The sequence below is a fragment of the Triplophysa dalaica genome, chromosome 17 (assembly GCF_015846415.1).
Source record: "Triplophysa dalaica isolate WHDGS20190420 chromosome 17, ASM1584641v1, whole genome shotgun sequence".
NCBI classification, from domain to species: Eukaryota; Metazoa; Chordata; class Actinopteri; order Cypriniformes; family Nemacheilidae; genus Triplophysa; species Triplophysa dalaica.
The window spans coordinates 14,945,557-15,064,456 of record NC_079558.1 but is presented as its reverse complement, the minus strand read 5'-3'; the positions used below and the strand labels follow the sequence as shown (position 1 = coordinate 15,064,456).

Sequence of the window (118,900 nt, the reverse complement as noted above, 5' to 3'; positions counted from 1 at the left end):
TTAGTTGGGTTGAGATTACTACCCGCACCCAGATCTCCACTACTGGTCAAGTTCTCCCCGAGTGAGTCCAGCTCTGCTCTCCTCCTGAGTTTTGCTGGGTGATGTTTGCCCCCCACACCCAGATCTCCACTACTGGTCAAGCTCTCCCCAAATGGGTTTCAGAATACTGTACTTTTGAAATGCAGAAAACCTAATGGTTCATAATGGTATTTTCATGGAAACCATTACATTTTCTATTGTGCTTTGGGCTGGGTTGTATTGTTCTTAGTTTTATCAAACTCAGCCATCCTGTACTGTGCAATGAAAAGTACAAGTTTAGATTAGCTCCGCCTATTTTGTTAAACACAACACCTATCGTGTGTGTAGAGTTATACTGGGGTCCGTGTACGTTTTATTCATTTGATATCCTATTTGAAATAAATCAACGGAAACTGAAAAATGACTATTTTTTTCATTTTCGTTTGCCGTTTAAAAAACGGATTTCAGACTCAATATTGCATTCGTACATGTGGGCGGAGCTGTAACGCCCCTCTCACCCGATCGGTTAAATCAGCCACCGTTCTGTACGGCCTTAAGTCTGCCCGACAGAATAAGAGTCTGTACAAGTGTGATACTGACAAGTGTTTGTACTTTAAAATATGTTTTCTGGAGCCACCAGACAGCCCCACATATCAGATCCGCTAGTTAAAGGGGGATGCACACTGGACTTTTTCTGTGTTTGTTAGCTTGTTTGCTGTACACCCTGTCACACAGCAGTTTATAGGCATTGTTCTGTTTTCTGTGATAAGTCAGAAATGGCAAGAAGCCAGCTTCCGGCAATAGAGAGTCGGTTGGATCGTTTCCCCCAAGTGTGTGTGTTAAATGCGCAGTCTCTATATGCGCTAGCTCAGGTTCAAAGTCTTCTCCTGATGCAAGTTGGGCCAGCTATTTATACTTATTTTAATGTTTATTGTTTACAAAAATGTGTCTCTTATCACGTAAATCCATTATTGTTTACATGCTATTAATGGGGTTTAATTGAATAACAAATGAAAGGCTTTTTCTTAATTAATCCACGTTTTTTCCCGTTTTTCTATAGGGTACAGTTGATTTGTACATAAGACATTGTGCTTATTCATGCTAACGACATATTAAGCCCGGTTTTCATGAACTGGTGTCACATAATAATTGTTTCCCTCATGTTAGAAAATGTTTCACCTAAAACCTCAACTTATTTTTAACTCTTCAGGCCAGGTTTTGATTGCTTTAGGAAATTGGGATGAGATCTATAGAATGGTCTGTCTTGAGTTGTCTTCCATTGATTTACCTTATCTGAACAATGACGGTATTCCTGTCCACAAGAGGGGTTGACAGTATCTTTCAATCTACTTTATCCCCTCTCCATATACCAGTTAAAGTAACAAATACATTTATACATTTCATCTGTTCTGCCATGAACAAAGATCACACATAAGAACCATCAATAAATCAGGACAGTTAGGAGCCTGCATGCTTTGTTATTAAACTCTTTGTTATTTCAAGAACACTGGAAAGGCCTGCAACTTCAGTAATAACAGTATCTTCTGCTGTACATTTTGGACATTGTCTTGAGTTCTCCATCCACTGTTGCATACAAACCTTGCATGCAATAACACTCCTGCAGCATGAAGAGAACACTGATTCTTCTATTGATGCTGAACAAAAAAATTAAAGTAAAGATAAGCTGCAGCTGTTGCAGATGAACATATCTTTGTTGTCCTTTCAAAAACTCAAATCTCCATAATTTTGTGATTATTATTAGTCACCCTTTATGTTTGTCGGTAGGTTTTTGTTGTCAACTTTGACAACACTGTATTTAATCATTTAAAAATATGTTTTTCCTTTTCTTCTGAAAAACAGATAATTTGGTCATACAAGGTTTTAGAAGGACAGCGTCGATATAACAGTTTTTGAACCCCATTAAACAAAGATCAAACACTTGCAAACCAATGTACAGCATCATTGAATCGCTTAATCATGATTTTAGATGAGAAGTATCCACAATTCTGTTTTAGCATCACATTTATTCCTTCTAAGTTTAGAGAGTTTTGGTTAGCACATTTTGAGATGAAATGTTTGGTGGAGGAATGACTATATTTAGAAAACCGGATGTATTGATATGCTAACCGTGTTGTGCCTAAAATAATGCTTCTGTTGTCATACAGTGCTTGAAGATATGCTGTGAACGACCATGTGTACTGTAGATATTATTCTAATTATCTTTGGCTTAACCTTTCAGGTTACTGATCTCTGTTGGACTATAAATACTATTGCGTAACTATACTGTTGTGGCTTGTGAGTGGTGAAGCTAATTTATGCTGGTAAAACTACAAAAAATGTCAAAGTATTTTTTTTTTTATAACTTCATCCCTGACCCTTGTCTTCATTTATCATAACTGGTCTATGGGTCTGTAAATTCCCCTACACATTTGTAGACTGGGGGGCAGTCGTGGCCTAATGGTTAGAGACTTGGATTTGTAACCCAAATGTTGCCGGTTGGAGCCTCAGTACCAGCAGGGGTTGTAGGTGGGAGGAGTGAATGATCAGCACTCTCCTCCACCTTCAATACTACGGCTGAGGTGAGACCCTTGAGCAGGGCACCGTTCCCCCAGTTGCTCACAGAACTGGCTGCTCACTGCTCTGGGTGTGTGTTCACGGTGTGTGTTACTCACTGTTGTGTGTGTGCACCTGGATGGGTTAAATGCAGAGCACAAATTCAGAGTATGGAACACCATACTTGGCCTCATGTCACATCACTTTCACATGAAAGGTTTTTTGTGATGCACCAAAAATACTGCATTAAAGTTTATCCAATCTTTTGGACCTGCAACATTTATAATAGGGCTGGGTAAAAATATTGATTTTTTTATCTTCAATTCAACGAAACAATGAATATTATCCGTACTTCGCCTCTTGTCCTGAAGATAGCACCATCACTTGTATTGATCCATTTGGGAAAACCTGGTCTGGAAGGCCGCAACTCTGCAGAGTTTGGCTCCAACCAAAATCAATCTCTCTAGGATTACTAAAAACTTCAAGGCAGGTGTGTCGGAGCTAGTTAGAGCTCAACCCTGCTAAACTGAACAGGATTACCTACCAGTGATTTAAAACAAAATCAAATGAAACATGTTTCAAATTGTTCATGAACTTAACTGTTTATTAATTAGTAATTGTGGTTTCTTGTTTGGTAAGTAAAAATAAAAATAATTGTGTGGCCTCTTACTGTTCATGTTCATGTATTTTCATTAATGTAGCTGAGTAGGAGGGTTTCAGTTACCAGCATGGAATCCATGTCTGCAAAACAATCATTTTAAATGAAGTACTGCTAACTAATCGATATTGAATCGATTCATAGAACGATATTATAATCGAATTGAAACCATCTAATTAAGAATCGAATCGAAAAACTCAGCCCTAAATTTTTTATCTTTTTATAATTTATAGTTTGGTTTGTTCAGTGAAACTATCTGCCAGAAAATTGACAAACAGTGCACTTCAGTATCTCTGATTCTTGCTGCGTTGTCAATCTGTAAACGCAGCCCTTTCTACTGCATGCACCTTTCTTGAGTTGGGGCTCCAGTAAAGTGATCCTATAGCAGGAAAGACACAGTATAGAACAGTGCATAGATTTTAGATTTCCCAATAATAGCTTTTTACGATACGATATAGAAGACCTAAAAGAAACTGATAATATAATTCGAAAAATTCAAATCTTAAAGTAAAAAAACAATCCTAGGCAAATTTTCAACATAATAATAAAAAGATGGAAACCGTTCTCAAAGATTTTTTAAGTTTTTTTATCATTACCTGAATATGCTGTTAAGTTGTTGAAATAAATTAAAGTTCAAATATTTGCCTCTCCCGTTTTTTTCCTACATTTTTATCTGTTTGTTTCTTCACATATCAGTTAGCTAACAAAAATGAGTTCTAACTGGCAAGTTTTTGCTTCTTAAAGTCCTAAAAAAATATTTGCAAAAACCATGGTTTAAAAATACTCACCAGTTGTACCCTAAGAATGTAAGATTTCATTTCCTTGAGCATTTGTAAGGACATATGTTTCTTGATTTCCCATAACAACAACCCGACTGGAGACCAAATGTCCATCCTGGATTTCCGAAATGTATATAGATCTAAAAAAGATAAACATATTTCAGTATTGTAGAAAATGACAACCTCAACATAGAAATAGTTTGAAGAACTAAGTTAATCCTTTCATTGTGTCATACTGATCTGACATTTATTTCTTATAATTTGTTTAACTTAATGTTCATGTGAACTGTACCAGACCTTACCGAGTTTTACTACACTTGGAATAGGACACACCTGCAATCCTGACCCACAAAAATGGGTGGATTTTTTTTAAATTAAAACAACATAAATCCTAACGAAACATGAAAAGGATAACGGTTGATATAAGGTCAACATACTGACACCATAATACTGCGAAATTCTAAGCTTTGAAAGGATCTTGGAGTACCACTTCTTCTAGACGGCATTGGAAAGTTCACCATTGGAGAAGATGAAGGTCTCTGAGTGAATGCAAAACTGCACTAACTCACAGATGGTGACAAAGCATCTGGTTGAAGTGCACTGCCATGAACCTCATAATAACCAGGGTCAGTAAGGTCCAAGCTACAGAGGTCACCACTGTCCAGAGGGCAAATAGCAACATTTGCTGAGTCTGTTAAAAACAGACTATCTGCATTAACCTGAAATACAAAAATGTGATGTTTACATTCTTGGATTTCTTGGCAGTTGACACTATTTTGGTTTGTGCCGTTTCACGAGTTCACCTACACATATAACAGTGATGTTGATAGGGAAAATGATAGAGCTTGGTTATGAAGGTTATGCGTATTTGGCGTGCTGTCCGGGAAGCGGGCTCCGAGCTCGCCAGATCTTTTCGAGCCCGAAACACTCTACCTTGGTACGGGTGAGTGCGCCGAGCTCGGAACCGGTCTGAGCCCAGAGCACACCCCCATAAAGCGATAAAGTGGGACAGCCGCCGGAGTGCGCTTACCCCCCCAACGCAATGCTGAGCGCTGCGTAGGCGTGGCCTGCGTTTGGATAGAGACAAGAGGATGAGGGCTCCTTAGGAGATGTGGTTCGTTATGAGGCGAGAAAGGGGGCAGGGGTTCCTCCGAGGATGGTTAAGACTGAGAAGAGGAAATGAGGGTGCCCGCTGCATTGATGAGAAGTTTGAATCCAGGAGCTGCTGGTAGTAGTGCTTGGACAGATTGTAATATTGGGGTTTCGGGAACTATCCAAATGAACATTGCTTCATGGGTGCCCCTGTTGTTAAGACTGATACTGGAATGAAGCAACTGAAGGCGGGGGCCGGTTGTAGCAGAGCGCCTGATGGAGCCTCCTGCTGTGGTGATTGCTGCTGTGATGCTTGCTTCCTGGAAAGTTGTAGATGGCCGAAGGCGAGGCGGAAGCAATGGCCTCTGCGGAGGCGATCGCTGCGGCGACGCTGGCTTCGACGCCTTAGATGGAAGCTCCAGCCTCTGCGGAGACGATCGCTGTGGCGACGCTGGCTTCGACGTCTTAGATCAGGGCTATTCAAATCTTACCCTGGAGGGCCGGAGCACTGCAGAGTTTAGATCCACCCCTCATCAAACTTGCACACCTGTGATTTTCTAGCGATACTGAACAGCTTGATTAGCTTGCTCAGGTGTGTTTGATCAGGGCTGGAGCAAAACTCTGCAGTGCTCCGGCCCTCCAGGGTAAGATTTGAGGAGCCCTGTCTTAGATGGAAGCACTGGCCTCTGCGGAGGCGATCGCTGCGGCGACGCTGGCTTCTGCGCATTAGATGGAAGCACTGGCCTCTGCGGAGGCGATCGCAGCGGTGACGCTGGCTTCTGCGCATTAAATGGAAGCTCTGGCCTCTGCGGGGGCGGTCACTGCGGTGATGCTGGCTTCTGTGCCTTAGATGGAAGCACGGGCCTCTGCGGAGGCGATCGCTGCTGCGACGCTGGCTTCGGCACTTGTGATGGAACTACGGACCTCTGTGGAGGCGGTCACTGCTGCGACGCTGGCTTCAGCCCTTGTGACGCAAGCATAGGCTTCTGTGGATGATTCTTAGTTGCAGCACTTGGTTCCATGCCTGAAATGGGAAAGCTGGCCTTGGCTGAGGCTGTTGCTGTGGCAACGCTGGCTTCCTTGCTTGGAATGGAAGTGCTGGTCTCTGCCAGGGTAGTCACTGCGGCGACGCTAGCTTCTTTGCTTGAAACGGAAGTGTTGGTCTCTGCCAGGGTAGTCGCTGCTGTGATGTTGGCTCCTGCTGTTAAATCTGCTGCCTGAGACTTGGGCACTGGCCCCTGAGCCGGCTGAATCGGCGGTGAGATCTCCTGTTAGTGAGATTTCGGCTGGCATGGAGGATGTTCGAGCTCATGCGTGTGAAGTATGAATTCTCTAGATGATCTTTGAAATGAGGGTTCGATGAGCTTCCCTGATGATAGAGCGATCTGACCTGATGTAGCTCTTGAAAGCTTCCGATGTCCAGCGCCCTAGTGCTTGGATTTGAGAGTGCGAGAGGCCTTTTTGGGCTGCTGTGGTTGCTGCGCCTATGCAGTGTGGCCGGAAAAGTGGTCTGCGGGGATGCCGGAAAGGAGCAGGACAGCTTTGAGGTGCTTTTGGAACCAGAAGGTCTGATAAGGTTGAATTGGTGAGTGGAGATTGAATATGTAGATGAAATGTCCTCTCCTGGTTTGGTCCGTCTTGCTCTGTTTAATGGAGAATGACATCGTCTCTGAATCGACTACTGACAGGTCGGATACTGTTGGATGGTTTAAGGGGTTGAAAGTGGATGTTGTGGAAATTTCTGAACATCTTAGAAATCCGAAGAATGCTAGGATAAACATGGTGTCGAGTGTGCGATTGACGTGTTTGGAGTGGTATCCTTTACGGAGGGTGGAAATGCATCTGGTCAGTATATCCAGGGTTATGGGTTGCCTTGCATCCTGGTGAGCAGGCTGGGTACGTTGAATGCCTTTGATAAGCATAGATGTTAGGGAGCTGTCTATGGCTGCAGATGGCGAATTGAATATGAGTTTGTGGAAGAACTGGACTCCACTCATGTAGCCTTTAATTGAGCTGGCCTGGAGGTTTTTTGAAGAGTTTAGGAAGGAGATGAAGGAGGTGATGGTGAGGACAGAAAAATCGGGAAAGGGAATGTTGAACGCCAGGTGAAAAGACTTGAAGCTTTTCCATGCAGTGAGATAAGATTGGAGGGTCCTGAGGGAGACGGCTTGGATGATGAAGTTTAGAGAGGCATCGAGGAGGGTTTTTAGGGGGTGGTTAACCGGAATATCAGCTCCGAATAGGGAGGTACCGGTGTTGGCAAAGGGTCTGCTTCGGGTGCAAGCAGCCTGAACTTCTGGAAGGCAAAACGAGAAAGGGCGTCAGCAATCGGATTTTTTGATCCGGGAATGTGTTTGGCAGTTAGAATGAACTGGTAACAGGCTGAGATCCAGATGAGTCGTCTGAGGAACGCCATTATGGCGGGGGAGTGGGAGCGGCCTTTGTTAATACAATGAACGGTTGCCTCGTTGTCACAGTGCACGCTTATGCTGGAAGCTGACCACTCTTTCCCCCATAGGGATGCTGCGACGACCAGTGGATATAGCTCAAAAAGAGCTGAAGATGCTGAAGCATGAGGAATCTCTAGGACCTGGGGGGGCCAGGTGGACGTGAACCAACGGCCTTGGTAAAAGCCTCCGAAACCTACGGAAGGGACGGCGTCTGTGAATAGGTGAATATCGACGGGGGAAGAGGCCATGTCGCTGTAGAAAAATGACAAGCCGTTCCATTGTCTGAGGAATTTTATCCTTAAGCTCAGCTCGTCGAGGCAGGAGCTGGATATGGATAACAGGTCCTCTAAAGCGTGTGCGGATGACGCGAGAGAGAGGAGGTGTGAAACGAACGGGCGGCCTTGCGGGATTATTCTCATCGCGAAATTTAGATGGCCGAGAACAGACAGAAGCTCGCGTTTTGAGCAACGGGGATTTGCTAATAGGGAGGACGCAATCAAGATCGTTCTATCGATTTTCTCTTTCGGCAGAGAAGCCTGGAATTTAAGCGAGTCTAATTTAATTCCGACAAATTCGATGGACGTGCTTGGACCTGAAGTTTTGTCTGGGGCGAGGGGAACGCCGAGATTTATGAAAACCTGCTGGACTTTTGCTAGATTTGCAGCCGGAAACGAGTCGGGAGACGAGATGATTAAAAAATCGTCAAGTAGGTGGATAAGGTAGGGAATTGCATAGTTGTTAGAGAGAATCCAGCAAATTGCCTCTGACAACATGTCAAAAATTTTTGCTTCTAAGGGGGCGGTGGAATGGCTGAGGACTGGCACCTGCATCGCTAGCTGAGGCAGCCTCGCGCTAGTGGTCGATGGAGGTGCCGTGGGCCAAGAGCCAGGGGCAGGGAATGGGTGGGAAAGCACTGGAGCTCCGAGTGCTGGTGAGCCGACGTTTCTTGGGCGGCCCGCGGTGTTTACTGCTGGCGGGGTGTTGGCCGGAGGTTGGAGCTGGTCTACTGCGAGAGGGACGAGTTGCTGGAAGCTATCGACCGGACGGTTTGAGGCGTCCGGGAGATCCGTGGCGGTACCTGCGCTCGCGGAGGGCCTGCTGTGACGGCTTGCCAGCGGACGGCCACGACGAGCCGCATTGGTGGATTGCCCGGGCCGGGAATAGGGGGAACCACGAGCCGTACCCGGCTTGTCGGTGGTCATTTGCGGGGCTGACTTCGGTGGGGCGGTGTCGGCCAGGGACGAAGCGTAGAGGCCGTAAAGCTCCGCCTTGGTCATCCGCCTACTGATATCGACGTCCGCCTTGGATAGAGCCATTCGTAGGTCCTGGACAGTCCATTTCTGGATGGCGGGGATCGTGTTGTGAGTAGAGGTGTACGAAGAAGCCGGTGAATGCGGTGGACGTCTCTCTGGGGCAGGTGATGAAGTGTCATCTCTGGCTTTAGCCTTGTGACGTGCGGAACGTCGGAGCTGGCGGCCACGTGATGAAGCCGGGGAATCTACTATTGAATCCAACCCCCAGGTGGAACGATGGGACGCGCTCGTCGGCGCTGGAGGATTGCAGTTTGCGGGTGCGTCGTCAATGACGTGGGTCTCGGACATAGCGTCGAACTTAAGTTGATGCTTAATCTTAGGAGATCGAGCAGGTAAGATGGTTTCCCTATTTATTAGCGAGCTTGCTAGGGCTAAATGTGTACAGCTGTGATTGCTGATTATAGACCAGCCGGCTGATTATATGCTCCGGCTCCACCCGAACTTTGTTAATTGAACATCATTTAAAGAAAGGCTGGAACCACAATTAAGGGAGATTCTTCTCTCGACTCCATGCCACGCCGTATTACTTCAGTAATTCAGGCAAAAGGAGACCCAACAACGTATTGAGTGCTGTACATGCTCATACTTTTCGTGTTCATACTTTTCAGTTGGCCAAGATTTCTAAAAATCCTTTCTTTGAAATAATCATCAATACAATCAATAATCATCAAAATTAAAAGAAATAAACACTTGAAATATATCAGTCTGTGTGGAATGAATGTATACATTATAGAAGTTTCACTTTTTGAATGGAATTAGTGAAATAAATCAACTATTTGATGATATTCGAATTATATGACAAGCACCTTTATATATATATATATATATATATATATGTATATATTAGTCAACGTTAACGCAAAATTCACAGATTTCACAAGTCACCATGGCAACTGCCGGGAAGCTTAAAGTTTTTGACTGTAAAGCATTGTTTTAAATCAATGTTATTTTTCACAGAATAATGCAATCTGCATCAGTGTATAAAGTAAGGGATACAAATTTTAAAATTGTATTATTTAGGTTATGTGTTTATAAAACCATAAACGCTATAAGTTTATTATTTAATTAAGTATATAAATATTTTAAATATATGCACTATTTGTATACCATCCATCCATCCATTTTCTACCGCTTATCCGAACTACCTCGGGTCACGGGGAGCCTGCGCCTATCTCAGGAGTCATCGGGCATCAAGGCAGGATACACCCTGGATGGAGTGCCAACCCATCGCAGGGCACACACACTCACTCATTCATTCACGCACTCACACTTTGTATACCATAATATTTTAAATATATACTCATCATGGCTTTCATTGTTACATAAAGAGTAGATTTGTTGAGATGTTTGTGACTGTTATTTTAACGAGTCTGCCATTGCATTTTACCAAAATTGTGTTGTGTATATGAATTTCATCACATTGCTTATTTTGAAGGGAGTATTCAACCTCTTTTTTGTTCATTCTCTATATGTTCCTTAAAAAATCTATCTTTATTGAGATTTCTGAAAAATGACTTTGCGTGGAATCAGCTTTATTTGCAACAGTTGCTGATGTAGTCATATTAATGGAAACTCTTTTAATTCTAGAAACTACTAAATTGGTCATAATTTTTGGGAAAAAAATGTAATGCTTTTCAGTACACTACACCATGTGTGATAATTAATTTGCAGCAGAGGATGAAGATCTGCTGGGACAGAGGTGGAGGTTTAAAATGTTAGACCCAGTCACATGTCCAATATGTCATATAGCCCATATATATCTCTTTCAAATACACATACATTTTGATTGTTTCTACTTGACTTTGTTTGCTAAAATGCCAAGGCTTTCCAACTGTTAAAAGAGGTGGAAACGGTAAATTCTGAAAGGCTAATTGTAATTTGGAGAAAGGCCTTTCAATACTAAACTGTAGGAGGCTGAGGATCAGAAAGACATTTTTAAGGAATACAGTCAGTATGAAAAACCTTAATTCTAAGTTTTTATGTATTTTTTATGTAAATAGATATTAAATTATAATAGGAATTTAAATATGTTAACAATATGCCATGGTGATCCCATTGGGGGTCACCTAATGAAGCCTCGGAGCCCGGGAATTGAACTTGCAACCTTTGAGTTTTAAATCTGGCACTCTAACCATTAGAACACAACTATCTTTGACCCAGTTATCAGCAAACTAACCCTTAAACTTACCCGGGTATGTCACATAACCAGCTTTCTGGAATACCCCCTGATCCATCCCACTAAGCACTCTAGCAATTTAACAACAATTTTTCTGGGATCAACGTATGTGAAAATGGTGTTAAATGTGAAAGTAATACTGCATACAGCAGGGATTTTCAACCCTGGACCTGGTGAGCTACCGTCCTGCAAACTGCAGCTTCAACCCTGCTTCAGCACACCTTTCCACAGAAATGAGTGTTACTACCTACATATTTACATATGGTTGTTTACAGTTTAAGTGGCCTTAACTTCCTGTGAGCTGAAACATTGTTCATAAAAATGTAGTTTTCGTTTTGATTTTATTGTATATTCTTCATATGCATTTGAACAAACAAGGAAGGAAAACAAACCAAAAATGTCTCAGATTGCTTTATTAATCTTCGTGAATTTGGTGGAATATGTGCACAAAAACGGTTTATTCGTTATTCATTTTTCCAAACAAAAATGAATAACCAAATTATCCAAAGCTAAAAGGACCATCTACTCTCCATGACGTCATTACAGTAGTGAGGCATTAGAAAATGTTAAGACAAACCTGTTTCGTTGTAGCAACGGCCAGCTACAGAGCCTTTGAATAACAACTTGAAAGGCAATTTTCTCAATATTTAGATTTCTTGCACCCTCAGAATTTTATTCATTCGGCCTTCAGGTGATGCATAAATATACATTTTGAATTGGTTTTATTTTCTAGGGTCAAATTAAAGCAATAAGCCCCGCAAAGCAATGGGTAACAGTGCATTGTAGCGCAAAGCAGAGTGCTTTAAACCCCACTAGCTGTTATAAAAGAGCTTAATGTTTTTATATAATGGTTATTCCATATGCATAGCAAGGTTTCATAAAATAAAGTAAATAAAGCGATATTTAGCTATGTAATGAAGGAAGCCGTTATAAATCTGGGTATATTATAATGGCTTAGCTTTTGGCTCAGCTAATCAGAGTCAGAACCAAAATTGACCATTTTATAAATTTATTTTTAGTCTGTTGAACCATTTAACCTTACACATATTATAATTTCAACACTAAGACACTGGATAAAGAGCTCTCGTGCAGAAACTCCAAATACACACTGCAGAAGACCGTAACACACGTAGTTCTAGGAAATGTCTAAGGACATGTTTTTTTCACCGTTCCTCAAATAAAGCGGGGGGTTGTGCCCCATCCTAGATCTGTATCCCTGAACAGACACCTGCACAAGATGCCATTCAGGATGCTCACACAGAAGCGCATCCTGGCATCTATCAGATATCAGGATTGGTTCATGGCAAGCAACCTGAAGGACACCTACTTTCATGTCTCGATTCTACCTCGTCGTCCCCCATTTCTACGGTTTGCTTTCGAGGGTCAGGCATATCAGTACAGAGTCCTCCCTTTCACTCTGTCCCTGTCCCCACGAGTCTTTTTACGAAGACCCTGGACGCCGCCCTCACTCCCCTCAGGGACAGAGGTGTGCGGGTACTAAACTATCTCGACGACTGGCTTATCTTGGCACACTCTCGAGAACTCTTATGCACACAGGGACCTTGTGTTCCGGCACCTAGATTGATTGGGACTACAGGTCAACCGAGAAAAGAGCAAGCTTTCCCCTGTACAAAGCATCCTCTTTCTCGGTATGGAACTCAACTCCATCCCCATGACAGCGTGCCTGAGCACAGAACGCGCTCAGTCAGTGTTGAACTGCCTGAAGCATTTCAAGCAGTCAACGGTCCCACTGAAACCCCCCAGCGGTCGGACAGCACAGCTGCTTTAGCGTACATAAACCATCAGGGTTGCATGCGTTCACAGCAGCAAACACGACTCGCCTGACACCTCCTCCTGTGGAGACACCAGGTAAATCGCTCCCTGAGAGCCACATACATCCCAGGCTACATGAACCAGACAGCCGACGAGCTCTCTCGTCAGTCGATGCCTGGGGAGAGTGGCAATTACAACCCTGCGCAGTCCAGCTCATTTGGGTGCAGTTCGGGGAGGCTCAGGTAGACCTGTTTGCCTCCCTGGACACCACCCATTGCCCTCTATGGTACTCCCTTTCCGAGGCCCCCCTCGGCACAGATGCTCTAGCGCACAGCTGGCCGCGGGACAAGCGGAAGTACGCCTTCCCCCCAGTGAGCCTCATCGCACAGACTCTGTGCAAGGTCAGGGAAGAGGAGCATCAAGTGTTACTAGTTGTGCCGCAATGGCCCAACCAGACTTGGTTCTCAGAGCTAATGCTTCTGATGACACCTCCCCCCTGGGCGATTCCCCTGACGAAGGACCTGCTTTCTCAGTGGAAGGGCATGTTGTGGCATCCCAGGCCAGACCTCTGGAATCTCCGTGTCTAGCCCTTGGACGGGACAAAGAGATCCTGAGTGGCCTACCCCCAGCGGTGGTTGAGGCCTAGAGTGGCGCCTCTTTTCGTCCTGGTGTTCTTCTCTGCAAATACTAAACAGAAGTGTGTAGTAGCCAAAATGAAGTCATTCATGGCAATGGAGCCCTTCACGGAGACGTGAAAAAAAGGTGGATACAATGACAGTTATTAATAGCGACCACACCTTATTTAGCTCCACAAAGTAAAAACAGCACCATGAAAGCAGTCCATATGACTTAGGCTTGAGGAAAACATATTTCATTGCTGTTATTTTACTCATAAACTTTATCCTTATTTCCACACTATTATTTCACACTATACCATCAATATTTCGTTTTTTAACAATGTTTGGAAAATCTATCTGGAACTATTTGGAAAATTGGATTGACTACCATTTTATGGCAGCTTGTGAGAAAGCAAATGTATTCTTCCCAAAATAATGCTGCCTCTGCCTCTTTTGACCTAAATTGGAGTCCGTACAGAAATCATTCATATGGTGTCAAATGACCTATATACTTAGTCACATTTATTTTTGTCCCTTTTAAAGGTGTACAGACCAAAACCAGGTCAACATAAATTATGTTGTTTAGAAAAAAACGTGATAAATTTTCTTATTTTTTCTTTTTGTATTCCATGAAGAACAATATCATATACATTTAGGATGGCACTACAGTGAGATATTTTACAATAATTTATCCATTTTACTTATTTAAAAATAAACATGTCCACTTATTTTTATGTTCGTGATAATACCTGTAGACTCATCAGCTGCAAGAATTCATCTAAAAGTAGCAACGATTTTTTAGCAATATTACTTCTGCTCTGAGGTCAGGAATGGATATGCATGTGGCATTGTGACTTTAAAGAGGAAACCCAATTAGACACCGAACGGATGGCAATCAAATAAAAAGTTCTGTGCCAATACCATGGTGCAGTGATCATAGCGAATGCTAAGTAGCCTACTTGAGTCTCTAAAGAAAATATATTTTTGCATGCTCTCCATTGATTAAAAAATTATGAGGTTCAGTATTTACAAGCAGATTATATGATAGATTTTCATCTGTTGGTTCCAAAAATCATCCTTCTCCATTGACGATCAATGTATTCTGATGAAATACATTTAGAAGAAAAGTCATGAGTTCGGTTTCAAGGTTTATTTTGAATTTTGTCAGTTTTACGATTTTCCTCCTCTAGAAATGAGAATGACACGCATGTATGAAGATGGAGTACCAGCAGGGGGCGATTATTTAATTTTTTATTTAATCAGACGTCGTATTTTGTGTACGTTTATTATTTCGTATACAAAATTAAGGCGTCTAATCCATGTTAACTAAAGCAGTAACCCAACCCAACCCCTAAACCTTCCACTTGCTTGTTGCGTGTGTTATATGGTTGAGATATGGATAGTATTAGGTTTAGGGTTGGAGTGGGGTTTAGTGCTCTAAAACATCTAACAAATTAAAAATAATCAATATTTCTAACATCCTTTCAGTTTCACAAATGCAATGAACCGAACTTCTCATTTTCACGCCTAGAAGAGGCAAAGCGTAACACTTAAATGAAATTAGATTTATGAGTCGATTGAACTTAAATTATATTGAACTGACTTCAAAATTTTTCTTGTATTTGATATAACTTCATTTTCAGTTGACTCATAAAGCTAATTTGAATAACTTAATACTTTAATGCAGCTAAAATTGGTGATTGTGGATCGAGGGATTGTAGACCTGTTTGCCTCCCTGGACACCACCCATTGCCCTCTATGGTACTCCCCTTCCGAGGCCCCCCTCGGCACGGATGCTCTAGCGCACAGCTGGCCGCGGGACAAGCGGAAGTACGCCTTCCCCCCAGTGAGCCTCATCGCACAGACTCTGTGCAAGGTCAGGGAAGAGGAGCATCAAGTGTTACTAGTTGTGCCGCACTGGCCCAACCAGACTTGGTTCTCAGAGCTAATGCTTCTGACGACACCTCCCCCCTGGGCGATTCCCCTGACGAAGGACCTGCTTTCTCAGTGGAAGGGCATGTTGTGGCATCCCAGGCCAGACCTCTGGAATCTCCGTGTCTGGCCCTTGGACGGGACAAAGAGATCCTGAGTGGCCTACCCCCAGCGGTGGTTGAGGCCTAGAGTGGCGCCTCTTTTCGTCCTGGTGTTCTTCTCTGCAAATACTAAACAGAAGTGTGTAGTAGCCAAAATGAAGTCATTCATGGCAATGGAGCCCTTCACGGAGACGTGAAAAAAAGGTGGATACAATGACAGTTATTAATAGCGACCACACCTTATTTAGCTCCACAAAGTAAAAACAGCACCATGAAAGCAGTCCATATGACTTAGACTTGAGGAAAACATATTTCATTGCTGTTATTTTACTCATAAACTTTATCCTTATTTCCACACTATTATTTCACACTATACCATCAATATTTCGTTTTTTAACAATGTTTGGAAAATCTATCTGGAACTATTTGGAAAATTGGATTGACTACCATTTTATGGCAGCTTGTGAGAAAGCAAATGTATTCTTCCCAAAATAATGCTGCCTCTGCCTCTTTTGACCTAAATTGGAGTCCGTACAGAAATCATTCATATGGTGTCAAATGACCTATATACTTAGTCACATTTATTTTTGTCCCTTTTAAAGGTGTACAGACCAAAACCAGGTCAACATAAATTATGTTGTTTAGAAAAAAACATGATAAATTTTCTTATTTTTTCTTTTTGTATTCCATGAAGAACAATATCATATACATTTAGGATGGCACTACAGTGAGATATTTTACAATAATTTATCCATTTTATTTATTTAAAAATAAACATGTCCACTTATTTTTATGTTCGTGATAATACCTGTAGACTCATCAGCTGCAAGAATTCATCTAAAAGTAGCAACGATTTTTTAGCAATATTACTTCTGCTCTGAGGTCAGGAATGGATATGCATGTGGCATTGTGACTTTAAAGAGGAAACCCAAATAGACACCGAACGGATGGCAATCAAATAAAAAGTTCTGTGCCAATACCATGGTGCAGTGATCATAGCGAATGCTAAGTAGCCTACTTGAGTCTCTAAAGAAAATATATTTTTGCATGCTCTCCATTGATTAAAAAATTATGAGGTTCAGTATTTACAAGCAGATTATATGATAGATTTTCATCAGTTGGTTCCAAAAATCATCCTTCTCCATTGACGATCAATGTATTCTGATGAAATACATTTAGAAGAAAAGTCATGAGTTCGGTTTCGAGGTTTATTTTGAATTTTGTCAGTGTTACGATTTTCCTCCTCTAGAAATGAGAATGACACGCATGTATGAAGATGGAGTACCAGCAGGGGGCGATTATTTAATTTTTTTTTTTTAAATCATACGTCGTATTTTGTGTACGTTTATTATTTTGTATACAAAATTAAGGCGTCTAATCCATGTTAACTAAAGCAGTAACCCAACCCAACCCCTAAACCTTCCACTTGCTTGTTGCGTGTGTTATATGGTTGAGATATGGATAGTATTAGGTTTAGGGTTGGAGTGGGGTTTAGTGCTCTAAAACATCTAACAAATTAAAAATAATCAATATTTCTAACATCCTTTCAGTTTCACAAATGCAATGAACCGAACTTCTCATTTTCACGCCTAGAAGAGGCAAAGCGTAACACTTAAATGAAATTAGATTTATGAGTCGATTGAACTTAAATTATATTGAACTGACTTCAAAATTTTGTTGTATTTGATATAACTTCATTTTCAGTTGACTCATAAAGCTAATTTGAATAACTTAATAATTTAATGCAGCTAAAATTGGTGATTGTGTTACAGTGTACAGCAATTTGTCTTTTAGCTAGAAATGTAAACCTAATAATGGCCTAACCAACAAAACACAACAATGTGTCAACCATTAAAATATCTTTACCATAAAAGGCCATTTTACATAGCTAATGGTGACTCGACGTCAAGCTGTGATGATTCTTTTTTCTTTCTAAAACCAGAGCGGGTTTTTTGTTAACCACAAGATCCTGTTGCAAAATACATAAACTATCATCAGACTTGCTTGTCTGACAAGCCAAGCTTTATTTTCAAGACAACTTCTGCCTTTCAGTTATGATGTGCAGTACTGCTCTTCTTTAGTTTCTTTTAATAGAATTCCAATGCAATTATTTGCTGAAGTATTCCAATGTTGACCTTTTGGCTAATCTTCATGTAAAGTATGTGGGTGAAGCTCTATTTCTGTCCACCCCAGTATGTTTCCCTCTATGACAACTAATAACAGCTCACACTTTTTATAATCTCTAGTCTTGACTTGCTGCACTTGCACAACAATAATTACATAATGTAAAAAACGAGCACTACAAGGACACAAATGCAATGATATGTTGTTTGTTCTTTAAAAATAACATTTATATTAAATCACATTATCCGTGAATCCATGGCATGTAGATCCAATGCTCAATAACGGCTGCTATTACATTCATTTGTTGCAACAGACCTCGTGGTTATTTCTACACAGTTATACACACAACTTCCTCTTCACATTTTTCCTCTTTCACACTTTTTTGGTGAGACTTTGCCTCGTTTCTCTAATAAAGGCAAACAATAGTCCATTGTCAATAAATGTGCCATTTAAACATCTCTTGTAGAAGGAAAAAAACACTGATCATTTTCTAAATCAGCTTTTACATGAACTTTTGTCACATTCAAAGAACATTGTTAACTGCGTTCTCCTCTTTCCTTTCGTAAAGCTAAATGTGATTTGCGTTCATAAAGGCCACCACATAACTTCTGTTTTTACTTCTGGATGCTCTTGTTCTCATATTGTTCATACTACCTATTACGTACCTCATTAGCATTTTAACAAAAGTACAATCACTGTTAATTCCCCTATTTCCAAGAGGTATGAACTGTCTGTCATTACATAATCAGTAATGCTTGAAATATGCATACCCTAGATGTATGATAACAGTAATGTAATAACTGTATGTTTCTACTGTACCACTAGAATGCTCAACTAGGTGACAAATGGCAATACAATAAATCCTATTTGGATTTTCTTACCTTTTTTGGTAAATAAAAGGAGAAAGACCCTTGAAGCGAGAGAAAGACAAATGTCTGAATTGGTCACTGTATTTATCCAGTGTAAGGCAGCTGGAAAACAACTAAGGTTGTTTGTGATGCTAGGACACAAAAAAATAAGACCCCATTTGTTGCTAGATCCTGAGGAATTATATCCTTTGAACCCCTTTCTCATCACACCTCTCTCCTCTCCTTCATCTCTCCAGGCCTTGATCATTGGAAAAGTGCTTAGACATTCCATATTGTGTTTATAATGTTTTGTCATGTTATGAAGATTTGAACATCATGTTTGGCATTGTTTTAAAGGTCTTGGTGCGATGGGTAAAAGGGTCTTGTTCCTATAAGCTTCTGTAACCAGAACTTCCCACACTGCAAATGTGTGTCTCAATTTTCCCAGGTATGATAAACTTTGTAGTTTTATTTTTATACTATGTTGATGATCTTTGCTTATTAAGTTAGAATTGTCTTTGTATGAACATTCTATGATTTTAGTTGATGTTGTACCTGCCTGGCATGATAAATTGTTATTATCAATTTATTGAGTGTTATCACTGGTAGATTGAAAGGAGCCTTTTTTGTTACCGCAAAATCGATATGGCAGGATAGGACTAGTTTATACTGGAATTTATATTATAAATGGGGCATTACTAAAGCTCATATGTAACAGATTTCCACCCATCACCTGGCTTAGCAAATTGCATGATCGCGACTAAAATAACTATTGTAATGTTTCCAAGCAAGCATGTAGCGGCCAGACTTAATGATGTTAGTGTACCCGGCAACCTCTGACTAAAGACCAGAACAGACAGTTTTGTTATTCTAATTGACGAGTTTAATTTGTTGCTTACAGAGTGTGGAAATGTATGTATTTGGTGAGTAGCTTTTCTTTTGTTCTGTAGCTAACAGTGCAAAAGGTTGAGAAAATTTCAGATCCACATTCTAGTATCCAACAGCAAATTTTGGCAGCGTTACTGGAACTAGCTTGGAAAATTGATTATTTTATACCCCAGAAAATAGGGGAACAAATACATGTAGCTTCATCTGTTGGCTCCTCTGATAATGATTTTCTCTTCGTTCTCATGACTCTCTGTTTGGTGATAATAATTAAGACATGGGTGAAGAAGATCAAGGTGATGAGTCCAAATCTTCTGTTTATAGTGGAAACTGTGCACAGCCTGACATTTTGGCTGAATCAAAAATCGCATACTACCATACAATATAGGAGGCGAAAAGCAGTAGGCGAACAAATAGTATGTCCAAAACCTCGGTCAATATAATTACCTTTTTGACAGAAACCAACTGAATGTATTAAAATAACAGCAAGAGTACCACACTGCAAGTTTTTTAAGTACCACTGTATTTTCCCGTATAGATAAAATTGATATATATAAATGGACTTGAGGCCGTCTCTTGCCAACACTTTGGCATATTGATACAAAACATATATGTCAATGTAGACTAGACACACATCCATTTATTGGTCTTGAAAAATTGATTATGACTGGTTATAACTTTGAATCCTTTGCCTAAAAGAGCAGAATACTCTCTTTAGACTCCATTGGGGGTACTGAGTTTAATATAATCCAACATTCTTTGGTTGGCCATCATGTATATGGGCAATTCTTGCAATTGTCATCCTCAGGATGAAAACATTTTGTTTTTCCAAAGAAAAATAGTTACCAAAGATTTTACCACATTGATAAGTCAGATGTCACCACTTGGTATGATAAATCCGATAGATTGGTGTAAAACAGTGGTTCCCAAAGTGGGGATCGCGACCCCTGGGGGGCGGGGGGTCGCGAGATGATTTACAGAAACTAAATTAAAAAAAAAAAATTGTATATGTTAAAAAAGGTAGTAATGATGCGAGTATAAATTTAGGATAATTAAAATAAACTGGAAATAAAACTTCCCGACCAATATGACTGGATAAGGTCACCATTTAATGTAACCACGGAAAATAATCTGGCTTCAGATATGGAAGATGGGCTTATAGAACTGTTCGAGTTCTGGGTTTCTGTTACGCTGCAATATCCACAGTCGTCGAAAGCCGCGTTGGATGTACTCATGGAACTTGGCTCAACGTATTTATGCGAAAAGACATTCTCCGCGCTGACTTACATTAAGAATAAACACAGTTCACGGCTTAACGTGGAATTTGATCTGTGGGTGGCGATCTGCTTTGCTCCGCGCACAGCGCCCATCCATCACATTAGGCGTTTTTTTCTGAATACAAAGTTATTGTTGTATGCGTGTTACAGGCAGCTTGTTCGTATTCTGTCTTTAAGCATTTCACAGTTATGGGATGTATTTGTTTTTGTCCATAATTTGTTAATAAAATAGCCTGGTTTAGAGATTGTGTTCCTTTTTGTTTTAGCTCTGTCAGTATGTAACCAAATCGCAAATCCTTACAAGCTGTCGGAGGAAAACACAAAGAGGAGAAAGGAGGGGGAGGAGGGGAGGGTCGCGGGTCGTCAGGAGTCTAATATTGGGGGTCGTGGTCTGAAAGTTTGGGAACCCCTGGTGTAAAAGACCACCCACTGGCCCAACAACGTAATCCGTGGTTAAAGGGATCTTGTGTTCTGCTTCTCCTCAGTGATCTCTATATGAAGTTATTTAAGTTACTTAACTGTTTCAATTTAGTTCAATTTATATGACTCTGTGGTTAAGACTGATCTGACTACAATTTTGATATAATATAAAATAACTTATATGACGTTTCAAATGTATCTGTTGATTATAAGTAACTTATCTATAAATATTCATACTTTATGATTTATAGTTATTCTTTCGATTGGCACCTGCATTCGCACAGAGTCTCACGCCAGACTGGTTCATGGATCTCATGGACACAAAAAAAGATCTCTAGTCACAAGTTGCCGGGTAAACTAATATCATTAAGTCTGGCCCTACATGCTTGCTCAGAAACCTAACAATAGTTATTTTAGTCGCGATCATGCAACTTGCTAAGCCAGGTGATGGGTGGAAATCTGTAACATGTGAGCTTTAGTAATGCCCCATTTATAATATAAATTCTTGTATAAACTAGTCCATCCTATCCTGACATATCGATTATCATTACCTGGCAAAATTGAGACATACAGTTGCAATGTGGGAAGTTCTGGTTACAGAAGCTTCCAAATCGAGACACATAGTTGCAATATGGGAAGTTCTGGTTACAGAAGTTTCCCTGTGTATTTTGCCAATGCACCTTACATACCTAGATGTAACACACAAACAAAATTGGTTTGTTTGTTTTCTCGTGACTTAAAACAGCATCAAATGAGATCTCAAACTATCTGTAAACATGATTCCCTGAGAAAGTCACACCTCTTAGAGGAGTGCAGGTTATGTCCTAGAGTTAAAAAGCTATAATATACTCTTTGTTAGGTTTGAAACAACTAGACCTTTTTACCCATCCCACCATGACCTTTAAAACAATACCAAACATGAATCATCAAAACTTTATGCTATGACAATAAATAATATACACTGTATAAAACGTGTAATCATTTCCCCAGTGATCAGGTCCTGAAGAGATGAAGGGGAGGGTTGTGATAAAAAGTGGGGGTTCAGTTCCTGGGAATCAACAACCCCTGATGGAAGGGCAGGCTATCATTCATCAGGATCTAGCAACAAATGGGGTCTTATTGTTTTTGTCCCAGCATCACAAACATCCTTAATTCTTAGGACTTTTCCTAAGAATTGCACAGTACTTCCTATTCTAACTTCATCTGACTAGAAACACTTTTGTCAGTTGCTATTATACCAACAGATCGACAAATGCAAGAATTGCCCATAACCATAATGGCCAACCAAAGAATGTTGGATTATATTCAACTCAGTACCCCCAAGGAGTCTAAAAAGAGTATTCTGCTCTTTTAAGGCCAAGGGATTCAAAGTTATAACCAGTTGCAAATTTTTCAGGACCAATAGATGGATGTGTGTCTAGTCTACATTGACATATATGTTTTGTATCAATATGCCAAAGTGTTGGCAAGAGACGGCCTCAAGTCTATTTTGATATATCAATTTTATATATGAAACTTAATTTGCCCAATAAAAAAAAGCTTTATTTAACTTTTTTGATGTGACTGTCCATCATTGTATCAAAATAAAAAATGTTTTTGCAAATCAGACAAATGGTAGTAGTTTAATCTGCCTTTTCTGTTTTAGTTGTCATTCTTTTTAGTACGCATTTCAAATAAATTTCCTTTTGTATCATGCATTCTAACGCACTTGTGATTTTAACTTATTTACTTTCTAAAGAACTCATTCATTAAGTATCATTTTTCTTTGTGAATCAATTCTATGTAACGCACTTTGAATTAGCTTTGTGTATGATTTGCGCTATAAATAAACGTTTCCTTGCAATGCCCAACTGTGAGAGAATCGTTGATGGCAGAAAAAAGTATAGATAGAAATGCAAAACAGAGATAAACATTTTGTAGAGTATAAATCAAGAATTCCTCATAAACGAGACCTAAACAAGAATTGAATGCATTTATTTATAATCCGTTGTGAAATTAGTAAAAATTTAAATAATGAAATGTTTGTGAAAATAGTGCCAAATCATAAAAACTGAAGACAAGAGCTATTGTTACAACAGCAGAAGTCAACCAAAAGAGTAACAAATGTTTGAAATTTACTAACTAACAGACATACCACAAAAGTAAGTGTAGAACATGTGGTATGTAAGGATAGTAACATTTATAAATATTGCTTCAAAACAAACTTTTTGTGTATTTTAAGATTGGGACATTAACAAATTAATTAACAGATAAAAACACAGACACAAAACAAGAACTCACAATGCCACCAAAGAGCAAAACAACAAACATATAGCTGTAAAATCCTTTATCTCACCATTGCTTGTCAGCAACTCATTGACACTTCAGAAATCAGTGTCACTGTTCAATATATAGGTGATTGTTCAAAGGTACTCTTAACATTATTATTAAAAAAAAATAATATGGATGAGCTTGGTTTAAAATTTTATGATTTTGGAAAGGCGGGGTCAATGTGGTCTGCAAAAATCAAAATTTGTTTTTGCTCGGTTAATGAAACAGCAATATTATGATCTTTATTAAGATTAAGATCTTTTTCAGGAATTGATTTACAGTTTACCAATCCTGAATCTGAACGGTGGCGTGGAAAATGCACCTTGCATTGGAAGATGGTAACCGTTGTATAGTGTCTGGCTTCAGGACAAATAATTGTATTTGCTATTATAATTGCCATAACAACAGGTGACAGACTATAAAACAATAAATAATCAGACTTTCATGGATAATGTAAAAAGTGTGGCGTTGACAGACACAAACACTGGTTGTGCCGTAAATCTTGTACCTAAACACGTTTGAATGTTCATTCAATGGAAACAGGTTTTCTGATTCACACTTTAAACAACTTTCATTTCCTCCTTTCGAAGAAAAACTAACCTAAATCGAGATGCTTTCTTTAGTGAAATACAACTGAGCTACAGCATAGCAATCTTATATTTCGATCACAAGGACTGCATGCATGTTTGTCCCAAATATTGCTGCCGATGTATATAATAAAACATACATACTCAATAGCTATAACACTGGATGTGTAATAAAGTAGAGACATTAAGATGAAGAAGGTTTTGGACCTAAATAATTGTTTTTTATTCAATCAAAGCAAACATACATCAACCCTAAAACACGGCTCGAACAATGAAAAAACTTAGAACAGCTGATTTAACCGGCATTAAAGCAAGACGTTTTGGATAAATTAGTGAGGAAAATAAGACAATTGAACAAGAACTCAAAACAATGAACAGGTCAAAACGTAAGAATTAGCTTTTTGTACAATAGCAAATAACTATTTATAACAAAGGCAATCTGAACAATTAAACAAAAAAAATCACAAAGAAGTAAACATGCAACTAATTATAACTAAGAAGTGTTAAAGTAAGAAAATAACGCAGAAAAACGAATGAAAACTTTATGAAAAAGATCAAATGAGAAACTTTAGATAATTAAATTAATACAAATCCGTAGCTTTACCTTGTCTGCTTAATCACTTTCTGTATATTATGTCCCAACATGGAAAAGCTGTCCTACATTAACTTGCTAGCAGTTGAAATGCCGACCATCGGATTAATTCGCTAGATTTAGGAGAACATGTAATGAACCTAACAAACGTCACTGAAACATCACATTAAATTTGACATTTGTAAATATTCACAAAACAGTGACAAACAAATCAAATTCTAAAAACGTATGTGTAAATGCCTGAAAACTTTGTACTGACTGATGCAAATGTTGAAACCATACAGAAGGTTTACAAAAGAAGAACAACTTAAGAAATGTAAAAATGTTCTTGTCATTCACATGGTGAGGATACAAACTTGTGTAGTAAAACATGTCAAAAGTTTTGATCAACACTGTTGATATATAGTGAGAGATCCAGGTTGCGTGCATGATGTGTATTTGAGGGTATAGTAAAGGGATTACATCACAAACTCATTTCTTAAAGCATATCTATTTAATGGGACAACACGGTAACACAAAACGTGTATTCATCCTTCAAGTAATTAGTTATTCATCATCTGATTCATTCACTGACGCACTGGTTTATAGAGACATTGTTGCAATGTTAATAATTTCTCTATATGACTAAACCCATCTTTACCTTAAGTAACACGTAAGATTGGGATTGGGTAGTGCCCATGGATTTCCCATTTGTCCACACCACTGAAAGACATAAGGTGAAAGTAAATTAATATGCTACTGATATGCATGTTTGCCAGTACTTGTAGAGCAATCAAGAAAAAAAGATGAAAAGACCAAAACATTTGTCTAAATCAGATAAAACTAGGCAAAAAACTAGTGGTTACATCTAATCTTTTAAAATGAAGAACTTTCTAAAAGCGGAAACCCTTGCAAATCTATCTCAGTAGCTCTATCTGTTTTTTAAATATTTAAAACCCCATTTACAGCGTTTCACAAGACACATTGTCTGCATAAGTTGCCTACTTTCGTGCACGCATTAGCCATTTTCGGTTTATTAACGGTTTATTAACATCTTTGCAATCTTCTTATAGCCATTGCCCTTCCTGTGAAGAGTAATCACCTGTTCTCTTGTCTTCCTGGACCATTCTCTTGACCTCACCATGTTTGTAACCACACCAGTAAATGTCTAGAAGGAGCTGAGTATCACAGTCATTTTAAAGCTGCCTAATTAGTGCTTATTAGGCTTTATTGCTGCTCCCTGATATCCACACGTGTTTTCAATACCTGATTGAAAACACTTCATTGAACCTCCGTTCTTCAGAGTGGTAGTCTTTAAGGGGTTGAATAATTATGTCAATGAAGAATTCACAAAAGAAACATTTACTACTGTATTACAAAACTAATTGATGTCATTTTAATTGCATATGGTTATTTAAGAAGTCCTTGTAGGATTTCATTCTGAATACAATTACAAATGTACACTAAATTCCCTAAAACCATTTACAGCATTGGGGGTTGAATAATTTTTAACCCAACTGTATATGACTGCATGCAGGGAACTATCCAGCTGCCCCATGAGAAGAAGATTGGGTGTTACTGGGTCACTATCAGCTTCACTGTAAGACACATACCCCAGGGGTTTTGAATTAAGGATGTTCTCCACCTCAATCAGCACAGTCCTGAGAACTTCCTCTGATACAGATTGGGCTTCAATAGTGGCAGATAACGCCATCTGCCTTGGTCCACTGAAGCTGGTACATATGCTCTAGGAAAACTTATCTTGGTAAGGAACTGGATCTCCCTCTCCCATTCATTCCAGCTTTGGCTTAAGGGTTGAGGAAGCTGGGTATCGTCCCAGCTACACTGCTTGCTCCAAAGTTGCTGTACCAATACCTTTGCCCTGGTAGTGTATGGAAGAATTCATCCCAAGGGCTCATATTGACTAGCTATTACTTTTTACATAACCCGCATGGTAAGCACATCATGATTTATGGGCTGGTGGCGATATGTCAGGACATCTGTAGGGCAGTTCCAATTGAGTCCCAAAGTGGATTCCTGGATCTCTGTTTTTTCATGAGCTAGCCACAGTTCAATGCCCTATGATCTGGCTTCACCTGGAAGATGCTTCACGGCAGCTGGTATGTTGCTAGCCCATTGTCTCAATTCGAAGCCCCCTTCTGCTAACAGGTCTTGTAGTATGTCAACTAGTTGCTTTGCCTCTGCTGATGACAAGCTCTGCAAGCAGTTGTCGACATTGAAGCATCGCTCTACTGTTAACCTCACATCTTCGTTGGGCTGGCTGTGTTCTTTCACGTGCCGCTGCAAGGCGAAGGTAGCACAGCAAGGGCTACATGTTGTCCCGAAAGGGAGAACTTGCCACTCGAAGACATCATGGGAACCACTTTCTCTTGAATCACGCCAGATAAACCGAAGAAGAGGTCTATCATATGGAAGAAGACGGACTTGGTGAAACATGCCTTTTATATCTGAGCTGATGGCCACTGCATGCTCACGGAACCCGATTAAGACCCCAAGGTGTGACGAACCTAAGGTGGGGCCTGCGAGAAGCAGCTCATTAAGACTAAGGCCATTGAACTGGAAGGAGCAATCAAATACCACATGATTCTTTCCATTATGACTCACCATGTGGTGGGGAATAAACCAGGTCTCACCATCTTTCTCCATTTCTTCTGGGCTGAGCCTTTTGATAGCGCCTGACTCTTCCAGTTTCTGGATCTCAACAGCATAAACTTCAGCTAGTTGAGGGTCTCTTGTTAATTTACTTTCAGTACTTCGTAGACGTGGCATGACTGCTTCCATGTATGGCGTACAGGTGTGGCATGTCCTTTTTACACAGCAAGGATGTTGCATAGCGCTCAATTCCCTCCACCTCCACACGAACCGTCTTAATCTCCAGGATTTTGATGGCTTTCTTGTCCTGCTGGGATCTTGTGCACTCCTTTACGTTCTGAAATGGCAGAACATCCAGTTTCCACAGCCTTTCAACATGCTTTAAAAGCTCACCAATGCAGGGTGAAGTGCAGACGTGTAAACACTGGTTTGGTTTGAGTCTGGGCTCCAGTAGACTGGTAGATCCCTGAAGTGTCCATCCCAGTTTGGTTCTTATAGCAGTTGGACCGCCCGGAAGACCACGTCTCACTGGTTCAATTGGCGAGATCATTTGGGTTTGATCAGCACCAACAAGGGTGAGAGGCTTCACTCTTTCAAAGCATTGTAGTGGGAGTCCAAACAGATGCTTGTATCGCAATTGTAGTTTAGGAATCAGGTAGGAGTGATCAATGAGATCAAGCTGGGGGGCAGTGAAGGCTCCAGATATGAGGTAAAGCTTCCTTGGATTGGAGTATGGAGAAATGTAGAATGAGACTGCAGCACCATCGAGGGTTTGAACATCATGTCGAATTGTTCTCAGAGACAAGTTTTCTGGAGTCCCTTGTAGGCCGAGCCTTTGCACCGCCTCCGTCAGTAGCATAGTGCGTTCTGAACTGTCATCGAGGATAGCAAACGTGTCTTATGTACAATCACCATGATGCGGTAGCACCCTGACAACCTTAAGTAGGACTCTCTTACTGCTGGCTGGTTTGTTAAGGTACAATGTCTGTGTCGCTGAACTAACGAGACATGCTTCTGTCTTGGATGCTTCAATGGCGGGCTTCTCATTGACCTCATGAAGGATTCGTAGATGCTTTCGCTGACAAAGTGGGGATGGTTTCCTCAACCCACACTGTGGAGCCTGATGAGACCGGCCACAACGCCAGCACCTATGGGTGCGTGTCCATTCTGAGAGCTGGTCTTTCGTGAGTGTTGGGATTTTTGGACAATGACTGAAGGCATGCTCCGAGTTCTGACAGTAAAAGCAATATACTGTGAATTTACTATTAGCTTTATCATCAACTTTGTCAGGAGGATAGGTGACTATTGCTTTAGAACTATTTCCAGACCCAGTAAGTACTGTGGCAGTGGTTCTGCGTGACTGCGGAGCTATCCAAAACTATGGTTTTGGTCAGCTTTTCTTCCTCGTGGTCTGATCAACATAACTTTGGCACCAAGATTCATATTTTAGCCAGTCTGCCAGATCTATCAGTAACATGTGGCGACAGAAGTCGGCTCTTCTTTAAGGTGGCAATTTACTAAGTAGGCGTACTACGTGCGACCCACACTGCAACTCAACACTACCTTACTGGCGCTAGGTTTACAGCACATCGGGCGGGGCCAATAGCCTTGGACTCTTAGCTTAGAGACTGAAATCATGCCAGCCAGAGGGAGATGAATGACACCACACGTGTCTATTCACGAACAAGAAATAGAACTTACTTGCAGGATTTTTTAGTTGTTGATGTCTCGCGGGAGAAAAGTGTGTTGTAATGCAACCGCTACTAAAACACGTACAGAGTAAAATATTACTGAAAGTTGATTAGTAATGCCTTACACTACTGCGTTACAGTAAAACGTAATATGTAACTCTAATACATTACTTTTGTAACGCATTACTCCCAATTACTGCGGCAGACGCATCACAAAGGAGCGACACTGTTTTGGGGGAAGAGAGTGATGTTTTCGCGGCAGTCCCAGCAAAACGTAGGCGGGGACTATGTCTCGTGACGTAGATAACCTTGTTCACCTTCAGACTTACAACTTGGCAGACTACTTACTTTCAAACACGGCAACATAAAACACTGGATGAAATGTAATTTTCATAATCTAATGCTACTTACTCTTTAATACATGGTCGGGCAAGGTTCTCTCTCCTCTGCAGTCCTGTCGCTCATCCTCTTATGCTCCCTCACGGCTCTCGTCCCACCTTCCTCATTACAACTATATATTATAGTAATATACACTGTAGTGCACTATAGTATTTACTATAGAAGGATTAAAAGCTTTTTAGATGTTTAGATTAAAATGTTTTTAGGCAGATTTGTAATACCACAGTTCCCCTACAAATTCCATGGTTAACTCTGGTTACTGTAGCAAAACCATGGTAAATTTGTGGTCACAATGGCTTAACTATATTGTGAGACTTGGTCCTCCGGGCGGTCCAACTGCTATAAGAACCAAACTGGGATGGACACTTCAGGGATCTACCAGTCTACTGGAGCCCAGACTCAAACCAAACCAGTGTTTACACGTCTGCACTTCACCCTACATTGGTGAGCTTTTAAAGCATGTTGAAAGGCTGTGGAAACTGCCGTTAATCTAATTCAAAGTTGGGTTGGAAGCTGGTGAGCTGGGTCTATACTTCGCAAGCTATGATGACTTTCACCTTGATATTTTAGCGCAGATGTATACCTAGCTGAATTGCACTGTACCGGGCGAGAACGGGATATTTCAACTTGATTTGCGCAATTCGCATCATTCACGCCGCTTCATCATCTCATGACCAGGGCTTCATTCGCGCGATTCGCGCCGCAAATAGGTCTATCGCGTCTTTGCATTGACCAAACATGTAAATCACTTGCGCTTGACGCGCCATTCGCGTTTGGTCTGAACACAACATAACGTTACTGTGAAATTACCACATCAAACGTGATGTGCTAACATGGATGCAGCTTTGAAGCCGCCGGGTTGCTTCAGGGAAAATTTATTTTTAAGAAGCTTCGCAATGGAAACATCGACAAGACTAAGGTTGTTTGCACCTTGTGCAATGCGGGATTGTTTTAAAAAAAAACTTTCTCTCAACAGGTAGTGGTCTAGCTTTAGTTGAAACCAGTAAATTTGCATTGGCACCTAATGTATTATGGCTCCTGTATGTCATATCGCTTGTTGCTCCCTAACTCTTTGTTAGTTGCTTTGGATTAAAGCGTCTGCTAAATGACTAAATGTAAATGTACTGTAGGATTTCTTCCAGTCTCAAGTACCACCTAAACGCAAAGCATCCCTTAGCTAATGCGGAAGTAAACACAAGTACATCTTATTGAACATAATTTATTTTCATCACCAATTATCATAGTAGAACAGCTTTCTCAAGCAGTTTGTGATGCATTTTGGAAACAGGAGATGAGCCCCTGTTCTAATGCGCCATCTGGCTTGAGACACCCGTTCTCAAAGAATTACTTTTAATCATTATTAAAGCGCACATATTCTAAATGCCTTTGGCAGAATTCAAATGAGCTATTTTAAACTAGATTAATCTTGGAATTAATCTAGATTAAAAAAAAATATTTTTTCCCACCACTAATATATATATATATATATATATATATATATATATATATATATATATATATATATATATAGGAAAAATAATATACAATACGTTTTATTGGTGATTCTCTTTTTTTGGCTAAATATGTCACGGTTGATATGTGGCACAAATTGTTACCCCAATTGAATATATATATATATTTTTAAATCTAACATAATAGTTTTTACATTTGTTAAACACCATATTTAGAAAAGTGTGTGTTTTATTTTTTAAATATGTTGTACATATTTTAGCATACTTTAACAAATGTCTGTATTTAAAAACGCACAGAATTTTCTGAATTCATTAAATTTATTTATTTTATATATTTGCTCCTTCTCTTCTTAAGTCATTAATTCACTCACTACCTCCCGCCATCCCTTAGTCACAACACTCACTCACTCATCTACTCGTATACTTAAATTGCTGATTGATGAGAATTGACTTTTAGGCCTTGTTTGTCGATACAGTTTCAAGCTGAAGCTTCAAAGCTGCATCCATGTTAGCACGTCACGTTTGATGTGGTAATTTCACAGTAACGTTATGTTGTGTTCATACCAAACGCGAATGGCGCATCAAGCGAGTGATTTACATGTTAAGTCAATGAGAAGACGTGGTAGACCTACTTGCGGCGCGAATCGTGCGAATGAAGCCCTGGTCATGAGATGATTAGGCGGCGCGAATGACGCGAATTGCGCGAATCACGCGAGTTGAAAAATCTCGTTCTCGCCCGGTACAGTGCAATACATTCGCAATAAAATATCAAGGTGAAAGTCATCATAACTTGCGTAGTATAGACCCAGCTCCCAACCCAACTTTGAGAATAGATTAACGGTGACATTTTTTTCATCGCGCCATAAGAGTCTCACGTTAACGCAGCACGTTAACGCCGTTAACGGCCCACCACTAAAATATATATATATATATATGATTATAAATAAAATTATTTTTCACTCGCGTAAATTTTTATATTGCATTTTCATTGCTAATAAAAAAAATAAAAAGTATCAAAATTAATTAAAAAAAATACTTTTTTCCGCGGGTAGGCTAGCCTATCATTCGTTCAGTACATTTCTCCAAACCATTACAAATTGTAATTTGTTAAATGTCTTTTGATGTTGAGTGCAATTTTCAATAAAGAGTTTATTTAAAAAAAAATCCGGTATGGAACCAGTTGTCAAACTATTTTTTTTAAACTGCCGTAAATTGTTTCGGCCGGGAGTAGAATCACTTCCCAAGACGACTCGTTCTTCCCGAGTCACATTTAAGATTCGTTCAAAATCAACGAATCGTTCACGAACGGCCCACCACTAGACCCGAGTGATGATAACGAGAGTCAGCTGTGTTGCACGGGTATGGCATCTTTTTGGAGGAGATCTGAAGCAAAAGGACGAACGACCGGACGAGAGACGACCAGGCCTAGATTTTATGTTATATTTTATTATGTTTGTGTGGCCGGCAGTCAACTGTGAGGGAGCTGCTGGCAATTTACTTTCGTTTTGTGGTTTGTTTATTTTTAATTAAAAGTTGTTGAACGTTCGCTGGTGATCGCCTCCTTCCCATTCCTTGAACTTGTAACAGCATTCAACATGTGTTGCAAATGGAACGCCTACCATCATTGCTGGATTACGGTTTACAGGTTAAATAGTATTTACAGTGTATAGATAGAGATGGCGGAGATTTAACCTTACCAGTTTGAGCCCGAGTCTGACGCAGAAACATCCAAAGACGATAGTAGTTAATAGATAGACGATAATAGATTGAATACTTAAAATAGCCGGGTTCACAGCTAAATAAACAAACTGTAGTACCCAAGAAATAACGGTACATGCTAACGTTAGCCTTAAATGCATTAGCTAAACACAGACATAAGGTACACAAATATTTCTTGAAGTTCAGACAAAATAAATAGTCACACTTACAGGTTGTGATTCGGTGGAGCTAACAGGTCCAAATAAGGTTGGTATTTCCCCCTTTCAAGGATAGTCTATTAACATATCCTGCAGTGAACGTGCCAAGATTATTTGAGCAATCTTCGGTGAAATGACGCGCGCACGCTAAAACCCTGGGGTTATACTCCTTTGGTGTCATTTGAAAATTTATTGTTACCATTGTTTCCTCAGAAGTTCTTCCTCTGGTAGTTTAAATAAGAAGCGCTTAGTTTCACAACGTAGAACACAGGTTTTAGATGGCACACCCAACACGAAAGAGCGACAGTGTTATGGGGGAGGAGAGTGCAGTTTTCGCGGCAGTCCCAGCAAAACGTAGGCGGGGACTAAGTCTAGTGACGTAGATACCCGGCGGTACTCGTTCACGTATCGTTTGCGTGATTCAGAATCGACTCCCTTTTTTACAAGCCAATAACTTTGTTATTTATTCACCTTCGGACTTACAACTTGGCAGACTGCCTAACGCTCTGGATCAAATTAAATTTCATGATCTAATGCTACTTACTATTTAAAGGATGTTAGGGGACACAATTCCCACAATGCAATGGGAATTACAGTTATTTACTGCATATAGAAATTGCTTTATTATACTGATATAACGTAGATAACTCTTACAATTACATAAATGTCTAACGGGGAGTGTAAAGACACTTAAAACGTAAATTGTCATGAAAGATTCTCTACATAAAATTTAGATTTAGATTTACACTAGATTACAACTATAATTTGTATTTTCTGTATGTTTTGCTGTGTCTAGTACAATAAGCATGGACTATGGATTAGATTAATTAGCTTTTAAATCAGTACAGTATATATGGTACAATATCTTATTTCTGATGTCTTAAAAAGAAAAAAAAAACTTAAATGCAAAATTGTACATCACGTAACAATTATCATTCCGCAAATACTTGTTTCTGTGACATGAGAGTTCCTAAAAAAACCAATAGTGAAAATTTTGCATTATAATATAATAAATAATGTTAAAATAGAGTATAAAAATATGAACATGCTCAGTTTTTGTGATTTTTAGCATTAGTTATGTTAGACCTATTTCTTGTTTAGTGCTCATTTCCTCCTTACTAGATGTTCCTCTTGATTTAAATAATCCCACCCCCTGTACATATCTGAACCACATTTACGACTCTTCGCACAATGGCTTGAGTGTCCCATCTCATGTATCATTCTTGTCCACGTTCTGCAAACTGTAATGGAGCTGTACATCTGTATCATCTTGTGTATCTTTTGTGGTAAGATTGAATATTTTATACAATGTATTTTATTTATTTGACCAATTGTCGGTTTTCGATATGTGTAAGCAATGAATTTACAATTTAAAATCTCTTATTCTAGTGCTTGTGAACCTTCACAAACAACCACAAGCATGCATTAAACTGTTCTCCTTTTAACCTACATAAGGGGAAGTTATGTGGTGTGTATTTTGAGCTTGCATTTTTATCACATTCTTAACACTTAAATGGCTTAACAAACCCACTACATACAGACATTTACAATGTAAATTGTCATGAAAGATTATCTACATGAAATGTAGATTTAGATTTACACTAGATTACTACTAGAATTGGTATATACAGTTAGGTCCCTTAATATTTGGAGAGAAGCGCATGTTTTGTTATTTTAGCTGTGTATCAAAACGTATTCGAGTTACAATTTTTCACGGATATTGTCTTCAAGTGCCCACTCTCATCTTTATTTAGACTTTATTCTGATCCAGATTAGCTGAAGGCTTTAGAATTGACAGTTCTTTAATATGAAGCCCACCCTTTTTCAAGGGATCAAAATAATTGGACAGTTGAATCACAAGCTGTTTTATTAATAATTATTGGCTTTTCCTTAAATAATTTCATCATAAATGAAGCATGTTAAAAGTCTGGAGTTGATTCTACGTGTGGTGTCTCCATTTGGAACCTGTTGCTATGAACCCACATCATGGGGTTCAGGAAAATCTCCATGCAAGTGAAACACAACATAATCAATTTGGTATATTCTGAGAAAAACAAAACAAGTGAGATAAAAGTGGTGGATGACGACATTATTCTCTCCATGATAAAGAAATAATATCTTCACAACCTTCAGACTAGTGAAGAACACTCTCCAAGAGGTAATTATGTTTGTCAATCAAAACAATACATAGAATACAAGGAAAAATACAGTGTTCACAACAGTGTGCAAAAGCCTCAAGAATAGGATAGGTAGATTATACCTCTAAAATAGCCAAAAAAGCTCTAAAAAGCAGTTTTTGGAGTGATCAAATTAACTCCAGCCTGCATAAGATTGAAAATAATAAAAGATATGGAGAAGGCTTAATATCTCATACGACCAGACAACATCTTTAGTAAAATAGTGTTCGGGCAGCGTGGTTTAATATCCATGTTTGATTTCCCCAGCCATGGGGTCACATGATGTGGGTTCACAGCAACAGCTTCCAAATGCAAACACCAGATATAGAATCCATTCCAGACTAGGCATGCACTGTATATTCGGCCACCGAAAATGCCCCAAAAGTACATTTTCGGTTTTCGGCCGAAAGACTTTTATCACAGAAACAATACGGCCGAAATGTCGTGATGACACTAACAGAAACTGCTCCCTTGATGCATCTTAAGCGGACATTATTCCTTTAATCGCAGCACTAAAGAGTATCCAAAGCAACGAGGTTGAGACTGACCGAGTAGTGAAAACAATGAAAAGTACACTCTTAGAGTCTGTCAGCACACGTTTCACTAAGATCTATTCGGATCCTCTGCACTTCATCGCGACTGTACTTGCTCCGCGTTAAGACCATTACATGGATGCGGAAATAAAGCAGCGCTCAATTGAAATGATCCAGGGCGCTATGGATTCAGAGAACCCGCTTGGAGACGGAACAGCGCAGAGCGCAGGAGAAGGAGATAAGAGCACAGGAAAAAGACTCATCTCTCTGCACCAGATGAGGGGCATGCACACTCGTTGTCTGATATGTTCATTGAAATCCTGCAAGAAAGTGCCTCAAATAATAAGTATGCTATTCTATTCTTAGGCTACTATATATGTGATTATAAGAAAGTGTTTAAATATTTAATATCCACTTTACACATCTGCAATTCTTGGTGCACTTGTTGTTGTTAAAGTTCTACAGTTAACATATGGGCCAAGGCAGTCTTTGTTTTGCTACACCATTATGTTGAAGGCCTACAGAGAAAATATTGTTGTATCTTTAAGCAGTTGCAATTGTTCTGAATGCACTTCCTTGTAGTAGTCCTTATGAGAGAACAGTTGTTTTTATGAGAGAACAATTAATTTTACAACCTTTCAGCAGGCCAGGAGGCCTGTCCACCATTATTTAATGAGTGGAGTCAAGTTAAACATTTTAGTTAGAATTTTATTTTAAACTGTACATTATTGCAATGTGCTTTATAAATATTTGCATATTTTCTAATTGATTTATTCTTTCAAACTTGAATATTAATTTATGCAATTGCAATGCCTTGACTTTAGCAAAGTTAGTACACAGTCATATCCATACATACAAGGGTAATAATAATAGGCATAATTTCTTTCGGTGTTTCGGTTTTTGGCCTTGGTTTCCTCTTTTTCGGTTTTCGGTTTCGCCCAAGAATTTCGTGGGACAATAACAGCTCGAGGGTAAATCAGACAGAGATCAACCGGGGTGCAAACAGTGTCCAGAGGGGCAGAGGCAGTTCGAAATCAAACAGGCGGGGGATTGGACCGGCAAGACAATAACAGGAACCGCCAGCGTGCTCCGAATCAGGATTGTCAGGACAGCAACTTTTCAACTAGGCAAAACAAGGATTAGCGCAAAACAAGGATTAGCGCAAAACAAGGATTAGCGCAAAACAAGGATTACTAGAGCTAAATGGCTATTTCTACGGCAAGGCAGAAAGCAAAACACACAAACAACGAGATCGAGAGCAGAGGAGAATATAAAGAGAAGGAAATTATGAGGAAAGGGGGAACAGCTGTGAGAGCGGGAATGAGCGGTAATAGAAAGCAGCTGTGCGAGAGTGCACGTGAAAGAAAACTGTGCACTGATTTAAACTAAAGGAAAACTGACTATATATGTAATATTTTAATACAGGATAATTAAAATGATGCAACACACTTAGAAAGACCATGGACATGCTGCAATCAATCCTGAGAGGGATTAATGTGTTTGCTGCATGCTCCCAGGATTGAGGGTGGAAATACAAGTGAATCACTATGATTCATTTTAGCCTGGCTGTTAGCCTGGTCTGGAGTTGGCTAGCTGCAGAGAATGAAACACCATAGTAACCTGGCCGGGTTTAAATTTGGGTTGCTTTCATACAACCGATTTGAGGCTAAATTCAGCAAGGATAACCAACATATCACGGCTTAATCCCTTATCTTGGTTTTGTGGAATACCCCTCTGGCTTGATTTAGCTTCGCGTTGTCATCCTGGTTTGGCTAACATGCAACCAATTTAACCAGGATGCGCCGAGCAGACTAGGTCAGACCGTGCTTGCTCAATTATCCTGGATTTCTTTATTCTACTTTTGTGCAATACCCCTCGGGTCCTGACAACATGAGAGTTCCTAAACAAACAACTGTGAAAACATTGCATAATAATTTAATTTTAATCTGGACATGCTCACTTTTCATGATTTTTTGCAATAATTCTGTTAGACCTCATTCCTGTTTAGTGCTCAGTTCCCCTTTATTAGATGTTCCTCTTGTTTTTAATAATCCCACCCCGTACATATCTGACCACATTTACGACTCTCTACTTTCACACATTGCCTTGAAAGTCCCACCTCATACATCGTTCTTGTCTATCTATTACAATCTGTAATGTTGCAGAACTTCTTTATCAGCTTGTGTATCTTCTGTGGTAAGATTTAATATTTAAATAGTAATAGTAGTTATAGAAGTTATTTTGCTAAGTAAACGTTTATTTTTTTATATTGAGTGTAAATGTGTAAATGGTAAAGCTATATGAAATCTATTGCAACAGTCAGAGGCATTACATGGAGTGATTGATTTGAAAATGGCAAAAAAAAAGTATGGCATTTTAGGAATTACATTTTAAACTCTGAGTAACAGTTTTAATATACTGAACATTATGCAGTACAATCAAATATACTACAATTACAAATGTGTGTATAACCATTTTTCCAAGTGTCCTTTTAAGGCAGAAACCATTGTTCTGAAATAGGAGTGAACTTCCTTTATACAATGTCTCTGTCTCCATTTTTAACATCCTTGCTGACATGATATGTCACACATTAGAACATGCAGCTGCAGCAACAAAAGGAAATGTTTTGAGACCTTCACTAACTGTATGACCTTAAAAGGATACTCTGCAGAAGACCAGAATTCTGTCATGAATTATTCACCCTCAAGTCATTCTTCAACCCTTCCCTTATTAAAAAGAAGTATGCTTGAAGTTAGTTTTTTGGGTATACTTAAGTGGTCTAAGTATATTTTTAAGTATTCTTTATGTATTTCGTATACTAATATCAAAGGACTAGTAGTATGCTTGAAAGTGAACTATTTGAATACCGCTTCAGACTTAATTGGCCCACTTTTTTGTTTATAAAAGCATACTTTTAAGTGTAACAGTAGTAAACTTTAGAGTGAACAATATGTTTGCAATTAGTTTGTATACTAATAGTTTACTACTTCAAGACTTCTGGCACATGTTTAGTCCATGAAAGTACACTTTGAAGTTTATTCCCAGTAAACTATTAGTTAAGTTGTTTTTATACTGCAAGTGTACTTGTAGGTTATCTTTGGGTGTTCTGGTAGTTTACCAGTTCATTACTTGTAGCACAGTTGTGATTCATAAAAGTACATTTAAAGTTTGCTCTCAGTAAACTACTAAATTATTTAAAGTATGTTTGTAACCTTTCTTTAGTTCAACTTGCAGATATTCTGATAGTTAACTAGATCAACTATACTTATAGTACATTCATAAGTACACTGCAATGTGTATTCTTAATAAATTACTAGATGCTTGTATTTTTATGAACATTCTATTTAGATATTATTTTTGCACTTGAAATACTTGTAAAATACCTCTAACTGTACATGACTCAAAATCATTAATTACACATTAACATATTATTGTTCACCTTACTAGGAAAATATTAGGAAACACACACGTATCAGTGCCCGTATTCACAAAACCTCTTAAGGCTAAAAGTAGCTCCTAACTAGCTGATTTGGGAGGAACTCTTAAAAAGAATGGGTGTGTCTATCCTAATTTTAGGACTCCCAAATTTTTGTGCTAAGAGTATTTCACAAAGCGTTTTAACGCTTAAACTAGCTCCTAAACCTTTGAGACGTTAAGGAGTGAAGAGGACCCTTAAATCACTAAGACCAACAATCTTATAATGTCTGTAACTCTCGCAGTCTACCTTGAAAAATAAACATTTTAGAAAGATTTCATAACTATGATCTTAACCATAAAGATTACTAATATCTGCTTACTGTTTATGAGACTGGCAAAATGCTTACAATTATCCAAACATATACTTTATATATACTATAAGTCATATAGTTTATTTGCAAAGATAACTGCTTTTTTTAAACAATTCAAAAGTCATGTTGTTTATAGTGTTGTGATGTGTTCATTGTGTTTTATTGTATTTGATAGCTGTATTTTTCAAGTTATTGATACTTAAAAAAAATAAAAAAAACAGTTTGATTAATATTAATAGGAATGCACAATGAAAACTTTTGAATTTTTTTAAATAAATAAAAAAAAACAGTTTTTGAAAATTAACTATTCATGTGTTAAATAAGTCATTTAGTATATATTTTATAATCTTAATTTGAATACGGCAATAATTATATATTAAAATAAAATATTTTAAATATAAAATTTAAATAAAAGTTTACTACCAGTAAACTATTAGTAAACTTAAAATATAAAAAAATATTTTTTTTTGCTTAAGATTTTTTTCTGTTTCTTAGTAAAAGTTGCTCTAAGCAGCGTTGTGAATAGTTTTTAAGTGGAAACTCTTAACTAAAAACTTTTACTGCTGTTTAGGAGAGCTTTTAGTTTTAAGATAAAATGTTTTATGAATACAGGCCCAGATTTTGAAGTAAGCTTAACCAAAAAAAGTTAATACAATTTTCCTCAACTAAAATGTATTGCTATAGCACAATTTAGGTCTTTGACAGCGTTAGAAACACAAATTAATAAATGAAAATTAAATTATAAAATGCGATAGACATAATAAATAGAAAACTTTTCTATATGGTAAATACAAAAATAATAACCAAAGAGAGTCAGAACAATCTTTTGTGGTCAAATGTTATAACTGTACAAAATATTTGTTACAGGCATATATATATATATTTTTGACTTCTAACAAAGCATATTTCATTTATGTGAAAGGTTTTCAAGTTTACCCATTAATGTCATTCAAAACAATCACTTTTAGAAGCCTCCAAATGCAGTACGTGTTGAGAATCTTGACTGTCTCTCTCCGAGGTGATTGGGTTTGTCACAATCACAGTTCTGTAAGAAAGAAAAACAATATAACAATCATACTTACATACAAATATAAACAAGTAAATGTCATTTAAAGTATCAAAAGCATCTTCTATTGTACAAGTAACATTACAAGTAATTTTTAAATGAAATATTATGTATGAAGTTATGCGGGGAAACAATACATAGTATGATAAACCAATAAACAAGAAAAAATATAAATCTTTCCTATAACGAACAATTCACAAAGCAGTGTTTGTGAGTCTTTCAACATTTGATAGGCATGACATTTGAGAATACATAAACGTTTGTTCTGATCTTACAATCTGATTGGCCTAGCCGCATTTCTTAAGATATGGGCTGTGTTTCCCGATAACATTGTCTCTTAGCGTGCTACGAAAACGTCTTGGTTACATATGTAACCTCAGTTCCCTGATGGAGGGAACGAGACGTTGTGTCGAGAACAACAGATGGGGTTCGCTCTTGAGAACCAATCAACTCTGACTACTATAGAAAAGGCCATTGAAATTTGGCGAATGAAATTTGGATGCCGGTCTTCCCCAACAGCCCGGTATAAAAGGAAACCGGCGTGCAGCATTAATTTACCTCTTGTTCTGAAGAGCCTGGGAGCCTCTCACGACTGCAGCAGAATACGATACGTGTTTGTGGCATAAGGGACACAACGTCTCGTTCCCTCCATCAGGGAACTGAGGTTAAATATGCAACCAAGACATTCCCTTTCTGTCGGTCTCTTGACGTTGTGTCGAGAACGACAGATGGGTTACTTATGGAAAACGCCACACCGCTGTATCCCGTCACAATCTCTAGCGAAGCGACGGTAACAGGCCTGGGCGTGTCAGCTCGAAGCTTTCGCGAAACTGTAACCTTCCAGTGTGGTGGTCGGGGGGTCCCAGAGCTTTCTTGTGAAAGATGGGTACAGCCCTGACCAGTAACCTTTCACGGACGGGGCCTTAGCTCTCTACTGGCGAGAGGCCGTCCGGCTCGGGTTTACACCGGGTGAGCACAACTCTTAATAAGAGCAGCGCTGCAGAGGCCACCTCCTACCCGCGGGGAGGGAATGGTGGATATAGGTATGGTCACGTCCTTGGAGGAGAACGCATGGAACGTGCGGACTGGGTAGTTAACCGCGAGGTGGAGGCCCACCTGGGGAAGCTCATGGGTTACCATGTGTGGGAACCGTTGCCATGAGGATATATCAGTCGGAACAGCCCACGGGGGGTCCGGTTAGAGCTATCTGTGATAGTTCATATGGTATCTCGGCCTAAGGGGGAAGGCTGCTCTGCCCAGCCAACCCCCCGGGGGGGTGCTTGCTTAGTGATGGATGGAATGCCTGTTCTTAACCAGTGTCTGGGTAAGAAGGAAGGTTGGTTAGGTACCAGTTTCTTAACCATGTGTTTGGGTAAGAAGAAAGTAGATTGGAGGGTGGGAGGGTGCTTTCGCAGGCACACGCCCCCCCGGATGCCAGTCCTACATGTCGCCACCAAGGACGTTTACGCGAAGGTTGTTAACCCTTGCAAAGGTGTTTGGGCGTAGCCCAACCCACAGCTCTACAGATGTCTGCTAGAGAGACTCTTCTGGCCAGTGCCCAGGAGGCTATGTGAGCCTATGTGAGGCTATGTGAGCCCCAGTGTGGAGTGAGCCTTCAGTGGGCATGGGAGATTCTGAGATCGGAATGCCGTCGTAACGGCATCCACGACCCAGTGCGCCAGCCTCTGCTTGGAGACAGCCTTCCCCTTCTGCTGACCTCCAATACTGACAAGGAGCTGGTCAGAGCTACTGAAGCTCTGCTTGCGGTGCAGGACACAATGCGGATGGGGTTGGGTCTTCCTCCCCGATGGGGAGCGCCTGCAAGTTCACCACTTGCTCCCGAAAGGTAGTAGTTAACGTGATATGTGAGAGCTACCAGGGCCGAATTTAAGGCAATCCAGGGACACAGAGAATGCTCGGAGGTCCCCTACCCTCTTGAGCGCCAACAGCGGGGGCCGTCTTTCTCAGGTGAGGAAGATCGGAACTTCCGAAGGGCTCTAGGACCCACATTAGGGTCCAAGAGGGTATGGAACAGAGATGAGGCGGATTCCGCCCTCTCGCACTCCTTAGGAACCTGGTGACCAGGTCGTGTTGCCCTAGAAACTTTCCATCAACTGAGTCGTGATGAGTGGCGATAGCGACTACATACACTTTCAGTGTGGAGGGGAGATGTTAGTCTCCAGTCTCGTATGAAGGACAACACAATCCTGATCGAGCACCTCAGTGGGTCTTTCTCACGAGAATAGGCACCGTCTAGAGGCATGTAACCGCCTTGTAGATGGGGCCCTAGCCTGGGTGATGGTCTCTGCTGTAAAGGGGGAATAGCCATCTCAGGATCTTCTCGTCCCGTCTAGAGACCAGACATGGGTGTTCCAGAGGTCTGATCTGGAATGCCAGAAAGTGTCCTTCCCCTGAGAGAGCAGTTCCTCTGTCAGGGGAATGGTTCAGGGGGAGTCGCTGTCCAAAGTATCAACTCTGAAGCCAAGTGTGGTTAGACCAGTGCGGTGTAACCAATAACACTTGGTTCTCCTCTTCCCTGACCTTGCACAGTGTCTGTGCAAGGAGGCTCCTGGGGGGGGAAGGTGTGCTTTCGCCCGTGGTCAGCTGTGCGCCAGGGCATCTGTGCCGAGGGGGTTCTCGGTCAGGGAGTACCAAAGCGGACAATGGGTTGTGTCGCAGGAGGCAAAGAGGTCTATCTGTGACTGTCCGAACAGCACCCAAATGAGCTGGACAGGGGGTGGAGTCGCCACTCTCCGAAAGGCATATACTGACGAGAGAGCGCGTCGGCTTTCTGGTTCAGTTCGCCTTGGATGTGTGTGGCCCGCAGGGAGCGGATCACCTGCTAACTCCCCAGGAGGAGGCGTCGAGCAAGTCGTGTTAGCTGCCGTGACCGTACGCCACCCTGGCGATTGATGTACGCTATGGCTGTCGTGCTGTCCAGGTGGACCAGCACATGCTGGCCCTGCACTAGAGGCTGTAGCCTCAGCACAAGCAGCACAGCCCACAACACTAGGCAATTGATATGCCAGCGCAGACGGGGGCCCATCCAGCGCCCCGCTACTGCGTGCCCGTTGCACACTGCACCCCACCCCTGCAGCAAGGCGTCTGTCGTCACCACGACGTGCCTCGTAACCTGCCCGAGGGGAACCCCGCTAGGAGGAAGACCAAGGGGTTAGGGTGCGTCGGCAGCAGGGCGTCATCACCATGCGCCTGCTGCCGGTGTGCCACGCTGTCCTCGGAACTCCGTGCATCAATCCCAGGGGTATTACTCCGTGGAGGACGCCATGTGTCCCAGGAGCCTCCAGTTCAACACTGACTGGGCGCGTGCTGCGGACAGCTGCGTTGTCATGGTGACTTTCCATACCGAGAAAGATGATGCTCTGCCCTGGGGAGAGTTTGCTCTTTTCTCTGTTCACCTGAAATCCCAATCGATCTAGATGGCGGAGCACCAGTTCCCACTGTGTACACAACAAATCTTGCGAGTGTGCCAAGATAAGCCAGTCGTTGAGATAGTTTAGTACCCGCACACCTTTTTCCCGAAGGGGAGAAAGGGCGGCTTCCACGATCTTCGTGAAGACCTGTGGAGACAGGGACAGACCGAAACTCTGTACTGATATGCCTGCCCCTCGAATGCGAACCGACATAGAGACATGAAAGTATAGAGACATGAAAGTAAGCGTCCTTCAGGTCGATTGCCACAAACCAATCCTGACACCTGGTAGATGTCAGGATTCGCCTCTGCGTGAGCACCCTGAACGGCAGCTTGTGGAGGTGCTTTGCTCAGGGTACGTAGACCTATGGGGCTCCACCCGCCGTCTCTTGGGAACGATGAAGTGCGGGTCGTGACCCACTCAACATCTTGGTTTTGATGGACGAACTCGATGCCTGTTTTGCCAGAAGGGTGTGACCTCTACCCGAAGTACGGAGGCGTCCCTGCCTCTGACAGAGGGAGAAATGATGCCCCGAAACTTGGGAGAGTCTCTGGCATACTGGATCGATTAACCAAGACGGACCGCCCTTATTAGCCAGTGAGACAGTGTGGGCAGCTCTCGAGCTCCCAGGGACTGTGACAGGGTGACCAAGGGGACGGTCTGCTTCATCATTTCCACGAGGGGTGGTTCGTCGGCTGGCGGAGCTAACCGTCTGTCGCGGGGGGTCCCCGGAGGGCAGGTTGGCTTCGCCTTTTTTCCTGCCTGGCGGGACAACGGCACGCACTGTCAGTTTGAGAGTGGTGACAGCTGTCGCATGTGTACGATCTCACGGCCCGCCAGGGTGTGAGGTCGGTTCGCCGAGCACAGTCCGTGCCACCCGTTGCTGATGGGGTGGAGGTTTCCCCCTCGACCTCTGCTTCTGGGGTGCCGCCTTAGGGGCACAGGAACCGGAAGGGCCCGTGCCGCCGCCTTGGTCGCCCGTAGAGCGCTGTCAGCGGCGGCACGGAGATCCTGCATTATACCCGGGTCGGCCATACCCTCGTGGAGATCTCTCAACGCCCTGGCCTGGCGGACCTGCAGGATGGCCATGGCGTAGAGACGAGGCACCCTGGCCCGCGGCATCGCAAGCTTTCGACACCAGTGATGCCGAAGTCTTGCGCGCTTTGCTCGGTAGGCGTGGCCGACTCGCCCCAGGTGGTAGCCGTCTGCCGCACAGGTGCACCGCATGCACCTCCGGGAAAAACATGGCACTCGGGGTGGGCTCGGTTTGCACCGCGCTCCGACCTCAGGAACCACGTACCTCCGGGTTAGCACGTACCTCTGCTTCCTCATGAACTCGACCGCTGGGGGTGGAGCTTGGATTCGTCAGAGTCGGATGCCAGTTTCCCTCCGATGCTGCGAGCGACATCTCATCTACGTCACACATCATTTCTGAGTGTGTGCGTGAGGATCCGGACGGTATGCCACCGCCGGTTGAGGAACGTTCAGAAGAGCGATGCTAACGCTGCTAACGTGGGTGGTCATCGGGGCCGTAGCCACAGATGTCACAGCCCGGGTAGCAGACGAAATGGTGGCTGGTTCCTGTAGGAAGACAGCCACCCGTGACCGCAACTTCTGAATGACAATCTGCCCGCAATGTGGGCGAGATGTGTAAACGAACGCTGCTTCAGCGTGCTGGACGCCCAGACACCTCATGCAGCGATCGTGTCCATCCCCCTCCTCGATGAGGTTGCTGCACCCAAGAGAACAGCGGGACATGCCGCGCTGGAGAATGCTCAGTCCTGAAAAGGGCCTTTTTGAAAAAATCTCTAACACCTCCAGAGCCGCCGAGAGGCCCAGGGGAAAGTCGCTGCAGGTAGGGACGATCCGCTGCTCTACGTTGTAGATCCGGCAATGTAGAAGAAGAAGAAGCATTCATTGAATTCGTTCTGTTCGTAGTCATGAGGGAAGACTCTGAAGAACAAAAGGTAAATGAATGCTGCTCCGGTAAAATACAGCATTCCTGTAGCTCAGTGGTAAGAGCATTGCGTTAACAACGCAAGGTTGTGGGTTCGATTCCCAGGGATTGCAAATACCTATGTAAAATGAATAGGATAAAGCAATGTAAGTCACTTTGGATAAAAGCGTCTGCCAAATGCCGTAATGTAATGTGCACGCCGGCTTCCATTTATACCGGACATCCGGGGGCGGAGACCGGCATGCAAATTTCATTCACCAAATTTCATTGGACTTTTCTATAGTAGTCAGAGTTGATTGGTTCTCAAGGGCGGACCCCATCTGTCGTTCTCGACACAACGTCGAGAGACCGACAGAAAGGGAACTCTATAGGTACACCTTAACTCAAGTTATAGCTTTTCTAGACGTGTTCCCCGAACTATACCTTTTGACGTTACTAAGGTAAACCTTCTTAATCTCGACATTAGGTCGATGCCTCGAGAATTGATGGTTCGCTCTTTGCATTATAGAGTGGGTGAAGTATTGAGAAAACAATGTTTATTATTAAGAAACACTTTAGATATAGTAGAAATTGCATTTATCAGGGCTCACTGAAATATTATTAAGAAATATGTGTCTGTCTGTGTGTGCGTATGTTTTTAAAATTTTGCAAGCATCCAGCACCCTCATGGCCATACATTTTCTACGTTAAACAGCTACATTAACTGGCTGTTTGGCTTCACTTGTTTTTGAAAGGGTCATTTATATACTCATAGTTTTCAATGGTGTGTTTATGTTCTCCAGGATTTGTGTTGATACATATATTGGCGTAAACCCCTCATTTGTGTATAGAGGTAAGTGTCCTATCCAGAATTCCAATCATTCGCGGGACACCCGCAATGTTATGAAAGCCTTGATGTGCCTCCCTCACTTTGTGCCTGGCGAAAGGCATACGTATGTAATCCGTGTCATGTCGGAGCAGGCTGTTCGTCACTGAGTGAATGCACCGCCACACCGAGGTCTTTCTCAGCCCGTATTCCTCCCCAAACACCTCCAGAAGACTCCCCATGGCATAAAAACGAAGAGACGCCAGACAGCAGCTTATTTTCGGGGCTGAGGGGGTAGATCTGTTGAGTTTGTCTCAACAAAGATGCAAGAGCTGTTGGCAGGCTTATTTGTGTAGATTTTTTTCTTCTGATGGTAGTCACAGGACTTAAATGATCTCTAATGAAATTGTGCAAATACACTAACCGGCTCCGTGGGCGGCACCGTCCTTGATTTAAGAAAACTATTCCCTGCCTCTGTGCCATAGTTTGGAGGAAATCCCAATAACATTCATTGCTTTTATATAGACTATGCCTTTCCTGTCAAATGGTTTGCCAGCTGATGTGCCTTGGGATAATAGGCTGTAATTAAAAACGCTAATAACCATTCATGTTTGACATTTATTTTCATGAAAACACTTCTATAGCCTACACGGAGAGTATTTTATTTGCCAAATTAAAACTAAGCTAAAGTAAAAATGTAAATTTAATACTAAATAGAATTGTATATTAAATTATTAGGTTTTATTAAATTTTATATGTTAAATTAAACTGCGATATAGAAAAGCTTTTGCATAGCCGTATGAACCATCAAAGGCAATAAGGTATAGCTAAGAGCGGTACAGACTTACAGAAGGTATACTAAACTAAGAAGGTTTCGGGAAACACATATTAACAATGAGGTACAGCTTAAGGTATTATTAACAAATTTTGTAGCGTTAAGAAGGATTCGGGAAAGCAGCCCTGAGCCCGTATTCATGAAAAACCTTAGCGCAAAGAGTTGCTCCTAATGACAAAATTCTAATTAAATTCTTAGAAATGTAGGCGTTCCCCTTCAAGTTACAGAAAAGATCCTTGTAAAGAAAAAAGCTATTCTTAACCCTTAAAAAAGCGGACCATCCAGAAGTCACGCTCACTGAATCTGTCTCCTAGGGGAGTCGCCAGACTCTCCCATAGCAGAACCACGCCACGGCTCGCAGAGGATGAGATTTCGTTTGCAACCACGAATGGCGACTTTGTGACATGTTTGTCCGGAATGCCGTGGGTATCGGCCTTCTCTGCAGCTCACGGCCGGACTCTTTGTACCTGGATAGTCTGCTTGGTAAACTGTGGTCCCCCCAGTGCCAGTTTCCCGGCAGTGCATGAACAGCTCATTAAAACTGGGTCTCCCCGGCAGGCTCCTGTCAGGGCCCCTTCCTCGAGGGGGGCTACCTGAGGAGGGGCACCAGAGCCCGGGACCTCGGCAAACGAGCACGGTCAACCCGTTTCTGGAGCAGCTAAGGGCTATGTCGGTACTCCAGGTAGAGTGTGTTCTTGTGGCAGAAGTGCACTTGTGTCCACAGACACACCAGCTGGTGGGATCGACCAAATCTCCCTTCCAAAGCTTGTTATTCCTCGCCATCACTGATGTCGAGGGCTTACACTGCGGCGGATAAAGTTACCTCTTCCCTTCACGCCATGGCCATCCTGCAGGTCCACCAGGGTAAGGCGTTGTGGCAGTTAGACGAGAGAAAGCTTGACCCAGTGGTTATGCTGGAACTGCACACGGCTACAGACCTCGCTCTCCGGGCAACCAAGGTGACGGCACGCACGCTGAGTCCGACCATGTATCTGCATCTGACGATGCATCTGCATCCCAGCACCGCCGCCCTCAGACATGCTGTCACTGTCGAGCCACACTAGGACGTTCTATGCCACGTCCAACCTCAAGCCGGACCCTTCTCAGGGCCTGACCTCCAATCGGCGCCAAGAGACCTTCCTTCTCCCTGGGTTGCGACAAGCCATTTCCGTAGCTCTCCGCAATCTCCCAGGACAGTGCATCCAGCAGCGAAGACTTTAGGCAGGTAAGTCAGCAGACCTGCTCGCCACCCCAAGACCCCTGGCAAGACAGCCGTGCTGTCTTCATTACCTCAACAGAGGTGAGATCACTCCTGTGCTTCGGGCCAACGTCACCACCCTTCTGGAGAAGGGAACAATGGAGCCCGTCCCTCTGGCCGAGATTTCTTATAGGTTCAACCCCTACTTCATGGTGCCCGAGGAAAGTGGGGACTGTACTTCCTGTATCGATTCTCACCCTCAGACTGTTTCTTCTGTTTGCCCTTGAGGGTCGAGCATACTCGTACAGCCTCCTCCTCTTTGGTCAGGCCCTGTCTCCCTGTGCCTTTATGAAGGTCGTGGAGGCTACTCTTGCTCCCGCTGGGAGCAGGGCGTGCGTATCCGCAACTATCTTGACGACCTATCTTGGCTCACTTGCGCGATCTGTTGGGTCAACCAGGACAAGAGCATGATCTCCCCTGTCAGAGCACCTGTTCTCCTGGAATGGAACTAGACTCTCTTACCATGCAGCATGCCTCACAAGACCGCGCTAAGTCAATGCTGTGCTGCCCGCATATCTCTCACAGCATGACCCTATGGATAGTGAACAATCCGGCTTCAAGAAAAGACATGTTACAGAGACTGCTCTCCTGTCTGTCATCGAAAACCTGTGGCAGGTAAAGGCTAAATTCTTGTCATCTATCCTTATTCTACTTGATATCTCAGCTGCATTTGACACTGTTACCCGCCGGATCCTGCAGTCCTCTCTAAACTGAGCATCTCTGTCCCGCCCTCTCGTTTCATCATTATTGATTGTTAATTATTTCATTCCCCGCAACAGTTCCCTCTTGATTTGATCCCATTAAAATGCCCTTGTGTCGATTGTACTGGTGATGTTCATACTGGTAATTGTGCAGACACTATGTGATCGCACCATCTGTTTTTGCCTTGTCTAGTCTACCTTACCTGTTTGATTCGTTGCCTTCAATGTACCTTACCCTATTGGATTTCCCTACCTTGTTTGGACTACCTTTCCCCTCCCCGTTGGATTACCCTGCCATGTCTGTCTGTTACCCTGGTAGTACGTTGAGTCGAGTTTATTATTTTAGTCTGATTCCTGTGTTTTCCTTAAGTCCTAGTTTATTCTTTGGTATTATTTTATCCCCCTCGTGGGAAATGTTTATTTTCAGTTTAGTTATTTTAGTCCTGTCCGTGTTTTTATCCCATTGCGGTTCTTTGTTTTTGGGTATAAATCTCTCTAAAACCTCTCTATTTCCCATGCACAAGATAGCCAGACCTCAGCCCTGATGACCGTGTCGCGTTCTTCTGATCGAAAAAGTAAGCATCGGTTGCAATAAGAAACTGTAACACCCCAGAAATAAGGGGTACATGCTAATGTTAGCGTTATATGCATTAGCTAAACACATAGATAAGGTACGAAAATATTTCTTGAAGTTAAGACAACAGTCAAATGTCACACTTACAGGTTGGGATTCGGTGTAGCTAACAGGTCCAAATAGAGTTGTTATTGCCCCCTCTTTCAAGAATAGTCGTTTCACATTCCCTGCAGTGAATGCGGCAACATTATTAAACCATCTTGGTGAAATGATGCGCGCACAGTACAACCCTGGGGTTATACTCCTTTGGTATCCTTTGAAAAATTAATTGTATCCATTTTTCCCTCAGACGTTCTTCCTTTGGTAGTTGAAATAAGACCGACTTAGTGTCACACCGTAGAACACAGGCTCTAGACATGATAAACAAGCATAACGAACGAGCGGCAGTGTTTGGGGGAGGAGAAATAAGTTTTCCCGGCAGTCTAAGCAAAACGTAGGCAGGAACTATGTCTTGTGATGTAGATACGCATGTGAACTATTCCACGTCTCGTTTGTGTGATTCAGAGTCGACTCCCATTTTTGCAAGCAAATAACTTTGCTATTTATTCACCTTCGGACTTACAACTTGGCAGACAGCTTACTTTCAAACACGGCAACATAACAGACTGCATGAAATGACATTTTCATGATCTCATGCTACGTTCTCTTTAATATCCTAATGATTTTGGCATAAAAGAAAAATTTATCATTTTGACCCATAGAATGAATTTTTGAATTTCTCTAAGGAAGTTCCCGTGCTACTTAAGACTGGTTTCAGGGTCACATATTTATGGACAGAGATGAATCTCTGAATTTAATCTTAACATTACATTATTGTCTTACCACATAAGTTTAGCAGGTTGTCCGTTTTTAGAAAAACAAAGCAACAAGCTTTTTCAGTCACACTCACAAACATGAGGGTCCGTTGTTTTAAACACACCAAATCAACCGAAAATCGCTAAAATGATATGGTGTTGATATTCTTGAAAACATGGTGACAAAGAAATTCTCTCCTTGTTTATGTATTTCTTGGTTATCAAATAGACCAGTATCATTAATCAACCAACCCATTTACTAGCGAATTACGATCCCCCTTTATTCTAATTACAGGACTGGTGCAAAGTAGCATGGAAGGTTTTAGATTGGGGCCACCACTACTTTGCACTACTTTGCACTAGTCACAGCAAATAATTCACATGTAGATGAACATGAGAAGAGATGAACATAACTTACTTCTCACTCTAGTCCTTCCTGTTTTATACAGTACTAGGGGACTCTGGGTTTCAAGACCCTAGTAGTCTACAAAAACATAACATATGCAAGGCAAGGCAAGTTCATTTATAAAGCACATTTCATACTCAATGGCAATTCAATGTGCTTTACATAAAATGTTTGACAGAAAGAAATAAGACGTATCTTTAAAATGCAAATGGTTTAAGATCACAAATCCTTTAGATTTTAAGAAACAATAAAACAGCTATAAAATTGATAAAAATGTAAGTATATATAAACAGAATAAGAGCAAAATAAAAATAAATTAGAAACAGAAGTGCAGTTGATGTAAACCAGCACAGTGCTCAGGTTGTGAATGCACAACTAAACAAGTGTGTTTTTAATCTGGATTTAAAAGTAGCTACTGTTGGTACATGCGTTCATGGTCTAATATTTTCTTTGTAGCAACAATCATATCCTGTTGTTATTTATCTTTTCTGAAAAAAAATAAGTTATTGACTTGTTTTAAAATGTCAAAACAGTTAAATCTTTGTATGGAGCATGGAATTACACCAAGTTAATTATTTAAACCATTTAGATTTTTGTAGACTAAATATAATGTGGATTTAGTCGACTAAATTGTGGTAATATTTCGTCTACTAAAAACTAAATGATGGGGATGACTAAAATATGACTATGGCTAAATCAAAGTTTGCTGTTAAAATTAACATTTACATTGCTGAATCCACTTTTGCAGCTCTGGCACCAAAACAGTTTACCAGGTAGCATTCCATGGTACGGAGGGGCATATAATGCAGTTCATTACATTACTTAATTTACATTCTGTATAGTTATTTTTAATATTTCAAAACTGGTTTAGCTTCATACACTGTGAATTACAATAACTTGTGATCACTATTGCTAAAAATAGAACAGAGACTTGAGACTTGACTTAGACTCGACCTCAAAGACTTGAGACTTGACTTGGACCTCCGAGACTTTTGAAAATTACTTTTACTTACATATTACATATATGAGTACCAGCTTGCTGGTGAAAGGCTTTTAGTCTGTGTTATTTGATGAGCGCATCTTCAGCCTTCAAAAAACAGCATTTGCAGTGACATTTTAAAGGAAAGACGTTTCAGCAATGAAGTGGTAAAACAATAGATATACTGTGTTTTTTGTATTAAACACAAATATAGATTAAGATACTGATGGACTATTATTCTTTTCTGTACTGACCTTATATTTAAAATATTAATATAAAAAAAACTTTCATTTTTACAAAGAAGGATCACGGCCAACAAAAACTATGCACAAAGTTCTCTCAAAAAATTGTCATTACCACAAATTTTGGAGTAAATATAAACATTTAAAACACTACATTTAGGTTAGCTATACATCCATTTGTGTGACCGTAGTAGCCTTCTGCATAGCATGAGCTTAGAATTAACGTAACGTCATAGTCTGCTGGTCTGGACGCAAATATATTCAATTCAAGTTTATTTATATAGCGCTTTTCACAATGTGTATTGTTTCAAAGCAGCTTTACAGGGGCAAACAGGAAAAACAGAAAAGTTAAAACACAGCACAGTGCATGGTATTTATACAACGTGTAAGATCATTCTAATAAATAATATCTAATTTCTAATTAAATAAATAAATGAATGAATGCAGTCTCCCTGTGAGCAGGCCAACACTGCCCTGCTGTGGCGAGGAACCCAAACTCCAATGATTGATTAATGGAGAAAAAAACCTCGGGAGAAACCAGGCTCAACCGGGAGGGCCAGATCCCCTCTGACCTGTCATAGCTGCACTCAAACTGGTGACATGTGATTTAAGTTTAGCATTTAATACCAAATATGGTAACTTCAGCATTAATAAGACAAATAGTCCGTCTTTGCTCTTGGTTGGGGATGTAGTGGTCTGAGCTGGGATGATCCGATGGTCATATTTCTCTGGCTGGTGGTGGAATTGCCTTAGATGGAGCTGGGATGGTTAGTCAGTCTGCAGCTGTAGCTGGCGTAATCTCAAATTGGGGATGGGCATCTGTCGGTCGTCTGGACATGGTGGAACTTCTTCCTACCTCGGGATGGGCCTCCCGAGGCAGAGGCGGAAAGAGAATAAAGAGAATAATTAGCATAGCTGCTGTTCATTATTTATGCATTAAGTGAAAGCTTGGCTGAAAAGATGTGTCTTTAATCTAGATTTAAATTGGGAGAGTGTGTCTGACCCTCGAATAGTATCAGGAAGGCTATTCCAGAGTTTAGGTGCTACGTATGAGAAAGCTCGTCCCCCTTTGGTGGATTTTGTTATTCTAGGTGTTGTCTAAAGTCCTACATTTTGAGATCTTAGAGAGCGTGATGGGTTGTAACGTGATAAAAGCTCGGTTAAGTAAGTAGGTGCTAAACCGTTCAGGGCTTTGTAACAGACGCGATTTCTTTAAGACTCCAAGGGAAGCTCAGCTTCCCCTATAATTGTCAAAAAATGAATGGTCAAATATATGTACTATTATGTTAACATTTTATTGACTAAAAATGCGTTAAACACGTTCATCTCGAAGGAAAACTATTTCGTTCAGAATCAGCTACTTAGGTCGGCTGACTCGATTTCCTTTTCATTTATTCCCGTAGCGTACAGTGCATTACTCTGTTGAAGCCCAGCGTCCATTGACTTCAATGGGGCTGCTTTAAACAGTTTTTTTCAGTGCTTAGAAACAAGACGGTCATTGGATAATGCTGCGATTATGTCCCGCCCACGGACGCTCAGCGTCTCTGGGATGAATGGAGGAGTGGGCTGGCCCGGACTCCGAACGTCTGTGTGATGATTGGAGGGTCTGTCATCTCTTTTTAATCCACTTTTATGTCCTAAAACGCTCGTTTTTTGGGGTCGACAGCTTATAAAAACGTATTTCTTGTTTTTTTTAGCTTGTTTGCTATACACATTGTCACATATCAGCTTTTAGACATTTTTTTTTTTATAAATCATAAATGACAAGGAGGCGGCAGCTTCTCGCAATGCAAAGAGACGGTTGGTGTGGGCGTGGTCTTCAGATTATGATGCGTATCACTCTGTGTCTCCATTTCCAAGTCAGTCCCATCGCGGATTTTGCATGTGTAGTCGAAAGACAAACTGCTGCAACCTTCATTGTATATTTCACACAATTTCACACCACATTCATTGTTTCAGTTTAACATAATTCCCACATTTCCTCCCGTTGAGTTAAATATATATATATATATATATATATATATATTAGATCGTTTGTTCATTAATTCATATAGTCTGAACTAGCCAGCTAGCAAACTGCACACGATGGCAGACAGTGCTAATATTGTCAACACCTAAGATTGATTTAGTGCAAAAGATAGGGAAAAGTAACAGGTCTTTTCAGCTCTCCTGGTATGACAAAGTTAGCTGGCTGACTGGAAGTGCTGTGTAAAAGAAAATGTACTGCTGGCAATGTCTCTTGATGAAACCATCTCATGGATGTGTTGTTTGGTCAAAATTGGGGTTTGGAGATCTGTCAAACTTTGACAGGGCATATAAAAGGCATGAAAATAGCAATGAACATGTGAGTGCATGTGCAAGATTAAGTTGCATGGGCAGGATCAGGGTTGAGCATGCAATCAATGAAGGTGCTCGCATTCAAGTGGCTAAACATAATGAAACTGTTAAACAAAACAGGGCCTTCCTAAACCGCCTTATTGATATGACATCCTTGCTTGGCCGGCAGGAGCTGTCATTTAGGGGACATGATGAGAGTAGTGAATCATCCAACAAGGGGAATTACAGAGAGTTCACAGAAACATTAGCTAAATATGACTCTGTCCTGTCCACACAATTCGAGTCCTCAACTGTGTTTTCTGGTATGTCACACACTATTCAAAATGACTTGATCTCTTCTCTTGCAGCCACCATTTCTGATCAGATCAGAGATGAAATTCAGGATGCTCCTTTTTTTGGATGGCAGGTGGATGAAACCACTGATATATCCTGCCGTGCCCAACTCTCTGTCATTGTTCGCTATGTGGATAGTGCAGGTAAAATTCAGGAGCGCTTCATTGGATTTTTTGATGTTTCTGGGGGGCGAGATGCTCAGTCCGTTTTTGATGTTTTAAATGAGAACATAGAGGGCTACAATTTTAAGGATAAGCTTGTGGCACAGACCTATGATGAGGCTGCTGTCATGGCTTCAGCTCTCAATGGTCTGCAGGCCAAAGCGAAACCAATAGCCCCCAGTGCAATGTTTGTGCATTGCTATGCACACAGACTGAATCTGGTGCTGTCACAGGGGGCCAAATGCTTGGCTGAGTGCAGAATCTTTTTGCATCACTCTCTGGGTCTGCCACATTTTTCCCAAAATCCACAAAGAGGACGTCTTTTCTGGAGTCTGCAGGCTGCTCAAGGTTGCCCAGAAACGCTCCTACTCGATGGAATTTCACATCACGGATAGTGAGCACTGTCGCAAACAATTATGATGGCCTCCTGCAGACATTTGATAACATCATTGCAGATACGACAATGGAAGATGATACACTGGATTGTGCCAAAGGCTTCGTGAGGAAACTGGAGGATTTTGAGTTTGTGTTCATGTTGTACACATATGAACAAATCTTCTCTGAGTCTGAGTCTTTGATATTGTCCAGCAGAGATCGATGGATGTTCTTTACTGCAAGAAAAGAATTGAGTCTCTTCTTGCATTTGTCAAAGAGAAGAGGTCAGAGGGGGCTTTCCAAGCTGTTTATGCTAAAGCAGCAGATCTCACATCAGACCCAAGAGATGAGCCCATGAGAAAGCGCCTTCTGACCCAATTGCAGGATCCCCAAGAGTGCTACAGAAATCTGTACATGGCCATCCTTGATAACATCTTGGAGCAGATTCCTCGAAGTTTTTCAAATTTGGAAAGTATGCTTTTCTTAGAATTAGTCAATCCAGGGAAATTTGATGACATGAGACAAGCATTTCCAGAGGAGGCCTTCCAAAGTGTCCTGAAAAGTTATGGCCATCACTTTGATTCAGGGAGACTGAGGTCTGAACTTCAAGTCCTGTGTTCAGATCAGGACTTGCAGTGTAACAGGGGAAAGCTGTGTGATTACTTGGTGTTCCTTAAAGACATGGAGTTGGACAGTGCAATGCCTCAGCTTTACAAACTGTTCTCATTAGTGGCAACCATTGGAGCTACATCTGCAGGTGTAGAAAGGAGCTTCTCCTGTTTAAAGCGGCTCAAGTCCTACAAGGCCGTTTAAGCAGCCTAGCTCTGCTGGCCATTGAGAGGACACTGGTCAAGTCACTGGAAAAGACGCCTAGTTGGTACGACAGGGTTACAGAGCATTTTCTTGAAAAGGAACGTAGGGCAGAATTTACATATAAATAAATGGACAATTTTTATGATTTAGGCCGAAAATGAGCTTCCCCTCTTTAAAAGATCAGCAGCCGCCACTGCTTTGTAAGTAATTAAAAGAATTTTAAAATCAATACGATACTTAATGGGTAGCCAGTGAAGCGATGTGCTTCCAGTATATATGTATAATTATGTTTACAGTTATCTCAAATCCTGAATGTACCCCTCGAATGCATATTGCAGACCTTTCTGTCAGGACTCAGCGTTTCAGTTCTCCAGAAATTCTTCACTATTTCTCCAGGGAGTGCACACATTTCCACTGGAAGCACATGGCTGATTTTGAAAGTTTGTTGGACATAGCAACAGGAAAAAGAGGGGTGGGGTTTTGCGAAGGGTCAATTTGCACACCTATTAACTTATCAAGCAGATAAAACGGCAGAAAAAAACAGTTTTCCTTTATAGTTGTACAAATAAAGTAATTCATTATTAATTATTGATAGTGTGAAAATGATCAAATAACTATAAAATAATAAGTCCCTTTTATGAGTGCACATGATTAAGGGCTGGTTGTGTGTAATTTATTTTTATAAAATGTAAAGCTTAAGAATAAATATAAGCATAACAGAGTGAATGAGCGCAGAAGGTTATCTCATCCGTTTCGTTTTTTTTGCCAACATAAAAACTTAGTTAATAGCTACTAATTAAGTCTTATCATTTCTGACCGTTTTAGGGTTTCAGTCAGTGGTGGCTTTTAACATTGATCCTGTTTCCTGGAGAAATTTCCCAGACCCCTACAAGAACCAAAACAATGCTTTTGGCTACAAGATGATACAGCAACAATCCAGGTAAGAGCAACAAAGTAAAAACCCTGCATTTCTTTTTGACTCTTGCAAAAAGTATATGTATCCTCTATCATCACTGTCCGACAAAAAACCTGAATCTAAAAAAAAGCTACTTTTCAAGAGCTGTAGGAACACTGTGATTGGGTTTCACCAACATGGATTACACTTGGCAGAGTTTATTTTAACTCTAGTTGTGTCACACCACGTAATTTTAATCATAGAGAAACAAATCAGATTAAACGTTAACCTAAATTAAAACTCGTAATTTTGTCTTTCAAGATCGATTCACCAGTTTAATATAATCTATCTATCTGTCTGTCTGTCTGTCTGTCTGTCTGTCTGTCTGTCTGTCTGTCTGTCTGTCTGTCTGTCTGTCTGTCTGTCCATCTGTCCGTCCGTCCGTCTGTCCGTCTGTCTGTCTGTGATCATGAGGCATCCCCCTCAGATGAAAATGAGACTCCTAATGTCGACCCCGTTGTCTCTCAACCACCTGTAAACACATTGGTTATATATCTGTCTCTCTGTCTGTCTGTCCGTCCGTCCGTCCGTCCATCCATCTATCTATCTTGATCACCATTTATAAAAAAACTATCAAAAGAGGAGATTCAAGGTTTCTGTTGGACAGCGATGATATGTATTATTGGTACATTTATTTTTTTGCTAGTTTTGTAATGAAGAAAACCCGGCATGTTTGCAAAATTATGTTTTACTATGAAACAAACTCATAAGCATAACAGAAAAACAAAACTTTGCTTTGCATCACAGCTATACTGTAATGTTCCCAGTATCACTGAAAACTCATTTGAACATGTTCTGAATTAAATAATTATCAATGAAAATCTTAATTCTTTGAAAAGTAGGTTTTATTTACCACATTGTCTTCAAATAGAAAAAAAAACATTTCAGTTTTTCTCTGCTTCGGTGCATTTCTCACATCACTACTGACATTTGCACAACAGTTAATGCATTTCTCAAAACAATTAGTACAACTGCAAAACCTAGCTGACAACCTACAAAAGCATTCCTCAAAAGCAACCATTCATGTCAATGAAAGTGTCAATGTTTATGAACAAGATAGTCAAATGGCTTTGTCATGTTTCATTATGACAGTTTACTATGTAGGTTTTCCAATGCTAAAAAAGTCCGATTTTGGTGACACTTCCTGAAAATGCTCAAGCTAGCACTATGTACTATTTGCACAGCCATTTGAAAACTACAGTAAAGTTAGACATTACTGTTTTTATTGAGGTATCTGAGTACAAAACACTGAATATGTATGTTTCACATTTTTACTGCATATGCTCTTTGTAATTCTAATTTGTTCACAGCATTGTGCAAAAGAATAAATACACCCTTATTTACAACAAACATAAACTCCCTTTGGGTATAGCTGTGCACGACTTTAAACAATATTGAAGATCATATTGGAACTGAACATACAACATACATTGTACTGTAAATCATTCATGGACATCCAGATGTTCCTCTCTGTCTGGCCAAATAGTTTAATCTACATCACAGCGAATATCATCTCTTGCAATGCAGCGAGGAAAGTATCTCCTCGAGTGGCGAATCCACCCTCTGCAGGACTCTGCTGTGATGTCATCACATGCTGCATCCATGGCCACTAGCAGGGCATCACCAGCATCCTACCATGTGACTATTAGTTTTATATGGAATGACTATTCAGCATTCACAAGTTTAGTTAATTTTGACTGACATGACATAAGCTAATGATAATATTATAAAACAGGAGAGAGTTGTATCAAAGCAATTGAGGCATGTGCAAAGGAATTTGCAATTTGTTGGAAGGAATGAGAAACGTCTTGGTTACGTATGTAACCTCAGTTCCCTGATGGAGGGAACGAGACGTTGTGTCGAGAACGACAGATGGGGTTCGCCCTTGAGAACCAATCAACTCTGACTACTATAGAAAAGGCCAATGAAATTTGGCGAATGCAATTTGCATGACGGGCTCCGCCCCCGGAAATCCGGTATAAGAGGAAGCCGGCGTGCAACATTCACTTACCTTTTGTTCTGAAGAGCCTGAGACCTCTCAAACTGCAGCAGAATACGATACGTGTTCGTGGCATAAGGGACACAACGTCTCGTTCCCTCCATCAGGGAACTGAGGTTACATACGTAACCAAGACGTTCCCTTTCTGTCGGTCTCTCGATGTTGTGTCGAGAACGACAGATGGGGTTGCCTATGGAAAACGCCACAACGCTGTATCGCGTCACAATGTCAGCGAAGCGACGGTAACAAGCCTGGACGTGTCATCTCGAAGCTTTCGTGAAACTGTAACCTTCCAGTGTGGTGGTCGGGGGGTTCCAGAGCTTTCCTGGAGAAAGATGGGTACAGCCCTGACCGGTAACCTTCACGGACGGGGCCTTAGCTCTCTATAGGCGAGAGGCCGTTCGGATCAGTTTACACTGGGTAAGCGCGCCTCTTAATCAGAGAAGCGCTACAGAGGCCACCTCCTACCCGTGGGGAGGAATATGGTGGATAAAAGTATGGTCTCGTCCTTGGAGGAGAACACATGGAATGTGCGGACTGGGTAGTTAACTGCGAGGTGGAGGTCCACCTGGGGAAGCTCATGGGTTACCGTGTGTGGGAACCATAGTCATGAGGGTATAGCAGACGGAACAGCCCACGGTGGGGGTGTTACTGCGTCTGATAGCACCAGGCCGGTTAGAACTATCTGTGATAGGTCATATGGTATCCCGGCCTAAGGGAAAGGTTGCTCTGCCCAACCAATCCCCAGGGGGTGCTTTGCTTAGTGATGGATGGAATGCCTGTTTTTAACCAGAGTCTGGGTAAGAAGGAAGGCTGGTGAGGTACCAATTTTCTTAGCCATGTGATTGGGTAAGAAGAAAAAGGTATATAGCACACTGACCCAACCTGCTGGAGGGTGGGATGGTGCTTTCGCAGGCATACGCCCTCCCGGATGCCAGTCCTACATGTCGCCACGTAGGACGTGGGCTGACACCGGGTTTACGCGAAGGCTGTTGGGCGTAGCCCAACCCGCAGCTCCACAGATGTCTGCTAGAGAGGCGCTTCTGCCAGTGCCTAGGAGGTGGCTAAACTCCGTGTGGAGTGAGCCCTCACTGTCAAAGGGCATGGGAGATTCTGAGATCGGAATGACGTCGTAACGGCATCTACGACCCAGTGCGCCAGCCTCTGCTTGGAGACAGCCTTCCCCTTCTGCTGTCCTCCAACACAAAGAAGGAGCTGGTCAGAGCTATTGAAGCTCTGCGTGCGGTCCAGGACACAACAAGGATGGGGTTGGGTCTTCCTCCCCGATGGGGAGCGCCTGCAAGTCCACCACTTGGACCCCGAAGGGAGAAGTGGGAACTTTGGGCATGTATCCGGGCCTGGGTCTCAGGATAGCGTGAGAGTTACCAGGGCCGAATCAAAGGCAATCCGGGGACACAAAGAATGCTTGGAGGTCCTCTACCCTCTTGAAGGAAGCGCCAACAGGGGGGCCGTCTTACTCAGGTGAGGAAGATCGGAGCCTCCGAGGGGCTCTTGGACCCACGTTAGGGTCCCAAGAGGGTATGGAGTGGAGGTGAGGCGGATTCCGCCCGCTCGCGATCGTTAGGAACCTGGTGATCAGGTCGTGTTGCCCTAGAAACTTTCGATCAACTGATTCGTGATGAGTGGCAATAGCGACTACATACACTTTCAGTGTGGAAGGGAGATGTTAGTCTCCAGTCTCGTGAGAAGGGGAACACAATCCTGATCAAGCACCTCAGTGGGTCTTTCTCGTTGAGAAAGGGTACGCAGACCGATGGCAACCCGCCGTCTTTCTTGGAAATGATGAAGTGCGGGTGGTGACCCACTGAACATCTTGGTTTTGAGGGACGAACTCTATGCCTGTTTCGCCAGAAGGTTGGTGACCTCTACCCGAAGTACGGAGGCGTCCCTGCCTCTGACAGAGGGAGAGATGATGCCCTGAAACTTGGGAGAGTCTCTGGCGAACTGGATCGAGTAACCAAGACGGACCGCCTGCAAGGCCAGCGAGACAGTGTGGGCAGCTCTTGAGCTCCCAGGGACTGTGACAGGGTGACCAAGGGGACGGTCTGCTTCATCATTCCCACAGGGGGTGGTTCGTCAGCTGGCGGAGCTAACCACCTGTCGTAGGGGGTCCCCGGATGGAAGGTTGGCTCCGCCCTTTTTACCTGCCTGGCGGGACAACGGCACGCACTGTCGGTTTGAGAGTGGTGACAGCTGTCGTGTGTGTATGACCTCACACCTCGCCAGGGTGTGAGGTTGGTTCGCCGAGCACAGTCCAGTGGAGTGTGCGATCGGCTGTAAGTAAACCCGGGGAGAACAGAAAAACTCTGTGAGTAAGTGGGCGCCAGGCCCTGACAAGGCTGTGAAGGTTCGGGCCCGATGTTGTCCACCCTGGGGTCTTCCCGTTAGTGTCCCTTCTCGCGAGAAGGTTGCTGACGGGGTGAAGGTTTCCCCCTCAACCTCTGCTACCGGGGTGCCGCCTGTGGGGGCACAGGAACCGGAGCCGATGTCGAAGGGGTCCTGGGTTGAAGGGAAGCAGACGTCACGCGGGATCTCGGAGGCCTCTGGGCGGCCGAGTCGCGGCATGAAAAAAATGTGGCTAATTGCCACTGTCTGCTTCACCGTCAAAAAACTGCTGGGCACAGTCCTCAACGGTGTTACCAACAACCCACCCTGCGAGATGGGTGCATCAAGAAAGCGGACTTCCTTGGTGTAACCCTTCTGCACAAGGTATAACCGGGGGTGTCTCTCCTGGACCACTACCGTGGACATCGTCCAACCCAGGGCCCGTGCCACCGCCTTGGTCACCCATAGAGCGCTGCCAGCGGTTGCACGGAGATCCTGCATTATACCCAGGTCGGACTTACCCTCGTGGAGCACTCTCAACGCCCTGGCCTGGCGGACCTGCAGGATGGCCATGGCGTAGAGAGGAGGCAGCCTGGCCCGCAGCATCGCAAGCTTTCGACATCAGTGATGCCTAAGTCTTACGTGCTATGGACCGTAGGGGTGGCCGATTCCCCCCAGGTGGTAGCCGTCCGCGGCACAGGTGCACCGCGGGCGGACGTTCCACCCGGGGGATCTCGACGCAATCCTTGGCTGCCCCACCAGCGAGGGAAGTAAGGGAGGCGGAGCTGGTTTTCACTGGAGCGATCCGTGAGTGGAGCGCTCCAAGTGTTACACAGCTCCTCATGCAGCTCCGGGAAAAAAATGGTACCCGGGGTGGGCGCGGTTTGCACCGCGCTCCGACCTCAGGAACCACATATCCCCGGGTTAGCATGAATGACATCACTTCTGCTTCCTCCTAACTCGACCGCTGGGGGTGGAGCTCGGATTCGTCAGAGTCGGATGCTAGCCTCCCACCGATGCTGCGAGCAACATCTCATCTGCGTCACACATCTTACCCGATGTGTGTGCGTGAGAATCCGGACGTATGCCACCGCCGGTTGGGGACCGTTCAGAGGAGCGAATCGGGGTGCGATCGGCCCGTGAGCACTTAGCTGGCGGGTTTACGTTCGCAGAGTTCCCCATATCACTAACGCTGCTAACGTGGGTGGTCATCAGGGCCGTAGCCACAGATGTCACAGCCCGGGTAGCAGACGAAATGGTGGCTGGTTCCCGTAGGAAGACAGCCACCCGTGACCGCAACTTCTGAATGACAATCCGCCCGCAGTGCGGGCAGATGTGTCAACGAACGCTGCTTCAGCGTGCTGGACGCCCAGACGCCTAACGCAGCGATCGTTTCCATCCCCCTCCTCGATGAGAGTGCCGCACCCAAGAGAACAGCGGGACATGCCGCGCTGGAGAATGCTCAGTTAGTCCTGAAAAGGACTTTTTAGAAAAAATCTCTAACACCTCCGGAACCGGCGAGACGCCCAGGGGAAGGTCGCTGCAGGTAGGGACGATCCGCTGCTACACGTCGTAGATCCAGCGATGTAGAAGAAGAAGAATTCATAGAATTCGTTCTGTTCGTAGTCATGAGCGAAGGCTCTGAAGAACAAAAGGTAAGTCAATGTTGCACGCCGGCTTCCTTTTATACCGGATTTCCGGGGGCGGAGCCCGGCATGCAAATGGCATTTGCCAAATTTCATTGGCCTTTTCTATAGTAGTCAGAGTTGATTGGTTCTCAAGGGCGAACCCCATCTGTCGTTCTCGACACAACGTCGAGAGACCGACAGAAAGGGAACTGCTACTATGAAGTGCACAAATGACTAGTTGTGTAGTTGTGTAGGTTAAACTAAATGTTGTGCAAATGTTAATAGTGATGTGAGAAATGCACCAAAGCGACTGAGAAAAACTTTAAAACAGTTACTTATTGCTATTTTAGTTTTAACACATATTCTTCCCATAGTCTGATTGTGAGTGATCCATTAATTCAAACCAAAGACCAGAGAGGACAGATTTATGAGTGTCCTCTTGGGTCAACCGCCTGCAGACAACTTGATATTAAAGGTATTTAGGTCTTAAAATATATACTTTTAAGTATAGACATATTTGAAGTTCAAAATCTTAATTATTATTATTTATTAACATGTGTTAAAGTTCCCCTTGAAGCTGTCAACATGTCTCTTGGACTTTCCATGATTCAAGATCCATACTCTTCAAAACTGGCGGTAAGATCAGGCACTTAACACAACAGAGCAGAGGTTATATGTGTATATTGTAATACAGTGAACTGTAAATCATATGTCAATTATATGTAAAATGTAACAATGAGGCTTTGGGGTTGTTTGAATCCATGTGCTGATGTTTTATTAACAGAAGCAAACAAGTCCAAAATGTTATACACAATCATAAACAATAGACCAGTCAGTCAAAGGTAATCCAAGAGACAAGAGAATAAAAAAGGCAGGCAAGGTCATATACACTGAGCAAACGATAGCAATGGAATAATGCCAAGTAAGGCATGTAAACTGGCAATAGGTTGCTTGCAATAACATGTTTTTTATGACGCGGGAGACGCGACTGGAGGGCAGCAATTGATTTTAGTCCATAGGAGTTCACTTTCACAAACTCAAAGCACCAATGTTTAAGGACCAGAACAACGACCAGCCATATTTCTGTCAAACCTTACTTGTAGTAAACACTAGCTTCTATTGACAAATTATTAATTAATTAACTAAATTAACTATTAATTAAATGGATAAAGTGAAAAATCTTGCATTAAGCATTTCTTCCCCATTGAAGTGCATTATTATAAGTAAACAGTGTTTACACCTGTGGTAGGGTAAGAGACACGACGGACACAAGACGGTAGCTGTAAACAACCCCGGAGTGGCATTTAATGGGACAAATGGTGAACAAATCCAAAAGTGACAACCCGGTGTGCTCGCGATGAGATCTGGTTCCGTTCCGTTCCGTTCCTTTCATTTCCGTTCATTTCCGTTCATTTCCTTTCATTTCATTTCCTTTCCTTTCCTTTCATTCACTGGATTCTAGAGGGTGGAAAAGACACAATGTTAGTCTGGGCGAGAACAAGCCCCAGAGTGGTGTGTGCACGTGACTTATGCAGGGTAATTTCCTAGGCGACGCTGATCCTGGATCTGTACCCCCGCCAAAACAGCTTTATATATGCCATACCAAAATACTATGGAAAACCAAAATAAATACATTTGTTCATCAGTGATATCAAACATAAACATGATAACAGAATTTTTTTATGAAAAAAGAAAAAGAAACATAAAAGAAAAAAGATAAAAGAAACAACAAGACTAGACTAGACCAGACTAGACTTGATCCCGGAACAAAACCACATGGCACAATACAAAACCAAATGAATCACAATGAAACAGCACAAGACAGAAAACACAGGGGCATATAATAAGGGATCAAATCAAGAGGGGAACAGGTGCAGGGCATGAAATTATTAACAAGCAATAATCAGGAGACGAGAGGGCAGGAACATAGACAAGACCAGAGAGAGAGTATGGCAAGCCACAACAACAATAAATGTCTCTCTCCGCCGCAAACACGTGAGTCTGTCATGATTCTGCCACAAGACTCAAAAAACATGACAAGAGAAGGCAGAATCATGACACACAGTATGCTTCGGACAAAGCGTGAATGGATAGGCTACGTGCTTTGAAGACCAAGTCCTCGTTTTTAAGTCTGCGACCTAAGAAGGGTGCAGCCCCCAAATTGGGACACAGCTCATATGGCAGCCACGTACATAGACATATCTAATAACTTGACACCGCATTGGCCACTTTGCTCCGCTGTTACGATACATCAATAGCACCGCCAAATTTTTCGGCATTAAAAGCACAATCACGTGTACATTTCTTAACATATTTCAATGGTTTACGTTATACGTATAGAGTACAACTTTACTATGTCTCTAGTTGCTTCGTGTCTTGATTATAGCTACTTTAAAATAAATGCTTGTCGTAAGGAAATGTGAAATCCATTATTTGTGCCTGTTATTCGGGAGAATCCACTAGATGGCACCATGTTCAGTGATGTGTTGTAGACAAGACAAGCAACAGAATAAATGACCAGGCTAGTATAAAACAGACATATAGACTAGAGATTGTTTCTGAGATTTATTCGAATCATCGAACAAGACACCCAAGGTAATATAGTTTAATTTAGGTGTTATATAAAAGCAAATGTTTTATCCTGTGGAAATGGATTTTCTGTGGTAATTTTAGACGATGAAAAGAGAAAAGATGTTCTTTTATTCATCCAGTTAACCAGTTACAGCAGTAAAACATGATGAATTAAATATATGGCATTGCCATGCATTGTAAGTTTGAAATAGCAGTATATAGTCATATAGTAAAGATGAATTGTTTTGATTTTTCCCATGATTTTAAAGGGGAAAAGCTGTGTTCTTCTGATCATGTGGATTTAATCTACCTTTAAATTATTTCAAATGAGTGATGTTTACACAATTACTAAGCCTAAAAGATTATTTAGCAAGGCAGAGTTTTAACAGTTCCGTTTGACAATAAATACATTTTCAAGTCTAACCATCTTTAACTGGAGAAAACGTTTTTGGAATCCACGTAAAAAGAAATTAGTTGAGAAATGAAAACGATGTTGTGTTTTATCCAGATAACTACATCTCCATCATTCACTTGTAGGTCTTCCAGCAATGCCGCATCTAGTAATATATTCAAGTGCTGGTCATATAATTAGAATATCATCAAAACGTTGATTTATTCCTCTAATTCCATTCAAAAAGTGAAACTTGAATAATGTATACATTCATTCCACACAGACTGATATATTTCAAGTGTTTATTTCTTTTAATTTTGAGGATTATAACTGACAACTAATGAAAACCCCAAATTAAGTATCTCAGAAAATTAGAATATTGTGAAAAGGTTCAATATTTGAGACACCTGGTGCCACACTGTAATCAGCTAATGAACTCAAAACACCTAAAAAGGCCTTTAAATGGTCTCACAGTCTAGTTCTTTAGGCTACGCAATCATGGGGAAGACTGGTAACTTGACGGTTGTCCAAAAGACGACCAGTGACACCTTGCACAAGGAGGGCAAGACACAAAAGGTCATTGCAAAAGAGGCTGGTTGTTCACAGAGCTCTGTGTCCAAGCACATTAATAGAGAGGCGAAGGGAAGGAAAAGATGTGGTAGAAAAAAATTATACAAGCAATAGGGATAACCACACCCTGGAGAGGATTATGAAAAAAAACCTATTCAAAAATGTGGGGGAGATTCACAAAGAGTGCACTACGCATAGACGTATGCAAGACATGGGTTTCAGCTGTCGCATGACGCCACTCTTGAACAACAGACAGTGTCAGAAGTGTCTCAAGACAAAAAGGACTGGACTGCTGCTGAGTGGTCCAAAGTTATGTCCTCTGATGAAAGTAAATTTTGCATTTCCTTTGGAAATCAGGGTCCCAGAGTCTGGAGGAAGAGAGGAGAGGCACAGAATCCACGTTGGTTGAGGTCCAGTGTAAAGTTTCCACAGTCAGTGATGGTTTGGGGTACCATGTCATCTGCTGGTGTTGGTCCACTGTGTTTTCTGAGGTCCAAGGTCAACACAGCCGTATACCAGGAAGTTTTAGAGCACTTCATGCTTTCTGCAGCTGACCAACTTTATGCAGATTTCATTTTCCAACAGGACGAAGCACCTCCACACAGTGCCAAAGCTACCAGTAGGTGGTATAAGGACCATGGTATCCCTGTTCTTAATTGGCCAGCAAACTCTCCTGACCTTAAGGAAGAGGAAGATGCGATATGCCAGACCCAACAATGCAGAAGAGCTGAAGGCCACTATCAGAGCAACCTGGGCTCTCATAACACCTGAGCAGTGCCATCAGGCAAAAAGAGCCCCAACTAAGTATTGAGTGCTGTACATGCTCATACTTTTCATGTTCATACTTTTCAGTTGGCCAAGATTTCAAAAAAATATTTCTTTGTATTGGTCTTAAGTAATATTTTAATTTTATGAGATACTTACTTTGGGGTTTTCATTAGTTGTCAGTTATAATCATCAAAATGAAAAGAAATAAACACTTGAAATATATCAGTCTGTGTGGAATGAGGGGGTTTCCTCGGGATACTCCGGTTTCCTCCCCTGGTCCAAAGACATGCATGGTAGGTTGATTGGCATCTCTGGAAAAATTGTCCGTAGGGTGTGAGTGAGTGAATGAATGAGTGAGTGTGTGTGCCCTGCGATGGGTTGGCACTCCATGATCCAGGGTGTATCCTGCCTTGATTCCCGATGACTCCTGAGATAGGCACAGGCTTCCCGTGACCCGAGGTAGTTCGGATAAAGCGGTAGAAAATGGATGGATGGATGGATGTGTGGAATGAATGTTTACATTATACAAGTTACATTTTTTAAATGGAATTAGTGAAATAAATCAACTTTTTGATGATATTCTAATTATATGACCTGCACCTGTATATGTCTATGGCCACTTATATATGGCTGCCAAAAAGGAAGTGTCTGCAGATGTAGTGGTAAGGAGTCAATAATCACGAGATGGCTCCCTTTCCTGGCGTGGCGTTACAGTAAAATTGAGAACTCTGAAATAGGAATAACCTGACTGCGCTCAGTTGATTGAGTAATAATGGGTCTCCCAAAACGTATATTTTTAAATTAACCTCACTTGGTGTTCGTAGTGTATTTAAAAATATTACATCACAACATATTAAATGGAATTCAGGACTGACTCTATTTCAGTTCACATAAATCCGTAACATACTACATTTTTACATGCAACTTAATGTTATAAGTTATTCTGAACTTTTGTTTAGAATTTGTTTGTTGAGTCTGACTGAGAACCTTCATAAATAAACTGCCCAATTACATTTAATCTTTCACAGATTTGTGGACCAACCATTCCAAAAAAGTGTGAATCCATTACCACTTACAATGGCATGTGCTTTGTTTATCGAAACAGCATGGCTATCGAAAACAATGAACAGTCTATACCACGTTCTCTTAGAGGTAAAATGCTAATTGCTTAATTATGTTGTTTTATTTAGTTCAGTTCAGTCAAATACGCTGGCTTTATTATATGTATGTAGCACTTTGTTTCTTCTCATTTCACAGACTGCCCTGGTCAGATTGATATAGCTTTTTTGTTGGATGGCTCTGGGAGTGTGGGTGAATACGATTTTAGGAAAATGAAAACATTTGTGGCAACAATGATTAAACGTTTTACTGGGCGGGATGCACGAGTAAGTTTTGTCCATTTAATTTTTATACTATGTTTGATTTTCCATTTGTAAATATTTTTTCAGAAGAAGAGTACAATTATAGAATACATAATGAAACTTAATTTTTTCCCGGTTTACAGTTTGCCATTGCACAGTATGGCCGTGAATGTGAAATTCACTATAACTTTAATCAACTCAATACAAAACAGGACATTATGTGGGAATATAAAGTGTCCAGTATAGACTATATTCAAGGAGGTTACACTAATACTGCGAATGCCATCAAAACAGTTGTGTAAGTATATATATTTAGATTGTCTCTGTTCCCTGATGGAGGGAATGAGGTGTTGTGTCAAAGACATTATGGGGTTTGAACTTGAAATCCTATGATCGTAATTTCAAAGGATAATGAACTTGCCGAATGTTTGGCGAACTTGGCGGCCAGTGTTAATGTAAGACATCATCTAAAGCTTGCCGAAGAGGAGAGCCAGGCCACTCAGGGTCTCCTCATCCCGTCCAAGAGCCAGACATGGAGGTTCCACAGGTCTGGCATGGGGTGCCACAATGTGCTCTTCCCCTCAGAAAGAAGGTTCTTTAACAGTTTTATTAACCAGGGGGAATTGTCGTCAGAAACAATTGCTCCGAGAACCAAGTCTGGTTGGACCTGTGCAAGGAAGCTCACTAGGGAAGGCGTACTTCCTTTTGTCCCGTGGTCAGCTTTTTGCCAGGGCATCTGTGCCGAGTGGACCTTTAGACAAGGAGTATAAAAGTAGGCAATCAGTGGTGTCTGGGGAGGCAAATAGGTTCACCTGTGCCTGTCCGAACCACTCCCACATGAATTGGGGACAGATCTTCTTGGTCGCCCCAAATGGAAGTGGTTCAGCAGAATGGGCGTCTCGCCATGAGCACAGCTCTGGGAAAGCTGGCAGTTCTGGTATAGACAGGTATCCGTCTAAACTGCATGCCGATGCCACTGCCCGAGTTACTGGTGGGATTCCGAGAGTCCAGAAGGCCTCGGAGATAAATGTTCAGGGTTGAGGAGACAGCTCTTCTAGGAACACGTCAGAGACGATAAATTTGCTTGACACTCACACAATAAACGCTATGCCAGGTTCCAAAGAGCAAAAGCTGAATGAATGGGCACGTCATCTTACTTTATACCCACATGTATGGGGTGGAGACATGTTCAGAGGCCATTTGAAATAAAAATCAGAGATGATACATTCTCAAGTTCAAACCCCATACTATGGTCGACATTGAGAGACAGACAGAAAGGCAGATATACTGTATATTTCTTTTTTGTGTGTCAATTGTAAGTATGAACACAAAAGGTCAATATTATATTTAGTGTTTGTTCTGTTTAAACAAGCTTATTTATACTATTCAGATCAAGGGAATATGACCTTAATTTGCAGTATTGAAACCATCTTCTAAACGAATACTGCTAGTTCATGTAATATCCCCTTTCTCAGAATTTTAAATCAACCTTGTTATTGTTCATGTTTATATTCAATACCATACTGTATAAATAAACTATAAACAAACAATTAAATACAAGTTTTTAATAGTTAGTCAGGTTTAGATATTTGGAAGGATTAGGAATGTAAAATATGGTCATGCAGAATAAGTGCTTTATAAGTACTAATAAACAACCAATATGCTAATAATAGGCATGTAAGAAACTAGTTAATAGTGAGAATTGATATTTATACTACAGTGTTAATGACCATATTATAGTAATAAATTGTCTCGTCAAATGGACAGGATAAAAATATTCGGAGAAGCAAGACAATCAGCAAAAAAAATCTTGGTTGTAATTACTGATGGACAGTCAAATGACAGAAATCAACTTTCAAATGCGGCTGAGGAAGCATCAAGAAAAAACATCATATCTATGGCAATTGGGGTAAGAGTCTTTCTTTTATAAAGCTATTGCACCATTCCATTAATATCTCCCACATATTTTGGACTTCAAAGTTTTAAATATTATAATTTCTATCTTAATTTATTAAATTACCTACAGAATGAGAGATGTGATTGCAAGTAAGCCAAAAGACGCATTCCAGTATAATTTTTAGGGCTTTTAAATAAGCTATCTTTTATTAATTAGTTAATACATGCACTGAAACCTCAAATGCTCAAGCTGCTTTGAAAGACGGGCTCTCTGTGTAATGTAACAGTGTAGTGCATTGTTTTCATGTCTTTTGTTTTGAAGTTGTCCTTTGTGATCCTGCGGGGCCCATTCTTTGTACATTGTTTATTACAGCCCAGCTAAAATGACACATCCAAGATGAAATCATCGCGCTTATAATTATCATGCTAGTTTGGTTCTTCAAACGCAGCTGTTGTTGATGATTAGATTATTTTTTATTAAGTTTTCTGGGATGATTGCTTGTTTTTGCTTAGTTTGAAAAGCCATTACATATCAACATTGACCTGTGATGCTATTGGCTGGTTAAGTCCTAGACGTGGTTGTGAACGAGTATGGAGTCACGAGCAGGGTACTCAAGGCTTTATTACAAGACAAATGTGATAATTCACAAATATGGTCAATACCCCCATCGAAGTGGCAAGGTTATAGGGCAAAAAACTAAAATGTTTGAGCGCTCAGGCAAAAATAGGCTATGGGGAGTCACAGCAAGAACAAAATCAATGCGAGTGTCCTGTAATAGTAAGGACCCGTTAGAGCAAGGTTAATCCACAGGAGAAACAGTTCATTTACAAGGCAAGATCCATACACAAGAGAGCAGCCTACCCAGAAAGGCAAGGGTTACAGTTACACTTTGACAGCCTAAAGATGTGTACACTAAAACAGAGAAAGAGTTGCTTTAAAGGCCCCTTTATCCATTTCAAACCGCTCTATCTGCGTGTCAGAATCCCGAATAAACCTGTTTCTTTGTTTTTGATAGTGTTTTGAAGGATGGTCTTCAATCATTTTAAAATACTACAAGCGGGGTGATTTTAAAAATCTGCATTTATGAATAAAATATTTTGATAATTAAAGCAAATTATTAATTAATAAGCGTTTTTGACCACCTTCTTCATAGTTTCTATAAAAGACAGACTCAATTCAACCACCTATTTCTCCTTTAACCATAATTGCAAATTTTCCCAGAAGGCACTAGTATAAGAAAATAAGCATATTATTTTTTTAAATTTGATTGTTTTAAAATTAAATCTAATCCAGCTGGGTACATACATAAAATCTTAAACTTTTTTTTTTTACTTTACGATGAACTGGTCCTTTTTAATAAGCGGTTATACTATTTTTAAGCATTCTATTGTTCAAGAAAATATCCAAATTATTTCTAAAGGACCTAAAAGGGAATATACAATTTTTGCTAATTACATTTCTTACTTTGAAACTCAACTGATCCAAGGTATTTTGGGGGAGAATCGGCGTAATATGACTATATAAGAAATAACTTTTTATAATGATTTGAAGTCAAGATGAGATGGCTGAAATAACTGTGAAAAACAGTTTTGGATGGCAAGTAAAACCATGTTTAAGAGTAATAGCATTAAAATCCATCAACTCTCCAGCAACATCAAAAAGATCCTTCAAAGACCAGATTTTTCAATCTCCATAATAGAGTGATTCTATGGAGAATATGCGTGTTATTCCATATTGAGGAGTTATGCAGGGTAAAGTTTCATATTGCAAAACTTGTTGATGAAATGTAGACAACTTCAGTTCCACAAAGTTCCACAAAGAATGTTTAATTAATTTATAGATGTATGAAGAAGGGGCTAATGCAGCATATTGGATATTTGACGATTGACAGTAACTGTGTGTTAGCTATATTCTACCAAAAATAGAAGAGTCTGTTTCTATCCAATTGTTGTGACAGTTATTTTGACCCTTTTTAATTTTTCTAGGAACTTAATTTCCATGCATCTTTGTCACAGTTTCCCTCTGTCTCTCCCCGTGTTTCCCCTTGAACTTCATTATCCATGATCCTCCATGCTCAAGCACCTGTGTCTCGTCGAATATCACCACAGCTGTCAGCGATTCCCTCAACACCCAAACTTTTCATATATTCTTGTATCCCTTGTCGGTTCTTAAATGTAATCTTTACGTTACAAGTTCTTTCTTTCCGTTAATCAGTTATAAGGTTTGCTTGGTATACACCTCTGTCAGTGGTTCCTTGGATGTTCTGTAACAATCTCAATCTCTCTGAATTTCATGTAGTTATAATACCTAAATATTTTATGGAGTTTTTAACAGGAATGAGAAGAGTAGAAAACAGAGGTGGGGGACTCGAGTCACATGACTTGACTCGAGTCTGACTCGAGTCACAATTTTCAGGACTTGCGACTTGCTTGATTGAAGTAAGAAAATGACTTGACTTGACTTTGACTTGAGAGCAGGTGACTTGAGACTTGACTTGACTTTAAATGGAAGACTCGACAATGACTTGAACTTTGTAAAGTAATGAAATTACCTAAAATAATTATTGTGACTCGGCAGCACTACAGCGCCTGTGCCTTTAATGCTGCTCAACTCAAACCGCGCCAAACAAGGTGAAACAGCCAATTACTGTAGAGCAGTTACGATAGAGAGGAAACTGCGCATGCGCCTGGCGGCTTGAAACAGTTGTGGCCGTTACAATGGCGGACAACAGTCGAGCTCCACAGTCACGTTTGGCTATAAGGACTTTGAACTGGACCGTGAAAATAAAAAATTATTTGCCAGATGCAGAGCATGCAACGCGAGGATTTCTGACGCGACAACCACAACGTCGAATTTCATCCGACATTATAAGAACCACAAGGAAAGGTTACAAAGTAATTTCTTTATAGTCAGTGTAATAAAACGATTACTAATATAATGAATTAATCGTTTCTGTTTGTCATAATTTTGCTTTGGTTTTTTTTTATCATTAGAAAAGTGATAATCGATCATCACTGGTAGGCCTACATCTCATCTCATAAGGTGATGAATTGGGGAATCTGGCTATAATGGCGTAGCCCGAATTGTTATGTTCTTAAAACATTAAAATCATCTTAAAATAAAGAAGGGCTTCTCTGTATTACATGTAGGCGAATGTCTATATTAAATGTGCGCATGTTCAAGTGTTTGTGTTGACTGCGTGTGGAAACTGAATAGCAGCTCTCTTATATACTGCATGACTGGCTAACATGGACGCGCCGGTGAGATCACTTGAACTTAAAAAAACTCTTTAAAAACTTTTCGGTCATACTGACGAGAATAATTTCATAGTTCGAATCTGTTAAATGTCTAAAAATTTTTTATACTCACAATAACAGCAAAATGTTTTGTGCTGTAAAATAATGAAACCAGTTCAAATAGAAAACAAATATTCTCAGATTATATATTACGTATGAAACGTGCATACTGCGTGTCCACCGCAGAGATGACGATTAAGCATCATAACTTCATCACTGGGCTATATTAACATACATTTTATTTATATTCTACCGAAATGAAAATGATTCGTTCATTTTGATAAACAAGATTCAATACCGAAGTCAATAAAATGATCCGGGATTCCCATCAATAGATGCAAATTCCCTATAGGCCTACTGTTCACATTAATGGACAGCACAAGTATTACAGCATCATATACTTAAAACATACAATAGTCAAGTTTTCAATCACAATTCTTAGTTTATAAGCTTCATAGCCTTTATAAATGCATTCTCTCAGATACAAGTATTTCCATTTCTGTGTAGACGTTGCAATTAAATTGAATTAGATTTTATTATACATTTCAGACTGGATTTCTTTTGTGTAAGCAACACTTTTATTTTCAGATATTAATGTTGCACAGATATGCATATAATTCATATATAGAAATGTGAATAAGATACATAATGTATGTATATAAGTTCATCTTTTCTGTGCAAAAATAAACATGTATCTAAAAAATTAACCTCTGTTTATTTTAGTACTGCGACTTGACTTGACTTGAAACTTATCAGGACTTGACTTGACTTGCTTAGGGTGAACCCTTGACTTGACTTGACTTGCTTGATTTGTCTAAACTGTGACTCGAGACTTGACTCGAGACTTGATAGTTAAGACTTGAGACTTGCTTGGACTTGGCCATATGTGACTTGTTCCCATCTCTGGTAGAAAAAGAGTACTCTAACATATCAAATGCACTTTTGAGGTCTAGAAATAAAATAATACTGTCATGCTCTATCCATTCGCTATTGTCCAATATATCCATAATCAATCTTATAGTATTATGAATGGAGAAAACCTGATTGAGATTAGTTAATTGTCTTATTTATATCCCTTTTAAGTCTGTGTGTAAACATTGTATAATCAGTATTTAACAAGGTTATCGGATGCAGATTATCTATCTAAACTTGCCGGCAGAAATGTCACCCTGTAGCCCAAGACTGGTTGCCCACTGGAGCTACGCAGGGTTGAGCCTGGTCAGTGCCTGGATGGAAGACATCCAGGGAAAAAATATGTTGCTGCTTGAAGCATTAGTGAGACCAGCAGGGGGTGCTCACCCTTGGATCTTTGTGAGGCGTAATGCCCAAGTATAGTAACGGGGACACTATACTGTAAGAAAAAGCAGTCTTCTTTGATTGCTGCCGACGTGTGCAGATGATGTCTTTCCTGGACCATGAGAGTAAAAATCGTCCGACCCAAAGCACTCGCAGTGTGCTTTGTCGCCTGTAGCGCATGGTCTGTAGCTGTGCGGAACTCCTGCATCAGTGCTGGGTCGGTCTTCCCATTGTCCAGATCTTTCAAGTCCTGGTCGACCTGCAAGATGACCATGTCATTGAGGGCGGAGGCTGCCAGACCCGCAGCAGTGTAAGCCTTCGACACAAGAGTCGAGGATAACTTAAATACCTTGGAAGGGAGCCAAGGTCGACCCCTTCAGGTGGCAGCAGTCTGTGGGAACAGATACATTGCAACAGCACATTCCACCCGGGGGATGTCGACATATCAAAGACAGTGCTAGAAAGTTTACTGGGTAATTAAAGTGACGATCGGGTCCGGTGCGGATATCTACAGTTGTGTTCAAAATTATTCAACCCCCACTGAAATTGATTGTTTCGGTCGGTTTGACATTAGTTATGATCAATCAGTCATCCTGCTTACAATTAAATCAAAGAGGCACGTGTAGGTCAGACAAATATAACATAACATTTATAATGAAATAACCACAAATGTATTTTCTGAGCTCACATCTGTGGAGAGGTGGGCGTGGTTCAGCACGGTCTGCGGGGAGAGAGAGAGTTGGGAGAAAGACGGTAAGTAGGCAGATCAACCACTTAGTGAAATCACCTGCTTCTTGTTATAGTAATTGGCGAGGAGACGCTTCAAAAGGAACCGACGGGTCGGCAGAGAGGCGATAGAGAGCGGCTGGGAAAGTTGGAGCGCAGGAGCCAAGACGTGGCCAAAGAAGCAAGAAAGAATCTCTGTTTGTTGTGAACCATAGAAGCAGTTTATTTAAGAATCGGAAGTGTATGAAACCCGGAAGTAAAAAGAAAAAGTCTTACTGCTTTCCCAGCCACGCCGACCCCGACTCCTTTCTTCAAGTCTGAAACGAACTAGTTTACAACATCATTATCAGTTTTATCAACCCCCAAGTGACATTCAATCTTAGTACTTAGTACAACATCCTTTTACAGTTATAACAGCTTTTAAACGTGAAGCATAGCTTGACACAAGTGTCTTGCAGCGATCTACGGGTATCTTCGCCCATTCATCATGGGCAAAAGCCTCCAGTTCAGTCACATTCTTAGGCTTGCGCACTGCAACTGCTTTCTTTAAGTCCCACCAGAGGTTCTCAATCGGATTTAAGTCTGGTGACTGCGATGGCCACTTCAAAATGTTCCAGCCTTTAATCTGCAACCATGCTCTAGTGGACTTGGAGGTATGCTTGTGATCATTGTCCTGTTGAAAGGTCCAACGTCTTCCAAGCCTCAGGTTTGTCACGGACTGCATCACATTGTCATCCAATATCTCCTGGTACTGAAGAGAATTCATGGTACCTTGCACACGCTGAAGCTTCCCAGTACCTGCAGAAGCAAAACAGCCCCAAAGCATGATTGACCCCCCGCCATGCTTCACAGTAGGCAAGGTGTTCTTTTCTTCATAGGCCTTGTTCTTCCTCCTCCAAACATAGCGTTGATCCATGGGCCCAAACAGTTCTAATTTTGTTTCATCAGTCCACAGAACACTATCCCAAAACTTCTGTGGTTTGTCCACATGACTTTTGGAATACTGCAGTCGACTCTTCTTATTCTTTGGGGACAGCAAGGGGATGCGCCTGGGAGTTCTGGCATGGAGGCCTTCATTACGCAGGGTGCGCCATATTGTCTGAGCAGAAACTTCAGTACCCACATCTGACAAATCTTTTCTCAGTTCCTCAGCAGTCACACAGGGACTTTTCTCCACTCTACGCTTCAGGTAGCGCACAGCAGTCGAAGTCAGCATCTTCTTTCTGCCATGACTTGGTAGCGTTTCAACAGTGCCCTTTGCCTTGAATTTGCGAATAATGCTTCCTATGGTGTCTCTTGGTATGTTTAACATCTTTGCAATCTTCTTATAGCCATTGCCCTTCCTGTGAAGAGTAATCACCTGTTCTCTTGTCTTCCTGGACCATTCTCTTGACCTCACCATGTTTGTAACCACACCAGTAAATGTCTAGAAGGAGCTGAGTATCACAGTCATTTTAAAGCTGCCTAATTGGTGCTTATTAGGCTTTATTGCTGCTCCCTGATATCCACAGGTGTTTTCAATACCTGATTGAAAACACTTCATTGAACCTCTGTTCTTCAGAGTGGTAGTCTTTAAGGGGTTGAATAATTATGTCAATGAAGAATTCACAAAAGAAACATTTACTACTGTATTACAAAACTAATTGATGTCATTTTAGTTGCATATGGTTCTTTAAGAAGTCCTTGTAGGATTTCATTCTGAATACAATTACAAATGTACACTAAATTCCCTAAAACCATTTACAGCATTGGGGGTTGAATAATTTTGAACACAACTGTATATCAGAGAAAATTATACGTGCGGCCAGGTGGTGAGTGGATAATTTATTTGAAGGTGCGGATGCGGGTGACATTTTAGCTTATCCGTGCATCTCTAATTGCCAGCCATGATCGCAACATCTTAATCGACATGTTCTCACAGCAGAACATATCAGGTCAAAAATTGCAACCTGAGCGTGCTCGAGCCTCAAGCATGTGATACAACTTTCATGCCCATCAAACTCGGGGATGAAAGTGTCGCTTCCAATCACACAACAGTGAGACATGTCCATAGACAGTGCGTGTGTTGAAAAAAACGGACATTTGCTCGTTTAAACGTCTGTGACTCATTGTCGAAACACCCATGGGAACTCTGTTAATGTAGAAGGGACGGCTCTGCTGCACACGTCGTAGATGCAGCAGGTAAAAAACTTTTCAGAGAGAAAATCAATCAGCACATACACTGAGAGAGTTAAAGAAATAGCGCATGTATTCAAAATTGTTTAATATAAGCAAAAAATATCAGAATGATAATATCAAAATTTTAAAAATAACCAAGGAAAACATTATTTTGTTTGCGATTTGGACACTGTTGCATTCATGTATTCGTTTTGGGCAGTATAATAAAAAATTTGTTCAGAGTTCCGTTTTTTTTATTTATTATTATAATATATTTTTTAACATGCCCACAATAATTTAACTTCAGGAAAAAATTATAACCTGGATTCAAGTGAAAAAGCATGTAGATTTAATGTCAATTTGTCAAAGATTTTGAAAGTGTATCTTTTTTAGAAACCTGTTAAGGGGTGATGTGGTTGCAAATTTTTGTCCAGGACTTGCAGTGTAGTGCGAATTTGGCGTCCCAACATTAGCTGAGCGGGGCTTACCCCAGTATCACCGACAGAGTGGCTCTGTAACTCAGGAGAGCCAAGTAAGGGTCAGGCTGAAGTACATTGTTTAAGCTGTGCCTCCAGCCCACTGAGCTGCCCCATTCGAATGTGGGTAATGGGTGCTGCTGGTAATGTGATGAACACCCCAGCAAAAGTCTGCAAAGTCTATGCCACTTAAAATAGCTCTCTTGGAATCCTCCATCTCATAAACATCCCCGTTAGGGTGGTGATTTTACACGGTTGCTACTGGTGTTGTGTAAATGAACTTTTTCAATGTCTCTAGAATACAAATCTACAACCACAGGACAGTTTTTAACACCTTGTTCACACACATCTGTTCCGACTGTGTGCCAGGGACTGGGGAAGTGGCTATAAGCGGCTTTTTCCTCTTGGCAGGTCTGTACACTTGGGCAAAATGCACATTAAGATCCTCTGAGGATCTCCTGTCATAGTGCTCTGGGAATTACAATTCTGTCACAATGTAGAAGCAGTTTCCCCTGGACAATAGGGTCGGTGGATGTAAACTCAAGGATGACATTTAACTTGGGCTCTAACATTGCATTGCATGAATCACAGCTTCTGTGTAAAGTTGCACTATCTCCTCCGTATCAGAAACCTGAAGTCCTGCCAAGGGATTATATGACAACGTATCTGCCACCACAAGCGATTTGCCTGGAACATGTACTCTTTTAATGTTCAACCGCACCCGGAGCAATGGCAGACATTTCATTCAAATCATAAGTGTTAATCAGTCATCCAGAACCAGCCGATAACAGGCATTCCGCTCACATGTCCACACCGCAACATTCCTTCTTTACTTGGTAGTACTTCTCCTCAGCAGCTGTGAGGGATTTTGGAGCAGAATGCAACTTGAAGTGTCTTGTTAGTGTGAATTTGCAGCAACGTAGCACCCAGCCCAAAACTGCTCGCACCCGTAGACACAATTGTGGGCTGTAATAAAAGTCTAAAACAGGAGCAGAGGAAAGCATTGTCTCTATGCTGTCAAAGACAGTTACCTCAGATTTCCCTCAAACCGAGTTCCTGTTAAAAATGGGCTATATCCTTACCAGGGGCGAAATTAACAGTTTCTAGGGGGGTATGTAAGACAAAATTTTGGGCCCGCCTCTTCAGATTCATTTTTTAAATGAGTGATTTTAATAATAAAATGTTATATTATTATACAAATGTGATTAGGCAATTTGCTACAGTATTGGACAATTTAACAGTAGGATAAATGATATGCATTAATGCAAACATACAAATGTCCCACAAAATGATATTTTTTAATGTATGTTTATTTTTTATTAAAACATATGGCATTTTCAATAAGAAAGGAGTGAAAAGACAATCGTCTAAAGCAGTAAGCTTATGAAAAACATCTATTATTCTCCAGCGATCTTGGGAATGGCCCATCAGGACATTTTGAAGGACCAATCATGGTCAGCGTTATATGAAATGAATCAGTGAAACCTTATGGGAAGGCAATACAAGACGGCGCTGAATTGATGAACTCAGGGATCTTGATGGGGTGTAGGAATGCAGGTGTGAAAGTAAGCTGGTGCAGATCGAGTGATAGTCCTGTAGGCAAGTATTAGTGACCTGAATCTGATATGGGCTTCGACCGGTAGCCAGTGGAGAGAGATGAAAGGGGGTGTCACATGAGCCCTTTTAGGCTGTTCGAAGAAGAGGCGTGCTGCTGCGTTCTGAACCAGCTGGAGTTGTTTGATAGCATTTGAGGGAAAACCAGCATGGAAAGCATTGCAGTTGTCCAACCTTGAAATCACCTGGCCTGGACAAGGAGTTGTGCCGCATACTCAGTGAGATAGGATTTAACCTTTCTAATGTCTGTTTTGGAAGGAGTGATTGTGGTATTGCCAAGATGGATGGTGAGATCGTGTTGCACCATGGGGTGTGTGGGAAACACAGGTGGTTCTCTCTTGGCAGGGTTCAGCTGGAGGTGATGCGATTTCATCCAAGCTGAGATGTCCTCGAGGCATGCTGTGATGCAAGCTGCTACAGTGGTATCATCAAGGTGAAACGAGATGTAGATCTGGGTGTCGTCAGCATAACAGTGATACGAGAAGCCATGTGCCCGTTTGATGGGTCCCAAGGACGTCATGTAGATGGAAAAAAGCATCGGTCCAAGCACCGATCCCTGAGGCAACCCAGTGACCCCACACTAACAGCTGTCACTGTAAGACATTAGCAACTCTGTCTGTTTGTCCGATTTGTCAGGATTATTCAATTCAAGTTTATTTATAAAGCGCTTTTCACAATGCGCATTGTTACATAGCAGCTTTAGAGGAGCAAACAAGAAACAGAAAAAACAGAAAAACACAAAGGTAAAACACAGCACAGTGCATGGTGTTTATAGAACAAGCATGATCATTCTAATAAATAATGTCTTATAAATAAATAAATGGAGTCTCTTCTGTTCCTGTTTTGTTAGAGTTTAAAAGAAGGAAATTACTATTCATCTTATGTTTTATATCTTTTGATGCACTCTGCCAGTTTGGAAGGAATCATGTGGTATTGATGAGATATATATAGTTGAGTATCATCTGCATAACAGTGGAAGCTAATTCCATGTTTTCTAATATTGTTGCCAAGGCCAGCATGTATATGGAGAAAAGCAAGGGTCCTAAAACCTATCCCTGAGGTGATCCATAGTTTACTTGCGTTGGATTTGATGATTCCCTGTTTAAAAGACATATTGATATCGGTATAAGTAAAATCTGAACCATTTTAGCCATACTACATACTACAGTACTACAGTATCGAAAGCAGCACTTAGGTTAAAGCAGGACTAGGAGTGAGATGTTACCTTTATCTGATGCAATAAGAAGGTAATTTGTAATTTTAAATTACAAGCGCAGTTTCAGTGCTATGATGGGGTCTACTGCCAGACTGAACCTTTTTGTGTGTTTCATTATTTTGTAGAAAAGAGCACAACTGGTGGACACTACTTTTTTTAGTATTTTAGACAAGTACGGGAGATTTGAAATCGGTCTATAGCTTCCAAGTTCATTGGGGTCCAAGTCCAAGCACTCTCTTTCCATGTAATTTTAAAGACCTCTTATTGGGTTTGTTTCCATTTGCGCACCAGTTTACGCGTTTCTCTTTTTAGGGCGCGAGTGGTGCTATTGTACCATGGTGCTATGATCTTCTCTTTAATTTTTTATTGACGTTATAGATGCTATCGCTTCTAATGTATTAGAGAAAACAGTGCCCCTGTTGCTGGTCATGTCATCGAGCGAGTCTGTAATTATTGGGAATAAACACTTAAACTTATAAAAACTTAAGTTATTAAAGTAGTCAGATCTAGCAAGTTCTCATCGTTGCTTTGAGGTATAATATCGATATTGAGTAGATCGACTCCATGAGATATAATCAAGTCAAGTGTATGATTAAGCTGATGAGTGGGTCTATCGATGTTTTGTGTTACACCAAAAGAGTGTAGTAGCTCTATAAATGCCACTGCTAATGCATCGTTAGCGCTATCTATGTGGATATTAAAATCTTCGTCAATCAGTACTTTATTGACGTTAACCAATAGGTTGGATAAGAAGTCCGCAAACTCTTTCAGAAAATTAGTGTATGACCCAGGGGGTCTATACACAGTTACCAATGTATAAGAGAAAGCAATGTTTTTTTACTTTTGTTTGGAACAAATATGTTCAACGTAGGTTCTTCAAATGATTTTAATTTATGCTCTGTTCTCCGAGTTACGGTAAGATAGTCTCTAAAGATTGTTGCCACACCACCACCTCGACCAACTGGACGTGGCTCATCCATATTAACGTTGTCACGGGTTCGTGCAGGAAAGAGACCAGACGAGGAAATGAGCAGAAAAAACACTTTATCCACAGTGTAATGCGGGAAACACACAACACCACTCAACATTAACAATACTGGACAAGGAATACAACAAAGGGGAGAACTTAAATACAACAGAGAACGAGGGATCAACAGGTGCTGGGGATCAACTAATAACGAGGAACAGGTGAAGACAAGCAAGGGACAAACGGGAATGTGACAATACTCTCCCCTCCCGGAAGGTGCGATCTAGCACCAACCAATAACCGCGGAGGGGGGGTGGGCGTCCTGGAGTCTTATGGAGGACACGGGGAAATTCAATTCAATTCAAGTTTATTTATATAGCGCTTTTCACAATGTGTATTGTTTCAAAGCAGCTTTACAGGGGCAAACAGGAAAAACAGAAAAGTTAAAACACAGCACAGTGCATGGTATTTATACAACGAGTAAGTTCATTCTAATAAATAACATCTAATTTCTAAATAAATAAATAAATAAATGAATGAATGCAGTCTCCCGGTGAGCAGGCCAACACTGCCCTGCTGTGGTGAGGAACCCAAACTCCAATGATTGATTAATGGAGAAAAAAACCTCGGGAGAAACCAGGCTCAACCGGGAGGGCCAGATCCCCTCTGACGTGTCATAGCTGCACTCAGACTGGTGACATGTGATTTTAGTTTAGCATTTAATACCAAATATTGTAACTTCAGCATTAATAAGACAAATAGTCCGTCTTTGCTCTTGGTTGGGGATGTAGTGGTCTGAGCTGGGATGGTCCGATGGTCATATTTCTCTTGGCAGCTGGTGGAATTGCCTTAGATGGAGCTGGGATGGTCAGTCAGTCTGCAGCTGTATCTGGTGTAATCTCAAATTGGGGATGGGCATCTGTTGGTCGTCTGGACATGGTGGAACTTCTTCCTACCTCGGGATGGGCATCCCGAGGCAGAGGCGGAAAGAGAATAAAGAGAATAATTAGCGTAGCTGCTGTTCATTAACTATGCATTAAGTGAAAGCTTGGCTGAAAAGATGTGTCTTTAATCTAGATTTAAATTGGGAGAGTGTGTCTGACCCTCGAATAGTATCAGGAAGGCTATTCCAGAGTTTAGGTGCTACGTATGAGAAAGCTCGTCCACCTTTGGTGGATTTTGTTATTCTAGGTATTGTCAAAAGTCCTAAGTTTTGAGATCTCAGCGAGCGTGATGGGTTGTAACGTGATAAAAGCTCGGTTAAGTAAGTAGGTGCTAAACCGTTCAGGGCTTTGTAAGTAATTAAAATAATTTTAAAATCACTGCGATACTTAATGGGTAGCCAGTGAAGCGATGATAAAACTGGGGTTATGTGATCGTATTTTCTTGACCTAGTAAGAACTCTGGCAGCTGCATTCTGAACTAACTGTAGTTTGTTTATCGATGATACAGGACAACCACTAAGTAGAGCATTACAATAGTCAAGCCGTGAGGTCACAAATGCATGAATAAGCTTTTCTGTGTCTGCAACACATAAACTATTTCGTAATTTCGCAACATTTCTAAGGTGGAAGAAGGCTGTTTTTGTGATATTTGAGATGTGATTTTTAAATGACAGGTTGCTGTCTAATATAACGCCTAGGTCTTTAACTGTATTTGTTGGAGTAACAGTGCAGCTTTCAATTTGCAGGCTGTAATCGGAGATATTCTGTTTACTTGATTTTGGAGCTATAAGTAATATTTCTGTTTTGCTAGAGTTTAAAAGGAGGAAATTAATAGTCATCCAATGTTTTATGTCCTCGATGCACTCTGCCAGTTTGGATAGCTTAAAGGAATCATCTGGTCTTGATGAGATATATAGCTGAGTATCATCTGCATAACAGTGGAAAAAGACAGGACGTTAGGGTGCTAGCAGCTCGGGAGGCCTGGAGGTTGCCGGCCGCTCGGGAGGCTTTTAATTTCTAGGTAAACCAACTCTGAGTTCAAAGTTTAACCTAGAGTTGGTTGAACCTTCTTATTGTAAAACATCCCCAGGGAATGCAGATCAGGTGTGGGTGCAATCATGAGTCTCAGGTACAGGTGTAATAAAAGATGGTGACGAACTGGTGCAATGGATTATGTGGAGTGTAATCCGTGATTGTTAAAGGCGCGTCCTTGGAGTGAAAACACAGGGAAAGCTGGCAGGGGAAAACAGGGGCAGACAGGACCGTTACACCCGGTAACTTATGGATATCACCCAGCACTTATAATACCATAAGACCGAAATAAACCAAAACAATTCAAAACAGCCTCTTTTACTCTCAAACAGTGGATAAAACCTTGAAAAATTATATTTAAACTCGCCTAATTACAGAGATCCCGATTCGCAGGGGCTTAACATCACAGACAACCGCTGCAGTTAATACAAACGACTGACATAAACTAACTGTGTTCCATACAAAAGATGTCATGTACATATGACCTTTTACCGCTGATTGCTGAATAAATATTAAGGTGTCATACATAAACTATATATCAATATTATCCTTAATTCCCCTTCTTTGACACCCGATCAAGACAGAGACCCTACCGACATTTGTTCAAATTATATTTCAATAAGTTTGCTCGGTACGCCAACTGTACTTTAAAATGGACGGTTGGCAAGCTTTCACTCCAGACTGCAGCTTAGGTGGGGAAACTACTAGAGCAGCGAAAATGTGGTTTTCCATTTAATTTGGCGCTTGTCATAGTGTTACAATATTTATAAAATAAATAATATGTTATGACAAATCGTTACATATATTACCTTGTGTTGAATAAATGTTTTGAAACGGGCACATTAAGCGATCCCTAACAAAGCTATAGTGATGCATAGCACAAAAATGTTTTACTCACATAAGATTGCTGCACCATTCCTATCATATCTAATATTGATGGGACAGCACTACTTTTTTATTTTAGTCCCTCTGCAAATCCAGTGTCAATCTGGAATCTTGTTCACGAAGGAATCCTCTGAGAAATTAACTAACTAACGCTCCATGTTTTTCACACATGAGTTGTAATGTCTTTAAAAATAAACTTTAACCATGCATTTCCAATATCGGATTCTGAAGGAAAGTTATGCAGCGACTGTTTTCTTCCACAACCAGCGATGGCACTATATTTAGCCATCCTTAACCGCATGTTTGTTTTTTGCTTGCTCGCTCTATCTGGTTCCGAACCACTTGTGTTACTTCAGAATTGTCATGCACAAACCAGTGGGCGGGGCCAGAGAAGTAGTTGTTGATATTCTTTATTTGAGACGGTGTTCGACCTATTAATGTTGTCATAGATAGGCGCATTCCAGAACCTGGCATTTGCTGGGCCTGGTGTCAATAACAGATGTAATCTGTTTTGAGTCCTGTCACTTAAATGATGTTTGGGTGAATACGATTCTCTCTTATATGACAAAAACTCGGGTTAAAATTGTGATTTTAATTCATGCCTCCTTTAAATAACACTCTGAAAAAAAAAGGAACAGTGTTTAGATTTGCCAGATTTGGTGTGAGAAATGGTGGGGTGAGAGTCTGTTTTAGTTTAATTGTGGAAAAAAGAGTCATCGGATGCAGGAAACATTTACATTTACATTTAGTCATTTAGCAGACGCTTTTATCAAAAGCGACTTACAGGTGGAGCAGGCAATAGAAGCAATTGGGACAGCATACGTACAACAAAAGCATAAGTGCAATCAAAAAAAAAGAGGGCTGGTCTCATATAACCCAACACAGTATACAGAACCATTCATTCATTCCTTTTTTTTTTAAAGAGTAGAGAAGAAAATAGAGTTAGAACAGATCAGTCAGATGTTGACGGAAGAGCTGTGTTTTCAGACTTTTTTTTAAAGATGGCTATAGAATCTGCAGATCTTGTAGCAGCAGGCAGATCATTCCACATTGGTGGAACAGATCCGGAGAAGGTGCGCGAGAGAGATTTTTTACCTTTTTGGGATGGCACCACAAGACGCTGTTCGTTTTCAGAGCGTAGGGATCTGGCGGGTACATATGTCTGCAGTAGCGAGTGAAGATAAGGTGGTGCCGAACCAGTGGTGGTCTTGTAAGCCAGGAGCAGAGTCTTGAATTTGATGCGAGCGACTATAGGGAGCCAATGTAGCTTAATGAATAGAGGAGTGACGTGTGCTCTCTTCGGTTCGTAAAAGATAACTCTTGCCGCAGTATTCTGGATCATCTGTAGAGGTTTGGTTGAGAAGTCTACTTGATTGTCTACTATAGAAGAAGCCAATGAAATTTGGCTACTGAAATTTGCATGCTGGTTTCCGCCCCCGGCATGCAGCATTCATTTACAGGAAGACTCCATGCAGGAAGACGGCGTGCAGCATTCATTTACCTTTTATTCTGAAGAGCGCGAGATCTCGGAGGCCTCTGGGCGGCCTAGTCGCGGCGTTGTAAGATGTGGCTAATCGCCTCTGTCTGTCTCTGAACTGCTGAGCGAAGTCCTCAACGGTGTCACCAAACAGCCCACCCTGTGAGATGGGTGCATCGAGAAAGCGGACTTGTACGGTTGTACCGTCACCTTGGTTGCTCGTAGAACTAGGTCAGTGGTGGCACGGAGATCCTGCATTATACCTGGGTCGGTCGTACCCTCGTGGAGCTCTCTTAATGCCTTGGCCTGGTGGACCTGCAGGATAGCCATGGTGTGAAGAGAGGAGGCAGCCTGGCCCGCAGCAGCGTAAGCCTTTATACACCAGTGATGCCGAAGTCCTACACGCTTTGGACGGTAGGCGTGGCCGATTCCTCCAGGTGGCAGCTGTCTGCGGGCACAGGTGCAACACAACCACACGTTCCACCTGGGGGATATCGACGTAGCCTTTGGCTGCCCCACCATCGAGGGAAGTAAGGGAGCTAGAGCTGGCTTGACTGGAGCGAGCCGTGAGTGGAGCAATCCATGCCTTACACAGCTCCTCATGCACCTCCGGGAAGAATTGCACCGGGGTTGGGCGCGGTTTAGCACCGCGCTCCGACCCCAGAAACAACGTATCCAGCTGCGAGCGTTGGCAAGGAGGCAGTGGGGTGCACTTGGTGTGCCCTTGGGGGGAGCCGGAGTCTTCAGGGTCGGATTCCAGCAAGTCTCCCTCCAATGCTGCGAGCGACATCTCATCATCATTACACATCGTTTCCTGACTGAGGATCCGGACGGTTTGCCACCGTCGGTTGGGGAATGGTCAGAAGAGGGATGCGGGGTGCCCATATCACTAACGCCACTAGCAGTGGTGGACATCTGGGCCTTAGCCACTGACGTCACAGCCGGGGTAGCAGACGAAGTAGTGGCTGATTCCCGCAGGAAGGCAGCAACCCGTGACGGCAACTTCTGGATGACCATCTTTCCAGTGCAGGTAAGATCTGTCTACGAAAGCTACCTCAGCCTGCTGTATGCCCAGACACTTGATGCAGCTATCGTGTCCGTCCCCCTCCTAAATGAGGGTGCCGCACCCAAGAGAACAGTGGGACATGCCACGCTGGAGAATGATAAGTCCTGAAAAGGATTTTTTTTTTAATTTCTCTAACACCTCTGGAACCGCTGAGACGCTCAGGGGAAGGTCGCTGCTGATTGGGAGGATCCGCTGCTCTACATCGTAGATCCGCCAATATAGTTTTCCAGAAGTCTTTGAATTCGGTTTCATAATCATGAGCGATGGCTCTGAAGAATAAAAGGTAAATGAATGCAGCACGCCGTTCACCTTTTATACCGGATATCCAAGACCGGAAATGCAAATTTCATTAGCCAAATTTCATTGGCCTCTTCTATAATAGTCAGAGTTGATAGGTTCTCAAGGGCGAACCCCATCTGTCGTCTCGACACAACGTCGAGAGACCGCCAGAAAGGGAACTGTATTTATAACCACTTTTCAACTGATTAGTACTTTTACTAGTTTCTCACAACGCACCTCCTTTATTCAGGCTTTAGTGCTTGTGCTTACCATATCCAAGTGTTACTAATGTACACATTTAATTATACTAATAAACCATCTGTACATTTCATCTTGTGTTTGTATGATGGTAGTTTTAAAATAATCTACATATGATTGTTCATTAGGTTGGCCGTGCTTTCAGTCAATATGAAACACAAAAGGAGTTGAACACAATTGCTACTGACCCAGATTCTGATCATGTATTCAGAGTGACAGACTTTAATGCACTAAATAGTATACTTCAGAAACTAGAAGACAATATTATAGCTATTGAAGGTATGTCTGCACTTCAGAAAACAATAAATTGATATGAAAAAAGTACATCTGTGTTAGGGTTATTAACAAATAATTGTATTTTTGTTTCAAGTTTATTAACCCCTTTCCTCTGCTGCAGGAACCCAAACGTCTGGGGATTCCACCAGAATGGAGTTTGCTCAGGATGGATTCAGCATAGCTTTTACATCATATGTACATATCACAAAATGAATTATACCTCTATATATTTTGGTATTTTGTATGTCATCCAAATCTGTTTTTGTATTTATTTATTTATTTTAGGGAAATGTGTTAGTGAGCGCCCCTGGAGCTTTTCAGTGGAAAGGTGGCTACCAAGAATATTTTTCAAGGAATTCCTTTCAAGCAGGCGGAGAGCATGACAGTTATCTTGGTGAGACTTTTTGAGACACTCATGAAGCAAATGGGCATTACACACATTTACAAAGAAACTTAATATATTTTTTTATTTTATCTTAAGGTTATTCAATGGCAGTAGCAAAAGTGTCACAAATCAACTATGCAATACTTGGAGCCCCAAGATACCAGCATCAAGGACAAGTTGTTGTTTATGCTTTGAACACACAATGGACATTCACACTGGATTCTCCCAAGGTTGTTCAGTCATTAGTGCCACATAATGAATGTCAAAATCATAGATAAAACACAATATCAATCTTGATTGTACAATAATTTAGTAGTTAATTAGGTACTGTAACGTAACATTTTACTTCCTTAAAAGATAAGATCTTAATGATCTAAAATTGAGATCCCAAATGATTTTAAACAGTGGAATCCAAACAAGATTATAATCTACTGACTGCGACTTTTTTTCAGCCCAAATTTAAAATTTTTTATTATAAACATTGAGTGTTTCCATTAAACGTGATACTAAGAATTTGTATTCTTTCAAGTGTTAAGTAAATTGTTGATATGTAATTCAAACTGTTTGAATGAATGCATATAGCATGTCATGTTTTGGATGCTGAATCCTGCATGATATGCTTCCTAGATCAAGAAATTTAGTCTTGCAGATGTTTTAAAATACACATTATATGTACATCACTGTTGTAATCACTTTGGCATAGTATGTAGGGTATTCTAAAATAATGCAAAGGATATCTACAGTAGACTTTAAATATGTATTTTAGATTTTAAATATAAATTAAAATAAGACGCTACATAATTCCTACTGCTGGCCTATTTGCCTCAAAAAATATGCAGTATTCTAAAAAAGCATAAAATAGATTGTACACGATTAATGTCTGGAAGTATTTGTTCTCAGCCTCAGATTGGGTCATATTTTGGAGCTGAGTTGTGTGTGGTGGATTTGAACGCTGACAAGGATGCAGACCTTCTGTTGGTTTCAGCACCAACATACACAGAGGGGGACAGAGAGGGCAAAGTATTTGTATACAAATCACACCGGGTAAGTGAAAGGAAACTGTAATGATAACAGCATATCGAAATCAGATTTACTATGATAAAAACAAACATTGATTTAACACTATATTATTATTGCTGCAAAAATTATATCTCCTTTAAAAAAACACAAAAAGATTAGTTCTTAATTTGTTATTTCTCCTACTGTTCTAAGAATGGCTTTACTTACTTGAATACGGAGCTTGTGGGCATGGCAGGACAGAGGGGCAGATTTGGCTCTTCTGTATCCAGCCCAACAGATCTTAATGGGGATAGGTTCAATGATGTAGTGATTGGAGCTCCTTTAGAGGATGATGGACAAGGCAGCATCTACATCTTTAATGGGAAGGATGGAGGGATCGTTCCAACATACTCGCAGGTGAGTAAATGAAAGAGATGGGCAGATGTATGTCATTGTTAGTTGTATTAGATTCATTTTCGAAAAGCTTTTTTGCCAAAGCACAAAAACATGCAATGTGCTCATTTTCAAACAAATACACATTAAAAAGACTACTCTTATATTTGTTTAAAAGAAAAATATAAATACTAAAATATATAATTCATAAAAGTGACAGAACCCTGTCATACAGTATAATTTTCTCTGTGTGGTGTAGTGTTCTGTTTGTTTCTTGGTCATGATTGTGTACTTAAATTGAAAAGCGAATATTTTTGGTTGATTGTAATCCATTACATACCTATCAAAGTTATCTGACATTATCAAGCTGAATTTGTTCTGACACAGTTTAACTCTGAGTTCTTGTCATATTTAATTACCATTTTCTAAACTATAGCAAAAAAACATACATTTTGGTATGACTGTGTCGTGCAGCCAGATTTTGAGCTTATGTTCCCCAAGTATGTATGAAAGTTTATCCTTTTATTGAATCTTGCCTAAGTCTTTAAGGAAGTTTGTGAATGTGTATTTTTTTGGCATGGTATAAAAAAAATGTTTCCACTTGATTTGGTGTGCTGTGTGGGCACAGTCTGTATTCTCTTGGTATGTTTATCTACTTCTCCGTAACCCTGTGGGGTTATGAATCACTGAATCTACTTGGGGTAGGGTTCCTCAAATCTTACCCCGGAAGCAAATGCACTGCTGTTATGTGCAGGCAAGCTTTTCAAGTATGTAAAGTTTTTTTGATGGAAAAGTATTACATTTTAGGGTGCCACAAAACAGTATGTATGCACTGGGACATACACTCTTAAAAATAAAGGTGCTTTAAAGATTCTTTACAGCGATGCCATAGAATAACCATTTTTGGTTCCACACAGAAACCATTCAGTCAAAGGTTCTTTAAAGAACAATGTTTTACATATTTCATAAGCTGAAGTACCTTTTTTAACACAAAGAACCTTTTGTAAAACAAAAAGGGTATATGGATGTTACAGGTTCTTAAGATGTTAAAGTTTATGTATGGAACATTTAGAACAAAAAGGTCCTTCTATGGCATCGAAAACCTTTTTAAGCACCTTCATCTTTAAGAGTGTACTAACGCGAAACAGAAGTGGCTGCTGTTGCCTTGATGACACTGTGATTGTTTACAGTCACAACCATCCAAATACATTATTCATTATTCTTTAAGTAATGTGACTTAGATTGCATACTTACACTTCCTATTAACATTTATAAATTCTGTGAAGCATATTTAATTTGAATAATGCAGTGTAGCATCACTAAACTCTGCATTCTTGTGCTGAGTTCTGGGTAATATCAGCCCTTTGAGTATCCATGGATCTGCACTTCCAATTTTCCTCGGAAACAGTAGACCATCGGGTACTTTCAGAATACTCAATACTCTAAATAGCTTGGTCGGGTTTGTTTTTTAAAGTAAATTTAACCAAACATTTTTGTAAATATACTTTTAAACTTTGTGCAAAAACTTAAATTAACAAATTAACATAAAATGAAGTAAATCCTACTAGTTTTTTTTCAATATACTATCTCTCTGGTCTGCCGTGCACAATAGTGGTTGAATCACAATCACAAAGAACTGACCTGAATTTAATGTGTTTAATTAATTGTAAGTAACCCAACAAAAATAAATATTGACAGACATCTTTCTGTAACGTGAGACATTGTTCTTTTAATGGACTCCTAATCTCCAAACAAGCATGTTAATTATGTGAGTTGTGGTTTTTATTCACTATACATGCGAGTAGCAATATAAAAGAAGTATATATATAACTTGTGCACTACATGTATAGTCTAAGTCTCAATTCATGATAATATATTCCTACTTTTATTATTCACAAAAAAACAGTTCAGGCATTCTGGATTTTTCCCTGTTGTTTTCCAAAAAATAAAATCATACTGTAAATTATGCTTTACAAAATTATGAACATAAGTTTGCAACATGCTTTTCAATTTATGTCCAGTTGTGTGAATATGCAGTTTAGTAAATGGAAAGTGTGAGTCATCACAATTCAAGAAGCATGACCCACATTGCTTTAGAAATGTTCCCAATGTCCCAGCACATGTTCTGAATGACAAAAAAACTAATTTATAAAAAAAATAGGGGCCAACGATGTTACCATGTATACAAAAGTTATCACAGTAGACTTTTGTACTTTTTAGACTATAATACTTCTCTTCCATAATCCATAGATTCTAAAGCTAATCTATTGACTAAGGTGAATCCAGACTTTTCAAAGATTCTTTAATGGTTGTATTTTGTGTTTGTTTGTTATTATGTTTACATGTTTATTTTATTGGGTAATGACAGAGGATTGGTGGATCATCAGTTCAATCAGGTCTGCGACTTTTTGGGATTTCATTAAGCCAGTCCTCTTTAGACCAGAGTCAAGACAACCTAGCTGACATTGCTGTTGGGTCAATGGGAACAGTTCTTCTTCTCAGGTTAGTTTTTTCTCTTCAGTGCAATTGCAGACTCACACATACAGAAACACGTGCAGCCAACGTATTTGTTTGTGTGTCTGTGCTTGATATAAGTTGTTTTCAAACTTGTGGTCTCACTGTTCTGCACATTTTCCATATCTCCCTTATCTTGCATACCTGACTCAAATCATCAGAGGTTTTGTACACGCTAGAGCCTGCACACAATTCCCTTTATAAATCCCAGTCAAGAAAAGACTTAGAGTACGTGTATCTCCATCCCATCTCCTCCTCGATGTAACCATATATGAAGCGTACAACTGCTAGTTTAGCTATGCATAATGTCATTGTAAAGGAAGGAAGGAGGCTGGAACCGACGAACATTCAAATTAGGTTTTAATAAAATAAACAAACAAAAACACGGAAGTAAAAGGCCGGCAGCCTCACGGTCGACTACCGGTCACAAGAACATAAATACAAACTTAAACATGTCCAGGCCCGGTCCTCTCTCGCCGGCAGTCCTGTTGATTCATCCTTTTATGCTCCCGAACTCCTCTGTGGGAGATGTGGGACCGGAGTGCGCACAGCTGATTTCCACTATTAGTCACGCCACCGGCCCTGCCCCATGACTCCCGTCCCGCCTTCCTCGCTACATACCTCCCCTTTACACGGTGGACGACTGCAGGCTCTGGCACATGGCAAACGGCGACAACTCCTCCACTCCCTCTTCAACTGCAGCCATCCCACCTCTGCCCAGGAGCGCGGCAAGTAGATATAAAAATATACTTGTGCATTCTTCATTTAATTTAGTTTTCATCTATTTTGCCCAAATTTACTTTAGTTATCATCAGATTGAAGCATTGTCACTCTGCAGGAGAGTATTGCCTGATCAGCGTCTGATTTGTGAAGTGCTTGCGAACAACCACCCAGATGGCGAAAATCGCCTTAAAGTTAGCGAAAACAAAGCATCCCCGTTTAGAAAGATGAAATGATTGGTCAGTTTACTGTCACTCAGAATGTATCTCTCTCATTGATTTACTATTGTTCTGTCAGCAGTCTATCATCTTATTTCGATGAAGCTACGATTTTTTACATTTAAAAATTTCGATCAAACATGACAGAAGAGTGCCAGAGGGTTAATATCATTCTTTTCATATTTACTTTCTAAAATCTAACTTTTCACCATCATCTGTGTCCCCAAATCCCTTTGTCTACAAAATGTTCATACGCATTCCCATCCAGTTTGTTTTTATAAACCCCATCTTAGTTTAAATCCCTTTCAGTAGTTTCTTACTGTAGAACTGGAGATCCAGGGGGCAAGATTGGAGCCAGATTCAGTCTACTTTTGCATTGTGATTGGTCGACACTGGATCAAGTCTCCTCCCACTGCATCTTGATTGATCGACAGATTTCTGCAGCAGTTTTGTGTCACACTCGTGTTGTTGCGCAGTTCTCCTGTAGCTCAGTGGATAGAGCATGGTGTTTGCAACGCTGTCATGGGTTCGCAATCGGATTGTAAATACTTAGAAACAATTATGTAGTATAATGCCATGTACATAAGTCTCTTTGGATAAAAGCGTCTGCCAAATGAATAAATGTAAATGTAAAAGCTCTACCATTTCCGCATTGTGTCATAACTTAAGTTATTATTTCGACGGAGAACAAACTTGATGAAGACAAACTCGATTTATTAACATAGTATATCTTTAATAACTTATTTTATTCGATTTAGGTTTAGTGTAAAGGTTTGGTTTAGGGTACTTTTAATAACATATTTTATTACATTTGGGTTCAGGATAAGGTTTAGGGTAGGTTTAGCATAACTGTGATCATTACTTACAGGCCTGCACTGAATTATGATTACTCTGATAAGAGCAAACGTTGGTGACCTCTTGTTGTAACTTAACTCTCCAAATTGCTGGCTAAGTATGTAAAGTGGGAGGAGATGGATCTGGATCCAACCTAGGGTGACCACCCGTCCCGCGTAGCGCGTGCACGCACAGCGTTTGAAGCCCAATTCATGCGTCCCGCAAATTGAGACCGTGTCACGCATAATCAAAGCTTGGTCAAAAAAAAGTTGGTCGCTCTATATCCTCGAGCCCCAGGCATCCAAACGAACATTACTTGACAGTTCAGCACGCTACTGTTGCCACACCCACCCCTCAGTTGAACTGCTGACTAGGTTGTTCCGTTGTTGTCATGACAGCGCGCGCACATGCACACACTGGGAAGGAACTTTTAGATGCGCGCTCCAATTTGAAAAATGGAGAAAGAGACTGAGTCTGAACCAGGGCCGATTCTAGGTTTTCAATATTAGGGGGGGCTCAGCCTCCAATGAGGATATATATATAGAGAGAGAGCCACACTCTAATCACCACATATTCTATACGTTACTAAAATAAATAATTAAGAAAGAATATGCAGAAAAGCATAAATACAAGTTATTGTTATTCAAATGAATATCACATTAATCGGTCAATCTGCAACATTTATATTTCAAAGTGACAACAACAGCCACAAATCCATAAAATAAATGTCACAATCAACTGCTGAATCATTATTAAGTAAGAATAACTTAATATGTTTCCCTGCCATTCATTCTGTTTAGCACTAGCGCTGTCACTATCTTTGCATGACTGCGTGTTCATCTATTACATCCACAATATGTTTTCAATTAATGATAAAAATACTGAAGCGTCTGATAAACGACATAGAGCTTCTGTACACTTTCATTTCCTCAGAACTCAGAACAATGAATAACACTGCCGCACCGGGCTGATCTACAGTAACTCTTATCTGCCCGTCCTCTTTCCAGAGCTGTCAAAACTACCGTAGACTCTCTATAACTATTGCACATCATCATTAATGACACTTTCTGTGTGCTACAATATCATCTTGATCGTGGAAGTATGACGTCATTGGTGTTTAGTGCTTTCATTTGGCTTGAGGTAAAGTTAACAAATAGTTAACGAGGAGTGAACGCACATAAAACTTTTAAACAGTGGATGGGAAAGGGTCTTGTATCGCTTCCACATCATATTAAAATGCATTTATAACAAACAATGGCAAAAATGCAGATGTCATGTTAATGAACACACCTTGTAAAGTTACTCTGCTAATGACGTTAACTCCAATGTGCTACTGTGTGAACTGAAGAATGCGCTAAATAACGCAGCCTTACGACGTTTTCATAATAAGAGTTTTAAAGGGGGCTATAAAGCGATCTTCAATTCTTGTACAGATTACATTACACACAATATTTTAGGGGGGGCTGAGCTAGAACTTTAGGGGTGGCTTTAGCTCCCCTAAAAAGGCCCTAGCAACGCCACTGGTCTGAGCCATTAATTAAAAAGAGAAGATGTGGGTACAAGAAAGACTGGGAAAATTAAATAGCTAAAGTAAATCGTAGTGGAAGTGCATTTGTCAATTCATTGAATGTTCAAAATATTGTGAATCTTTATTTAAAAAAAATATACATTGGCTGGCCTATTCATGAGCATACATCAGCAATTACACATGTTTAGGGGAATAGGGCATTATTAATATACCATGTAAGGTGGTATGTGCTAGAAATGGGTAAACCACTAGTGAGTTTGTCCGGGGGGGTGGGGGCACCGCCGCGCCAGGCAGTGTCCCACATTTTTCCCTCAGAAACATACCCCTTGTCTCCCCTTCGGCTTATTAGCAGGTGGTCACCCTAATCCAACCACACACCTCGGTCTTCTATTGTGAAATGTGGACCATCTCCAACTTTTGCATAGGAAGTGGTGTACACCCCAGCTAATCAATGTAGAGATCTATGAACTGAAGTTAGTGTGTCAGTTTAGGGAGATATACAAAATGTGCAGAGCAGTGGGTCTCGAGGACCAGGATTGAAAACCACTGTTTTATATGGATGATTCAGGTCCAGACCCATCATGAGGTTGGAAACCATGGTAACTTACAACCCATCAAAAATCTCAACCAGCGAAACAGATTGCACAAAACCGAGGAAAAACACCCTAAAAGTTTGCTTCACCATGAGTGGATACAATCATAACATCCAAGGTGTGATATAAAATTATGACACACTACTATGTCATTTTTGGTGATCTGAAATCTACTTTGCTTTCACAAATAAACTCACATACAACAGCATTTTTTTATGTGCTATTTCCAATATTGTATGCAATGTTTTCCTATTTTTTATCAAAATGTCTGCTAAGTGAATAAATGTATACTTTCTAGATTTATCTGCAAATATTAAATACGCAGTAAAACTGGATTCCAAGCATCTGAAATATCGAGCTTCCTTCTCGACTAAAAATCGTATCCTTGATAATGAGACCCTCAAGTTGCAAGCAGGAGAAGAGGGTTGCAGAGAACATGATTTCTTTATAGAGGTAAGTTGTAATATGTATTGACTAGCAATTGTAATTCAATTTTAAGTGAATTTACTGTGTGAAATAACCAGAAAAATCAAACCCTGTATCCAGGGTTTTGTATTAATAACATATTTGTTATTTAGGGCTGTCCGGAAGATGCTCTAAATCCAATGTCAAATCAATTGAGTTTCACATTTGAGGGGCTTCCATCTAGAAGAATACAAGGTTTAAAGCCAATACTCCTGCCTGAGATAAAGAACACCACAGATCATAATGTAAGAGTCATAATACCGAAATGTATTTTTTTTCAGGTTAAACAAATGCTGTGAACAGTATTTATTTCTAAACTGTTAAATAAAAAAAGCACAAAAAGTGCACAGCATGTAATCTCAGAGCCCTTTCAATATTGTTGACATTGCTGCTGGAGACTCACAGAGCGTTCCCACCAAACGCGACTTGCGCAAAGTTGGACGCTTGTACATTTTGAGTTTACTCGCTTAACCAATCGGTTAATTGGTTATAGTTCAGGTTTTCAACTTGCTTGAAACGCTCAATTTGCAGCGTATCATTCGCACGAATTATGACGCAGGATGTCCTATCGCATCTTTGCATCGACTTGACATGTAAATCACTCGCGCTTAACGCTTCATTGGCGTTTGGTGGGAACACACAGTAACTCATTACTAAATCTCTTCTATTACACCCGCAGTTATTAGTCTCCGCCAGAATGAAAGAAAACTAAACACCTAAATAACCCAGAGAATAAAAAAAACATAGAGCCTATAACAAAATTAATAACCATGAATCTCCTGTGTATTACAGCTAGACTTTGAAATAAATTGTGGACAGGATAACATCTGTGTTGATGATCTCAAAATGGATTTTAATTTCACTGGGTAAGTTAAAAAATATTGTATAAACTAACAGTGCGCTCATGAGTGTCATTTATTTAAAATCTCTGTTTGATTTATCTCACCCAGATCCACAAACATAGAGGTTGGGATAATGCAAGAGATTAATGTCACAGTGTTTGTAGAGAACAGAGGAGAGAACTCATACAACACTTACTTGATCCTTAAGTACCCCATAGGACTTTCCTATAGGAAAATCACCACTAAACAGGTGAGCCAAGCACATGTTAATCCAATAACTGTCAAAGTTGTTCTCTGTCCTGTTATGATTAAGTTCCGTTTTCCCGTTCTGTCTGTGCTCCCGCATTTGTTTCCATATTTGTTAATTAGTCTTGCACCTGTTTCTGTTTTCCTTGATTAAGTTTTCCCTGTATACTTATAGACTCTCCTGTTTTTGCCAACTGGTTGATATCCTTAGGACAGCATCATGTTGACCCTAGGACAACATTAAAATCAACCAATCAGAATTTAGAAATGAGTTTACAGTTTATTTTAAATGTAATCTTCCCACCAGGATAAGGTGCTTCTAGACCCTTGTTTTTCACTTTTCATTTCCCTCTGATTTTAGGCGTAATTTATGGTTAGAGTTGGGGTTTGGTGTGAGTTTAGGTTTTATTTATAAAAATGTTGTTCTTATGTCAACAAAATACCTGTATGTTGTTCTATGGACATCAACCACTTTGTAAACTCAGGTCGAACATATTTAAGTCCTGTGTTCTCCTCAGTTCTCGGTATTGTTTATGGTTCCCTTTCAAAAGAAGTCACTTAACATTGCATGAAACACTAAGAGAATCCCCTTCTTCAAACCTATAATGAAGGCTGATTGCACAACGCCAGTAGAAATAATGGACCTGGCCAAGGTCGGTCAAAATGGCACTTAGGGGAGTGGCAACCACCCCTATACAGTACACCGTCTGGACAGCAAACCCTCAGAAACTTTCTCCTTCACTTACCTTTGCATGCTGTTGAGGATACATCCTGAAGAAGAGGAAGAACTAGGATCCTTTTTTCCCTGATGTTCACGAGTAGGTTGTGAAAACATGGTTTGTGCCCCTGTCGGGGGAGCACCCACGCTTCAGGATTGGTCAGGGCCCCTGTAGGACGGTGGTAAGAGCCACTTGCTTCTACGTGGGTGTGGTGAGGAAGGCGTGACGGGAGCCGTGAGGCTGTCGCTCCTGGTGCTCCCGTCTCCGTTATCTCATCTCGTCGGTGCATACCCCCAGGCGCTGCGGATGCCAAGACTGGCTCCCCGGCCTGTAAGGGGCGATAGGGGTTTGTGGTGAGGAAGGCGTGACGAGAGCCGATTGGCGGGGCCGGTGGCGTGATTGATTGACGCAGGACGTGGGCTGACACCAGGTTTACGTGCAGGTTGTTAACCCTTCGAAGGTGTTTGGGCGTAGTCCAACCCGCAGCTCTACAGAGGTCTGCTAGAGAGGCGCTTCTGGCCAGTGCCCAGGAGGTGGCTATACCCCGTGTGGAGTAAGCCCTCACTGCCAATGGGCATGGGAGATTCTGAGATCGGAATGCCGTCGTAAAGGCATCTACGACCCAGTGCGCCAGCCTCTACTTGGAGGCAGCCTTCCCCTTCTGCTGTCCTCCAACACAGACAAGGAGCTGGTCAGAGCTACTGAAGCTCTGCGTGCGGTCCATGACACAACACGGATGGGGTCGGGATTTCCTCCCCGATGGGGAGCACCGGCAAAATCCCAACTTGGTCCCAGAAGGGGGAAGTGGGAATTTTGGGCACGTATCCGGGCCTGGGTCTCAAGATAACGTGAGAGTTTGCCAGGGCCGAATTTAAGACGATCCGGGGACACAAAGAATGCTTGGAGGTCCCCTACCCTCTTGAAGGAAGCGAGTGCCCACAGGAGGGCCGTCTTACTCATCAGGTGAGCAAGATCGGAACCTCCGAGGGGCTCTTGGACCCATGTAAGGGTCCCAAGAGGGTATGGAGCGGAGACTAGGCGGATTCTGCCCTCTCGTGCCCCTTAGGAACCTGGTGACCAGGTCGTGTTGCCCTAGAAACTTTCCATCAACTGATGAATGGCGATAGCGACTACATACTTATTCAGTGTGGAGGGGAGATGTTAGTCTCAAGTCTCGTAAGAAGGACTACACAATCCTGATCAAGCACCTCTGTGAGTCTTTCTCGTTGAGAGAGACACCAGGACAAAAAAAAGGTCTGCGTACCCTGAACAAAGCACCTTCACAAGATGACGTTCAGGATGCTCACGCAGAGGCGCATCCAGACATCTATCAGGATTGGTTTCGTGGCAATCCAGCTGTTCTCCCTTTCGGTCTGTCCCTGTCCCCACGGTCTTCACCAAGATCGTGGAAGCCGCCCTATCTCCCTGAGGGGAGGAAGGTGTGCGGGCACTAAACGATCTTGACGACTGGCTTATCTTGGCACACTCGCGAGATCTGTTGTGTACACAAAGGGACCTGGTGCTCCGGCACCTAGATCGGTTGGGAATACAGGTCAACCAAGAGCAGAGCAAGCTCTCCCGAGTGCAGAGCATCCTCTTTATCGGTATGGAACTTAACTCTGTCAATGACGGCGCGACTGTCCGCAGCACATAATACCCCTCGAGTTGATGCACATGCGACCACTTCAACACTTGCTACAGAGTCGAGTTCCGAGGACAGCGTAGCACACCGGCAGCAGGCGCATGGTGATGACACCCTTCTGCCGATGCACTCTTACCCCTTTGTTTTCCGTGACCTATCTCCGAGCAGGGGTTCCCCTCGGGCAGGTTATGAGGCACGTTGTGGTGACGACGGACGCCTCACTGCAGGGGTGGGGTGCAGTGTGCAACGGGAACACAGTAGCGGGGCCCTGGACGGGCCCCCGTCTGCGCTGGCATGATAATTGCCTAGAGTTGTGGGCTGTGCCGCTTGCGCTGAGAAGGCTACGGCTTCTAGTGCAGGGCCACCTGCTGGTCCACTTTGACAGCTCGACACCCGTAGCGTACATCAATCGCCAGGGTGACGTACGCTCACGGCAGCTAACATGACTTGCCCAACGCCTCCTCCTGTGGAGTCAGCAGGTGATCCGCTCCTTGCGGGCCACACACATCCCACGCCAACTGGACCAGACAGCCGACGCGCTCTCTTGTCAGTATACGCCTTGCGGAGAGTGGCGACTCCGCCCCCGCGCAGTACAGCTCATTTGGGTGCTGTTTGGACAGGCACAGGTAGACCTCTTTGCCTCTCACGACACCACCCATGGCCCACTTTGGTACTTTCTTGGGAACGATGAAGTGCCGGCTGTAACCCACTGAACATCTTGGTTTTGAGGGACGAACTCGATACCTCTTACGCCAGAAGGGTGGTTGGTGACCTCTACCCGAAGTACGCAGGCGTCCCTGCCTCTGACAGAGGAGGCAGCCTGGTCCACGGCAGTGCAAGCTTTCCACACCAGTGATGCCGAATTCCTACACGCTTTGGACTGTAGGCATGGCCGATTCCCCCAGGTGAAAGCCGTCTGCAGCACAGGTGCACTGCAACCGCACGTTCCACCCGGGGGATCTCGACGTAGCCTTTGGCTGCCTCAAAGTCGAGGGAAGTAAGGGCGCCGGAGCTGGTTTGACTGGAGCGGGCCGTGAGTGGAGCACTCCAAGATTTACACAGTTCCTCATGCACCTCCGGGAAAAAATGGCCCTCGGGGTGGGCGCGATTTGCACCGCGCTCCGACCTCAGGAACCACGTATCCCGGGGTTAGCAAGGTTGACATCACTTATGTTTCCTCCTGAGCTTGACCGCTGGGGTTGGAGCTCGGATTCGGATGCCAGTCTCCCTCCGATGCTGCGAGTGACATCTCATCTAAGAGGTGGCGCACATGTTGCTGTGTCTAACGAACTGAGCCCGCATATAGTGGGCAATTATCATTGCTGGCAAACAATATGACGCATTCGCAGTTTTGGTCTGAAAGATATAGTTTCATATCCACTTCATCCAACGCCCTTTGCGTTCTATGGTCATACATTTCTCGCTAAAAGGAGTGAATAATCCGCAACTTCTGACGATTCAGATCGTACTGCGAACTGAACAAATCATTTGAACTGATGGACGGATTTGCCCATTGTTCAATTAATGCTTTCAAAAGAAATGACTCAAGAAATCAATCACTTGGGAATACCTGTTAAAAGAGGTGAAAAACTTGAAATAAATTACACATTTTAAATTGCATATTTTAAAATGAAGGAACGAAGGAACCTCGCACAGATTAACTGTAGTAGAGTAGGCGGGGCGAGACCGTGGTTCGAGTCCGGTGAGTAATTGTGAATGAGCGCCAGCTGTGCGCACACCGGGCTCGAATCTCGTAGGAGATAGGGAGCATATAAAAGGAACGAGCGACCGGACGGTCGAAGAGAGAGGACCGGGCCCGAACATGTGTTATGTTTGTATTTGTATTTATGTTCATGTTTTGTTCTCCGGCGGTCGTCCGTGAGGGGCCGCCGGCTTTTATTATTTCTGTTATTAAATGTTTAAATGTTTGCCGGTTCCTGCATATAATCATATAATCATGATATAATCTCCATTAAAAGGGAAGGAAGGAGGCGGGTACCGGCAAACATATAAACATTTAATAACAGAAATAATAAAAGCAGGCGGCCCCTCACGGACGACCGCCGGCAAACAAAACATGAACATAAATACAAATACAAACATAACACATGTTCGGGCCCGGTCCTCTCTCTTCGTCCGTCCGGTCGCTCGTTCCTTTTATATGCTCCCTATCTCCTACGAGATTCGAGCCACGGTCTCGCCCCGCCTACTCTACTACAGTAACAAATTAAAAGTAAAAATTTTCTATTAGAAATATACTCAAGTAAGAGTATGAGTACCCACTTTTAATTTAAAAGTACATATTTTCCAAATTGTTACTCAAGTAAATGTAGCGTGTTACTAACCACCTCTGACTGCAGTGTGGTGAGCTGTGTAACAGGAAAAACGTGTTATGGGGGATTTACACCGTCTGTGGCGGTCGAATTGTCCAGTTCATTTTCAAAGGGAAACATGCGGTAAACAGCGAGCGCAAGCGGTGCTCGTGAATCCAAACTCCACCAACTTCTACGGTCATGGCTTTTTGCGGCATGCGCAGCTGAATATACCAATAATTTATCTTTTTGTGAAAGGCAGCGGCTCAATCGTCTGCTCACGGTCGGGAGCATGGCTCACGGAAACACCCGTGTCCCCGAAAACCTTTCTACCCCAGTATAAACCGTCGTTTAGCCAAAACATTTGACACCAATATTTATTTAGATTCCGCGACCAAACGCAGGTGCGAGAACTGTACCCATGACCTGAAGTGGCGATGCCAATAAAGATCCGTGTATGTGGCAAACTACTGTGAGAGCATATTGCTTAGTGTGCCTTCACATTTATTCTATTCGTATATTGTATATTTTTGTTTCATATAAGAAGGAATTTTAAAATCGATAATAAATCTGTATTAAAGGTAGTTTAACAAAGAGTAACCACTTTGCTTTATTTTTAGTATAAAATACATTTGTTCTCAAAATAAACCAGACTGATGCATTTAACTTTAAACTACATATTTTTTTTTACTGAGGAGAAGATCAATATATCAATCAGATGTGTAGTCATTTTAAGTATCTGATTTGTGTGATGTTTTGAATAAGCTTGAGAGATATTCTCTATAATATTGCTTGAAATGCATGTATAGGACATGTTTATGTGTATTGTGCACACTGTGCACCTTTAAAAAAATATGTGCATGACACCCCTGATCACAAAGATGTAAGCATGCTAAGGACAGGAACGTAAAATGCAATGTGTGCAGGCCTGTATGAGGCTAACTAACTATTTTCTCAGTAGAAAATTAAAATCATGTGATAAACAGTTAAATTTGTGGCTCACAGAATGCACAGATAATAATGATTATATTTGTTCAGCACATATTTAAAAACAGTTGATTTAAGCTTCACAATTTTATTTAGTTTATCCCCTTTCTATCAGTATAACTTTACTGACATGTTCATTTATGTTCATGAGCAGAATTTTCATTAGCTATGCTAAACATCTACACTATAATTGATTTCAGATGCATGCTAGTGTTGTCATGGTTCCACCACTCCTTGTCAGGTATTTCTTGTTCTAGAGGTGGAATCATACATGATCCTTTGTTTCATGTGGGAGAGAGACGATTTGATCTCTCTCTGGTCTGCGTCATCGTTCATGCCCTCCCGTTTCCTAGTTGTGTTAATTAGTTTATCCCCTGCACCTGTTCCCTCTTGATTTAGTTTCCTTTATATTGACCTTGTGTCTCTTGTCTTGTGCGCGTTCAGTGTTTGAGATTGTCTGTAACCTGTTTATCATACCTTGCTCTGTGTTTGCTGTATCCTGTTTCCTTGTCTCACCCAGACTGTTTAAATAAAATGTTGCAGAAAAAAGTTACTTATCTACAGCAGGCATACAGGGACTCTTGTTAAGAATGTGAAAAGTGACTAGCTTGTTTCAAAGTGAACTGATTGGCTTCCAGCTTCCAACTGAACCTACTCTCCCATATATCCATAGATTTATACAATGCATATAAAGCAGTAACGCGTGTTAAACATATGGAAAACTTTCTCTATAAATAGGGCAGAGTGGAGTGTTCTTCTCATGATGGTGAGCAAGGAGGTAATATGGGACAAACAACCTGCTCCATCAGTAAACCCATTTTTAAGGCCAATGCTGAGGTGAAACCCACATGTGACACAAACATAAAGTTATATTTTGTATAAAAATTGTTACATTTGTAAGTGTGGCTGTCATGGTCATGTGACTTGGTTTTTATTCTTAAGTTTCTATTTGTTTTTAATTGTAGGCTGTGTTTGAGATTACATACAGTATTAGTAAAGAAAGTAAATTTGGGCAAAATGTGAACTTTACTGCTGAGGTCAAAAGGTATGACTAAACCTGTACCCCACCCTTTTATCACAATGTTCAATTGTTAAGAACATTTAGGGGCTGTTTCCACAAGGCGCATTTACGCGGCTGAAAACGGCAGGAGCTCGGCAGAAAACAGCCACTGCAGGCACAGCGTTCTGCCCAAAGTTGAGAATTTTTCAACTCTGGCACTCATTCGAACGCCGGCAGAGATTGTGGGTAAAACGCATAGCACCAGTGCTGAGCGCAGATTAAAAAAAAAGTCAGCTGATTGGTTTTTTAAAAAGCGTGGCGTTTCTGTTGAAAACAATGAAAAAACACATTGGCCTGATGGACACAGCCCCTTAACGTTCACAAGTTAAAATGTTTCAGCATGAATACTATAAAATAAACTTTTTGATATTTGCTACTATATACCAACCTTTACGCTCCATTCAATTACAGTGGAAATGGTAAACACTCTGAAAACAGCATATTATCTCAAGAGAAAACTATTGGTGTAAAATATGCCATATATATTGCTTTGATAAGGTCAGTACTCTTGTCCTTTATTCTTTTAATATTTTAATTGACATTTTTGTTCCTCAAGACTGCTGTAATTCGTATTTCTTTCATTTTTCAGGCATGAAAATTCCACTATCCACATAAATTTTACTGCAGGGAAAAGGGATCTCAATAGGCCTATAAAGCAGATATTAAAGGTATAACTTCAAGAGTAGTTTTTTATGATGTCTCGCAACAAGATACAACAATTAAGCCTACATTTCCAAGCTTTACTTGCACAATTGGTTTAGCATGGCAATAGCAGTGTAAAGAAAATGTATACCTTAAATGAGCTGTTGCATAAAATGCCGATGCATAAATGTTAATACAGTACACAAATTCAATTTTTGTAAACTTTTCACTTTTAGGTTGATAATGAACTGAGAGAAACAAATTTTACAGTTTCCATCACTGTACCAATGAAACTGGGTGATTTGGCCATCTGGACTAATTCAGACTTTCAAGTAAATACAATTTTCTAAATACTTTATCCTACTTAAAAACATGCTGTAAACAGTACTGTACACGTGAGAAGAGAAAAAAAACACAATAACACCTCACCCAACAGTTAAATGTCTTGTCCTCAACTGAACACATCTCTGTGTTATTTCTGGAACAACACGTGTTACTTTTAACACAACTTGTGTTGTCCCTTACTATTTAACACATACTATTTAACTTATTATTATGGGTTAAATAGCACAACACAAGCAATGTGTTAATAATTAACACCTTTTTTAAAGAGTGGGAAATAAAAAACCTGTGGCTTTCTACCCCAGTATAAACCGTCGTTTAGCCAAAACATTTGACACCAATATTTATTTAGATTCCGCGACCAAACGCAGGTGCGAGAACTGTACCCATGACCTGAAGTGGCGATGCCAATAAAGATTGGCATCGCCAATCTCAGGACAAGGGTGCATAAAAGGGAAGTGTTTGAGCAGTGAGGGAGTGGTGTATCTGGGCAAGCAGTAGTGGTGTATCTGGGCAAGCAGTAGTAGTGGTGGTGTATCTGGGCAAGCAGTAGTGGTGGTGTATCTGGGCAAGCAGTAGTGGTGGTGTATCTGGGCAAGCAGTAGTGATGGTGTATCTGGGCAAGCAGTAGTGGTGGTGTACCTGGGCAAGCAGTAGTGGTGTATCTGGGCAAGCAGTAGTGGTGTATCTGGGCAAGCAGTAGTGGTGTATCTGGGCAAGTGTGTGTCTTGACGGCGGCGTAACAAGAGAAAGCTGAAGGTTGAATGTCTGATCGGTGTTCTATTGTAAAGTTTCCCCGAGACATGCTCATTAAGTGAGTTTTCGGAAGCAACCATGAACAGCAGTACCATGGAGTAAGTGAGGAGATTACACAGCAGAGAAGAAGAGAAGTGACTGGCCAAAGTGGGAGAGGAAACCACCGCAGGATTGGGGGAAAACACCCCGAGGAAAAGTTAAGCGCACCCTTCATTTGGTTAACCTTAGAAAAATACCACATGTGAAGATTGTCCATCACCAGTGCAGGAACTAACCTGTGTTGCGGGCAGTGTGTGTTATCCTGTTGGTAGAGCGAAACATAGTAATTGGAACAGCTGGGAGGATCGCTGAGGTGTTCAAGTCAATCTTCTGAAACCGCCAATCTTGGAGTCATTCACCCTACAGCGAGAGGAGAAACGGGTCGATTTATCACTGTGGAGATGAAGTGAGTTTGCAGTGTCTGAGAGAGTGAAATGTACACGCGTGAGGATTTCTAAGAGTGATTTATGCACGAGTGTGGTGAGGTCTAACGACTGTGTTTCCTCCGAAACTGAGATGAAAGAAAATTGACGTCTGAATATGAAGATCCCTTTAAATTGATCTGTCTAAAGCTGTGTCCAGGTTTTCCTTTGTGCCCGGTGTGGCGAGAGACTCAAGCCGAGCTCGAGCGCCGTCATTGTCTGTCCCTCGGGGAAGAGGAGAAGTTGCTGTCCTCCTATTGACTGTTCTGTGAACGTACACACCTGCTGAGTCTGAGCACTGTCGTCTGCCTGTCTCACGAGCACATCCGAGGAGACGAAGAAAGCCACTGTCTCACCCACGAACCAGTGAGAAGAGAAGCCCCCGAAGAACCACTTACCGGCAACCCCCCCCGTTCCCCTTCCCACGCTGGGTCCCAGCCACGAACATTCGCATCACTGCTTTTCACGAGTTCACCTGAGCAGATAATGAAGATAGCAGGAGTAGTAAAAGTATGCGTGTTTGGCACGCTGTCCGGGGAGCAGGTTCCGAGCTCGCCGATTCCATCCGATCCCGGTACGCTCCCGCCCCCCAATAGGGGCGAGTGCGCCGAGCTCGGAAACGGCCAAACCCAGAACTCACCCCCCGGAGTTCTGCTATCGACAAGAGCTCAAGTAGAGGAGCAGGGGAGGTGGTGGGATGTGTAATCCTTTAGAGATGGCTTCAGGTAAGAATCTTTCTCTACTTATGTGCTGGTTCGCTTAAGCTGATAGGGTAGGGTCTATGATTGCTGATTGCGAACCAGCCGGTCTTAATTATATGCTCTGGCTTCTCCCGAACTTTGTTAATCTATAGTCATCCATTAACATCATTTATTGTTTTAAATGAATAAAATACTTACCCTTTTTAAATTCACTTCTTGTTGTCCGCCTCTTGGTGTCCTCTGGTGTCTGCTCCTCCGGAGTGTGGTTATTGACCCTCTGCCCTAACATCGGTGACATATATATATATATAGATTGATTATCAGTAAATTGAACAAAAACATGTAAGACTGCGCATATAAGTAATGACAGACAGATTTATATTTTTCTTTACTGACGAGGTATTTAACATTTTGTCTCTAAAAAAACCGCGCGAAAAACGCGAGCTGCGCAGCTTTCTCTTGTCAAATAAACCGCGGCATTCTGAAAAGTTGAAATATTTCCGTCGCGACCGCATGGATTTATAGATCAATAGTAAAACATTTGACTAAATTCTAAAAATAATAGGGTCATAGCAATGTGGTACTTCCTGTTTCCTTTTCTGCCAGCGTGTCCTACGAAGAACGTCTTTTTCCATTCTAAATTGAGAATCCTCCGTATACCGCATCCTTTAGAGGATGAGACCTCCGGAGGACACAAGGACGCAGCCTTTCGAAACGAGACACAGCTACTGATTCATGATCTCGGGAGAAAGGGAGCTGATCGAGACACATGAGCTGTGTCCTGATTCTGGAGCTGCAACCTTCTAAGGTCGCGGACATTAAAATGTGGACTTGTTCTTTACTGCACGCAGCCACAAATGTCCAAGAAGCGAACTACAATTAAATTGGAGTTTATAGTCACATTTGGATATGAAAATGATACTTGCTTAAGCAAAATGGTCAAAATAAAGTTTATTTCCAAATGTGACTAAATTAGATCAAAATATTAATAGTTTCTTCTCACAAATAATTATGTTCAGTTGAAGTAAGACATTTACACCGAGGATGACATGAGGATAAGTAAATTATGGCTTACATTTATTTTTATTTTTGAGGTGAACGATTACTTAAGTCAGCTAAAGATGTTAAGTGAACCGTAATTGAAAAGGAACCTGCATCTTCTATTCAACATCAAATACATATATTCATAATATATAATAAGAGCAATTTTCTTACAGATTTCAGGCTGCAAGAGGATTCAAGAGCAGCAGCCTGTGACAAACAAACTGGAAATTAAGGAAGTCATAAAAAAGCATCGGGTGTTGGTGTGCTTTTTTATATGCACTAGCCTTATTTTGTTAATGTATTAATAGTATATGTTACTGTATAGAAATAGTTTCTGTTTCTTCATAAAAACTGTGTTTTTTTGTTAGAACTGCTCTGTTGCTGTGTGTGCGGTGTTCACATGCGATGTGAATCTGATGAGAAATGAATGGATACTTTATAATATCTCTGGCAATGTAAGCTCTGGATGGATTGAGCAGGTAACTTAAGCAGGTTTTTCACAATAAGCCTTTGTGTTATTTCGGTAAAGACAGTCTCAAAACAATCTCCCTCTCTTAGACTGACCTCAAAGCTGCTGTTATTGAATTGGTCAGTACAGCATCTCTGGTTTATGACAAGAGCAAATATGTTTTCTTTTCTACTGATTCCAGGCACTCTACACCAACTGTTAAGGTAACTTTCATCTATTTGCGTACTGTAACAATAACTGTTATTCTAATTATAATATTACTGTAATATAGCTATAAAGACCATTTTTATGGATTCCATAGCTATAATATAGCTATAAAGCCCCTTTTAATGGCTTCAGGTAGAGCCTGATGTCTTTACAGATTTAATATAAAAAATATATAAATGCACTTTATTTTTCAGAACGTGTACTTACAGTGTACTTGCCTAAGAAATGACTGGGTAGTATAAGGTGACTACATGGTTTAAGTTTAGGTTTAGGGGTAGGTTCAGGAATAGTTTGGCTATTATTATTATTATTATTATTATGTTTAATGTAAAAGTACACAGTATGAAGATGGGAAACAGGACTGTAAAATAAAGTGCTACCGTAATTTCTGTTTTACATGTAGAGACAAATTAATGATGTGATATTAATGGAGAAAGATGAATTGTTGATTAAAGATATTTAGGTTTCAATTTTGTCATTACTAAGGACTCATCAATTCTTTTCTTTGTTTAGATTATTACCCAAGTGGAGGTATATGAGGAAGTTGATCTCACTAAAGAAATCATTGGAGGGGTAATAGGAGGACTATTGCTAATGGCTCTCATCACAGTGGCTCTCTATAAAGTGCGTATATCACCATCTGAATATCTGTTTCATGTGTTTCATTTTTTCCATTTTCGAAGCTTTGATTGTGTTTTTTGGGTGTTTAACAAAGGATGTTCATGTTTCTAGTTAAAAAAAAACTTTATATTCAACATATTTCAAGTCTATCGTCCACCGCTGTGGATTTCTTCCGGTATTTTCAAAGTCCCGCCTTCCGAAAGGCTCTGATTGGTAAAGCTTATCAGGTCTGTCAGGATTGGTTCCCCGCTTAGAGTGTGTGAAGATGTCCCACCCACACAATATCACCGAGTTCAGCTCCAAGCTGTTGTGATTGGTCGGTCCTCCTCTCAGTGCACATGAATTCATAAGCTTTGGCTTTTAGCAATAAACAGTAACAATGATGTCAACTTCACCTCCTCAGTTAAAAACATGCGGATCTATCGAAGTTTAACGGAGATCTGCTTTTGCATACGCAAACTTCAATCTTTGTTTGAGATCGCGATTTTTTCTACTACCCCGGGGGAGGTGACACCGGACAGGTTGGGTTAAGACCGGTTAATAACAGAAGCGTTAGTTTTGCCTTTTTATATTGGACCCAAGTTGGATAATAAAACAAACAGATTGATTAGGAGACTGCAAGCAGGATTTCAGAGGACGTTTCGCAGATGTAGTTTAGACAGAGGTATGCGCACACACACATAAAATCAGTGAATTACACAGATCAGCTAACACAGCCGGTGTTAAAGTCATGGAAGCTGTTATTTGAATGTTGGTTATCTTAGAATGTGTGTAGCTAAATTCTTATTACCAGCTGTAGGACTGTGATGAAAGTGAAAGTAGTTTAGCACATAGCTGCGAGTCAAATGTTTACAATCTCTGATAACCGAACACTAGTCCAGCCGGTCTTCCTCTTCTGTGAGGAAGGCCTCGCTCCTTTTTTGGCGTATTCCTTTAGGCGGAGGTAACTAAAAGCACTCGGAATACTGACATCATTTACCCGGGAAATAGGCTGTAGTCAATTCCAGCCATTCTCTGTTGTCTATGAAAAGTGAATTCTGTGACAATATCTCGCTTGGCATTTAACTTTGAGCTCTATTCTTTTGCAGCTATTATTTATGCTATAATAGCAATATTACACACTTACTAAAGTTTTAAAAATGGGATTGCGGGGAATGGACGCTTTAATGAAAAAAAATTCTGACATTATTTACCCACCTTAATGCTTTATATGACTTGCGTTTCAGCTGAACAAAATGTTTTGTAAAAATGGTGTCACTGTCATCTTATGGACCCAAACTATTCCCTTAAATCATATCTTGTGACTTGTAGTCATGATAATGAATCGAAAGGAAGAGAAAAATAATTAGTAAAAGTTTGACTTTACAGTAGCCGTGTTATTACAGACAGATCGGCTTAACATCTCACGTTAATAAGACACCTAATGAGATTTTATGTTATTTTATGTTAGTACAATGTCTTTATCTCAGACACACCTGTTTTGGATTACTTTTATAAGCAATGTATGATCTTCAGCATGGATCTGGGTCCCATTGATTGTCACTACAAATAGCATAAGGAGATGGCTTATGCTATATGTGGGTTCAGTTTAAGAAAGTCATACACATATGTGACCCTGGATCACAAAACCATTATTTCGTTATTTACTTAATTTTTATTGAATAGCACATCGCTATTAACACATGAAGCATATATCCAGGGCAAAGTGACATTATTATAATTTATTATAATATTAAATTAAGTTTAAGTTTAATATTACAGTAGTATTATATTAAAAGTATTCACATTATATGATGCAGGAAATAAACTTGATTCAAATGTATTTTGTATATTATATATGTATTTAAGTATGTTTGGCCATGTCAGCATTGTAGCTATATAAATAAAGGCACGTTTAACACACAGCAGCTGTATCGCTGAGTGACATTCCAGAGCAGTCACAATGAAGCGTCCAGATGTCTCCAATACTGCGTTATTTTTATATAATACAGGTTATTTATAGCTGGTGTTGATATCAAAATCTTCCCGTTAGGACTCCCCTGTTAAAGACATCGGACTCAGCGCAATTAAATTCTGCATTAGAAATGTGAAATGTGAACGGTTAATGGTTATGTCAAATATGTCGTCCAATGTCAACACTTCGTAACTTTATAGTTCAGGGTTTTATAAATGTAAAGCTCTTCTACACTCTCATACATGAGATATATCAGCACTGTATGTGTCTCCGCTTTGCTCGAGTTCAATGTCATCATCCCCCAGCAGATGTCGCTGTCCAACTTCTCATAGTGAGAAATAAAGTTGTTTTGTACGGTCTAGGTTAAAAACCACGCCAATGCGGCCCTGTGAAAGAATTTAGACACTGCACTTTGGCATTATGCTGTTTTAAAAGACTCAAACGTTTTATAACTTCTGTTTAAAAGCTTTTAAGCTAACTTGGCAATGCCAAACTAATGGGATCAAGCGGGAAACCGGATGTCTTAAGCACCAGCTCTAGGCGCATAAACAATTCAACTCTCAACTCAACTCAACTTTATTTATATAGCGCTTTTTACAATTTTCATTGTTACAAAGCAGCTGTACATGAGACACATTTAATACAAGTATGAATTCTAAAGCAGCCCCCCCGGCCAGGCAGATAGTGCAAAACAATATGCAAACGGTGGTGAGGAACCCAAAACTCCCATCGAGAAAAAAAACCTCAGGGGAACCCAGGCCCAACCAGGGGATTCCAGTTCCCCTCTGGCAAAAGCTGCTGCCTCTGCACAAGCTCATCAGTGCTTGCACAACAAGGCTTAATAAAAATATAAAAATTAAAGATTATCATTAACAATCTAATAGCATTTGAAATGTTGTAGAAAAAAACAAAGTTGTTTTTTTCTACAACATTCATAATGATAAAGGTTGATAGGATGGCACATAGTACATTTACATTTATCGACTTACATAAGCTACATCACATTGTATTATACATTTGTTTCTGACTATATGTAATCATCTGGGATCGAACCGATGACTTTGACATTGATGGTGCCATGCTCTAACCGCTGAGCCACATGAAGGCTTATGAAACTCAATAATGGGAGACTTTTTTAACAAAATATTCTTTAAGTATTTTTTCGCATGTCAATGTCTTTATGTTTTTTCCCTTTGCAAGGCTGGTTTCTTTAAAAGCGAATACAAGCAAATGCTGGAGGAAGCACAGGGAGCTGCAGGGGCGGAGACAGCACAATAATGGGCATCCAAACTCCAAAAAAATGCTTAGTTTTAAAAGATAATCTATCATTCATATGATGAGTTATTGTTATGAAAATTATATTTTGTGTACTGTATGTAAGAATGGTGCTTCCCAAACCATGTTCAGCGGCCTCAGGTGTGCTATAGGGGTATTGCAGGGGGCGTCTGGTAATGCTAGAATTCTGGGCTTTAATGCATTTGACATGTAAACTAATGTGGAACTTTGATGTCATGTTCAAATTTCTTGCAGAGGGTTTATAAAATATGTTTTAAATATAAATTTGTACTTTGCCTTACCTTGCCTACCGTGAATTTTGGGAAGCTCCGTTCTTTTGATATATGTCATTGATTGCTTTGTGAGCCTTAAATTAAATGAATGAAATAATATCCAACCACTCAGAGTAACAAAATTATTTTGCATTATTTAGGTATTTTGTCCTAGAAATTAATAATGAAACCTGTTAAGTTTTTATCTGCTTCAACTAGTTTTGATGATCTTTTTTATATTTCTTGTTAGATATTTTGTTTTGCTTACAGAGTTTTTTTTCTGCGAAAAATATTGAAGTTTGCACAAAATGTCAATGTTTTTTTATTAAAAAGCCACTAACCTAGTAAGAGCATATGTACAGCTTAATTTCATACATTTTATCAAAAGAATTTATATTAATTGTATTAAAATATAGCTGCATTCTATGACTGAAATATTGATAATGGGTGCAATTACTCAACTTTTCTATTTAGTATAGTACTTCAGACCAGTTGTTCTCAACAGGGGGGCGTGTGCCACATGCGACCCCAGGAGACTTCCCTAGGGTGCCTCAGGACGACCAATATTTTAAAATAAGACTACAATTATAATGAATGAACGTTTTTTCCAGGTAATGTCAAGCTCTAAACCAGTGTTGGGTGTAACTAGTTACTAAGTAATTAGTTACTGTAATTTAATTACTTTTCCCTTGAAAAAGTAAAGTATGGGATTACTCATATGTTTTCTGTAATTTAAATACAGTTACTTTTGATGTAATTAAACTAAATACTTTGTTAAATATATGCGTGTGCAATAGCGTAATTGACTTCAAAATTCAAAGTCTTACTTTAAAATCTGTGCTTTAATGTATAATTCTCACATTTGTAATACTTTGGTCAGTTAATAATATTATTTGAATGAATTCAATAAGCCGTTTCATGTATATTCTTGAATCACTTAACTTATCAAGGTTGATGTAGGATATAGAAAGTAATTAGTAATGAGTAACTAAATACTTTTTGGACAGAGTAATTTGGACAGTAATCTAATTACACTATTGAATATGTAATGAGTAACTAGTAATTAATTACTTTTTTAGAGTAACTTACCCAACACTGCTCTAAACATTTATTGGGTTGAAATGTTGAGGTATTGTGTGTGGGAGGGAGGCACTTGAAGATTGTTGAACACAATGGGGGTTCTTAGAGTCAAAATGGTCGAGAACCCCTGCTGTAGTCCATAATGTGTTATGCTCTTATTAAAGGTGTATTTTGCATTTTGTTATTAAAATCCTCATAAAAAAAAGTTTTTTGGGCTTTTAGTATGAATATGTTAGCCATAAGGTTGCAAAAATTGCTAGGATTGTGTATTGGTATAAATATACAAATGTATAAAATGTCTTTGCAGAACAGTTACTTTGGGTAAAAACGTATGCATATCAAACAATCTGAAATAAACAATTCACTATGGTTAACCTGTTGGCAGTTACTGTCGGTATTGCATGATCTTTCAGTTTAGTCTTTCTAATAAATGTATCCGGTTTATTCACTGTTTGGGGTGAATAACGTGATGGCTCATTGAAATAAATAACCAATTAAGAACTTCATAGCTCTGGATCCTCTCCTCTCTGGTGCTCTACCCTCCATTATTTTTTTAAAGACTAATGAGGCCTTTTTTTAGAGGAAACACAGTGAATAAAGACGTTATCTGAGCAGATAGAAGAACAATAACCAGTGCTCTGCAAATCTTAGTGAGATTAAATAAAGATAAAGCATAAAAATGTACTAAATAATTTCTGAAAGGAATTAAACTAAACTAAATTCTTTACTGACAGTTTAATTTCATTGAAATTCAGTGATTCAGTTTAATATCAGAATTTTTTTTTTTTATTGTTTTAATTCTCATAAACACCATGCACTGTGCTGTGTTTTACCTTTCTGTGTTTTTCTGTTTTTCTTATTTTCACATGTAAAGCTGCTTTGGAACAATGCACTTTGTGAAACTTGATGCACTTTGACAAATTTTGTACCTTGTTGTACATGAAATATTTTTATTCAGTTACAACTTCATAGTAGCATACATGGCTCTTTAAACAAGGAATGTTTAAACATTCATGTTTAAACAACACCTTAACCAACATAACCATCATGTAACAACATCGCAAAACAAAGCCCAAGTGAGTCTGTAAAACGGTCCACATCTTGACCCATCAGAGCACAACAAGTAGCTAGAACTATGGAAAAGAAAAAAAGAGAATAATGTTAGATATTTATAGTCAGAGGAAAAACAGAGGACAACATATACAGTCAGAGACAGTGAATATTAAAATGATGTAATTCAATGATGAGATCTGTGTGTGTGTGTGTGCTTCTTACTTTTCATCGATTTCACTGAAAATTCATCATTGTGTTTAGAAGAGCGGCAACATGTGGGTTCACTGCAACCTGTTTCTTCTGTATCCTGGCATTTTGGATGACGCTTCTTCTTGTTCCACTCTCTGGATTAATATCTACAAAGAGTCAGGAAAAACAAAATGTTATATATTAAATATACAAAATATATTATATTAAAACACATGAATTAAATGATCAGCTTGCTAGTGTTAAATAGGGGAGACTTCTAAATAATTTGCACTGAAAAAATCCATCTCTCGTTGAGAAATATGGTTTTAAAGGTCTTAACAGTTATATAACATTGACATATCTATAAAAAGCAGGTAAGGAAGTTGTTCAACCAATACCTTTCATTGGACTCCAAGATACACGCTGCCACATCCTGGTACTCAAGATTGAAAATGTAACATGTTATGAACAGAGTGGCAAGGCCAGACATGAAGCTGTGCTGAGCACCGTCACACACAACCTAACCTTCAGTAGTCAGCATCCAGTGGCCTGCATGGCAAAGTGTGTCCTAAAACAAACAATACCACATGTGACAATAGTTAATAGTTACTATAGACTTTTATCTTTAAGCTTTTTACATTTAAACTATGTTTAAGTATAAGTGACTATACAAACAAACTCTAAGCAAATTACACAGAGTAATTTACACTTAAAACCGTACTTATACAGAAATGTAAGCCATTAACGTTAGGGATGTCACGGTAATGGATGCCAGGATCCCCCTTGCCTCCACCAATCACCAACTTCTGCCTTATCTCGTTCCTGTAAAACACTTCTGAAACAACATTTCAAATACCTCCCCCAACCCCCTAAACAACTGCGACCGAAGATGCCTTTTCTCCCCCACAAACTCACATTCCTTTGTTGCAAGCACTTCAATATCAGCACATAGCTTGGGTATCAAATGTATGTATTAAAACACTCACAATATTATGACTTCATTATGACTCGATATAAGACAAAACTAATTAAATGATTAAATGTAATTACGTAACTAATTAAATGATTAAATCCTTCACTAGCTGGTAACGTAAATTAATCACTTTACCGGGCTATCCTCCGTGAACATTGACTTACCTCAAGCTTTGGTGACTCGTTTTAATTTGGGCTCTCGATTTAACGGATGACTGCATTAGCACATTTGGATTACACCACAAAATAATCACGACCGAGTGTGGTATTCAACACTAAATTCCCGTGAATCCCAACAGTCGAAGCATGTAACTTTTACCGTGTCTACGGCCGTTGCGATGTTCAACATTAAAAAAAACAACCGTCAGCTTACTATTACAATGAACTGTAGCTTCTCACATACCGCCTTCGCTCCTGGTGTAAACAAAAACTCTAAATAACATAGAATACCTTTTATTGTCACTGTACATGTACAATGAGATTCGATAGCTGACTCCACAAGCAGTGAAATAAATACTATAAATTACATTACAAAAAAAAAAAAGGGGGTAAGGTTGAGCAGACCTGAGGAGCGTGTACATTTGCAATAATTACGAACAGTGCATGTGAGAGTTCAGAATAGTTATTGCTTTTGGGAAGAAACTGTTTTTGAGTCTGTTTGTTCTAGCCTTGAGACACCTGTAGCGCCTCCCTGAGGGGAGCAGTTTGAAGAGGCCAAAACCAGGGTGGGAGCTGTCCTTGGTGATGGCTAGTGCTCTGTTTAGGCAACGGGAGGTGTAAATGTCCTCCAGGGAGGGGGGAGGGCAGCCAATGATCTTTTGTGCTGCCTTTTCAACCCTCTGAAGCCTCTCCCTGTCTGCAACGGTGCAGCTGCCATACCATATTGTGATACAGTATGTCAGCATGCTCTCGATGGATGAACGGTAGAAGGTCATTAGCAGGTTGGAGTTCAGATTGTACTTCCTGAGAACTCTCAGGAAGTGCAGCCGCTGCTGAGCCTTCTTGTAGACTGCCTTGATGTACTCAGTCCAGGAGATGTCGGCGGAGATAAGGACGCCGAGAAACTTGAAAGAGTGAACCCTCTCCACACACTCGCCGTTGATGTATAGGGGGGCTGGGTCGGTCCTGTACTTCCTGAAGTCGATGATGATCTCTCTGGTCTTCTTGGTGTTCAAAGTGAGATTATTCTCTGAACACCAGACTGCCAACTTACCAACCTCTTCTCTGTAGGCTGCCTCCTCACCTTTATAGATGAGTCCGACCACTGTAGTGTCGTCCGCAAACTTGACAATGAGATTGTCGTTGTTGGCCACACTGCAGTCGTAGGTATAGAGACAGTACAGGAGGGGGCTCAGCACACAGCCCTGTGGGGAGCCGATGCTCAGCATGCGGCATGAGGATAGGTGGGGGCCAAGTCTCACAGTCTGGGGACGTTTGGTTAAAAAGTCCTTTATCCAGGCACATGTGAGAGGGGAAAAACCAAGAGTGGCCAGTTTGGTGATGAGTCTGTCTGGGATTATGGTGTTGAAGGCTGAACTGTAGTCCACAAAGAGCATCCGAACGTAGCTCTGCTGTTTCTCCAGGTGGTTCAGTGCAGAGTGGAGAGCTACGGAGATGGCTTCCTCGGTGGATCTTTTTGCACGGTATGCATACTGGTGTGGGTCAAAATCTGGGGGGAGATGATCCTTTATGTGCTGAAGGACCAGTCTCTCGAAGCACTTCATGATTACCGGGGTAAGGGCCACCGGCCGGTA

At 41.0% G+C, this 118,900-nt stretch overlaps 1 protein-coding gene across 2 annotated transcripts; it reads left to right on the top strand.

Moving 5' to 3' along the window:
- The first annotated feature begins 33,774 nt into the window (after nt 1–33,774).
- Nucleotides 33,775–115,306, top strand: LOC130439476 (integrin alpha-M-like). 2 transcript variants are annotated; one of them, XM_056772103.1, is made up of 30 exons: nt 33,775–33,861; nt 57,026–57,140; nt 63,503–63,603; nt 63,694–63,764; nt 68,457–68,580; nt 68,686–68,813; nt 68,933–69,087; nt 70,557–70,698; nt 88,504–88,654; nt 88,773–88,846; nt 88,937–89,045; nt 89,133–89,266; nt 89,937–90,080; nt 90,249–90,452; nt 92,797–92,930; nt 96,811–96,953; nt 97,134–97,288; nt 97,414–97,545; nt 98,093–98,166; nt 98,251–98,392; nt 104,787–104,885; nt 105,014–105,093; nt 105,520–105,606; nt 105,698–105,776; nt 105,987–106,082; nt 109,228–109,314; nt 109,423–109,533; nt 109,613–109,726; nt 110,244–110,354; nt 113,506–115,306. In XM_056772103.1, the coding sequence occupies exons 1-30, from the start codon at nt 33,822–33,824 to the stop codon at nt 113,581–113,583; spliced, it is 3,414 nt and encodes a 1,137-aa protein (XP_056628081.1). In that variant the 5' UTR covers nt 33,775–33,821; the 3' UTR covers nt 113,584–115,306. The 2 variants fall into 2 exon arrangements, with proteins under 2 accessions (XP_056628081.1, XP_056628082.1); XM_056772104.1 differs by lacking the exon at nt 33,775–33,861 and adding an exon at nt 37,412–37,481.
- Nucleotides 115,307–118,900: the final 3,594 nt, after the last annotated feature.

Bases quoted from the DNA above. Each gene is read 5' to 3' on its own strand.
- LOC130439476 (XM_056772103.1), top strand. From the start codon at position 33,822: ATGGAGCTGTACATCTGTATCATCTTGTGTATCTTTTGTG. The intron at 88,655-88,772 runs GTATGTCTGCAC...CCTCTGCTGCAG, and splicing joins CAATATTATAGCTATTGAAG to GAACCCAAACGTCTGGGGAT. The intron at 97,546-98,092 runs GTAAGAGTCATA...TGTGTATTACAG, and splicing joins AGAACACCACAGATCATAAT to CTAGACTTTGAAATAAATTG.